At 38.4% G+C, this 144,179-nt stretch overlaps 1 protein-coding gene across 1 annotated transcript; it reads left to right on the top strand.

Moving 5' to 3' along the window:
• The first annotated feature begins 42,919 nt into the window (after window positions 1–42,919).
• LAMA4 (laminin subunit alpha 4) lies at window positions 42,920–142,601 on the top strand. Its single transcript, XM_034409194.3, has 38 exons — window positions 42,920–43,810; window positions 71,016–71,117; window positions 75,405–75,529; window positions 82,432–82,512; window positions 84,059–84,273; window positions 89,464–89,559; window positions 90,735–90,886; window positions 96,508–96,618; window positions 98,086–98,197; window positions 99,294–99,461; window positions 100,508–100,701; window positions 101,542–101,658; window positions 103,910–104,058; window positions 105,055–105,196; window positions 107,773–107,869; window positions 108,488–108,601; window positions 109,850–110,032; window positions 111,649–111,788; window positions 112,843–113,016; window positions 113,322–113,464; window positions 114,038–114,200; window positions 115,910–116,037; window positions 117,269–117,440; window positions 117,794–117,925; window positions 119,402–119,544; window positions 120,589–120,727; window positions 122,132–122,269; window positions 123,392–123,525; window positions 124,560–124,724; window positions 133,889–134,042; window positions 134,860–135,053; window positions 135,702–135,891; window positions 136,542–136,697; window positions 137,650–137,809; window positions 138,617–138,747; window positions 140,367–140,460; window positions 140,649–140,768; window positions 141,937–142,601. Exons 1-38 carry the CDS (start codon window positions 43,610–43,612, stop codon window positions 142,080–142,082), a joined length of 5,475 nt encoding a protein of 1,824 aa, XP_034265085.2. The 5' UTR covers window positions 42,920–43,609; the 3' UTR covers window positions 142,083–142,601.
• The last annotated feature ends 1,578 nt before the right edge of the window (window positions 142,602–144,179 follow it).

The raw sequence follows: 144,179 nt of genomic DNA, 5'->3' as shown, positions 1-144,179 counted from the left end.
ACATTTTTCTCTCTCAAAGGAAGTAATCCATTTATGCATTTTAGTGGTCTAAGCTCAGGAAATAAAGGATTTACAAGTAGTTGTAACAAGTATTTCAGGTTTGCTTTTTTTTTTTTTTTTTGGATGTTTTAGCGTGGGAAACAAAAAAGAGAAGTGTGTGTGTGTGTGTGTGTGTGTGTGTGTGTGTGTGTGTGTGTGTGCATCTGAATGAATTCTTCCACCATTTGTTGGCTGGCAATAAGCCCAGAGGAAAAATATTCACATTTCATTACATCAGGTTGTGATTATCAAATGCTATTGTCATCTACACAAGCTTTCTTTGAATCACTGTTCGGTTTGCACAAATAACTTGTATTCAAAAGCTGAAAAGTGGGCCAGTTCTTTGCATTCAATGAACTTCTTTTCTGCTTTCTGGAGAGGAGAGGAGCCAAGTTTCTAGGCAAACAAAACAAAACAGGCAGCATCTGATCATTTGCCAAAACCGACTATCAGGCTTTTTTCTAAAGTAGCCTAATTCTCACCCTGGCCAAGCTTCTATTCTATCTTAATTTATTTATTCCAGAATTTTTGCAAGCACACTTATTCTTGGTTGGCGCTGTCACAGCTTGATTATTTTTAACTTTCTAATTATCTAGGCATCTAACAATGCTTCTTGTATTCTTGGAACTTGGTGCTTACCCACAGCAATTGAGTGTAACTTCCAAAGGAGCCCTAGCAGATACATTTCGCTGCCACCAAACAATAGGCAGAATCCAACTGACACGGGTTTTGTCCATTTGAGACCTTCACCATGTGATACAACTGCAATTTTCTTTTTTTTAAAAAAAAGTAGAGTGAAAGTATTGGAAAGTGATTTAGGTGCATGGGGAATGGATGAAAGGAGGATGAACTTTGAATAAAAAGGAAATGCTATCCACTCCCGTAGAGTATTCTGTTTTTTTAGTTCATGTTAGGTTTTAAAAAGGTAAAGGTTCCCCTCGCACTTATGTGCTAGTCGTTCCCAAATCTAGGGGGCGGTGCTCACCTCCGTTTCAAAGCCAAAGAGCCAGCACTGTCCAAAGACGTCTCCCTGGTTATGTGGCCGGCTTGGTTTGAGGGGGGAGAAATTGTCCTCCTCAGAACGGGCTCGCAATTTGGGTGTCCTCCTAGACTCACAGCTAAGATTAGAGCAACATCTGTCAGCTGTGGCTAGGGGGAACCTTTGCACAGGTTCGCCTGGTGTACCAATTGCGACCCTTTTGGATCAGGAGGCTCTCCTCACAGTCACTCATGCCCTTGTCACCTCACAGTTAGATTATTGCAATGCGCTCTACATGGGGCTACCCTTGAAAAGTGTTCGGAGACTACAGTTGGTCTAGAACGCAGCCATGCGAGCTGTCGTGGGTGCACCTAGGTATACCCACATTACACCAATTCTCCACAAGCTGCACTGGCTCCCTATTGGTCTCCGGTCACAATTCAAAGTGTTGGTTATTATTTTTAAAGCCCTACATGGCTCAGGGCCAGGATATCTTTGAGACCGCCTTCTACCACATAGCTCCCAGCGACCGGTAAGATTCCACAGAGTTGGTCTCCTCTGGGTCCCGTCAGCTAAACAATACCGGCTGGCGAGCCCGCGGGGGAGGGCCTTCTCTGTGGCTGCCCCAGCTCTCTGGAACCAGTTACCTCCTGAGATCCGGACCACCCCCACCCTATTGGCCTTCCGAAAAGCGGTGAAGACCTGGCTTTTCCGGCAGGCCTGGGGCCGTTGATCTCACTGTTGCGATCTGGCGAGATCTGGCCATGAATGGTGTGAATGGGTTTTAATTGTTTTTAATGTTTTAATTTTTAATGATTTTATATATGGTTTTTAAATGCATTGTAAGCCGCATTGAGTCTTCAGAGAAAGGCGGCATACAAGTTGAACAAATAAATAAATAAATAAATGACTAAATGCCAAAGGTGCACAGAATGCTGTTACCTTCCCACCAAAGGTGATCCCTATTTTTCTACTTGCATTTTTTACGTGCTTTCGAACTGCTAAGTTGGCAGAAGCTGGGACAAGTAACGGAAGCTCAACCCATTACGCAGCACTAGGGATTAGAACCGCTGAACTACCGAACTTTCGATCAACAACCTTGGCGTCTTAGCCACTGAGCCACCGCATCCCTCTGTGTTAGGGAGGGATGGGATGAGTTAATGAGATGGGAAAAGAACTAGATTTAATGCTTGCTATATATGTTTGAAAACTATGTTTTCTCGTCTGATATCCATAAGTGTTAGAGTAGGTATTTTTCATTAACAGGGTATTTTCAGTACAGGATTTATTTTTTATTTATTTAATGAAATTTATTGACTCTGAGTGGTTTACAATATTAAAAAGATAAAATATTACAAAACCTACACATAATAAATAGATAAATACTCAATACTTCAAGATAAAAGATTCTTCGGTCAGAAATAAAAATGAACATTTTGAATATTGGATTTATCTCCAATTAAGTCCAGTGTAATGAATTAAGCAAGATGTGATGTTAAAGATTTCTCTGAATTTCCATCCTGGACAATGATCAGCAGAGCACAGAATCCTGAGCTGTTATGGGGATGCTGCAAAGTTCATAACTGTGAAAAACGGTCATAAGTCACTTTTTTCAGTAACTTTGAGCAGTCACTAAATGAACTGTCGTATGTTGAGGACTACCTATAATTGTTTTTCTCATCTTGGCATCCTTTATATATGTTGGAACTGCAGCTCTCAGATATACATTGCTGGCTATGAATTCCAGAATCTACAATCCCAACATATTATAGACCTGCCTGAATATACCTGATATATTAACAGTTTCACTATTTATACAAGCTTTAAAAAAGATTGAATTAGATATAGGTAGACCTCAACCTGCAACCATTTATTTAGTCACCATTCAAAGTTACAAAGTTACTAAAAAAAACTTTGTTAGTTACAACCAGTCCTTGCATGTATAGTATCCACATGGTCATGTGATTAAAATTTAGGTGCTTGTCAATCAGAAATTCTGACCCGAATTGTGGTAGTCAAGGACTACTTATCCTATTTTACACCTATGGGTTACAAAATTATACTAGCAAGCTCCCATCCCTCTACAACTACATTTTCCAAATACAATAGTTCTAAACAAGTTTTCTTTGATCCAGAAAAAAGAATTTTTAGAAAGAGGAGGATGAAGTTATAAAATAATCAGTGTAAGGATTTTTCAGTAGTTTAACTTCTACCTACTCTTTCAGTTGAAAATCCATAAGTGTCCAATTAAAGAAATTGGGAGAATCTTCAGTTTTTCAACCTATTAGCAGGATTATATTTGTGACGGATACAATAAAAAGTTAGCCTGTTATTTCTTAAGGTTTGCACTTATTGTGGTTTGAAATGGATAGAATGAAATGGAACAACTCGCTGCAGCCAATTCATCATGGCCAATGCACCATGGCCAACGCACCATGGGACAACTCGCCAATAATTCAATTTAATTATTTAAAATAATTAAAAATATTTTTTAATTTTTGTCATTCACATTTCATTTTGTCCCTCATTTGGAATCCTGTCTTTAATTATTCTATTCCATTATATCAATGTTGGTGTAATTCTTGTCCCATGGAGAATTGGCTGTGGAGTATTGGCTGACAATGAGTTGGCTGTGGCAAGTTGGCTGTGGCAAGTTGGCCATGTTAAGTTGACTGTGGCAAGTTGGCCATGGCAAGTTGACCATGGTGAGTTGTCTACCCAAACTAAGTAACAGTGTTAGTGCTAGTACGGAGTAGAGTTTGCTCAGCATTCAATAAAAATGGAACATTTAAAAATAAAATATTAAAAACCATTAAATTTGATGCACAGTTCCAAATCATGTGATATCCACTGACACTTAGTAGTCCATAAAAGAGTTTTTATTTTTCATTGGACAGAACTGGATAACATTTACATAAATATTTCCTTCTGCAGATTAGACACATTACAAAGTATCAAATAAATAGATATAAAAAGTTTTGTGGTCAAGGCAAATAAAAAATAATAATAAAGAGGACCAGAAAAAGCATAGATTTCTTATGCATTAAACAAAATGTGTTGTATATGTGCCCTGTTTCCCTGAAAATAAGACATCCCTTGATAATAAGCCCAATTGGGCTTTTGAGCGCATGCGCTAAAATAAGCCTCCCCCCCGAAAATAAGCCCACCCCAAAAATATTTAAATGCAGAGCTGGAAATCAGGTAAGACGGCAAGAGGAGCCCCATCTTGCTCCATGCGCCCCAAAATAAGACCTCCCTGAAAATAAGGCCAAGCGCTTATTTCGGGGTTCAAAAAAATATAAGACAGGGTCTTATTTTTGGGGAAACACGGTATTTATGACAAAACAAATACAAAATTGTCTATGTGTATATTTATACACTTGCATACATATACAGACACAGTTATAATTACATGATTAATACTGAAGTTGGTTTAGCAATGAGAAGTTTTCAATCGTTACCAATTATAGCCAAAAAATATAACAGGCACTGGGGGTTTTTTTGCAAATACGCATGGTAAATGGTAGAAAGGTTTCAGCTAAAATTTCTGCTTCTATACAATTCCTGTTAAAACCTTAGGAGCAGGGTTCATATAAAAAAGAAAACATTTAAATGCCATTTATCCTGTTGCAATCTTTGGGAAACTGATTCCTATAGCTGCTCCTCCCTCCCTCCCAGAAGAACTCTATTCCCACAACAGGGAATTCAATTTATCCTTTTTCTTTCTTTCTGCAAGGAATAAGTAAATAAATTCCAAAGAATGATAGAGGAGACGGACACCAGAGGGCACCCTTTTGTTTTTGGGTAGTTCTCAAAAGAGTTTCTCTGAGGGAAGTGATTTTTCATGGTGTGTGCGTGTGCATGTGTGTGTGTGAATGTTAAAGTTATTTTTAATTTCAAGGCTTATTAAATGGCAACAGCTGTGTATATACACCCCTCTATTTTGTATGGGCTGGATCAGGATACAATGAAGGTTTACGTAATCCACATCCTGTAACAGAGTTGTGAACACATAAACAACTTAAGGTAACCAAAGAAGCTGACATTTCTGTCTCTTGTGCCTTTCTTTCCTTAGCTATGAAAATGTCAGTGCTCCTCATTTTACATCACTGCCCATACTGAAAGTTCTCTTGTACTTTTTCTCTTGTCCCTTATTCAGTTCAATGAAATAAATTTGCACTTTCCCCACCCCCTGAAGAAAAAGAGATTTTTACTGAAATTCTCATGGACAGGGAGTGGTGATCTTGCATTGTTTAAACAGCAAGGTGGCCAATGCATGTCCAGATGTTCACTATTCCACTTTCTCTCCAGTGTTCTGCTGACTCCTGGGCATTCCACACTTCAATTATCACAAAGGAAGTTATTGTTAAGGAGCTTCTCCCAATGATTTTTTTTCAAATGGAAACTGTGGACAGCTTTTTTTCCTTGATGTCTTCAAGTCATTGTTGACTGAACCAGTTGCTACAGTTACCTTAGCAAGACTTCATTAGTGGTTTTCCCTTGCTTCCTTCCTAGAGCTTCAGTGACTGGCCAAAGGTCACCCATCTGATTTTGTGGACTAGAACTCACGGTCTTCCAATTTCTAGCTTGATGCTAGAACTGTAACAGTGGTGGGTTGCCCCCAGTTCGGATCAGTTCTATAGAACCGGTAGTAAAACCGGGGGGGGAGGCTCCGCCCACTGACCCTGATGTCATCAGAAGTGATCTGCACATGCACAGAAGCAAGGCATGCGTGATCCCATTGAGAACCGGTAGTAAAGGTAAGTAGAACCCACCCCTGAACCGTAACCTCTACACCGAACTGGGTCCCTCAGGATAGCTTTACATTGATGGAAAGATACATAGCAAAAAACAAGAACTCCACTGTTTGCACTGTTTAAAAATAAGCGACAAAAAAAAAATTACCAAAAATTTTTTAGCAAACTTCCTGGGAAATAAAACCCCAAATCCCAAATCCCTTTTTGGGGATGGGGAATTTTTGAGAAACTGCAAGGTATATTTTGGCACAGCTTTATTAAAAATAAAAGAATAAATGCCTAGTCAGTGATGTGTAATCTCTTATCCCATTCAGGCTCAATAAGAATCAGTTCCTGCTGCCTATGATGTTTGGTATTTCCAATAGCAGAACAATTCTTAGTGGTGCAAAAATATCTTCCATACTCATTCACAGTGATCTTTTTTTAAAGTCTCGGGCTATTGGCCGAAGAGCAAATAAACTTGAAATTCATTGGGTTTATATTCTAAGAGTACTTAGAATTCTTGCTGATGTAAATGAAGACCTGCTCTTTACCTTTGCTAGCTCTGTAGAGAAAGAAATTTGGACAGAAAACTTTTATTCTTAATGAACAGTCCCAATGTCTATTAAAAATAGGACCCTCGTTATGCCTGGGCACTATTCAGGGATGATGACAGCCATTAAATTCCACTGCAGGGGACAAGAAACTATAATCCATCTTTTAACAAACAAACTGAGCTTATATCTGGGCCATTCTCAACCTTACGTTAAATATGCTTTGATTCAACTCCAGCCAATCCAGGACAATGGTAGGGCTTATATTTTCTAGGCCATGGACAGGTGTTGTGATTAGTGGAAGCATTCACTCAGGAAGTATGTTGGCTGGTGGCAGACTATCATAAATCCCAATGGGAACAAAAGGGCAATTTGTACTCTAGGGAAGGGAGATGAGTATAACCTTGAAGTAAGGTCAGAAGAACCATTTTTCTGGTTCAATTTATTGCTGTTATGTTCTGTGTAAGGCTGTGCCCATGTGCATTTAATCATTTGCATGGACGCTTGAAGGTTATTTTTTCCCCTTCTTATTACTGTGTTCAGATTCCTATTCAGGGTTCCCTCTGAGTGGTCGTATGTTCTCTTTTAGGGAGCACAGTTCATTATCTGAAAGGATGTCCTCTTTTCTGCTTGAAGAGAGAAGAGAGGAAGAGAGAAGGAGCTCATATCCATCACCAGGGAGGAGAACTTGACCAGCAGATTTGAATAAGCACACTTACCTGGTCTTTTCCAGTAAGGGAAAATGTATACTTGCATTTCCATTTTAATTATTTCCAGTATGACTTGGGAGAAAGGAGCTTGCGTTCCTCAGAAATCATTTAACACAAGACAATCCTAAAATTACATACCCATATTTGTCCGTAGTACAGAAATTGAGTGTGGTTATTAATTTACACAAGATGTTACCCTTCAATGCCCTGTTCAAACCTGACAATCTAAAGCCTAAATGTTCCAGAATCATTCTGTAGTTCTTCCTTTTGCACCAAAGTGCCTGGTAGAACTTGGTATGCTTGGACACATGGATTCCTGTAGTTTTTATTGCTGACATTCACAGTCCAGAGTTCCCATTCAAGTCTCAAGTGCATAATTGAAACCTTTCTGGCTCCAGGTATAGAATAAGCTCCTGTCTCAGTATCTCTGGCCATATTGGCACACATAGTAGATGATACTTTACAGGTGATGCTAGAATATAGTTTTGCTGTATCAAATCCATTAATTCTGAGTACCAAGTCTTCTTAGCCAAACCAGTGCATTAAGAGTTACACATGTGCAGAGTATTCTTGTCTTGTATGTCATCCTACTCAAAATCAGTAGAGGTAGGAAAGTAAATAGCAGTCTCTCTGTCTATAGAAGTGGGAGGGAATCTATTCTGCGTGATCTACCAGTATTGGGAGAAGAACTATCTCACATTCCTCTTGCACTTTCCATAAACAATAGATTGAAGGAGGTGAGGGGACATCTCTCTGATATTCTTTAGAAAACCTAGGAATATACTGAGCTCATTTCCTGTGAAAGACTCTATGCTGTAGCCAGTATCCTGCTTCATTCATTAAATATTTTATATATTTTGCTGGCAGAGAACTCAGATGTCTAACAATTTGGTATCAGACCTCCCTCTAGAGTTCCTTTGACCTTGTACCCCACAGTTCTTGATGTAGGCCTTTGTGGTAATGTTGGCTGCCTGAATTAAGTCACAGGGCCCCTCTATCAGTGCAGCAATCAAAAGCAGGCATGCAGCCCTCAGATCTAGCTAGTTGACAAACAATGATCCCCCATACTGAGACTGGCATTTATTAAATTGGCATCTTTAATCATCTAACTGCCCTGAGTCTTCGGAGAGGGGCAGCATACAAATTTAATTAATAATAATAATCTTGTTCCTTTGCTGCCTCTCTGAATGGCATTCCCCTTATTAGTCAGGCTGGGACTATCCATCAGATTATGGACTTGGTCACCTGTCCTGAATCTTTAGGTTTATTCACATTCTGCTGGTGATCTGCTCTTGAAATGGCAACAAGGACCATTGAAGTGGCCTGGAATGAAAACAGGTCCATGATACTGAATCCCATGCCACAATTATTATTCTCTGCAGTCTTAGTAAAGCTTTTAGCAGTTTTCTCTTGGATGTCAGATTCCTTTTACTGCTTTTTGAATACTGTACTGTTATGGGAAATGCTTCTTCTCTTCTGTCTACAATGAGCCTCAAATGCCATATCTACTTTGGGGTTGTCACTAATACTTTCCTGAATGCATTGCAAGCCCAATGTTCTAGTTAATACTCTTGACTACATTCTCCCTTGAAAGTACTCTGATGAGCAAGTCATATAAATAGGCATCAGTATAGGCTCCCTCGGCCAAACAGGTCAAGAGAAAACTGAACTTCCAGTCTCTAGAATGGAGCTTAGTCATCAAGTGAAAAAAATAATTCTAGATTAAGACTAGAAGGATCTAACAGAAATCCCAGTTTAGTCTTGAGCCTAATCAATATATTATAAGGAATGATGGCCAAGAAAAGACAATTAGTATCTGGACAGTTACATATTTTCAAACAAAAGTTTTAAAAATTTAATGACTGATTGGGCATTAGCTGATTTATAGATGATGTTTAACAAAAGTATAGTCTACTAAAGATAAGGGGGAAACTTACAAGTACTTTTATAACTGATTCTATTATGGACTTTGTTATGTTTCAGGAGAAGAAGAATGTTCCCACCTTATTGTTCCCACCTGAATTCTGGATTGGTCAATTCAGAAGTTTCCCTTATGTGTTTATCAGCCAGATGGTGAGTTGTAATTAGATATGCAATACAAAAATCTGCTCTCTTTTGGGAAAATCCCTATTAATTTAATTACAAAAGAATGTGCATGCTTCTCCTTAATTCAATCATTGGCAAGGTTAAATGAACAATGGTAATCAAGGCTTTATATTTCTGACAGTTCCATGAATTTCTCCCAGTTGCACCATTTTATTCAGGACAAACATGGATATAAAATGGAAATTCTGAGACAAATTTTTGAGCAATGTCTTTAGAAAAATACAGGTCACTAACAGGGAGTCAATAAAACTGAGTTCCTCTGCCACACAGTCATCAGAATTGGTCATTGCTCCATGCACAACATTATCCCCATTATTGTAGAGAAATCTCACTGCCCATGTCCATGCTTATTAAAAAAAACGGGATTGATAGAGATGTAGAGATGTAGATATATAAATATAGATATAGACAGATATGGAGATACAGTATATAGATATAGATATAGATATAGACATATAGAGACAGAGATAGAGACAGAGACAGATGGAGAGAGAGAGTTGGAGAGACAAAGAGATGGAGAGAGAGAGAGGGAGAGAGAGAGAAAGAGAGAGAGAGAGAGAGAGAGAGAGAGACTTGTTTATGTATTTATATTCCATCTTTCCTCCAGGTGTGCATTTTTCATGAATGGAGGTCTCCTCAATCTTAATCTAATAGATAATATCTAACCACTGTAATATAATGGCTGGGCTACTAACTGAGGAAAGGATCACATTTCCTCATGTGATTCTCTAAACAAGACCATGCTATATACATGCAAAATGAATAAAAAGAGAAATGTTTAGGGGTCTTATTACTATCCATTATATTAAGTGCAAAGAATTGACTAGAAAAAAATATACAGACAAAAGATACCACAATATACAGAGCTGTATATTGAGCTTTCGTTGTAACAAAACAAACCTTAAAGTCTTGTTAAAGCCAAGGTCAGTCCAAGTCTCTATAATCAGAGGTGGCCTATGGGGCCTCAGGTGCCTCCATTGACTCTGAGAATGGAAACAAACACTCCTCCATCCAAATAATTCACTATTGTTATTAATATGAGCAGCTATTTAGGTTCTTTTCTTTAAACGAAAAATCCTTCCTGTGGAGAGTGGGTAAGGAATAAAACACTGATATTTTTAGCAATACTGCTACAGAAAATCTGACATATTTTAGGAACACAATTCGTATTTTTCCCTTTGATGATAAGAATTAATTTTGTGCAATGAGTATAATAAACTTTGTTCTTATTCGGTTAAACATACAATTACACACATATCCACCTTCCTTTGATGTGACTGATTGTGGGGTGACTTGAGAATGAGAGTTTTCCTTCATTGTCCCACTTGTTTGAAACAAATTCCCCATCTTGACTGATGAAGCCATCAAAAACTCTCTTTTTAAACAGGCTGTTTTTGTTAGTTTCTGATCCAATTTAAATCTGCTTTTTACCACCATGAAGGGAAATTGGCACTAGACTAAGCTTAATAAACTCTAGCACAATCACACCTCACAATCAGGATTGGATGGCAACAGGATTGGATGAGAAAATGTGAGAACTGTCTTCAAATTATTTTAAACCCAATAAATACCATGATACTGCTCTTATGATCTAATTGCATAGCAAAGCCGTAACTCCCTATACAACTGCTTTAAATCTCTCCATAATGCAATGGTAATAGCTGAATCTGCAGGATGGGGAGCAGGCTAGCTCTGGATCAGGTGTTTTTATGCAGTGTTGCTTATTGAGCTTTGTGTAGTAAACCGTACATTATCTGGGGCCCTATTCCACTCCACTCCCCACTCCCCCGGCTATAGAGAATAACCATATTAATTGTGTTTGATTTTTCTATAAATAAATTAACATGCAGTTAAACCACATTTAGTTTCTGCTCTGTTGGAGGATGGATGCCACTCAAAGGTCATGCTTGACCATGGAGCGGAAAACGATTGTGTCTTCAGAAGCTCTAGAATCTGACATCTTGCATCACTTGGCAGCCAGCCAGCCACTACCGCTGGCATTGCTTCATCATTGCTCCTTAGTCACCGTTTGGACAAGGAAAATAGCTTTCAGCTCAGGGAACGAACCTGGCACAGAGCATCTGCCATTCCTTGAATAATGTGAAAAGAGACTGTCAGCAGCATCTCAGAAGCTTCATTACTGCTGCAAAGGAGGTGGGCTGCCAAATGCATATAGTAATAATATAGAGAGACCCTGCAGGATTGAGAACATATAAGCTCAACTCTTGGTCTGGGTTGTTTTCTTAGTAGCAGTATGGAAGTAGAATTATTTAATCATGAAAGCTGGCTGGGTGCCTTTGGACCAGTTACTCTGTCTCAACCCAACTCACCTCACAGACTTCTTGTGATGGTGAAAATAGGAGGAGGGAGAAATATTAAGTATGTTCGCTGCTTTGAGTTATTTATAAAAAAATAAGAAAAGGGGGAATAAAAATAAAATAAATAGATAGTCTCTCAGCGACTTCTTCTAGGATTGTGTTTTTCCATTGCCCATCGTAACATGCAGCTCTAGGAGACTTGTATGTATGGGAGAGGAGGGGGCAAGTGGCACACTGGATATCATAACACAACTATCACATTTTATGTTCTTGCTACAGATATTGGGTTTGGAAGCTGTCCTGCTTGGCTTCCAAACCCAGGTTCAGTTGCCTGAGGTGGCATTAATATATAACTCACAAAATTTGCCCAACACAGCCATGCAACTCTCCCTGAAGCACCACAGCATTCTGCTTGAACATTAGAGAGCTTGTGCTGTAAACACAACCCCATAAATAGGAGAAACTGGAGACACCATTGTTAAAATGATACCGTTGCCCTTTCATAAGGACACTGTTCACTGGAGAAAGAATGACTGACCTAAATTGCTCAAAAGGTAAATTCACAGATCCATACATGTAGCTGAGATGTCTGGCATCTTTCCTTTTCTAATCTGATATATGTGATGGATGTTCCACCTTTTCTTCAGGAGTTCAAAACAGCATGTACAGTCTTCCCCCTTCTCATTTCTTCCCACAGGAAAAGAAATGTGAGGTGGATTGTGAAGATCCCACTGTAAGGCCGACTTAAAATTCAAGTCTCCCCACTCCTTGTTCACTTTACCCCATTAGCTCATACTCCAGGCCGAATTAGACATAAATACAGATGTAGAATATTCCGGTGGTATCCCAATATATGGTAAATGCTGACATTCACATGTGAATATTCATTGTTACCTAGATGTGCCTTCTATATACCTGTACAGTATTTAAGCCAAGAATAGAAATCTACCTAGCTATCTTTAGATCCCACTTTTTAAACCGACCTGGGATTGTCAACATTTGCATGAATATCATTGTGTACGTCAATAAAGGGAACAAAAATGCTCTGTTTTCTTTCTTCAGCGCAAATAATGAAGTCCAAGTCTATTATCTAGAGCTATTTTCTGCCCTCTCAGATACATTTCATCTCTGGCCAGATTCCTGCAAAGGCAGCAGTATTTCCTGTCCATGGAAAAGCAATTAAAAAGAGTATTCCTATTTAAGGATTTCACTGGTGGGCAGGCAGGCAGCCAACACTCATTTAATCACCACACTTTTACCCAAAAAAGGAGAGGGGAACTATCAGAATGAACAAGATTCCTAAGAGGAAATCAGTGGAGAGAATTCAAACTGTAACAGGTTCAAGTGTCTATAATCGCCATCATGTTCTTGTCCTTCATCTTCACGTTGCCAAGTCACAGTTGGTCATGAATCCAAAAGCCATTTTCTGCTTCTCTTCATGCTCAAATTCTTCCCATATAGCTTAATGCAAAACACAAAAGCAGTCCATACTTCCTTTAAAAATTAGCAACACCTTCTTTGAAGCAGTTCCTCATGATGTTACAGCAGCTTTCACCGATAGGGTGTCCTCCAAGTGTGGAACTCTAGTTCCCATAATTCCCAGGCAACTTTACAAAATTCCATGGATACCTGTTATATTGGGATTGAGTTATGCAAGGCTTCTTCAACCTCATCTCTCCTCCGTTGCAATCTTGGTCCCAGGGACTTTCCCTTTGGTTCTTCTGGCTTGAAGGAAGGAAAAGATAAAAAATAAAAATAATATATAAGCCAGGACACTAAGTCTGGAACAAGGAAGGGTGGTTTTCTGCCTTTGTTTTGATAAACGGAGCCTCTTATGATTCTCCTTCGTCTGTTGATAGTAGAGAAGAGCTTCTTCCATAGTTCCGGATCTGAATAAAATCTCCCTCATGCAGTGAACTTTTTCCTCTACCGTCCTTCATGACCTTGCAGCAGGCAACTCTCAGAGGATCAATATTAGCTCTGGCAGCCAGGCACCCTAGTACCAAAGGGACACTTATTTAAATATCCTTTCTTTTGCATGGACCTTCCAGCTCTGGTTCAAAAGCAAGCAACCCGCCAATTTATCTTCTCTCAGCCAATTTTATCTTCTTCCCAGCTGCTTTTTGGGAAGCAGCCCGGCCCTAAATATTTTGCATGCACACACACCCATCTGACCTCAGATATGCAAACAAAAAGCAGCTAATGGGACTGCCAGAGGTGTGTAGAAGGGAATAGTTGACCTCTCTGCAACAATTTTTTGCATTTAGCTGAAGAACCCAGGATAGCAGCTCATCTCAACTGTAGGACTTTTCATCGGAAGGAATATGTATAGAGTTATCTTCTCCCACCAAGTCTTGTACTCAGTTTGATACATGGGGGAAAAGGAGCTCATTTGATTTGAAATTAGCGCACAATGCCAAAGAACAAGAGACCGTGCCATCTTGGAACTCAGGGTGTGACTTTCTTGAAGGCTTCAGGCAGGCAGCAGGGAAGACCTAGGAACTGCATCCAATGGACTTTAACACATAACCACAGACCTGAAGTCATAGTGACTGCAACAGTTTTCCAAAATGTTCAGAACACCCCTATTTTTAGAAATGGACCATTCCGGTTGCGAATAGCTTTTGTTTTCCCGCCAATAAGAGTGTGTACAGCATCGCACTTGTGTGAGTTATTTGGTGTTTTTTGTAGAGGCATTTGAATTTGAGTTGCGGTCATTTTGACCGCAGATCTTTGTTAACATTTTTTTATATAATGTTGAGGGTACGTTTTCCGCCAAAAAGAGTGCGATTTGGTGATCCAAACTTTGAAGAAACTGTTCTAACATGGTATGAAGAAGCAGAGAGTGATCTGAGTGAAGTGGAATTGGATTGCAATGAAAATTTTGTAATGGACAATGAGGAACCCGCCACTGCCACTGATTCTGACATCAGCGATGATGAAGCTCCTGATGAAATTGATGACAAGGTACAATCTACGTCACGCAATAATTTATATGGCAAAAACAAATTCAAATGGTCTTCTTCACCTTTTGGAAACAATAGATCCAGAACCAGATCCAGAACCACTAGTCACAATATTGTAGTGCAATTATCTGGACTACGGCCAGCAGCTAGAGCTGTCATTATGATCTCATGTTTGTAATAGCATAGCCAAAATAGTATGTCTGTGGTTAAGGGTTAAATCCATCAAGGTAGTTCTTCTGACCTATGCTTATTACTATATTTCTGCAGAAAGGATAAAGAACAGTGTGCATTCATTCATTTCTTGTGCTTTTTTCCTTTCAAGAAAAGTCTGACCAGGAGTGTGACAAGCCAAAGGGGAATTGCACTGCATTGCGGCTATGCTATGTAGCACAAGCACATGCTCTCTTCTCCCCTCTCATCTAATATTTCCTTTTATTTATTTAACCAATGGATCTTCATGTTGCTTTCTAGGCAAACACATCTTGAAAATGTTTTACAAACAATAAAATGCAACAATAAAACAATTCAACTGATATAAAAACAGCATTCCTCAAATTGGAAGGAAAGGAAAGTAGTATCTGCAACAAATCATACACTACCCACTATTCATCTGTACATCTTGATATTCCTCCTTTTGTTTACATTTAATCAAAGTACGCACATTCAAATGCTTGCTCTAGGTTTTTTTCCATTTATGTATAAATTCCCATTTTCCTTGTCAAATTCAGTTATTGTGGTCTTTGATAACATCAATTTTCAGCTGCATATTCCTCTTAGCATCATACTGTCTATCTCTTTTTGAAAGAATATAGAAATACCTAAATTTCATTTGTATTCTAAGGCAACTGTAAGCTGCCATCTGCATGTTAAAATACACACACATCAGGGGTGAAATCCAGCAGGTTCTGACAGGTTCTGGAGAACCGGTAGCGGAAATTCTGAGTAGTTCGGAGAACCAGCAAATATCACCTCTGGCTGGCCCCAGAGTGGGGTGGGGATGTGAATTTTGCAGTATCCTTCCCCTGGAGTGAGGTGGAAATGGAGATTTTGCAGTATTCTTCCCCTGCCATGCCCATCTAGCCATGCCCACCAAGTCACACCACTCCCACCAAGCCACACCCACAGAACCGGTAGTAAAAAAAATTGGATTTCACCACTGACATACATGTGCATGATTAACATATCTCTGATGTTTCCACAGGCATTCTTTTTTATATATATCCCTGGATATTTTAAAATAACCAGGGGACATTAAACATTGTTACCTTACTCTCTACTCAATGTTGAACCATTTGCTGAGCTTTCCACTTATTCTAAAGCATGCTATATAGTCATCGTACACCATTCTTATTATATTCAGAAAACAACTGCTACTCATATTCATATTGAACATTTCATTATTCAAGACTACATATTCATTTCAGTATATATTTTGTCTAAATCAAAATGTACCCATAAATTTTTCCATATTGAAACATTTTTCAGTGTTTTCCTGAAAATCAAAAAGCCATACAGCAGTTCCCAAATTTAACTTCTTGTCATTTCTTGTATTCTTTAGACCAAAGGTCTGCCAAGCATCTTCCCTGGCCCATTTAACACAATAATACCCCTGTATTACTGATGGTTTTTTTAAATCGTCAGGTACACATAGATCCATGTGGGGTATAAATCTAAAAAATAAGGAAATATTTATCACCTTTACCTACCGTAACATTAGTCAACCAAGACTTTCAAATAACAATTTTAGTAAGATAATAGACCAGATTACAGCCCCAGTAGTACTGGTCTGTAACTACTGGTTATAGGACACAATACTGGTCGGGTTCAGCACATTTTGGCTAATGTATCACAAATATAACCAAAGCCCAGTTTGACACAAGCATCCTCACTCTATTCTATGCAAGCTAGGATCTTTAATCTAGAGACTACCTTGCAAGCCAACATATCATTGTCTGCTAACAAAGTCTGCTAGCATTCAGAAAATGTAATTAAACTGCTTAGAACTGTTTGAGTGATTGCTATAGTACAGATATTAGTTTCATTAATGAAAGTATGGTTGTATTAACTGGCAATATGATTTTGTGAAGACTTAAGATTGAGGAAATATTTTAAAGGCATCTCGTCTACTTAATGTGAAGTTTCCTCTGGCATTTTGAAATTATTTTTCAACCCCTTTACACAGTGTTCTACCACCAACCTCAGACAAGAGGACAGTTTCCAGCAGGATGTTAATTCAGTCATGGATTGTTGCAGTTGTGCTGGACTGCAGTTTCCATCACAGGCAGCCAAGATGACTATTGATCCTCATTAATGGGCCAGTAAGATGCCAATGTAACAAATAACTTTTTGTAAGTATAACAAGAAATTGCAATTATTTTAGTCATACAGTAATTCAGATTCACCATCTCCTTGAGCTTTCAACAAAGATACTGTAATTTATCATTGGGAAAAACAGTTAAAAATGAAATGAGCATCTGATGGTATTAGACCCCATTTAAATTATCATAGTTGTATCCATAGTTCCTGAACTCAGAATTCCATTACTTGAGTGTTTGTTAAAAAGTGGGAGGGAAGTTACCATAATATCTCAACATATCAATATACTCTCTGAGTGATCTCTTCTTCCAAAGGTTTCCAAGTAAAACATAATTAGGATAAACTCCACTAAGGCTGAACTTTCTGGTACATGCTGGTATGTCCAGCTGGAAAATTTCCTGCCTTTCAGGAAAAAGAAAAAATGGCTTTAGGAAAAATGGAAAAGAAAATGCTTTAAATCTTTTTGCTCCACTCCCAAAAAATCTATTGGCTGAATCTCCCTGGAAGCTGAGATTCATGGGATTCTCCCTCAGCAATTGTTTCTTGAAGTTTTTCCAACATGTTCATGCTTATGTCATCAGCAATAATACCTAGCCAATTTGTTTTCTGCTAGTTCTTTTTCAATAATGTTTGGTTTTTCCAAATATCAGCCTTCTTTACAATGACTCTTTTTCCCACATTATATATGCAAAATACCTAAGCTTTAGCTTCACTATTAGTTTTATTATTAAGGCTTTCAGGGAGCAGTTTGGCTTTAGTTTATTTACTAGTAAATTATTTATTCTTCTTGCATTCTCAACCATTCTTCTTCCAGCACAATAATCTAAAATCATGGGGTTTTTTTTTCCCATTCAGCCTTTCTGGGGCTTTAGCATTCACAACCATATGTTATGACTGGGAAAACTGATGTCATCAAAATATCTGTGGTTTTATTGCTTCAACCAGTAATTTTAATTCCAATTTCTATTTTTTCTAGTCCAGTATTTCCCATAATTTGACATGTAACTTAAATAAATAGGGTAACTATATAGTTTCTTTCTGATCATCACACAAATTCTTCAATAGGCAGATGAGGTGGCTAATACACTTAGCACAATTTTCTGTGGCCTTAATGGGTTCAATAAACTAAAAATGGATGTCTTTTGGGAATTCTCTTGTCTTTTCCATTTATTGGTTGTTAATAATGTAATATTTTCTGCCTCTGTCTCTTTTAAATCCAGCACTTACTTCTGGCAGTTCTTGGTCCATGCATTGCTGAAGTCAGGATTGCATTATTTTCCTTATATTATATTGAAGGTTGGAAAAAGGATAGTAACAAACCTAGCAACATAAACTATGTTCTTTCAAGTAAAGCAAATTTTACACAAAGGCTACATAAAGAATAGTTTGTACAGTTAGTGTTTTTTACATTTCTTTAAGTGTCCCCGTGTAATTTATTAAATTAATTCTTAATTTAACAAAACAGAAATCATCTAGTGGCAAAAAAATAAATTATCGTGTAGTTAAATCTACCTGTCTAAAGAACTTTGATAGAATATTTAGAATGTAACTTTGTCTTTACCAATTGTGCCCCTTATAAATAAAATTACATGAGAAGAGGGGTTTTTTTAGTATATAAAAGTTGAATTCTATTTACAATTTGAATAACTATCTTGATGGTAAAGTATAGTACAGTTCAATGTATCACACACTTTGAGGAAATTGCATGTGATACCAAAAAAAGAGTTTTGTCTTTACCATTGTTTAAAGAAGGAAGACTGAAAAAAATGGTAATATGATCTGTATTACTCAGAGGTAATACCCTCCAGAAAATGCATTAAAAATTGGCCCATTTGGGACTAATTCAAAACAATAATGGTCATAATTCAATTATGCTCAGTAAATGCAGGAGAAACCTATTTCAGGCTAAATACTTATGGTGCTTGCCCATAAATTACTGTTTGACTCATTCAAGGAATTATTTACTATATATCCTCTTAACCCTCTTGTCTAGTCCTAATGAACTAACTATCGAGATTCATTGTTTAAGAACTTCCTTTTGTCTTCCGAATTTAAAAAAAATAGAAATATCATGTATAACTATATTTCTCTTGATAAAGTAGATGCACATATTGCAGAAAATAGCTGCTGTGCTGGGAGAAACAATTATAAATGCAGTGGATGTTGAGTATTTTATACCGTATCCAGCAGTAATTCAACATATGCTGAAAGTTTCCATAATTCCTTCCAAGTAGTGGTAGTGTTGAATATGTACAGTAGTGTTCTGAAGTAGTGTTCTGTATCAAATAAAATCAAATCTTTATCATGATCATAGCATAGCATTCTGTATCTATAATGAATCCTGTATACAATGTTATTAATTTCAAAATCATTCATGTATCTTGGGTGAGATTTTGTTATTTGCAATCCACCAAAATGCTTCCTAGAATATTTACGATCCTAGAGAAAATAAGTTTGATTTAAGAGAGTTGATAGCTGATTTCTAACCATATGACAGGTCCTGTGAAGGAGCATGTACAAATTTATAAGTCATAGGACAGAACTGGACAGAAATGTAAATGAAAGGAAATATATTCAATCCTATTCCACAATACCACATATCAAATAAATAAGCAATAAATCACTGGCTTTAAAAAGTGGCTGTTCTCATGAGCTCTTTAAATAGCCTAAAATAGTTTTTTATAAATATTTATATATACTTTTTTTTTACTATTCTATATAGACATTCTTATAACAACACCAAAGATGCAAAAGCAGTGCTGATTTAATGTTCCTGGTGAGATTTCCCAGCCACATGTTTAACTTTAATTTAGCTGTAAAGTTTGTATAGAACTATTTAGGCTCAAAAATACAGAATCACAAATGCACAACCCCATATCAAACAAGAGTTCTGGCAATATCAACTCCCAATTACCTTCTTGTAGCACCCAAAGTTCCACTAACCTTTTCAGCTGGCCATTCCTTTGGAGATGGAAGAGAACTAATGTGAAAAAGTCCATGTCATCTACAGCTTATTATTTTTCCATCATCTTTAACCAAAAATGTATCACTACATCTGTCAGGATCTCTAGTGACTCACCGTCACCAGCAAAAAGTTCTATTTAAGACCTGACTTACGCTATCGTCATCAGTCTGGTTTAGAATTATTGCCTTGGGCATCTAGTGAAAAACCAATGCATGCTGTTTTCCCTGAGAATTGGATGGATTCAAGGATGTCTCCTACCACGACACAGTGTAAAAATAGAGAATTCGTGTGGAAATCATGTAGAACCTTGTAAAATGAGAGACATGACATAATGTAAAATTTGTACCATTCTGACAGCTTCAGAAAAGGATTTGAACTCATGGACTAGTGCACTTTAAATGACTACACAGAGTGTGTTGACTTAAATCTCTATATAGTTTGGTTAGGTATATTGTGTGAACATGATCATCAAAAGGAAATATTGCTTAAATCAGACTTCCAATCAGCCATTAGCTCTAAAGAAGCACCTAGAAAAACTCTTATTTATTACAACAAGGAGTGAACTAGACATAGTGCATCCATTCTAGCGATCCTTGATCTCTCAGGATGAGAGATCCTTATCTCTGAGAGATAAAAAATATCACAGCATTCTTCTGGACCAGCTTTAAAGTTTAGGAATGGAAGGCATGGCATTGGGTTCTGTCCTTCCTCCAGAGCATTTTCCAGTTGGTCTTAGAGCATATTAGCTCTTCAAGATAGACCAAGTCAAAAAACAAACACAAAGGAGCCTTGGTAGTACAGTGGTTTAATGCACCACTGCCTGCAATTTCTGCAGGTTCGAATCTTACCAGGCTCAAGGTTGACTCAGCCTTCCATCCTTTCTAAGGTAGGTTAAATGAGGACCCAGTTTGTGGGGGCAATAAGCTGACTTTGTATAAATATACAAAAGAATGAAGGCTATTGCTTAGTGCATTGTAAGCCGCCCTGAGTCTCCGGAGAAGGGCGGCATATAAATCAAATAAAAACAAAAAACAAAAAAAAACACAAGAAATATTAGAAATCTATCAAAATAGGTTGTAATCATAGAATCTCGCCTGATAACATTTACCCTCTTATATCAAAAAGAGACAAGATGGTGCAGCGTAAGTTTCTTTGTCATACAGTCTTGTTTTTCCAGTCTAGCTTTTATTAACAGCCACTACCTATTTTCTTCAAGGTCCTCTCTGTGGTCTTCTACATTGGGAAGGAGAGAGAGCTAGCCCAAGGGCCCTTCTTTGAGGGGTCCCTCAGGGCTCTAGTCTCTCTTGTATCCTGTAATATATACATGAAATTGCTAGGTGATGTCATCCATCAGTACAGATGCTCTGGTGATAAGTTTCAGTTCAACCTAAGCAAGGCAAACTGATTCTATTTTTCATTTTGAATGGAATTATACTCACCCAGACAGAAACGACTTGCAATTTGGGGGTCTTTTTAAATTGTTACCTCTATCTAGAAGAGTGGCAGCTGTGGCCAGGAAAGCCTTTGTACATTATGCATCAAATTATACCCATTCCTGATTCACAAGGCCCTGATCATAGTCATTTATGCCTAGTGGTGGGTTCCTACCGGTTCGCCCCGGTTCGTCATCACAGACGCTCTGTGCATGTGCAAAAGGTTCTGTGCGTGAGCAAAGCAAGCACACGCACATGTGGGCTCACAGTTCTGAACCAGTAGCGAAGATAAGTGAAACCCAGTACTGTTTATACCCTGGGCACATCCCATTAGATGCAATGCACTCTAAACAAGACTCCCTTTAAAAACCACCTGGAAGCTACAATTGCTCCCAAATGCAGTGGTAGTACAAGTAGTAATGTGGTCATATGTCAGTATATCCGCATAACACCACTGTTTTGTAAGCTGCATTGGCTCCCTATATGTTGTTAGATAGAATTCAAGGTGCAGGTTAGGGCCAGGTGGAACTACCGATCTCCAATTTCTCTGTTCAGCCCATGAGAACTGACAGAGTAGAAATGCTTCACATTCCTTCCATGAAAAATTGTCTGCTGGCATGGCCCAGAAACCATGCCCTTCTGTTGCAGTGCCTGCTCTGTGAAACAATATTAACAATAACATAGTCAAAGCTGGCAGGTGAAGAACCTGTGGAATGGTTTCTCCCAATTCTTGTTAGTTCCCTGCTCTATTCAGCTCCATGCAGGGGTGCTATTCAGCAGGTTCTGACAGGTTCTGGAGAACCGGTAGCAGAAATTTTGAGTAGTTCGGAGAACCGGCAAATACCACCTCTGGCTGGCCCCAGAGGGGGATGGGAATGGAGATTTTGCAATATCCTTCCCCTGCCACGCCAACCAAGCCACACTCACAGAACTGGTAGTAAAAAATTGAATTCCACCACTGGCTCCATGTGTCTTTTTCAAATGAAGGAGGAAATCTGAACTATCAAAGTTACAAAGCCGATCACAGGATTAAACTTTGATCTGGTCAATTTGTTATTACATTATATGATAATTATAGGATATATTGGGAAATGTGTTATTACTTTTATGGGGATTGTCTTTTATTTGATGAAAACTTTGTAATCAAATGACTTTAAAAAGTTTTAAATATCCAAAGATTTGAATACAACTAGAATATAACTTTGGAAAGGAGCAAAATTGAGATTCAGGCAAACAGGATGGTATCAATAAGGCTTTGAGATTTGCAGCATTTTCCCAAGAAGCAAGTTTTCAATGAAGGGCTCCCCAAAAGGATGTTCTCTTTCTTTTGATTTTTGAAAGCTAATTGTCACTGAAGATGGTTCCTCTTCTAGAGCCTTCCAACCCTAAGTGTAAGTGGGGCAATTGCAAACATAATTGTTAAAGATCACCGTTTAAAAGCCAGGCCTGGTTTGTAAACTGTTTTTCTGAAATGAGAAAACATTACGGTATGCCTGGAGCTGAGACACTGAAATGTGCATCAGCACACATGAAATCCATGGTTAATTTTCTCTCCACCCCCTCCCATTTCAAGGGAATGAAATATTGAGAACAGGAAATGAGCTCATCTGAGTGGAAGGGGAAAAGAGACAACTGCATAATTTCACTGTACATTTAATGTACCGTTTATAAGAAACAGATGCTAAACATTTCCAAAGTCTCTATAAAATAGGAGTTTCTTGTTCTGGAATTAAGATTTTGCATGGGGATGAAGGATCTATAGACTTTGGCCAAACCAAAACACATTTCTCATGATCATATTAAATATATTTTTTCTGAGTTAGAATTCTTTTTATTCTTAACTTAAAAAAAAAAAAAGAACATTGATGTTCATTTTAGGCAAGCTTGTACAATTTACATCACAAATATCTTGGAGCATTGTGCTCCAATTATGCCTCCTTTTAGGGGAAAAATGTGGCGGGGGGGGAATTCTTCTGACTTAACACAGAAAAAGTAGGGCCAGTGTCTTTTTTTTTTTTTTAAAGAATGCTCTGATCACATGTTGGACAAAATCAGATGTTAGAGGAATCCTACATTGACCTTCATAGATGATTTACAGGTATTCTTCGACTTACAACCACAAATGAGCCCAAAATTTTGGTTGCTAAAAGAGACATTTGTTAAGTGAGTATTGCCCCATTTTACGACCTTTCTTGCCAGAGTTATTAAATGAATCACTGTGATTGTTAAGTTAGTAACACAGTTGTTAAGTGAATCTGGCTTCCCCATTGACTTTGCTTGTCAGAAGTTCACAAAAGGGGATCACATGACCCCAGGACCAGAGGTGAAATGCTACTGGTTCGGACCAGTTTGGCCGAACCGGTAGCCATGGCAGTGGGTGGTAGCAATGGCGGCATGAGGCTCCGCCCACCCGCCCGGTCATCATTACTTCCTGGTTTTAACCAGAAAGTAACCTGTTTTTTACCCTCTGTGCATGCGCAGAAGGGTTTGCGCATGTATAGGGGGTCCAAGTGCGCACATGATGTGCATCGCGCATGCACTTCCGAACCGGTAGGGAAGGTAAGTAGATTTCACCTCTGCCCGGGACACTACAACAAACATAAATATGAGTCAGCCAAGCATTCAAATTTTGATCACGTGACCACAGGGATGCTGCAATAGCCATAAGTGTGAAAAACGGTCATAAGTCATTTTTTTTCAGTACCGTTCTAAGTTTGAACGGTCACTAAAGGAACTGTTGTAAGTCAAAGACTAGCTGTACTGTATATGATGTACAATAATCAAAGTCGAAAATGGAAGATGTCAGGAATCAAGTCAGCATTAAACAGCCGAAATTTCGCACCATGACCACCATTCCACCAATTAACTCTGCTCGAGTGAAAACCAGCTTAATATCAGCTACTATGGTGACCAGAAACATAAAACTACTGCAGCTGCTGGAAGCAGTCAGATGAATCTCAGTCTTCATGCTCTGAAGAAAAAGAGTTGGGGAGGGATGACAGCCACAATGAAAATCAACATAAGCCTTCCGTTTACTTCCATAAGCCCTTGAATTGTGGTTATTCACAGAGCCAAAGATTATCAGGGCAAGACAGGACATAAATCCACCCCCAGCTAATGTTGTGCTTGTCAGCTTAGTAAAAATGGAATGCAGAAAAACTGAACAAGAAGAAAGTATTTGAGTTCTGAATAAGAAAAATCCACAATGACAGCGAGGCGATAGGAGTTTATCAAACTTGGAAATTGATAATGGTTGCTGAGGAAAAAAAGATCTTAGATTGTTCTTCTTCTTCAGGAAATTTACCTGAATTTGTGGAGAAATGGAACATGGTTTCTTTTCATTTGTAGATATTTCTGAGGACTTGATTATAGGGTGGGGGCAAACTTAAAGCTCAGGCCTAGAGATTTAGGAACTGATAGATTAGGTTTATGGTAAACTTTGCTTGGCTTTCCACTAGTCTCAATATTGATAGACTACATTGTTGTAGGAATTCTAATGGACTTTAAAGACTTTGAAGATAATTACAAAGAGCACAGAATCCCCCTGCTACCTGTTATAGCACCCCAACTGCAGCAACTGAAAAAATATACATTTGTTTTAATGAATTCACTTACTAAAGTTAATGCAACTCATAAAGCAGTGACATCTTTTTTTTCAGACTTATAACAAACTTTTCAAAAATAAATGAAAAGAGATGTGCACTCACAATTAAGTACACAAGGTTCAAAGCGCACATTCCAAATTATTTTCCAAGTGTGTGAGTCTCAGTGTTTACCGCTGTGATGTAGAACTGATGGTTCATTCATTACTCTACTGAATAACAAATATGGAAACATAGAGGTTTGCCAACTCTGAAATTGGATTACCATTTGCTAATATATAATACTGTTGCTCTTCACCTTAATTAAAAGCAATTGACTACAAATATGGCAAATGATCTGAAATAATGATCTGAGACCAATTTCCCAAATTAGAATAGTAGCCAAGTAGCTAATGCTCCGTGCGACAAAATGCAAATATATTTGAATCCTCATGATAAGTGCTCTTTGAGCTTGGATAGCTGCTTCAAATCCTTATCTGGCTGAAGAGGTTGTAGAAAAAATGCTTTTAAAAGCCTCTGATGATCCCAGCTGAGCCGCATGATCATCAGAGACTTTTTTTTTTTTACTTTTAAAGCATTTTTTCGGCAGAAGAGGTTGTAGAAAAAATGCTTTTAAAAATTAAAAAAAAAGCCTCTGATGATTGCGTGGCTCAGTTGGCTATGGGGGAGGCAGGAATTTTTGCTACCGGTTCTCCGAACCACCCACTGCCATCGCTACCAGATCGGGTGATCCGGTCCGAACCGGGAGCATTTTATCCCTGGTATCTACCCATTTAGTAATCTGTCAGTACTCACCTCCTCTCCAGTCCTAGCCTGAATTAAGAAAAGTTCTCCTGATAGCTGATGTTTGGTGGAAGAGAAGGAAAACAAAGGAAAACAAAGTCAAGAGAATCCAACAATCCTTATATTTAATATCCTTTCTGCATCATAAATAAGGATATTTCCTAGCAATTTGCCTTGGCTAGATAAAGGCAGAAACTCTTATGCTCAAGGATTGGTGGATCACACTTTAACTCAGCCATCATCATTTCAAACCACACGAGCACAACTTTGTGAAATATCAGGAACCGAAATGTCAAAATCTCATCTCTCAAGGCCCTAAAATGACTTATAGAAGCTGGACTGGTATCCACTTACCTTCGCTACCGGTTCGCAAATGTGAGCACATGCACCACCTCCGCGCATGAGCAGGGCCTTCCGCGCATGCTCAGAGCATCAAAAATGGGACATGATTAAATCCAGGTGGGTGGGCGGAGCCTCCCGCCACCACCGCTACCAGATCGCCTGAACTAGATAGAACCGGCTGAATACCAACACTGTTAATAGAAGAAAATTATTTTGAGAGGAAATCAATCACAAATATAAACTACTGTCATACAATAGAATTTGCAAAAGGAGAAATACAGTTTATATATCTTAAAGAGTTCTTTGCTCTCATTCATTATAATCAAAGAAAACAAATCTTCCTCTTTAAGGAAAGCCCCTAATATACTGAAAAGTGTAGGAGGGGGGATGCGGCTACCGAGAACGGCAAAATTAAATTTCTGGTTCATCAACTAGAAAGGGAGATTTTTTTTTCCCCCAGGTCTAAAGTAGCAAACAGATCTGGTTTTTCCATTGTGTAAGTATCTACACTTCTGGTTGAAGTCCCAAAGGTGTTTTTTTTCCCTCCATTTCAAGCTGGGCTGAGAGACATTTACGCACTTCATTAGGCAGCAAGATGTACTGCGGAACAGGTTTACAGCTGAACTGTGGTGGTGTTATAGTCAGCATTTCTCACAGATGGAATGCAAGCAGCTGCCCAACCATGCTTGCTACTAATAAATAGCAAAATCAGCCCCAGCCTTCTGCTGCTCAGTTTCCTGCTAGTATTTAAGAATTATCGGCATGATATTGGAGATACTGGGTGCATTTTCTGCTTGCAAGAGATGAATGGTCATACTTGCTGTTTATTTGCTATAGCTACTCCAGCTAGGCAGAATAAACAGTAGACTTGCCTAAATGTTATGTTGGAAAATAATTTTCTTGCATTTTCAAAACTCTGTAACCTTAAATATATATTAGAATTCAAAATATTTTCATCCCTCCTCCTAGGTTTCAGTTTTCCCCCATTTGTTCTGGCTCTGAACAGGAAAGATTTATGTCATCAGTGGAAATTTGTAGATACTTATAAAATACAACTGTTTCCCTGGCCAGGGTTGCTAAGCCAGTTCTTTACATTACTTTATTTGATTGTTTTTAATTGTACTTATTAAATTTTCTTATTTTTAATTTTATGTACATAAATATAATTTATATAATTTTATATTTATACAAAATAAATAAGTTGATCCTATGCTTAGTTTAAATCAAAATTAAAATGTTTCAAAGGATGCTGTAATGTAATAAATAAGATTAAACTTGCATAAATAACTTTTAATTTCAAATAGTGAAATTAATTTTAATGTATGTCTTTTTAATTTTATTATATTACAGCATCATTTGAAATAACATATTTTAATTTTCATTTAAACTAAGCATAGGCTTGACTTGTAGCATTAACAATGGAGAAGTTAATTACTTTTTATTGGACCAAGGTCCTGAAAGAAAATAGAGACCCATGTAGAGAGCAGTGATATTTTCCTTGACTGTTCTTGTTTCTTATCATTATGTGGGAGTGCTTTTCCATCCCCCACCATTCTTATTCAGTGAGTCTCAATCCAGCTCATCCCTTCCCTGCCCCCCATTTCTAAATGGTGGATTTAATACAGTATTAGTTATCTCAAATACCATACATGGATATTGTGTGCTGCCTGAATAGACAAGTAATACACAAATCTAATAAAATGAAAATATTTTAGCTAATCAAGTACCAATCAGTAAAGATTAATAAGCCTCAAACCTGCAGATGTTCCCACTTATATGCAGGTAATTATTAATCAGAATAGAGCTGGAATGGACTTATACCCATGATGGCGAACCTATGGCACAGATGTCAGAGGTGGCAAGCAGTGCCCTCTCTGTGGGCACATGCGCCATCGCCAACTGCTCTCTTCCAGGTTCTGGTGTTCCAGAGCATGCACGCGCACTCCAGTTTTGGCACTGGGTGCTGAAAAGGTTAGCTGTCACTGCCAGTTCAGACAAGTGACTGTCCAGTCTCTTCTTAAAAGCCTCCAGTGATGAAGCACCCATAACTTCTGAAGGCAAGTTGGTTAATTTGCCTTCTACTGGTTAATTGTCCTCATTGTTAGGAAGTTTCTCCTTAATTCCAGGTTGCTTCTCTCCTTTGTTTACATCCCTTGTTTCTTGTCTTGCCTTCTGATGCTTCAGAAAATAAGTTGCCCCCCTTTCCTTTGTGGCAGCCCCTCAAATACTGAAATACTGCTATCATGTCAATCCTAGTCCTTCTTTTTTCTAGACTCGCTATATCCAATTCCTGCAACCATTCTTCATATGTTTTTGTCAGGCATTGGCCTTGCTTGTTTTCTCAACAGATGACCCTCTGTGTGAATCATTTTGTTATAGAATCTCCACCTCTTTGTGATTCTATTTACATTTGTTGTCTTAGCTGAAGCATTTATAAACTCCTGGCTTTCCTTCATTGGTTTCAGGAGACAGTGGAATATTTTGCATGGTCACATCCTGAGTCCATAATATTTAGAAAAAATGAAGGGAAACATGAAAACCTAAGATAATGAGCTAGATGCTTGCATGATGTAATGAGCAAACAGCATGAAATAATGTGATGAACAAAAGCAGACATATATCAACTCAGGAATATGCTATTAATTACCAAAACCCCCATCACAGCCAGCTTGTTTTTGGAAATACTCCATTGATTTCAACACCTGCATGAGGATTAGCGTTTCAGCAAATCTAGTCAATTCTCAGCTGTCAAAATAAAGCAAGACAGGAATAAATTACTACAGAACAGTTGTCATTGATTATTTTATAATTTTGTGAAGCTTTCTCAACTTTACAAGAGAGAAATCACGCTTGGCGTTACCGTATCACCACTGATCACACTGTAGCAACAAAGATATCTTTGAGCCAAGTAGATAGTTAGCTGCACATGAGGTTATGAATATCCTGTTAGAGAAAGAGGTAGTAGAATGTTAAACTAAGAATGAAAATACCTGCATAGAAAGTAGAACAATGGGAAGAGTGAAGTCTTCAAGATTATTCCAGTCTCATTCCAATTCTTTAAATTTAGCATGCTATATGAACCAAAAAAAAATCATCATCATCATCATCATCATCATCATCATTACTACTGTTTTTGGAAGACAGGCAGTAATAATGAGTCAGCTTTTGATTCAACAGTTGGAGGGGTTTCAAAAACTTTATTTTTAAAAAAAAATAGGCAAGCAGTACATCAAAACAAAATTACAAATAAAAAACATGTAGCAGGATCTGGGTCAGTTGCCGGAACCAGAAGTTTTGTCTTCCATGCTTTCAGACTTGTGCTGGAGCCCATCTTCAGGGAACTTCTCCAGCACAAGTCCAAAAGCACGGAACACAAAACCTTTTGTCCTGGTGATTGACCCAGATTGAATCCTGCTACATTATCCTGGGACACATATATTTTCCCCTTTATTCATGAAAAAATATGTACATTAAAAAAAAATCTAGAACATTTAAAAGAAAGATTTTAATCTTTTGGAGAGGTTTTCAAATATCTTTTCATTCTTTGAAATGATCGTATTAATCCATGTCTTTAAAAAAGAGGTGATTAAGAAATGGGAGACGCCAAGAAGACTCAAGAAGTTAGAACTACCCCATGCTGGCTGGAGAATTCTGGGAGTTGAAGTCCACAAGTTTTAAGGTTGCCATGGTTGGACATTCCTGCTCTAGAGCAAATTCTGCGTTTGGATTTGTGATAATACTGATGCCTTAATATTGACAAAAGAGTGTCCAAAGACTATTAGAAGTTTTCCAAATAATAAAAATGAATGGTTTTAACTGAAAAGCAACAAAACAGTATAAAACATAGAATAACTTTATTGTCACTTTGAATGTATACTAATCAGCATACATTAAAATGAATTTTCATTGCATACAGCTCCCAAAGAGTCACCATCTCTAATATACACTACAAAAACATGACTAAATACGTACATACATACATACATACATACATACATACATACATACGCATATAGCCACATATATTATATGACACAGAGAAACAACACAGTATTTCTGGTTTGCTACCTATAAACCTCAGTCACTTTTATATTGTGTGGTTTGCCTGATACTGTATTTTTTTCTGAAGTTTTTGATAATGTATTTGTGCTAATCAGTCTAAGAACAGTAGCATGATACTGTTGTTATAAGACACAAGCAGCAGAACTGATAGTTACAGTACCTGCAATTAGAGGAGCTAATTTCTTATTACCTACTAATGATAAAGGATGGAGCTCCTCTGAGATGGCTTGTTGTTTATCCTTTTTTAGGAGCAGAAAGGATTTGTGTTTGGCACCGAACTAAAGGACAAGACAAAGCTCTCTTGGCTGGCTGGCTGGCTGGCTGGCTGGCTAGCAAAGGGGTAATGATTGGCAGAAACCATTCTGTGCTCATGCCGGAAATGGAAAGAAAGCTCTAATTGATTGTCATTCTCTCTGGGGACTGCAGATTCAGAAAGTCACCATAGTCATTCCAATGTCATCTTGGTGACCTTCAATAGAACAGTCATACAAGCCTTGCTTCATTGAAATATTGCAAGCAGATGACATGAGCTAGGACTCTGTGTGACCTTGATTGACTGCTTCTCTCTTTTCTATTTTTTGCTCTCCTTTCCTGCAACAGGTAATTATGTAACAGATGTTTTGTAGGAAACAAAAGTGACATACTCTTAGTGTCTCTGCTTTTTTGACTCTGAAAGGCAAAGTCGCCTTTTAATGAGCTTGATGCTCAGTGGCTACATGGATACACACATCCATGTACTATATAACAATACAGTCATTGCTTTTGTTTTGGGTTGTTTTTTCCAACATCGTAGTCCTGTCAACATTCCTAATTTTCTGGTGGTCCCTCATCCAAGCATTAGCCAGGTTGAATCCCAATGCTGGTATTTTCTGTGACTGTGCAGTCAATGTCCTTCTTTCATTCAGTTCTTAGATGGAGATTTCTTAATACTGTCAACAAAATTCAGCTGTTCAATCTTTTGTTGCATTTTTTTTTTTGAAATGGTACTGGAGCAGCAGTACATGAGAGTGCTACAGATGAAAAACATCTGGATCTTCCATCAAATCCCTTACAAACAAGGCAGGACATTTGTTTTCAACAAAGCCTAAAATGAAGTGCCTTTGATCTCTCCTAATTTCAGAAATCATGCAAGGTTTGTGTTACACCTAACATAACTGATTTTTAGTGAATTAAAAACTGCATTGCCAATAGTCAATATTATTGTCTCTGAAAGACTGAAAGACACAATTGTCAGTTATCTTTTCCAAATAGAAAGACTTCATTACTTCCACAAGCCTTAACCATGGATATGTGTTTCTAATCACTGATTCTTTTTTCTGTCTTTGCAAATGGGGATGGGGGTATCCCTGTTTCATTCACAGAAAACCAGCTTAAGGGAAATCAGGAATCAATGAAAAAAAGTAGTACAGGAGAATATCAACTCAGGGCAGGACGAGATAAGCAAATTGTTTACAAACTCAAAGGATAAGAGATGTCAAGGCTAAAAGAGTGCCATGTGGGAAAGCCCAGCCTCTAAAACTTCCAAGGGAAACTTGGAAACTGCTTAAGATGAAGCAGAATATGTGCTTATGCTTGAGTGTTTGTTGTTTGAGGACTGCGTACATTCCAGTTTAAGGACTTCCTTGTTTGCAGAATATTCATAACATTCTGATTGCTCATCTAGCCCACCAGTCTGAATGTCATCCACAACAAAGGCAACCCAAATGGTGTGAGTAATTGAAGCCAGCATGAGGACAGAAGAAGGAACTAAAGTGAGAGGATATTATTTACTAACAACGTCTGTTGAACATATTGTAGCCTTGGTTTACTTTAGGACAATCCTAAATGCTTCAAACAGGAGAGGGGCTGAAATAAAATGTCGACTATGTTAGGCCCATCAGTTGACTTTTTTACAAAGCGCTCTTATTTTCCTCTCTCAAGTCCCCCAAGAGATTCATTTTCAGAGGAGAACCTGTAGCGCCTTGAGCTAGAAGACCACGAGAAGTAAGCTAATTTTGGAAACAGTAGACAGATTAAGGAGCTCTTAATCTTTTAGGGGAAGCATGAGTTTACCCACTTTCAGAATATAAGGAGATCCTTTTTAATTCTGCATTAAAACACAGTCCCTGTCCCCCATTTCAACCAATAACCAGTTCTTATATAAGAAGTCAAAGTCTAATTCTGCACATTCTAGATTTTTTTTTAATTAAATCCTCTTCCATTGGTAGTGTTTCCTTCTTCCAATATTGTGCGTATACAATATGTGCTGTAGTCAATATATGCAATATAAGGTACTGTATTTCTTTAGTATAATTGTCTATTGAGATTCCTAACAGAAATTGTTCCGGTTTTCCCTCTATTGGGTTAATATTACTAAGTAAAACATTTGTTAAGTGAGTTTTTCTCCATTTTATGACTTTTCTTGCCACAGTTGTTAAGTGAGTCACTTCAGTTATTAGCAACACAGTTGTTAAATGAATTTGGCTTCCCCATTGACTTTGCTTGTCAGAAGGTCTCAAAAGAGGATCACATGGCCCTGGCACACTGCAACCATCATAAATATGAACCAGCTGCCAACCATCTGAATTTTGAATCACTTTTTTCACTACCATTGTAACTTTGAACGGTCATTAAATGAACTTTTGTAAGTTGAAGACTATCTGTAGTTGAATCTCAGATGGGTTCAAAAACGCCATTTCTAAAAGCACTCAATATCAAGAAGGCAGTTGATGGAACAATAATGATCACTACGTAGCAAAGGATGAAAAGCAGGGATGAAATGCTCCCGGTTTGGACCGGATCACCTGATCCGGTAGCGATGGCGGCGGGTGGTTCGGAGAACCGGTAGCAAAAATCCCTGCCCCCCCCTCCATGCCCAGCTGAGCCACGTAATCATCAGAAGCTTTTTATTATTTTTAAAAGCATTTTTTCTACAACGTATTCGGCCAAAAAAATGCTTTTAAAAGTTTTTTAAAAAGCCTCTGATGATTGCGCAGCTCAGCTGGGATCGTCAGAGGCTTTTAAAAGCATTTTTTTAACAACCTCTTCGACCGAAGAGGTTGTATAAAAAACATTTTTAAAAGAAAAAAAGCCTCTGCCGATCAGGCAACTCAACTGGGATCGTCAGAGTTTTTTAAAAGAAAAAAACCCTCTGATAATCAGGCAACTCAGCTGGGATTGTCAGAAGCTTTTAAAAGCATTTTTTACAATGCTTTTAAAAGTAAAAAAGAAAAAGGTTGGCCACACCCACCCAGTCACATTACCCCCACCACCAAGCCACGCCCACAGAACCGGTAGTAACAAATTTTACATTTCACCACTGATGAAAAGCACTCATTGCAGGCAACAAAATGTTCTGATTGTTCTTCAGTTGCTAAAAAACCAGTCAGAGGAGGAAAATTTTGGAGAAAAATTGGAGTAAAACCAATTGAAGCAAAAGGTGCACTGATATATTTCTCCCATACCCTGCAATTTCATGGGAGAGGTAGACTTCTTAATGTGTCATCTTCTGTGGAAAGTGGTTTACAAGCTGATTTTGGTAAGATCTATGCAAGCTATCTATGCAAGCTATTTTTGCCGTCACTTGTAACAATTTACCAGTCCTATGGGAGGCAGTATGGCAGGACTTGGTTCACTGCCTCAATATAGTTTGCTTTTTGTTTTATATTGATCTCTGTGTAGTCTGATTCTTGGACTCCATATGGATTTTGTATACAGTATGTCTAATGGGATAGCCTAGGTGTTCATCTGGTGCTGACTGTGTGCTCTGATTCAGTTTGTTAAACCTAAACATCCAGCTATATCCAGGAAAGTGTGACTCTGCCCAAGGAAGATCATTCTTCTTGAAACATTAAGAAATCTTGATATTATTTTGATTTAGATCTTGGCTAATGATTTAGGAACTATTGCCTATGAATATGAAGTTAGAAAGGAACAATACAGACATTAATATGATGTTATTAGGTTCATGAGAGAATATAAAACTATGTTACAGCAATCAGCTTCTCAACTGAAATCCCATGTTCGGAGCATAAAATATGGATATATCTGAATATATTACAGTAGTTGCTTGGGAAGAAGTCCATTATTTTGATGTCTGCTTGTGGATAGTTGCAACTAAAAACAAAACCTGAACTAAATGAACTATTGCCAGTTTTTATATAGTATTTTTTTAAAATATCAGAATACAAATTAAATGGAGACAATAGTCACTTCAGAAAATTATCTCTTACCAGAAGTAGACAATGTGGAACATTACTCAAAAAATACCAGTGGTGTCCACAGCAAATGACAAAATAGTGATACCAAAATAATAACAGAAGCTTATTAATAATCATGCAAATACTGCAATTACATATTTGGGTCAAGATATCTCTTTCAACTATGTAAACCATGGCATTTGCATGAGGATACCATCATGTATGTGTCATCATTTGCCTCCCCATTGGATGACCATGGAAATACCATTCCAAATGGGTAATATTCTGATACATTGCAAATCGTTAGCCATTACCCATACATACAACCAATGCAATTTGATGAAAATTTATATGGCTTTCTGATTCTATCACCTAAGTAAAATTGAAATATCCTGGTCATATCTATGGAAGACTATCCTGCATAGAATTATAATCTGCTATGTTTACCTGAACTAACAGACTGAAATTGCACCTTTTTATCTGAGGCACACGGTGGCTCAGTGGCTAAGATGTTGAGATTGTTGATCAAAAGGTCAGCAGTTCAGCGGTTCAAATCCCTAATGCTGTGTAATGGGGTGAGCTCCCTTTACTTGTCCCAGCTTCTGCCAACCTAGCAGTTTGAAAGCACGTAAAAAATGCAAGTAGAAAAATAGGGACCCTCTTTGGTGGAAAGGTAACAGCATTCCGTGTGCCTTTGGCATTTAGTCATGCCAACCACATGACCACAGAGACATTTTTGGACAGCGCTGGCTCTTCAGCTTTGAAACGGAGATGAGCACCGCCCCCTAGAGTCGGGAACAACTAGCACATATGTACAAGGGGAACCTTTACCTTTACCTTTTATCCGAGGCAGAGATGATGTTAAATGACCTTGATTCATCACGCAAGCCATCAATTAAGTTCCAGATCAAGTTTTATTATATGTTTATCATTTTTCTCTCTTGCTTTTTCACATCATTTTAAACAAATCTAATGCAACCTTCCTTCTTTGGGAAAGAAAAAGGAGTTGAAGGCATGATCTGGATGAAGACATGGTTTTAATATGGTAGAAAAGAGCAGCATCTGCCACAAAGTCCTCATTCTCACAATCTGGATTTTCAGAATTCTTTCTCGCAATATTTATTTGTTTTATTTATTTATTTTAAAAAATTTATATTGCCGCCTACTCGCCCATGGCAACTCAATATAAAAGCATCCTATAAAAATAAGAATAATAGAAGAAAATAACAAAATAATAAAAAATAATAAAATAATAGCCCCCCACCCATCCTAGTGACAGCACATATTTATATAAGCCATTTAATGGGCTCCACCCCTCTCTGGCTTCCCCAGGGCCTCTGGCAGAACCAGGTCTTCAGCGCCTTTCAGAAGAGTGTTAGTGGGGGCCATTCTAACCTCTGGGGCAGGGGTGAAATGTAAAATTTGTTACTACCCATTCTATGGGCATGGCTTGGTGGGGAGTAATGTGACTGGATGGGCGTGGCCAACATTTTTTTTTAACTTTTCAAAGCATTTTTTCTAACGTTTTGAAAAGCCTCTGCAGATCAGGCAACTCAGCTGGAATTGTCAGAGAGGCTTTTTAAAAAATACCTCTCTGATGATCCCAGCTGAGTTGCCTGATGGCAGAGAGGTATTTTTTAAAAAGCCTCTCTGATGATCCCAGCTGAGTTGGTATTTTTTAAAAATCATCAGAGACTTTTCCAAGCATTTTTTTTACCACCTCTTCGGCCAAGAGGTTGCAAAAAAAAAAGCGCGGAAAAGCCTCTGATGATCCCAGCCAAGCCGCGCGATCATCAGAGGCTTTTTTTTTTACTTTTAAAAGCATTTTTTCGTCGGAAGAGGTTGTAGAAAAAATGCTTTTAAAAGTAAAAAAAAAAAGCCTCTGATGATTGTGCGGCTCAGCTGGGCATGGGGGAGGCAGGGATTTTTGCTACCGGTTCTCCGAACCACCCGCCGCCATCGCTACCGGATCGGGCGATCCGGTCCAAACCAGGTGCATTTCACCCCTGCTCTGGGGGAATGATGTTCCAGAGAGAGGGAACCACCACAGAGAAGTCCCTTCTTCTGGGTCCCACCAGGTGTATCTCACTCAGGGATGGGACCCACAGCATTCCCTGTCTCCCTGCTCTAATGGGTCGGGTAGATGTGATCGGCAAGAGACAGTTCCTCAGATAACCTGGTCCCAAGCCATGAAGGACTTTAAAGGTGACAACCAGCACCTTGAATTGTACCCGGAAGCAAATCGGCAGCCAATGCAGCTTCCGGAGAGGTGATACATGTGCACATTGGGGTCTGCACAGAACCATGCAGGCTGCTGCATTTTGCACCAACTGGATGCTTTTCAAGGGCAGACTCAGGTAGAGCGTGTTGCAATAATCAAGATGGGAGGTGACTAGGGCATGAGTGACTGTGAGAAGGAATTACTTGGAGGTTCTAATTATTTAATTGGGCAGTGAAAGGCTGACAGATGCTGCTCCAGGAACAGTTTTCAACTAAATTCCTAAGCCTCCATCAGGCCTTGATGATCTTTTCTCTTCCCTAGCTACAGCCAGCCCATTGACTGACATTACATTCTTTTATTCTCAGGATGTATCTTGACTGCAAATGCTTGAAGAGAAGTTTGTAGATGCAGAGCTGTTCCAGCAAAGATCCATCAAAAGTAATCTTGGGAGCAATTTCCTAAGCTGCTATTATTTCTGTTTGTAAATCTTCTTCCAATATTTTTGAGGCACTTTTCTTTTTTTCTAAATATAGCACTCCCTTACTGTTACATGTGTCCTCCTGAAATAGATCTTGCTTACTGAAAGCAATATTCAGTGAAGGGTTTAGTGTGCATGTGTTTTATGGCTGCAATAGAAACTTACTTGCCTTTGAGCCGATCATCATTTTTCTGAGATATTTGCCACAATCAAGAAAGCCCAAGAGGGGGAAATGCAATTATAGAGCATACAGCTTCCTAAAGCAGGCCTTTTCTTCAAATTGCAACAGACTAAAAAGGAATTCTGGGAATCTTAGCATGTTTGATATTATTTCTTTTATGGGGAAGGAAAGACTGTAGTGCTGTTGTAAGATAACTAATAAAAGCAATCGGGAGGGAAATGGGAATGTAAAATCTTTTTTGCATTTGTACAGATGTTTCTACATCTTCTCCAAAGTAGAGATATTGTTGCAATTGTTTGAAATAAATTACTTATATCTGAATTATCAACATGCATTCACAGTACATTTTATGAAAAATGGTTATTTTAGAATACAAAGAGTAACCATATCTCACTGCCATGCATAAGCTTGATCATCCATTTGCCATTCTCCCCTAAGATAAACCACAGATGAGAGGTAAAAACTTAGGAGAGATTATATGCAGGGGTGAAATGCTCCCGGTTCGGACCGGATCGCACAATCCGGTAACGATGGCGGCGGGTGGTTCGGAGAACCGGTAGCAAAAATCCCTGTGTGCCCTCCCACATGCTCAGCTGAGTTGCACGATCATCAGAGGCTTTTTTTTTTTACTTTTAAAAGCATTTTTTCTACAACCTCTTCCGACAAAAAAATGCTTTTAAAAGTAAAAAAAAAAAGCCTCTGATGATCATGCGGCTCAGCTGGAATCCTCAGAGGCTTTTCAAAGCATTTTTTTCTGCAACCTCTTGGCTGAAGAGGTGGTAAAAAAAATGCTTTGAAAAGTCTCTGATGATCCCAGCTGAGTTGCCTGATTGTCAAAGGCTTTTCAAAGCATTAGAAAAAATGCTTTGAAAAGTTAAAAAAAAAAAGTTGGCCACCCAGTCACATTCCCCCCCACCACTAAGCCACACCCACAGAACACATTTTACATTTCACTCCTGGGTTATTTGTATATGAACTGTTTGCAGATGTGAATGAGAAATATTAAAATGTAGAGGTGTGATTACTATCCCGGAATAGGTGGTGAAATTTAATCTAATGATGGGTCTCTGTTCTAACTTCCCTGACCCATATGCCATGTTGTAATAACAAGTTAAGAAAAGTTCTAAGGAATCAACAATCTAGTAATAAAGAAGCCACTTCTACCAGCTAATTAGAAACCTATAAAAGTTACCCCAAACTTTAATTACAGCACTCAAGAAGAAAAAGATCCTTAACCAATATGAACAAAACATTCTTCCTAATTCCCATAAACAGCAATCAGTGAATAAATTAAAAATGACTTCAGATTTGACCTAGAACGAGGATGGCATTCATTCTTATGGGAGGGCACTGACAGAAGACATGGATACTTTCAGAGACACATGATTAGGCATGCATTATATCAAACCTGGCAGGGCATCAAAAAAACACACTACAATAAAATTCCGGAATGGTTGTCGACCATGGAAGCTCAGATTTACCCAAACGCCATGGACAACACCAAAATGAAAACATACAAAGACTTGCTAAACAATCAAGGGGAACTAAGAACGAAGCAAGAATTGAAGGATATGGGTACAGACATTGACTGGTGGCCATACTTACAAATTAAATCGAGGTACAAAAAAGATTTGGCACAATTTGGATTCCAAAAAGGCCAATACGAAATAGATAAAATCCTACAAGGACCACAAGACAAATTGATTTAAAAAGTTTATAATTTTCTACGAGGATATAAATTAGAAGAAGAAGTAGTCAAGGAAAATATGATAACATGGGCAAAAAAATTCGGCTACAACATTGAATTAGACAAGTGGGAAAAATTATGGACAATAAACTATAAATTAACAATGTCTGTACCCTATAAAGAGAACCTATACAAAATGTTCTATAGGTGGCACCTTCCACCGGCTAGACTGGCAAGAATGTTCCCCAACACCCCCTCAACATGCTGGAAATGCAAACGTCACAAAGGGACTTATTATCATATGTGGTGAACCTGCCCACTGGCAAAGCAATATTGGCTAACAATCAGAAAACAAATAGAAGAAATAATTCAGCAAAGAATAGAAATGAGACCAGAAATCTTTCTACTAGGCATAATAAATGGACAATATGAAAAGGAAATCAAATACTTAATTATCCATATAACGACAGCAGTGCGAATAATTTTTGAACAAAATTGGAAAGGAAGTGACATACCAATGGAAGAAAAAGTAATCAACAAAATCATGGATTGTGCAGAAATGGACAGACTCACAAAGGAACTACAAAATAGAGACAAACACGATTACTATTTAGTATGGGAAAAGTGGTACACCTGGTTGGAAGGCAGAAAAGGGAAAAATTAGCATGTAAGCAAAGTAACTTAATAGAGTAATATGAATATAAACTTACGAACATGGTTTAACAATGAACCAACAAAATAGAGATAAGAGATAGACCAATAGTAGTAAGGAGTCAAAAAGACAAATAAGAACATACAATACAGTTACAATAAACTTGATATATATTTGAATTCTTGTTTATATGTTTACATGTTTTGTATGTTTTGTCGTGATTTGTTTTGTTTAGTTTGTATTTTCAAATAAAAAACCTTTATAAAAAAAATGACTTCAGGTGAACCTGATACTCAATATTGTTTTGAAATCTTTTAATGAGGTCAATCCTCAGACTTTTGCATGACCTCCATTATTGCAAGACTGTTTTCTTGCAAGACTAGAGAGAGCAAAGTTGCTTTTTTATTCTTCCACCTTCACAATAGTGGATCCTGGAGACTGGAGGGTTCATTTCCATTAAACTGTAAAAGAAAATATATTATGGGATCATTTAAAAGGGATGCATCAAATTATCCCAATTCCACTTATTTTATGAACCATGAGTTGTACAAATATGAGCACTATTTATAATTTTAGTTATAGCACTCATTCAAGGTTGGATCCACACTTGCATTATAACCAGGGGTGGGTTCTACTTACCTTTACTACTGGTTCACAATGGGAGCGCACACACACCTTGCTTCGCTCGAATGCACGCACACACTTCTGCACATGCGCAGAAACTTCTGCCCATGCACAGATCATCCATGATGACCTTTTGGTGGGTGGGCGGAGCTTCCCACCGGTCTTACTACCGGTTCTATAGAACTGGACCGAATGGGGGACAACCCATCACTGATTATAACTCATTCAGATATGTTAAGAAAATTCAGATATATGTTTTAATAGCAGAGACAGGTGGAACAAAGGCCATTTACATTTTTAAACTCCAGAATTGGGAGAAATAGTATATACATTTTAAATGCATTTCTTGTACATAAATTAACTTTAAAGTCAATAGGACAATGCAAATAATGGAGAGGAAATTATAGAAACAGTGGCAAAGGGAACATCTTGAAGGACTTTAATGGTTGGGAAATTGAGCTATTAGCAGCAATTAAGGGCAGTGCTCCAACTAGACATAATAGTTCATGGTCCTTATTGAGTTACAGACCTTTAACAAGCGTTGAAAAGTGTAAATAAGAAGAAATTCAAGCAATGTATACTCCTAGTCAGGTAAAGTCAATCTTAATTGAGTGCCATCTGAAAGACTTACCGTAATTTCTAAACTATCTCCTAAGTGGCAAGGAAGGATCCAGTAATGTTGAGGGTGTGTTAGAGTAACCATGGAAAAGGAAGGAGGAAAATTCAAAGATAGAGGAACAAGGCAGAAGAAAAACATACAGGTAAGTTGTTCTTCCCTAAAATCCAAATAAATATAGCAATGCAAGTAGTGCAGCAATGAAAAGGAAAGGTAAAACAAGGGAAAATGAGGCTTTCCTCCTTAAAGCTACAATGGCAAGAATAAAATCTAACTAAATGTAACTGCTTTAAAAAAGCAGAAATATAAATTTTCTACAGCAATTGCCTCATTTATAGAATAGAAGGTGTTTCGAATACTTCTCCAGATTTTCTTTTTCCTTCAAAGATCCCTTTTCCCTGGTTTTGACAATTTTATGTTTTCATGCACTGCTGAGCACAATCAAATGGGTAACCCTATCCATTCTAATCGTGGGATGCCAGTAGACAAAGCCAAGGAATTTTCTTAATATAAACTAGAAGATATAAAGGAATTCTAGATAGAGTCTTCCCATAAGATGATATTATAACATTGACCAGTGAATGAACCAAAGGCCAAGAGGAGGCCAGGCCACACATGAGCAGAAAAGGATTTTCTTTTTTTATCAAGTGCACAGAGATTATGGTTTGAGCCTAAAGTGAAAAATGAAGCAGAGGAAAGACTTCTGATTTAGCTGTTACAAGAAATACATAGCCTTTATCATCTCCTATTGTGTGTGTCTTATACTTGTCCTTCTGAAACAGCAGATATTGTCCTGCACTAGTTGCCTGTGACCATTATACAGCCGCTGAACTGTGGAAGACTTCTGCTTCATGCACAAAAGGTGTTCTAGTGTTGCAATTCTCTGTACAAGTGGGCTGATTCCTATATCACTTCGCTTTGTGTGGATGTAATCATGAAGATAACCATAAAATAATGGATATCCACCATATTTGATTCCTCAACTCTTCCTTATAGCAATAGCATTTAGACTTATATACCAGTTCACAGTGCTTTGCAGCCCTCTCTAAGAGGTTTACAGAATCAGTATGTTGCCCCCAACAATCTGGGTCCTCATTTTACCGACCTCAGAAGGATGGAGGGATGAGTCAACCTTGAGCCATTCAGAATCAAACTCCTGGAGTGAGCAGTGAGTTAGCGTGTAGTACTGCATTCTAACCACTGCGCCACCAGCAGTCTATTCGAGTCCTACAATTCCTGTTGGTGATTTTTTCCTTCATGATTTACTGTACCTGTTCAAAACGATGACTTCTGGTTTGCCATATAATCCAGATACAGAATAATCAAGGTGTAGGGAAGTCTAAGTTTCAAGAAAAGGAGTGGAAAGATACAACACCCAGTGATTGTAGAAGGTCTTCTGTTATTTATTTTATTTTTATTGTATTGATCAAATTTTGAAACTGAGAAAAAAGGGAGTGCAGTGTTTTCTCTTCGTTGCATTTTTTTTTTTTTTACTGGATCTGAAGTTCTCTCCTACCTGTCTTTCTGGGGACTAGCAGAAACACTGCAAGACAGAGCATCAGACTGCTAGATGGGCATAGCTATATCCAGTGTTATTAACTTGAATGTGGCTATCTCTCCCCCATTCCTGTGTAAGTGCAGTATACTGAACTAGTTTAAGTCTGGGTGTTAGCAGCGCATGGAATACAGATTGTCAGGATCAAATCATTTGTATTCCATGATTTTGAACTTTCCTAGATGCATTTGATTATTAGAAAAGGAATGCTGAACTGAATAGGACCAGCAGGCCTGCTCTACTGATCTTAAGGAAATGGCCAAAGAAATTGGACTGATTTTTTTCTGACTGTATCTTCTCCCAAGTGTAATTTCAAGTACGGTAGCAAGTTTTGTTTTTCTATGGACCTCATTTTTCTTCAACACCTGAGTTAAAGATCGAAGCAAAGATACTTTATCAGAGTCTCGATTCACAAGGCTAATTGCTTGGACACAAGGAGAAAGACTTGGGAGGTGGCAGGCACCAAGGCAGAGAGAGTCCTATGTAAATACTGCCATTTTTAAATGGAAATGTTGCCAGTCTGCTAAGAGCCTTGGAAACTATAGAATGCTTTAAAATGATGTCATGATCTAAAGGGTTTAGTCTAGAAATAGAGAGGCCATTCCTAGTCAATTACTTGGCAGAATTTTATACACTACCAGCCTTGTTTCAGCCACTTCACAAAGCATCTCTTGAAAAGGAAAACAAGATGGTCTTTGTAAATAAAAGTTCATGCAATTGCATAATGAAGCCATTTTCTAAATCGGTACTGAATGAATTTTTTTTTCAGTGAACAGATTTGATGAGAAGAAATGGGGGGGAGGAGAATCTAATAAAGAGTGTTAAGATGCCCATTTTCTAGCAAAAATCCTGCATCTAGGACTTCTTGGGTACCTGATTTCATCTTGAAGTTTCAAATGACAAAAAGAAAAGCATATCTCCATACCATCCTTCTGACTGTGGGTCTATCTCAAATTTTCCATGCCTGTGATACTTTGAAAGATATCCTATAAGTTAGCTATCATCAGCAAGGTCTCATTAAGTCTCGAGCAGGGGATGTAAGAGGAAGCGTGGGGAGGTCTGACTTGAATGCTGCGTGGGTGGCTCTCAAGCTGGAAGGGGAAAGGGGAATGACGATCCTCAAAAAGTTGGCGGAAGCCAGAGTTTTGAATCCAGACTCAGCCTGTATCCTGACTGAGGGGAGATAAGGTGGCAGCACAGCTCGGGCTGCTTTCCTGGAATACAATCTGCATTTTGACACTCTCTGCTAAGCACTGCCCATCTGTATGTTATTCAGTCAGAGCCTCCAGGGAGAAAGAGGAACTCCAGACTCCGAAAGCCAGTGAGAAAGAAAGCAAAGGCACTCTTCTGAGAAGGAATTGTTGCAAATTGACTTAGAAGCCCCACATCTGGAAGCTGATACTTAAAATAACTGAGGCGCCACTCAAGCAAGTGGGCCGGGAGGCAATTAAAGCAGAAGCAAAAAGCAAGAAGTTGAAAGTTCCCTGCTGAATGTGAGGGGAGGAGATGGCTTTGATCTTGGCCTGGACCCTGCTTTTTCCTATACTCTCCTTCCTGGGATGTTTCTCCTTATGCTCAGCTTCGGCGGAGGACAACGTTTTTCATTTTGACACTGAAGAGAGCTCAGCCCATGGTAGCCAAGACAATAGCCTTCTCAGAGGGCAGCAGCAAGCTGTAGCTTTTGCGAGCTGGTCGCATTTTGCTGAGGTACAGTCGCTCTCCTCTCTGTTGACCTTTCTCCTCCTTTGTATGCTTTCTCTCATATTTGTTTAAGACTTCAGATGGGTAATACAAATGCCCTCCACTTGAAAGCAGAAGTGTGGGGCTAGGAAGATTGTAAAGGCTTTTTAAATGCTGCTAGAAAAGATTCCCTTTCAAATTCCAAAGTGCATCTCCTGGTGCAGTACTACAAATTCAGGTTAGCTTGCTTGGCTTTTCATGAAAAAACAATAACTTGGCCTACCAAAAAGTTTCAAATAAACTAACTTACAGTACCACCTTCCCTTTGAAAGAAAGTTTTGTACTTGTGTTGAGATTGTAAGGCCTCTGGAATTCCAGGAAGATTTGAGGAAAGAGTTATTGGTTTGACAGGAAAGAAAAAATAGGTTAAATAGCAAACTCTGGTGATTTCACTGTCTTTGACAGGAAAGATTTGTTTAATTGCATGAATATACAGTTCATCCCATTCATTTCAGTGTGATTACACAGTCCCATGATCCTACACTGATCTGTGTGAATCAATGGACATCTAAACGTTATTATACTGTTTAATGGGGAAATATGTATTCTTATGAGAAAATATCTATTTTCCTTGTTTTAACAAGCATTTCTTGATTTCCATAATATTCTTGTTTTCCCCAGCCAAAATCTTTATTACGGTTGGTATCACCATGTGATTAACCTTCCAAAATTCCCTTAGGAACAAAGGTTCCAGTTTTATACATAGAATAGTCCTCAAATCCACTATGGTATAAAAGAAAGGACTTTGCACATGAAAAGAATGTGTGTACACGACTGCATGCTCCTTAAATACAAATTAGGAACACCAATGAAAATAAGCTTTGTATTAAGGTTCTATGATTGTATCACATGGGTCTATTCTCCCAATTTGGAAGTATGTCAGAAGTAGTTATACATCCTACTGAGTAGAATTCAAAACTGTAGTATGGTACAGAACCTTAGCCTATAGACTTTGAGTTACATCTAGAGGAATGTATGCAACCTCATCAATACTTCACTTGCTTGTTTGGAAGTTATTGCTACAGAGTTCAGGACTTGTGTCATAACAATTGTGTTCTAAGTAAAAGTTCGTAACACTTAAACTTTAGAAAATAAAGGGCTGAAGACCATCTGCAACAGAATGTTCTTCTACCTATAAGAAAATAAAGACAGCAGTGTACTTTGATGACTCAAAAATATATTTATTCAAGATGCAAAATATATGGGTTAATGATAATGCAGTAGGTTTTATTTCTATCTTGGATACTTGTCATTGATTGATTTTGGTTTAAGTGCAATTCACAGCTGAGGTGGGAGGGGAAAACACAACTTGACTTGGGTGGGAGAAACTATATTCTGTAAAAGTGATATTGTGTAGGAGGCAAATTAAGACAGAGAGGTCATGGGAAAGAAGAGATTTTTGGACAATAACCTAGAAAGTGTGCAGAGCTTAGCCCAGAATGAGTTCCCAGGCCTGAAGCATTGCTTCATTAACTATTATTCCTAAATTTAACAGATAAATGTATAGCAGATTTTAAATTGAACATCCTGGTTTGCAGCCCAACTTTTAGTGAACCAGTATTTAGCAAATAGAGAATTTATAAAAATATATTATTGTTGTTGTTGTCATTGTAGTATTCTTCCACATTTTGAATGAATAAGAAATTCTTGTGAAATCCTCAATACTCATGTTCAGAAAAAAGGGACCTCTCAAATCAGACAAGTAGTTGAACAGGAACTCCTACTTTTACGACTGTATTAAATATAAGCATTGCTATAAGTATCACCACCACACTACCACACCATTACTGGATGCAAATTTCATACATTTGTTAGTATTTGCCAATAGCCATTGAAAGTGGGATACCTTATTCTTTATTGACTAAAGTATCTGCTTTGGATGAATGATGTTTGCAATATATAATAGCTCAAATTTATTAGTATGCCTTATTATAAAACATACATTTATTTATTCATTTTTATCCTGCCTTTCTGCTCTGACAAGCATTAATAAAAGAATGCTCATAAGAGAATATATGGGATAGTGATTCAATAAAAAAAATCAAAGGCCAAAACTTATGCTTAACGTCTTTCCCCCAGGGTCACTAAATTTACTGCTTGATTGGCTGGGTGAGGTAGAAATAGAAAATCTGAACATCTTAGCTCACAAAAATCCCCTAAATGGATGCATAAGATTAATTTGGGTTTCCATCCCTGCACATTTTTACATTGGGTTAGGCTTCACCACAAATGTTTACTTTTAAGGAACTGCAGCCAAGCAAATATTTTTCTGTCAGCACCAGGCACTGCTTTAGTCGGAAATTAAATCTGGGTCAAGTTAATATCCACATCTCTGTACAGTATAGGCAAGCCCTTAATATTATAGGTAAGGAAGAATAAAGATGCAGGCTAAGTAGAAGGAATTATTATTTCCATAGGGAATTTTAAGCATACATGTTTCTCCAGGAAATTCAGTGGAAATTTGGTTCTAATGTGTCTTTTTAATTATTATTAACCATATACATGATCCTATTGATGTTTAATGTACAGTATATAGTAATGTCTTCACAAAACATACTGTGTACAGAAATGTTTCTCCAGTTACTAATTGGATTTTTAGATATATATTTTTCTTATTTAGGTGCCTTTAAGTCAGTCTTGACTCATGGCAATTACACAAAGAAATCTCTGCAGTTTTCTCAGCTATCTTTTTAGAAATGTATTGCCATTGCCTTCTTCCTAAGGCTATGAGGGAGTGACTGGCCCAGCTGACTTTGTACCTAAGGGAGAACTAGAACTCACTGTCTTTTGGGTTCCAGTCCAATGCTCCCAATTTGAATTTATGGTACAAATTTTATTCATGACTTTGGTTGAATAACTTAGAAAGCATTATGATGCACAGCTATATCCTCAACAATTATTAGCCCCAATGCAAGGCAATTGTCATTGCAGAATGACAGGACATCTGGGGCTCCTCCTGAACTGATAACTCCTGTTCAAAGGGAAGGTGGCAATTTTGACCAAGCGGGGATTTGCACAGCTCCATCTTTGCACCAGTACATGAGTTGTATGGCTTCGTAGATTGAGAAGCCTTTCAAACAGGCACTTGTGCCCTAGTTACTTTGATGCTTGACTACTTGCAATGTGTTCTACATGGGGCTGTCCTTGAAAACTAATCTGAAGCTTCAACTAGTCAAGAAAACTGGTCTAGAAAACAGTGCACAGGGATGCTGCCCCCATAATATTTCTGCTTTGCAAGCTGCACTCGTTGCTAGTATTCTTCTGGATGCAATGCTAAGTTCTAGTTATTACCTATAAAGCCCTACATGGCATGGAGCCAGGTTACTTGAGGGACTGACTATTTCCCAATTAAAATCCATGTGGTCCTCACTCCGATAGCATTTAGTAAAGCCTTGAAGACTTGATTATTCTTCCAGGCCTTGGATTAAGATGGATGCATCTTTCTTTCTTTCTTTTTTCTTTATGTCTGTATATAGGAATCCCATCTAGTTTTGATTTGTATTGGTCTTTTTATGGTAATATATTGTGAGCTACTCAGAGTTATATATTTAGCATATTTCTGTAGTTTTTGAAATTATTCCTTAGTTTCATTATCTGACTGATTCTGGATCATTTCCTCTGGATTATCCTTTGGCCCTGACTTGCTCCCTTTCATCCTGATTGCTCTTCAACCCTAATACCTGGCAAAATTCTTGGATGAGCTAGCATCAATGGGTAAATAAAGCTCATCCTACACATTCATGAACTCCATATAATTAGTTTACCAGTAGTTTATCCAATGATGATGATGATGTTATCCATTCAGCTGTGTCCAACTCTTGGTGATTCTATGGGCCAGGTCTCTCCACATCTTCCGATTTTTTTTAGTTATTTTTTTTTATTTATTTTTATATGCCACCCTTCTCTGGAGATTCAGGGCGGCTTACAATGCGTTAAGCAATAGTCTTCATACTTTTGTATATTTTATACAAAGTCAGCTTATTGCCCCCACAAACCGGGTCCTCATTTTACCTACCTTAGAAAGGATGGAAGGCTGAGTCAACCTTAAGCCTGGTGAGAATTGAACTCGCAGTAATTGCAGGCAGCTGGATGTTAAATGCTGCCTTAGTAGGAGGCATTAGCCTCCTACGCCACTCAGGCTCAGATTTTGCACTACTTCTTTGAATGTCTATGGAGATTCTCAATCATCCAGGTCATGGTTGTCCCAAAGGTGCTTTTTCAAGAGCCAACTGGTCTTTCTGGTTGGTTGGTTTTTTGTTTGTTTGTTTGTTTGTTTGTTTTTTAAGATGTTTTGCTTCCCATCCAAAAAGCTTCTTCAGCTCTGACTGGATGATGGGGACTGGAAGGATTTATATTCCTTGCAGACAGCTGGTCATTTGCATTCTTTTAGTGGGTCGTTAAGGTCACCTGGAGGTTTATCTGTGTCCTCAGCGTCACCTGAATTGTGCAAATTAGTGTGGAGCCTTCTTGGAATTGCTGAAAGGACTGTGTTGTAGACTGGAGATAGATGATGTCGTATCCCAACCCCTCTGTTGAGACAGGGCTGTTCAATTTTGACATAGATGGCCTCTTTAAGCCGTCTTTCAAACCAGCGATCCTCTCTGTCCAAAATATTTTTGTTGTCTTCAATGCAGATGAACTGTTGAATCTAGTCCTGATATGTTCTCAGGACATAGTTCTCCTTTGTTGTGCCATGCGTTTATGAAGTGTTTTTTTTCCCCCAATATACACATCTGCACATGGCTCACTGCATTGTACTTCTTTGAGTTTTTGAGTATGCTTTAGCTGGTAAATTATCCTTTAGTAATAAGAATTAATCCTATTATTTACATATCTATGCTACATGCTTCCCTAACATTTACCTCATGACATTTTTACTTCTATCCATTGGTACCATTTATCCCAGCTTTGATTGAAAATTGATTATTGTCTATCTTTAAGTATATATGTTAATCTATCACATTCTGCACACCACAAAATTTTGTTGATAATCATCAACAGGGTGCTGTCGGCCAAACAATGTTGACTGGTAGCCCCCAGGGGGAGAGCCTTCTCTGTGGGAGCACCCGCCATCTGGAATGAGCTCCCTCCGGAGATACGGAGGATCCTGGACCTGCGCGCTTTCCACTGTGCCATCAAAAGATTTTTTTTCCAGCAGGCCAGCCTAGCCTAACCTCTCTTTTAAACTTTTTTTAAAATTGTTAAAATTCTTCAGTTTTAAATTTGTCTTATGAATTTGGGGTGTTTTAAATTTCGTTTTCCGGGCCAATTATTTAATTTTATTTTAGTGGTTTTTTTAACATTTGTATTATATGTATTTTATTTGGCTGTTCACCGCCCTGAGTCCTTCGGGAGTAGGGCGGTATACAAATTCAATTAATAATAATAATAATAATAATAATAATAATAATAATAATAATAATAATAATAATCTGATCCGATATGTGACCAAATATCCAGAAGGTTGAGAGAATGGGGACCTGTCAGATCTCAAGAAGAAGGTGATCCACTGGAGAAGGGCTCCTACAGAAAAGGCATGCTTTCTATGTACCACTAAAGGCAACATTTAAAGAAAGGGACTGGATCATGTCTGTTCAATCCAATTTGATGAAATAGGCAGAAATTTTCAGGGAGAGGCAGTCCCAAAGTAGCCTGGCTCTGTGCCATGTAGAATTTAAAGGAGATAACCAGTACCTTGAATATACCCAGAAAGAAACTGGAAACCAGTGCAGCTTGCACAACAATGGTGTTACATTGACAAACTGAGAGATGCCCAGTATTGCAGCAAGCTGGCACATTCTGGATCAGTGGTCTTCAAAGTCAGTCCCACGTAGAGCATATTGCAATAATCCAACCAAGAAGTAACCAAGGGATTAGTGACTATAAACAAAGCCTCCTGGTCCAGCAATTAGCACCTGAGAGCTATCTGTGCAAAACACACACACACACACACACACACACACACATCAGCCACAGCTGCTATCTGCTATCTGCTCCTTGAACAAGCGCCACAAGACTCCTCGGGACTGGAGGCTAAAACATATGAAGAACAGTTGCAGAAACTGGGTATGTCTAGTTTAATGAAAAGAAGGACTAGGGGAGACATGATAGCAGTGTTCCAATATCTCAGGGGCTGCCACAAAGAAGAGGGAGTCAAGCTATTCTCCAAAGCACCTGAGGGCAGGACAAGAAGCAATGGGTGGAAACTAATCAAGGAGAGAAACAACTTAGAACTAAGGAGAAATTTCCTGACAGTTAGAACAATTAATCAGTGGAACAAGTTGCCTCCAGAAGTTGTGAATGCTCCAACACTGGAAGTTTTTAAGAAGATGTTGGATAGCTATTTGTCTGCAGTGGTGTAGGGTTTCCTGCCTAAGCAGGGGGTTGGACTAGAAGACCTCCAAGGTCCCTTCCAACCCTGTTATTCTATTCTATATTCTATTCTTGTGCACCATCTCTGTCCTCTTGTGCTGGCAGACTGGGTGGATTGGGATCAAAGGGAAGCAGTAAGGAAATGTATGATAGTGGTGGCAGCAGGGAGAACTCTTGACTTCTACAGACTAACTTCTACAAACATTTATCCCCCTGCATTCAGGGGAGTTCAGAGGTAGGTGTTGCTCTCAAAGGGTAGGCATGAGGATAAGTACAAAGTGGCACCCACCATCTCCTTGGCTGCATTGAGTTTTGAAATGCAACAAATGCATAGTCACTTGTTTTCACACCGATTTAATTTTTTTTTAAATGAATTTGAAGACAGGTATTCACACTCATTTCTATTTTGCCTTCACTTGGTCCAATCTATTAGAAATTTTATAAATTTAACCCTGAGAAAGTATGGCCTATTTTCAAAAATGTTACACTCTTTTGATGGAAAAGCTAGTTACTAGAAAGAGGAAACAGATAAACTTCTGTTAAATTAAATTAATTCCAGTATAACAGAAGGAAAACTAGACAAAAGCAGCTAAACGGGATGGTAAAACTATATGAATGTGTTTAAATATAAATTAAATATAAATCAAATAATATTTGATTTATCAATATTAGATGTAATCATTTTTTAAATTTAGTTAAATTTATAATATAATTCTAAATAGATATACTGTTTTTCTTATAGGGCAAAACTATTCTTTTTTAATAAGAATGTTTCCATATGAATCAAGCCAGTTTTTAAGCCCGGAAATCAGAGTAAGCCTCCCAATTATGTTCTTGATTTATTTCCTAGTTCAAATCCTCTTCCTCTCCTAAATAGACATTGACCATTAGTTAGGCTCAGTGGTGCCAGATCTTAGAAAAATTGGTTTTATGAAAACCACATAATCAATTCACAGAATGTTCCAAGCTGGAATGCAGCATCTGAAAAAAAGCAACCCACTAGAACAATGAAACATGATAGAGTGAGGAAGCCTGCTGAAATACATATATTGGCTGTTATGACATTTAATCCTGCCACACAAATATTCTGCAGAATTTTTCCTTCAGATTCTTTGGCTGTAGACAACCTACAGTGGAAATGTGATTAGTCTGAAACATGACATGCTAGAAGTAATATATATTTCCCTTTGCTCAGTTTTATTGGTTTTTTGATTGTGCTGAAAAAAGCAGCCTTGTCCTGTATGACAAAGGCTTTAATGACAAATAAGTTAAATATTAAGAAACCTGCTTTTTAATGTTCATCAGTTTTATATGTTCCCACTCTTTGTGTGTCTTTTCAGTGTGGGAATTGTTAACTAAAGGTAAATAGTTAAGGAAAACAGTTTTAAATGTGCTTTATGAAAAGAAAAGCTATAAAACTGGGAAAATCTGAAAGATATGTGGGAAGGGTGAAACATATGGAAGTGAGTGAATGAGCTGTTGTGATACTGTTGTGATATATATTTGCTATATATAATTCAACCAAAAGTACCCATGACCTTTTGTAGCATCTCTACTTCTCACAAGGTGAAGCCAAAGTGCTAATTCACTGTCCAGGCCTTAAGAGACGCTGGTTTTGCTTCTCGCACTTCTACACAGCCCACTGCTGATCAGTTTAGAATGGCCATTTTGAAGACACCACTTATAGCTGTCTCACAGGACTCAAGAGTATCATTGCAAATTCTAGATTGCAAAACTGATCATAGGTAGCACTTCAGAAATGATCCAAGAAATAGGAACCAAGATTTGCTTCAGAAGCACAGGATTAAATAGGTTAGGGAAAGCAAGAACTGAAGAACAAGGAAAAGAGGTGTCCAGATTTTGGCATCGGCCAGAACTCATGGAATGAATCAAAAGTAACTAGAGAACATAACATTCAAGAAGACCAAGTTGCTCAGCTGCAACAGGAAATTCTATTATTTTCCTTCCTCACTAGATGAAATTGATTCTGATTTTGGACTTGAAAGGGAGAGAAAGCTTTTTAATATAGGTGGGCATGATATAAGGGATATTATTAAGGGATCATTACAGAGAAGAATTAGCTGGTGCGAGATTAACCCAGTTGGATGGTATAATTTCTCATTTAATTCCCAGGGCACAATAGCAATAAACTGGAGTTATAGGGTGTAGGAGATGGCTAAAAGAGGTACTCAGAAAGTGCTTGCCAGACTTCTAACACTGGGCTATCTCAGCAGTGAACTAGAATAATTTTAATCCTAACACAATTTATGCCCTAGATCAGGGGTGTCCAACCTTGGCAACTTTAAGACTTGTGGACTTCAACTTCCAGAATTCCCCAGACAGCCATGAGAATTCTAGAAGTTGAAGTCCACAGGTCTTGAAGTTGCCAGGGTTAGACACCGCTGCCTTAGATATTTTCCTATATGTATATTAAGTAATCTGCAGAGCTTTTCAGGAAATTCTCTCAGCTTGGTGGTCTGAATTGAAATAACACACAAGCTTTGCTTGTATTTCTACCTTTGCTTTTTCAGTGCTGTAGAGTTGTTTTTCCTGCTCTCTAAAAAGCTTTCACTTTCACAGTTCTTTAAACAGTGTTTTCTTAGCCTACCAGCTCACTCTTTAGGAGATGTGTTTCTCATTCTCAGGAGATTCCAGTTGGGTGAGTTTTTTGGAAGTAAAAAACCTATCTAAGACTGTAGTTCATTTCTCCACATATAGTTCTTAATTGTCAACTGGCTCTGACTCTTTCTGTCAGTCCCACCATGATTCCGTCCTTTGCCTGTTTATCCTATGTCATTCTGTTTCTATATTATAATTTTCCTTGTTTCTCTTTGGACAGATTTATATGTTCCAAGGTCCAATACACAAACTCCTTCTGTAACATACTCTATTCCTTCCCCTACTCAGCAATTCAGCCATTGTTTAGTTTATTACAATTGTAAACCAAAGCAAATTAAAAATAAACTGATACTAAAATACATCAAAATTGAAGTATAATATAACAAACATATAGGATAGAGATGGCTAACCTTTTCTGGACCGAGTGCCCAAAGTGCGCATGTGCACAAGCGAATGCGTGTGTGCGCGCCCGAACCCCCAAAAGGCAATACGCACATGGCCCCCATGCATGCGCCCTGCCCCCACGCATGCGCACATGGTCCCCCACATGTGCATGTCCCCCCTGAATGCACCCCGCCCCCACATGCATGTGGCTCACTCCCCGCGCATGCACATGCATCTCCCACATGAGCCCCGCCCCTGTGCATGTGAGGCAGAGACCAGAAGACCAGCTTGCTGGCAGGAGTCACATGCGCATGCACGATGGAACTGTACTGGGACGACTGCTCGTGTGCCCACAGAGAGGGCGCTGCGTGCCACCTCTGGCATGCGTACCATAGGTTCGCCATCACGGATATAGGAGAACAAATATAAAATTATATTAACACAAAATGGTACTCACACTTAGCCCTCTGGAAGGACTCATTTCAGTGGTGGGTTGCTACCGGTTCGACCCGGTTCGGGCAAATCCATAACAGCAGCGGCAGGAGGCTCCACCTACTCACCCGGACGTCATCAAATACACTCTGTGCATGTGCAGAAGTGGCACGCGCAAGAGCGAACCGGTAGCAAAGGTAAGTGAAACCCACCACTGACTCATTTATGTTTTATTATAACTAGTATACAAAACCTGGCTACACTACCTAAGATCACTAAGTCCAGGTCAATTAATATGAGGTTGCTATGGTTATCCTTAGTCCTGCTTAAATATTATATTATGATTGGGGAAATGCATATAGTCTAAATATTTCTATTAAAAAGGCAGTTTAGAGAACATTACCCACAGTTTCAATTTCTCACTCACCATATAGGGAGAGGCATGGTTCTTTAAGAATGAAGAGACAGAAGGGCACTAGTGAACTAGTGTAAAGATCCTTTGGTGTTTTGATTGTGTATTTAATAATGAGCAGCTACAATCCTCTTTTTCTGATCCAACTGGGAAAAAGTAAAACCCGGCTAAAATCATTGTGAAGGTCAGTATTTCTGGCACATTGCTTAAAGAATGATTTGGCCTGTTAAAACTCATTCAGATCAGTGTCAAAAGGTCAATAATACTTAGTGGTATGGTGAAGACCATAATACTTAGGGTGATTTCCATAAAGAAGGCTGGAATTTATCTCAAAAAGCCAGAGCATTCAAACTGTGGGGTTGAAAATGAATTTAAGCCAAGAACTAACACGCACTATCTTTCATTCTTTCCAACATTAAGTATTTATGGTCCACTGAATTCTCATCCCCATCAGTACAGTTTAAAGAATTATTCTGCTCATCTTAATGCATAGACTTCTTTCTCAATTATGCCATCTTCTTTTGCCTGTCTGAACATCAACAAGCTTAGGCTAGCAGCTGCATTCCCAATTTCATTTGTACTAATAAAGCATGGGATAGGGTTATTTTTCCAATAATTATTTTGTAGTACAGTAAAAATATATGGTAGATCATATGTTTTTATCCTATAGTGAACAGGTCCCATCTTTTTCATTATCCTGCATGGACTTTGCCATTTTGCCTGCAATTTACATTTTTGATTGGGCAACAGCAACAACACCACTCCCCAACTCAACATATTTTCTCTAGCTCTTTGAGCTTCTGTTTCTGGTTAGCTATTGGTAAATTTCCCTGAGCTAATTGCATATAACTTCACTCTCCGGGCAAATCTACATTCAGTCACATCTTTTGTTTTTTCTAGTCCGTTTGGATGCCTATCACTTTTCTGGGTTGTCTACTGTAAAACAGTTCAAAAAGACTATTAAACACCTGAAGATATTTTAACCACTTTTCTATAGGCAAATAGTTTGGTGTAAAGGTGGTAGGCTACTAACCAGGAGACTGTAAATTCTAGTGTTGCCTAAGAGGGAAAGTCAGCCTGTAGCTTTAGGCCAGTCAATTCTCTCTCAGCCCCAGGAAGAAGATAATTTTTGAAGGTCAGATTCATGTGCTTAATTCAGCCATCAATCTGGGGGTAATAAGGATTGGTTCTTATCCCGTGAGCCCCAAATCTCTATATAGAGACATCTTAGTGAGACTGATAAGAAATCTCAGCCTTGATCTGTTAGGCTTTCATGTGGTAATCTCATTCCACTGAATTCATTAATCAGATTTTTTTCTATCTTTGTAACTATAATGTTGCTGAGGGGCACTGTTTTAGGGTAACATGAGGCCTAGACATATATGACTAGAATATATTGGTTGCTCTTTTTGGGTATTATTGGCAGAACTGGTAAAAAGGTTCCCCCAGACATGCATGCTAGTTGTTTCCTGCTCTAGGGGCTGTGCTCATCTCCATTTCTAAGCCGAGGAGCCAGCGCTATCTGAAGTTGTCTCCATGGTCATGTGACTGGCATGACTAAATGCCAAAGGCACATGGAGCACTGTTACCGTCCCACCGAAGTGGTCCCTATTTTTCTACTTGCATTTTTACATGCTTTCAAACTGCTAGGTTGGCAGAAGCTGGGACAAGTAATGGGAACTCACTCCATTATGCGGCGCTAAGGATTTATTTATTATTTATTTATTATTTATTAATCAAATTTCTATACCGCCCTACTCCCGAAGGACTCAGGGCGGTGAACTGCTTAACTGCCGATCTTCTGATCGACAAGCACAGCATCTTAGCCACAAATGACAAAAGGTTTTGCAGCAGCCCTGCATGGAAACCATGGGTTGTATGTCACCAAAGTATGTAATATACTTGCAGATCACATGACATCTGCACAAAAAGTCTACCATTACTTTGGCACTACCTTAAAGGGTAGGTTTAAAGCATAATCAATCTGGATAGCCATGTTAGTATTTTGCAATAAAACCAATTATTTTTGTGGCACTTTAAGACTAATCCATTTATTTCCATATAAACTTTTGTGGATTATAATGCCTAGAATATATTGAGTGAGATCTTCTGAAATCATTTGAAATGAATGGTGTGAATGGGTTTTAATGTCTTTAAGGTTTTTAATTTTTAAGTGTTTTTATAGTGATTTTTTTTAGTGTATTGTGAGCCGCCCTGGTCTTCGGAGAGGGGCGGCATATAAATTGAATAAATAAATAAATAAATAAATAAATAAATAAATAAATAAATAAATAAATAAATAAATAATAAATTTCAATACAAAAATAATTCAGGTTACCATATATTACTGGCATTACTTTTCTAAGTCAGTCTTAGTCTTTTTTTTTTTTAAATTTGATTTATATGCCGCCCTTCTCTGGAGACTCAGGGCGGCTTACAATGCGTTAAGCAATAGCCTTCATACTTTGTATATTTATACAAAGTCAGTTTATTGCCCCCACAAACTGGGAGCAGGTAAACTCAATTTACCTACCTTAGAGAGGATGGAAGGCTGAGTCAACCTTGAGCCTGGTGAGATTCGAACTTACAGTAATTGCAGACAGCTGGTGTTAATCACAATGCTATCAGTCTGCTGAGCCACCAGGCCCTTCTAAGTTTTCTAAGAGACTACTTTGTATGGGTTGGAAATTACACTACAGATGTTTGAGATTGTATTTTATCAAAGTTTTAAGTGGAAATCAACTGCTAAAATTCAAGCTGCCAGCATTAAGCTGCTTAAATCATAGGAAACTGAGAAGAAAACAAAATTACCAAGCCCAACTGCATGATCTAAACAGCTTTATCCCATAATTTTAATTGCATTTTTACTGAGCTCTTTTATACAAATATGTGCAATGCTAACGTTACTTATCTAACTGACAAGTAAATGGCAAAAATTGGTAACATTAATCCTTAATATTATCCATATACTGTAGTCTCAAAAATAGCTGAACAGCATTAAATATCTGTATTAAAAATAATTTTGAATCAAATATTATTCTGATTTTTCTTTTAGGAGTAAAAATAGTTAAAATGTTGTCCTGAGAAGGACTACTACTGAAATCTTCTATTGCTATTGATAACTATTGTTTCCCAAATTTGTGTTGTTTTGTAAGGAAGTTCTCTATCTCAGTCCAATTAGGCCTTTTTTCCCCCTTATAAACAATCAAAGATTACAAAATGAATATGTTGACTTTGCAGTGTTATGCATTTAATCATATTCATCCTCTGGGAAGCACAAGAATGCTAATTTACAAAGTTATGCTAGCCAATTATGAACTTAAAAATAAATTATTTAAGTCAATTCTTTATTCTGCATTATATATCTGATACCATACAGTAATGAATAGAATGCTTCCAAATCCCATCGGTGCTTTTCAAAAGGCAACAGAACTTTCTTGGTCCAGTTGTTATCAAATCACCAAGAAAGTCCAGTTGCCTTTTGAAATGCACCTTTGGGACAACTGTGACCTCGATGATTGAGAAACTCCATAAATGCTCCTGAGGTTTCTCAGTGCATTTACTAATAGTTTTTAAAACTGGTCTTTTTCAACCATCCTGATAGCAGCCTATCAAGAGGACTATTTTGTATATTGCCAGATGTATATACACAAATAAAAGGTAAAGGTAAAAGTTCCCCTCATACATATGTGCTAGTCGTTCCCAACTCTAGGGGGTGATGCTCATCTCTGTTTCAAAGCCGAAGAGCCAGCGCTGTCCGAAAACATCTCTGTGGTCATGTGGCTGGCATGACTAAACGCCAAAGGTGCACGGAACACTGTTACCTTCCCACCAAAGATGGTCCCTATTTTTCTACTTGCATTTTTACATGCTTTTGAACTGCTAGGTTGGCAGAAGCTGGGACAAGTAACAGGAGTTCATCCCGTTATGCAGCACCAGGGATTCGAACCACTGAACTGCCGACCTTTCGATCGACAAGCTCAGCGTTTTAGCCACTGAACCACACATCCTAAATACATGTCCCAAATACATGTGGACAAATATTTGATCGGTTTATATGAGATATTGATACAAATACTTTTTTACTTCTATTTTAATAACAGATGGTAAAGAGATAATTGGTTGGTATTCTCTCATTTGAAATGTTGATTAGGGAGATTTCCCCACTTGCATTTAATCATAGCACAAATGTGCCCCAACTTCTTTCTTACATTATGTCTTCATGGTATTGACTGTACCTCATCCCCAGTTCATATTTCATGCAGTCTTAAGTTGCCTTTAGTTGTTGAAAATTGTGCTGTTTTTTTTTGGCGGGGGGGGAGAAAGATATTACAGTTGTAGCTTGCCAATCTTCAGTTTCTCTGTGCATGCTATGTTGCTCTGCTAATTATGATGCTTTCAAATAATCTTTGAAGATGAAGACTTGCTGCGTTTATAAAGACATTCAAAATTAATTAAAAAAAAAAACAAGAACATACACAGAGTCAGTGGTGGGTTCCTCCCGGTTTGGTCCAGTTCGGCCGAGCCGGTAGCGGTGACGATATGACATCACCGAACCGGTTCTCCCTCGCCCCCGCCCTCCCCACCCACCCACCCACATTATTCTTACCTTTTATTTGGTCCCACCCCCAATCTATTGCTGCCTCCTGAGTCCCAGCTGATGACTAGAGGGAAAAAAACTGTTTAAACTCTTGCCGCGGGGCTTCAAAGGGCCATCCTACAGCTGATCAGTGTTAAAAGCAAACAAATGAGTTGGGTCGTAAGTACGAGGACTGGTCGTAAGTGTGAGGACCTTCCAGAAATGACTCTGACCACCTAGCCACGCCCACCTAGTCACATGACCTTCAAGCTACACCCACAAAATAAGCCACACCCACAGAACCGGTAGTAAAAAAATTTAGAACCCACCCTTGCACAGAGTGCATAACTAGAGACATATTTAGACTCTACAAAGCAATCAAATTTTGTCAGACTGACCAAGTGCATGAAATAATTGGCTGAAGTGTCTTTTGTGCTCAAGGGTAACAAGCAGGGGTGGGCTGCTGGGGGTTCGCAGGGGTTCAGGAGAACCTCTAGCTAAGACTCTGTGCAGTTTGGAGAACCCCCAAATCCCACTTCTGGCTGGTCCTGCCCACCCTGCCCTGTCCCTCCCAGGAGTCTCCACATGGCCTCTTTTGGATGCAGGTAAGTGCAGGGCGCACGCGGAGGCTTGGGGAGAGTGAAAAACGGGCCTACCGGAAATTCAGGATGGCCTCCAGAGGGCCTCTAGAGCCTGGGGAGGCTGTTTTCACCCTCCCGGAGGCTCAAGGAAAGCCTCCAGAGTCCAAGGAGGGCAAACTCCTCCCCTTCCCCCCCCCACTGTCATGGTGCAGGAGGCCAACTAGGCCATGCCCACAATGGCCATGCCCACCCAGCAACTGGGCAGAGAATTCCTTGCTAAAATTTTTGAAGTCCACCCCTGGTCACAAGCATATGCACAACTGAGAGCATCTGAAGCCTACAGATGAGGACAATATGGAAAGTTTGTGAGTGAGTATTTTGAAAGATACTCAGTTGGGTGATTGTGTGGAAACCTCATCAAGTAAACTAAACCAAATAGATTACAACACAGCTCAGCCCAACATATGAATCTAGATTTATACACTGGCAGAAAATAAGGGGTGATTAAAAGCAGGCTGGGGAACATGGAATAGAATAGGAAGAAAAACAATGGCAGTGCAAAAATAGAAATGGAAGAGAAGGAGCTAGAAAATCAAGAGACAAATAAGCTATGTAGGCACAATTCAGTTGGCAATTATCTATGAGAATTGAAAAAGATGCTAATTAAGGCAGCATCAAATCACTCTTAGGTCTCAAAATGCTAAGCATGGGAGATCACCAGGAAATCCTATGATTGTAGGTTAGATGGGAAGTTTTTAAAAAGGGGGAGATCATCTTGGGTAAAACTAATGGAAAATTGTTTCTGTATTATTGCTGGATTGTGATCATGACGTCGTCAGAGTCAAAATCAGTTCAAAGGAGACTCTCCTTTTTAGAGACTAATGACCAGAGAATTTAATGGTGCATGGAAGGCAAGGAAATACTGTAGAATGATTTTACTGCCTTTAATGAAAAAGATACCAATCAATTCAAACTTAATCCCAAGAGTTATTGCTGGATCATTGATTTCAATTGATTAGAAAAGGACAGAGCAAATACAAGATGCTCAAATGAATGTTCTACCTTTTTCTACCTTTTTTTTAAAGCTTTTGTAGCTTGTATATATTCATTTAAAACCATTTTTTTCTGATTATGGTTTATATACAGGTTTATTATTATTTTAACTATGCAAATTTCTGTAAGGACCTATCTGTATTTTTTTTAAGTTTATTTAACTTCACATCATAGCTAGTTTAGCTTAGTCAAGCTGGCCTGCTACTATTTTATTTTATTTTTTTTGATTTTGTAAATTGTGAGAAAACAATTTTGAGAAAAGATACAACTGCTTTAACAATTGTATCAACAATTGTTTTGTTAATTCCAAATCCAAAATGCTGCACAGCCCTAATGAATAACAGATGTCACAAAGATTATCACTATGGTACACTAGGTAGCACAATATTTTTTTTATATACTTTTATATACTTTTAAGCTCCAGAACTGTTTTAGGGCAGCAGTGATTTCTCTGCTTGATTACTTATGGAGAGCAATTGTGTCTTTTTCACTTTGTGGGAAAGAATGCCTTTAAGTTAAAAATTTGTTAGTCCTGCTGTCAATGGAAAATATGAGTGTGCAGTTTTATACAGAATGCCAAACTGAAATGTTTATATTGGATTCAACCCCATCTCTAACGCCGACTCTATTGTTGAATAGTATTTTGCTTTGCATTTGCATCAGAAAAGAGGCAACCATGTGGAAAAAATACTCATCGGTACAAATTATGTTTGGCCACAGTAGTAAATTAAATATTTTATTTACTTTAAAACACATTAGCATTCTCTACATTCCCCCCACACACACACACACACCAAGTGTTTTATTTAATAGTTGTTTAATTTCATTTAAGTGTTGGGGTGTAATTGGTGGTGAGAACACAGTCAGCAATCAAGGATCTGTAATTAATTACTCTGAATAAATCAGGCAGCATTGAAGAGCTCCAGAGAAAGGCCCCAGACAGCATTTGGGTGAAATAAACACCCCACTGATTACATGATCTCATAAATATAGTGTTGCCATTGTAATATTCCTTTATGTCAATAGGGGAGATTTGCTAGAGCTTAGCAAATAGCCCTTTAGCTTTGCCTTACAAAGGGGCAATTTGCTTCTACTGCAAGGAATCCTCCATTGGTTTTCCCATCACTTCTGGGCTCCTTAAACATCTCAGAGTCTTTGCATCCATTCCATCCTTCCCACCCACGCCCCATAAAGTGGAGGGGAGAACTAGGGAGAACATGAATACATGACTAGCAATGTATTCATAGGGAGTATAGGAGGAACAGGACTTAAAAGTATTTGGAATGCCAAGAACTAGGTTCTAAACCCAATAAACCCAATAAACAGTTAGCACCTTGTTCTTGGCATTCCAAATATGCATAGGTCCTATTCCTCCTACGTTCCCTATGAATTCATTGCTATTCATGTCGCAAATAGTTCTGGGAGGTTTGAAAAAGATGTTTGAACCCAAACAGAATTGCTGGGAGGCCAGCATTTACAAGTCACAGGATTGAACTGTTCTACATAGCAGCCTTAAAGTTTGCATAATCTGCCCTAAGAAATTGCAGTCCAGATTTCAATACATTCCTTAGCAATGGTAAAAAAATGCTGGTTAAGTATTTTATCTGGATGGTGATTGGCTTGGGGTTTGGTTGGTGGATACCCCTCCCTCTTGTGCTGAGAAAGCAGGCATACTTTCTTCTGAGGGTGGTTCCCCTTCATTGACTAGTCCTCTCAGCCTTTTAGTTCATTTTCTCCAGTTTCCCACTCTAAACTTTCCTCATCTGTCAAGCACAAATAAGAGCCAAGGAGGGTAGACTGCCTTTGCCTCTAAGAAAAATAATATATTCTGTGATATCTCACAGTGCCCAAGGTTTTTGTTCTGAATGTTTAATACAATTTGATCAACACAGCACTCTAAAACTGACAGCATTGATATGTATAATATATGACCTGCATAGACTGGATCTCTAATAAGTGAGTATTTCAAATTAAAACAAAAAAGAGATGACTGTGAGGCTTAAATGTGCACATTAAATGCACAGTGGACTTGGCAGTATTTTCTGAACAAAGAAGGAGTCAAGTTCTATATATGCTCAAAAAAACCATTTCCTGTTCCCATACATGGAGGGAATTCTGCTGGCTTCCCTTTCACAGGAAATGAAGTCTCCTTGCTGCTCCCACCACCTGCACTCTGGATATATGTATGGATGTAAATCTTTTTCAGGCACAAAAACTCATTTTTCCCTTCATTTTTTTTTTTTTTTTATTTTTATTTTTTTATTTTTTGCCTTTACATCAGTGGAATGATGAGATGTGAGCTATTCAAGGATCTAATAGTTCCATGGTTGTTCTAGGCTGTTCTTGGTTGCTGCAGAGATCCTTCTCTTGCTTGCCATGCAACCAGTTGTACAGTAGGCAACTGAGGACACAGTGGAAGGATCGCCATGACAACAGGTAACAGCCAAGAACAGCTGTGGGGTTGCTGATCAACATACCAACAGAAAAATAACAGGAAAACAAAACAGATAGAATGAGCAGCTTAATAGAGGCTGGGCTGGCTGCCCTTGCAGAATGCAGACAGCCCACTAGAGTGGAACAAATGGCTATGAGGGGCAATGATCACAGAGGAGGGACCTTCCACCATTGTACAAGTGCTTGGCACTGAGAATGGGGAGGCTTTCTAAAACAAAGATTATCTGTCCCAGCAGTCTTTGTTGATAATAATGATATCAAGAACTCTATAAAGAAATTATTACATTTTCTGTGGTAATAAACTTCTATTCTTACAATTTTATTATATCTGAACAATGAAGTTCAAAATATTAAATACGTTTCATCAGGCAGGAAAACATCCAATTTAGACTAAACAGTAACCTGTAAATCATAACCACAAATCAAAAGAAAACAGAACTGTGAGAAGAAAAGAGTTAATACTTCATTATGGATAATTTTGGGCTCTCTTGTTTCTAACAGTGCGCAAGCTGCATTGGCTAGCTGAAAAACACGGCATCCATTAATTTATAGTTCAGTCTTCAGTGTCTGTTCTTTTATAAGTGTTCTTGTTCTCTCTCTTTTTTTTTAGGTGTTCTGAGGGACTTCTTTACACTCTACATCTGTAGAATGAATACTTACATATATTTACACTGTTATATTTATTTTATAAATATTATTTATATTTAATATTTATAGTTACACCTGTATACTGCACAGATCAGAAAGAGAGCTGAGAAAATATCTACAAACCCCTCACATCCTGGACGTAAACTGTTTAACTCCTCCCCTCAGGACATTGTACTAAGGGCATTGCACACCAACACAACTAAACACAGGGACAGTTTTTTTCCCTTGTGCCATCACTCTGCTGAAAACCTCATTCTCGAAGAGCTGTCTAAATGTCTATGTGTATTTACCCATGTAGTATAGCTGTATTACTATTATCCTTCTCATTTTTTTCTACTACCTTCTCTTATTGGTATAGTTGTTGTGATTATATTACTTTATTTTTTGTACACTGAGAGCTTATGCACAGAGATAAATTCCTTGTGTGTCCAATCACACTTGGCCAAGAAAGAATATTCTATTCCATTCCATCAGTCATTATGAGTTCGTCTTAGAAAAAAATACGCAATAGTTGTGTTAGTTGGGAGACATATCTGCGATGAGATCTAACTATAAGAAAACCTAGTAATGAACAGTCTATTACGGTAATTAAATAGCTGGGCAGTCTTTCTGAAACAGTAAGAACATAATGCCTGAAGAATACCATATAAGCACCGAAATCAGCTGTTGAGCAGACTTGTTTATGATTCATTCTGGCATAGTTTGAAATACAGTTTTACATCTCCAGAATTTCTTATGCCTGTGAGGCTTACTGTTTCCCTGCTTAAATGGATTATTAGACTAGGTTAAATTAATACAGTTATATAGCTTTTAGTTTAATGTCCAAATCACATTACAAAGGAACTGTCCAATAAATGATTAAGGAATGCAACCATTTTTATATAAATATAAGAAACTCTGCACTCATGCTGACTTCATTTGCCTTCCATCAGTTTTGATTTTTAGCATCTCCTTAATATAGTTTGCCTACATTGTTTTGCCCTTACTGGATTCACATAATGTTCTACCCAGGGGTCTCCAACCTTGGCAACTTTAAGACTTGTGGATTTCAACTCCCAGAGTTCCTCAGCCAGCAAAGCTTAAAGTTGCCAAGGTTGGAGACCCCTGTTCTAAGCAGGGGTGGGTTCTAAATTTTTTTACTACTGGTTCTGTGGGCATGGCTTATTTTGTGGGCATGGCTTGATGGTCATGTGACAATTATTTAGGATTTAGCAGAGGTACTGGTCTACCAGGCTTTTAACTGCTTGCAGAGCTGTACCGATCTACCCATTTATTTTTTGCAGGCACTGGTCTACCCATTTATTTTTGCAGGCACTGATCTACTCATGTATTTTTGTAGGTACTGGTCTACTCATTTGTTTTCTTTTAACACTGATCCACTGTAGGGCGGTCCTTTGAAGCCCCGCGGCAAGAGTTTAAACAGTTTTTTTCCCCTCTAGCCATCAGCTGGGACTCAGGAGGCAGCAATAGATTGGGGGTGGGGCCAAATAAAAGGTAAGAATAATGCAGGGGTGGGGGGCGGGGGTAGGTGGGTGGGGGGCATGGGGGGCAGAACCGGTTCAGTGATGTCATATCATCACCGCTACCAGCTCGGGAGAACCGGGCCGAACTGGGAGGAACCCACCACTGGTTCTAAGCCATAATACAGTAGGTTTGGTTTTGTTAATGCGATGTGTGAACCCAGCAGATCGTGTCTTATTTAACTAACACATCGCGGTTAAAAACAATAACAAAACTTGACCCAGTCTCACAATGATATCCAAAGCACAGGGCTTTCTAAAGTAATGAGCATTATGTTGGAAACCTGAAGAATATAAAGACTTTGCTTCAGAATATCATATTAAAATTAAATTAAATTTAAATTTAATTTAACTTGTTATCTTGGGAGAGCAAAATTTGTAATACTATTACTGTCCTGCTTTTTCCTCAAGCAAAGTAGAAAACTAACTTCAGACTTACAGGGTTTGCTGTATTTTGTTTTTATGAGACCGTTACATCTACTAACCAGAAACTAACTGCAGAAAGTAACAGTCCAAAGGGCAGAAGTATCTTTGGCATTAAATGACAAGGAACCTCAGAATGTTTAATCAGCCCAAACTTTCTTTTGAATACTGGAATTGAGATCATAGCTTTTTTAAAAAAATGACAGCCAGTTTCCTCTTAAACTCTTTTAATTTCTGCCAGCTGACCTTAAAAAAATCAAATCCCTTAGTTCTTATTATTGTTAAACAAAAATAATAAACTTTTGCTAAGTCAATTTACATTCCAAACTACAGTACTGTACTTCCCTTTACTAATTTATAGTATGAATGGCAGTGTACAAAGTGCCTCTCCAAGGAAAAAATAGAATACATGATGAAAGAGGGGCCAAGGATCCTGCCCTTGATTGCTTTGGATTAAACCTACTTCAGAAGACTGTACCCATTTCCATCTGAGTACAGATAGTCCTTGACTTACAATAGTTCATTTAGTGACTGAAAAAAGTAACTTAGGGCCATTTTTCACACTTACAACAGTTGCCACATCCCCATGGTCACATGATCAAAATTCAGATGCTTGGCAACTGACGGTTGCAATATCCCATGGTCATGTGATCACCTTTTGTGACCTTCTGAGAAGCAAATTCAATGGGGAAGCCAGATTCACCTAACAAATGTGTTACTAATTTAACAACTGTGGTGATTCACTTAACGACAGTGACAAGAAAGGTCATAAAATGAGACAAAGATCACTTAACAAAGGTCTCACTTAACAACAGAAATGTTGGGCACAATTGAGGTCATAAGTTGAGGGCTATCTGTAATTATAATTTGTCTGCAAGTTGTGCATGTTTAGTATCCACAAATCCAGTATTAGGAGATTAGCACTTTAAAGTTTGCTGAGTGCCAGATGTTTTGAATAGGATCATCAGTCCAGCAGCCTGTCTGCCTTCTACTGCTACAGAAACAATGACCTTGTCCACTAGCAATGCTTCTGCTGGGCCCACCCATTTTAATTTTTCAGTAAAGTTTCAACAATATTGTGTTGTTAACATACATTGTGGGATGGTTAAAAGAGCTAATTAAAGTAACCAACAAGGTTGGCTTTTTAAAACAATGCTGGCAGGAATTGACCCGGTTGAATTTGCTTGTCAGAAGTTTGCAGAATTTTGATCACATGACCATGGAGATGCTGCAACGGTCATAAGTGAAAAAATGGTCCTAGGACACTTTATTCAGCGCCATTATAATTCTGAACGGTCACTAAATGAACTGTTGTAAGTTGAGAACTATCTATATTCAAAATCTCTTTTCCTTTGTACAAGTCCCTCAATATCATTCTGAAACTGGGCAAGGATATTTGCCACAAAACAAGTGATTGCTCCTGCAAATTACACTTTATTCTGTCACCAAAGAAAAAAAGTTAATGTGCTTTTTTAAAAAAAAAACTCATGATTTTAAAAGCTTCTTGCTATTATTTGAAACTCTCTGACATTTGGCATTTTTGCTTCTGCAGCTCCAGTTCAAACCAGAAACATGAATCAGATGATCAGATATCTGCATGCTTCTAATCATGAATATATTTTTAACAAAAGCTCCTTGCAATATACTCTGAAAGCACAACCTTCTTCCATTTGAGCTCCAGAGTAACAGATTTCTGATCTGCTAATTGATCTGTTAATGGCACTGAAGTCACCCCAATGATTTTTATCTATCTGCTGTTTTACTGCGAAGCAGAAATAATGTAAGGAAAACCTTTAAATAGAAACAATTAACACAAAATAAACTACACATTTTTCTCTCTTACTGTACATCAGAATGCAGTGTGTAACTAAATCAAAGTTCAAAGGGGTTGGTTTTTTTTACAGAACAGTAAGGAACTTTTGAACTGCCTTTAAGGCGGAAACACACTTAGCTTTTGATTTTGTTTGATAGAACTGAAGAAAGAGTATGTAAGAAGTCAGGACTATTACCATAAAAGTAGATATGCAGAGTGAGATTTTCTTTTCATTACCATCCTCTTCCAATAAAATAGAAAACAGATGTTTGCTGTCTGAACATGCTCCATTATTAATGATCCTAAACCCAGTGCACGAAAATGGCTGCAAATAAAGAATCAGCACAGAAAAACATTTAAACCAGGTTTGCATTGTTATTTACAGTATATGGATTCCTATAATCCATTAAAAGCTACCAACCGTGATTTGTTCATTTGATTCATAGTCCCTTTCCTTCAAGAGCTCAAAAAGACTCGAGTGAGGATATATTTTCATTTTATGAGAACAACTCTGTAAGTTTGGCTGGCAAAAGAGAGTCCAACATTACCTGTTGAGTTTCCATTACGGAATATTAGTTTTGATTTGGCTCTCCAATACTGTAACTTTTTATATACCAACAACATATTTGCACAACATATTTTCAACCTACACAATAAATAAATCCAGTCCTAGGTTGGGTTTGCCAATAATAACCCAACCTCATAATCTAGGCAGCAATCTTATCAAGTTGATACCCAAAAGACAGGTTACAATTTTAATTTGCAGAATTCCCAAATAAGGGGGAAAGATATTACATCCCTCAAAATGAAAGATTTTCTGGAGCTTCATGAGAAAAGTTGAAACATATTTAATTTTGTAATGGAATGTAATTAATTAATTACCTTAATTCGGCACAAGAAACCATCAGTTGCCCTCTAACACCAGTAGATGACATCACCAGGTCTCTCTGTTTCAGCAGAGTAAGGAAGATACTTAGGGATGATTCACACCCTGGCCAGTGTCTCTTTTCACTTTTACCATCGGGCAGAAGACACAGAAGTATAGCCAGCTGGACAAACAGGTTTAAAAACAGCTTCTACCCATGGACTGTCAAACTTCTAAACACAATATAGCACCACAAACAGATTAATATGATGAATTTCACTGGTGCCAGTGTAATGTGTAATATGTATATACCATAATGTAAGATCATACACCAGAGTAATATACATGTTGCACAGAATATGACGTACATATGGAAACGTATGACTAGTTTTTTTCCTAGCTACTTGTATAAGGATCATTCTTTATATTATTCATGTTGTCTTGTATTCTTGTATGGACTGCACCAGTAGAGACTAAACCAATTTCATTGTATACATGATGTAAAATGACAATAAAGGCTTTGAACTTTGAACTTTAAAAGAATTTTTAATAGTGTAAAGCCATTTCTCATTTGCCAGAGGCAGCTTTCCTTTACAATGCATTCAAGAATATAGAAGTATATTCAGATATATCCATTGTAACAGTAAAAAAGTGTACATTTCCATTTGTGTGCCCCAAAGCTGCTTTTTCCAACTGGACTTTCTTGGTTTATTCTTCGAAATCTTTTTGCTTCTCATTCAAGAAGCTTCTTCAGTTCCATGTGTGTGTTTATTGGAAAAGCAGGGAATAAAAAAATAAATGAGTCATTCATGCAATGGTGATGTCTTCTTCATAAAGTCATCACTAGCAGGTACAGTAGTTCAGTAGGGAGATGTTCATAGCTCATAACATAACATATTCAGTGGCAGCTTTTGAAAAATTGCAACCTTACACACTTTTCCATAAAAGTAATTTCCACTATTTTCAGTACTCCATGGAAACTGCATACACAATGATTATCTAAAGATACATTGAAATAGTAGGTTTAAAAAATCCAGATCAGAGGATGTAAGTTGCTTTAATCATGCAAAAATTACATGGATGTACCCATGTATAAAAAAAAAATATCTATCTGCAAGGCATCCTGCCAATCAGCCCTGTTTTTAGGTTTTCTCAAGCATCAATTGCACTCTTATTAGTTGGAGCAATAAAAGAAAGTTCATAAACATGAGAACTCAACAAGCTGCTTCAATTAACATAACTCCATCAATAGGAAAGTATGGCTTCATAAATGTTCTCATCTTCATAATACAAAATTTTAGGCTACACAACAGTGTGCTTGTGCAACACAGTACAATATTTTAAGCACACTGTACCTTTTAATATGTAAAGCACTTTCCAATTCAGACATTTCTAGCTTAATTTGAGGTCATTTTATTGCTGTTTTGACTATGACATTTCCTTTCATTTTATAGACTGGGTGCTTATCTTTTATTTCTCAGCTTTACAAAATGTAACAATGCCTGATATAAGATAAGCTAAAAGGAAAGAGGAAGTAATTGTACTTATTGTATGCATAAGGCACTTCATTATTTGTAAAGGAAGACAACATTCATAACTTAGCTATTCTGGAGCTACAGTTGCCTTTGCCTAAAACAAAAAACTATCAGAAAAAACAAAATGCAGGTGTCAAAACAATTTTCGAGACTTAATCATGTTTAGCAACATAACATAACATTCTTTTAGGGTTGGGAAAAGTATTCTCCCCTGGGTTTGAACTGATCCTCATAGCAGGGGTGGGTTCTACTTACTGTTGGGGTCGGTGGGCGGAACCTCCCGCAGGTTTTACTACTGGTTCTTGCGAACCGGTCCAAAATGGTGGGTTGTCCGGGGGCAACCCACCACTGCCTCATAGCAAATAAGAACGTTAATGCTAAAGAAAGAATTGAAGTAAGGATTATTTCAGTCCACCTACTTTTTAAAAAAGTTGAATTATACGCCAGTGGGTAAAGCAAGTCACTGTTGCTCAGGGAAGAAAAAAGAGTAACTTGCCAGTTTGATTAGTCCCTATACTTTCATAATCAACTCTTTTTGGACCAAGGAATATTAAATCACTTAAATCATACAATTAGCTAAATGTCCTGATAATACTAGAGGCAATGAAGGGAACAACCACACTGTGTTGCCCCAAGAAAGGAGAAGGGGATAGAAGGTAATATCAGCTGTACTCAAATAGTTAGGACAGGAGGATAAATGGGGACAGACAAAATTTGGGATTGTATTTATTTCCTTTATATTGATATAAACTTCGCAGTGCTCTTCTGAATTCACTTGCTGCATGAAGAATCAAAATGTCAGTTCTTAGTGTCCAAACAGTCATCAGAACGAAGGCTGACATTGAAATAAGTGCCTATTATCCTACTCTAAAAAGTTTATTTCATCTGTTTTATTGGCCATTGCATAAGAGATTGCCTCCTTTTATAACCACTGAAAAAAGGAATTTGAAAAGTAGTGACAGATCGGTCCCATCTGTGATACCTTGCTGCCAATCTGCTAAAATTGCCTTCATAAATGTGTGCCTTAATGGATGTACACAGCCTATATTTAGATTAGCTCTTTATCCCTGACTTATCACCTTTTCTGCATGTGTCTTATTTAGATATATGGATTCAGAAGAACTATATTATTAGGCTTCAGGCAAGGTCATTTTGAAGGTTTGTTGTCTAAAATGTCCAATAATAAAGATTTGCGATGGCCTTGCTGCTGGGATTGTGGCTGATACATCCTAATACATAAAACTCTTTCTTGAAAATGCCAGAGCTAAGAAACATATTAGCGCTACCAAATCTGAGCTATAGTAACTGCATTTGTTTTTATTGATCTTATTCTTATTTTTAAAATTGCAGGGATTTTTTTTTTATCATGAGTTATAGCTACATGCTAGCTAGGCAATATATAGGTTGTAAAAAACAAAAACAAAATTAACCTGGGAAAATATAGCCAATTACATGTTTTCCCCCCTTGGATTTTTCTTGCAGAAATGTCAAGAAGGGTTTTATCGCACCATTTCGGGCAACTGCAGCCCCTGCCACTGCAATAACAATGCCTACAAGTGTCTTGATGGATCTGGTATTTGTGTGGTAGGTAATCTCTCTTGCTTTACAATGTCTGTGAATGCCTTTGTCCTCATAAGTGGTTGTTCTTATGATTCCTGTCATGTGAAGTCAGATATTCTCTGAATTCTGTAAGCTTGCTTTTCTGTCCTCTAGGTTGTTTTCTTTTTAAAGAGATTTAGTTGTTGAATTTTTATGCTGTCCATCTCACTACCGAATGATTCTGGTTGGCTAGGAGCTTGCCCTGAGCTTTGCTTCACTGCTGAAATGCTAGCTCACATATGAATGATGGCCTTTTGAAGACCACAAGCGTACCATGAATGACTTATTGCGTATCCTCTATGTATATGTCAGATGTCAGTACTCAATATGCAATGATGTCATTTGTGTGATGATCATCTCTACAAGGTTTATTTGGTGCCATCACATTTTGCTGCAAACACCATGGATTGTACTCCAAAATTTTTGTATTGGACAAAATGTCTCCACAGCTTGAACTAAATATTCAGCTGACAAAGCAGATAACGAGAAAGCCAAATAAGAATATAATAATTTCATTATCTAGTGTTTTTACAAGTCTGAAGCTACAATCTTGTATGCACTTACTTGGGAGTGATTCCCACACCATTCAGTGGAGCTTGTATGCATAAGAATGAGCTACACAGATTTCCTGTATTTGTTTGCAGTATCTATGTCATCCTCTAAGATTCTAAAGATTTAAATTTTCTACTCACTTAGTGGAGAAAACTACATTTTATTCAATGCAATCCTAAATATACTAACACAAGAATAAGCTTTGAATTCAGACAACTTAACTTGAGCAAACATATAGGCAGAAAGAAATCTGAAGCAAGAATGCACCAATTAAACAACAAAAGTATCCCGTCAAACCACTTCATAGAAAATAACCAAAATGCTAACAAATAGGTTAGGGATAATTTTATGTTCAAAAATGTTCTGAATAATTTTGTATGCCATTAAGCAGTCTCACGTCTAGCCCTGTGAGGCTGGCAGCTATAGGAATCAAGAAATACTTGTATTTTTGGAATTAGATTTATTAATAGTAGGATAATGCAACAGACTCTTGAAAGCCTACTGAACTAACAATTCTACACTAACTTAGAGCTAGTGTACCTACAGTGGAATTGCTCTGAATCGCCTTATCAGCCTTCCTTCCTCTCTCTGCCGGCTCTGGAATACTCTTCTGCAATAATCTTATTTCGCCCCTAACTGAAGAAGCAACATGTCCAAGGCCTATTAGGCATTCCAACAGACATTAAGCTATAATTTATTCTATCATACATAGGTAAGTCAAAAAATTAAAATACTAATTTAATCCGAACTAAAAACAAAAGAACAAAAAGAGTGTAAATATTTATTAATTACTTTCCACATTAAGTGTGAACTGTGGACTCCTTGGAGTATTCTGATGTTGTTTGTTTGTTTGCAGAGTTTCATTACCCAAGTAAATAACAACATCATAAGTGTGAACTGTACGGTTATATTCATCTCTTGCACTCTAAACATTCAATTACATTTGATTACTGCTAAAGTAAAAGGTTTACTTTAGGAATCAAAAATTAGGTTTTTGTTGAAGTCCCTGAAGCTCTGGGTTACCTCTGGAAGTAGTCCATGTTTAATCAAGATTGAGCCAGCAAATTTAGGAAAGGTTTAGTTAATTATGTGAAAAATTTGGTTAGTTCAGTTTATTTAGTTATAATTTAGGCGATTTCAGTGCTTATGAAAAATTCAAGGCATTGTTTAGCTAAGTCACAATTTGAAAACTTTGGAAAATTTTGCCATTTACTAGGCGACTATCACCATCACTTCCCTTTCCAGATGGGCAAACTCTTATTCTTTGCACAGTAAGCTTAATTTTTTCAGAAAAAAAGTCCAGCTACTGCCTTTAGGAGGGGGAAAAAAAGGGCAGATTTAAACATTCCCCCAGAATTAAACCAGCATTGTCATGGATTTAAAAAGTCTTATAAAGAATGAGACAACTGTTTAAGTCAACTTATCCTTGGCTAGTTTTTTGGGGTTTTTTAATCATTTTTATGGTCTCTGTAAAAGTTTATGGCTTCATTTCCTCTGCTTCTTTAAGCAGCACTTAGCAGTGAACCTGATCATAACCTTAACCTTTATAGCCCCTATTAAAAAAAATGTCTGGGTTGATATTCACTGGCCACATAAGCAGTGGGCACCAGACCCTTGCCAACCACTCGTGCTTCAAAATGTCTGCAAATTGGAAACAGCGGAATTAAGAAATGTGCAACATAAGATGTAAAGACATTATTGAGCCTTATTTGTTATTCAGATATACAGTAACACTTTTTATATATGTATTGCAGGTAAAGGCTGGGCTGGAGTGTGATGTATCCAGCTGTGAAATGATGCTTAATATCTAGAAACAGAAAAAGCATCATCAGAAAATAAACCATGCCTGCTTAAATGGCTCAGATTTTCTGTAATCTTTGTGTAGGTGCCCACAGAGAGTTGCCCAATCTAAATTAATGGCAGCAGTGACATGTCTCATCCATGTCCCCAGTTTGCACTGGTTCTATAGAACCGGTAGTAAAACTGGCGGGAGGCTCCACCCACTGACCCTGATGTCATCAAAACGCTTCTGTACATGCGCAGAAGCTTCTGTACTTGTGCAGAAGAGCATGTGTACACCACAAGCGAAGCGAGCACGCGCAGCCCCGTTGCGAACCAGTAGTAAAGGTAAGTGGGTGGGTAAGGACCCACCCCTGGTCTCGTCCTTTTCTGGCCCAAACAGGGGTAAAATGTATCTTTTCAAGACACAGGAAAAATACTTGTATCACCATTCAAATCAGGATGAAACATTCAAAATGGCATTAATCAGAATGGCTGTTTGTTCCAATCTTGTAACAAACCCTTCATGCACAAGTGGTTTTCTTTTTTCAAAAACGGAACAGTCAAAATGACTTGAAATGGTTCTCAAACAATTTTGATTGTATACTCAAAATAGGATATAATGTAGAATCCCTAATATTTCTCTTTGCATTCTTGATGCTATTTTGGAAGATAGCGGCATAGAAATACCATAAAACAAATAAATATTTTGCTTCTTTGGCAAATGTTGCATAAATTGGAGAAATCAGCCACCTCTGCATTCAGAACAAACTGCTATTTTGAAATGCTCGGTATATTTCCATATTTTCTCTTCTAAACTGTCTTTGCATCAAATTCCCAAAATTGGGAGGAAGGGAAATTTCTAAAAGAAAAACTATGGAGGAAAAAAATGATCCTCACACAGTTAGGTTCAAATATCATATGTAGGCAATCTTTGCCCAGAGGCTGACATTTTAAAACTGCACTCCTTTCTGTACATTTAAAAAAAATAAACTTTATTTCTGTATGTTGACAAAAAGATAAGAAAAGGGTGTTTTGCATTTCAACAAACAAGAATGAAATATGATAAACAAAACCCCCGCAAAAGCCACATAGAAAGCATTTTTACAACAAACTAAATGAAACCATCTTCTTGGAAGGATTGAAATATGGGAGATTGCAGTCTTTCTTTTGTTCTATTTCTCTGTAGTCATTTTTCTAAAGTAACCTGTCATATGTCAGTATGTCAGAGAACCCAAGTCTCTGAATAAAGTGAAGTGGAAGCAGTTTTTTTTCCCTCTGTATCTAATCTGTGACTTTCTTCAAGAGCCTTTCTTCAATCATTAACTTATAAGAATTGGAACCATTCCTTATACCCGTATGGATGCTCTTGGAAATTATTTGATAATTACAGGTTAGCCAGCATGTTCATCGGTAAACTGATTCCAAGCAGGTATCAAGAAATGAATCCTTTAATAATATAGATCTCGCTGTGAGCAATGATGATTGGGCTGGTGGTGGAATGGTTTAGAACAGGGGTGTCAAACTGGTGGCCAGAAGCATCACATGCAGACCACGCCCACCCCAGCTCTGCAAAGCAAAAAGTCACATGACAGCAATGTGACACCCCTTGTGACAAGTTTGACACCCACTATTTAGAACAAGAAAGGACTGCACTGAGCAGCTCTGGGCAGGCTGCAGAAATATGCCTTCCAAAATTATATCTTGCAAACTATTTGGTTTGGTGCTTTGTTAGCAAGCCTGACATGTTCAGCTTCAAAAGTCCAAATATAATTCTAAAATCTTATTTTTATCTGTCAATAAACACCAGATCACCACATCAACACCAAGGTTTCTCACACTGATTGCCAAGAGTATTCACTTCAATAATTTCTAAGTTGCCTGAATAAGAAATAAGAAATTACGTGTTTGTGTTCCTTCTCTCTCTTTCTCATATTACAGGACTGCCAAAGAAACACAACTGGAGACCACTGTGACCGATGTCCAGAAGGCTACCTGAGTGATGTGACAAGAGGAGCACCCAGCTTCTGCCAACCTTGCCCTTGTCCCTTGCCTCTGGTGGCCAAGTAGGCAAACTAATATTTATTTTCAAATGATGTTAGTTATTATAGCCATCCCTCCTGCTGCTGGAAAAAATACCCATGGCCCAACTTCATTGCGCTTTAATCTACCTTAAAAAATTATGTTAATATGTGTTGCCTGATATTGCAGACATTATACTTAATCTTTTTTCTTTTTTTTATTAAAAAATTTATAAACTTTATTAAAACAGATATAAAACACATAAAACACATATGACAAAAACATGAGAATACATTATACAATAAAGAATTATAAATATATTTTTTTCTTTTATTCTGTGATCTACCTTGTGTGTGCAAGCCTGAGCCCCTTTGGGTCAGTTTGCCATTGCTTGTTTCTTAGGGCTGAGGGAAAGTGATTGGCCCAAAGTCATCAGTTGGTTTTGCGTCTAAGGCTGTATTAGAACTCATAGTCTCCTATTGTCTAGCCTGATGCCTTAACCACTGCACAAAACTGGAGGGAAAGAATTTATAGTACAAATATGCCTTGAAAAAGAAGTATTTCTTTCTTTCAAGGAACTGTTTTAATTTTCTGGTTGGGAGCAAATTTGGGTACTGATGCTTTCAGGCAAATATGCCTCAAATCTTCAGAAAAGGTTTTTCAGATATATTACAAAACATGACAGCAATCCAGATTAATAGAAATGTTAAGGAAGTTTACATATGTAAATGTGATATATCCAGCCAAAGTATTCAGTATTCTTAATGAAATCCATAAGAGCCCAGCATTATGAGGAATGAATGGAAACCCTACACTTATATTCAATTAAATAATCTATAATGCTTGAGTCGTCATTTCAGAGAGATTTTGTTACCAGATTCCTCAATGCCTTCAAGAGTGTCATAGCTTCTAAAGAACTTGACAAGTTCTTAAAAATTCAGGGATGTACTGTATTCAGAGATGGATCTGCCTTCAAAGTAGCCCATGTTGAACTGTATAACACAATAAAACATCAGGAATTGACCACAGGAAATGTTTTATGACATTTTGTATTATGTCATAAAATGCTGTATGATCATTTTTGTCATAAAATATTTACAACATTTCCCTAATTCCAATTCCATGGGAGTTATGGGTCCTGGAATGGGGCACATTCTATAAGTTAAACCATTTAAAATATCTCAGTTCAAAAAGTGTTACTCTATGATGCACCATTTCCAGTTAAAGGTTACAGATACAAGACTTTTACTAATATATAGATAACATAGAATTCATGGTCATTTATCTGGCACAAACTCTGAATAGTTCTAAGATCCTAATAAATTGTCACCTCTTATCCTTACAATTTCCATTTCAGTAGCAGCCCGATTTCATACAATTTTCGTAACCTTTAAGCTGACAGACTGCACGGATGGTCTATTAGTCTTGCTTCCAAAGCATTTATTACTTTTTTCTTCCATGAATTCATACATATTGCTTACATTGCAAAAATACATTGTGGAAGACAGATGTTGAAACTGTAAAAGATCAAGTTTAGAAAAAATCCTTTCCTACTTCTTTCCCTTTGGTAGATATGTTATGGTACAATTAACTATATGATTTTTTAAAAGGTTTCAGTTTACAGTGCTGTATGCCTAATGTGGATAATGGGTTGGGTTAGTAACATTTGGGATGTGTTCCAAAGGGTGGAGATAAGGCCTTTTGGTTTGTCTCTTAGATTTAAAAATTTTATAATAAGGATACGTAAAAGATGAACAAAAAAAAAAGAAAACATTGATACAACAGGAAAAAACTGTATACAAAATCTATGGGAAACAATTGCATTTACTCAGCTAGGTTTATGAGAATGCCTTTAGATGAAAAGTAGTCTTTCCTAAGAGTGTGCCCTACATATTCATAGAAGGTCACCTGAGATGACAAAAGGTACAGTATCTCCCCATACACATGTAACCTGTATTCACTCCCAAATCTATGAGATGCATCTCCTCCCCCAATACACATGAACTGTTGAAATACCCCTGTAGAAAAACATTCACGGCAAACTGAATTGACCTTGAAGAGCAACAAGGTTGGAGAAGATTTAGTCAGGGAGCTGTGGCCCAGTAAACCAGATTTTTTATTCACTGACCATATCTCAGAGACATATGGCTAGCATACTGACCTAGTAGGAAGGGATAAATGATGTCACATGAACAGGTTTACCTAAAATAGTCCAGTATTACACTGTAATGTCCACCATGTCTGCCTTTTTCAGTGTTTTGCCTTTGCAATGTAGTGAGTCAAAGGTATATAAACTCGGGTTCTACATTTCCTTATGTCTGTTCAGCAAAATGCAAAGCTTTGTGGGAGCCCAGTGTAATGTACAGGTAGTCCTTGACTTACAACAGTTCATTTAGTGACCATTCAAAGTTACATGGGCACTAAAAAAAGTGTCTTAAACCCCTTTTTCATAGTTACGACGTTTGCAGCATTTGCATGATGATGTGATCAAAATTCAGATGCTTGGCAATTGGTTCACATTTATGACCTTTGCTGTGTCCCAAGGTCATGTGATCACCTTTTGTGACCTTCTGACAAGCAAAGCCAATGGGGAAGCCAGATTAACAACCGGGTTACTAATTTATCAACTGCAGTGATTCACTTAAAAACTGTGGCAAGAAAGGTTGTCAAATGAGACAAAACTCACTTAACAAATGTCTCACTTAAGGCCAGAAATATTGGGCTCGATTGTGCTCATAAGAAGAGGACTACCTGTATTACTAATTGCATGCCACAAAATTATGTCATTTCTTTAATGTGATGTCATTGCTTTAGGCCAGGGAACCAGCTTTGGTCACAACACAACATAAGAGTTTTACTGAAAAATGTGCAAGATCCTTAAAGTTCCAATAGCTGTTATTATTGGTACAATTTTAGGGAAGCACAGAAACGCTACAGAAAGGAACTTTAGTTGTTGAAAATGTTCCTTTGCCAGAAGCCTTTCATCAGTTAAGGAAATTACTCAATGTAAAAAATGATATTCTTTGTGGGGTAGTGGGCAGATCTCCTTTTTAGGAATATCTTCTTAATAAAGTTAGAGCCATCATTTTCTCAAATCATCTTTCTCTTCTGTCCCTAAACTTTAAAACACTGAATGGAAAAATGCTTGTTAATCTCTAGTGTATTTGTGTATTTATTAACATTTGTATCTGTGAAATTATGCAGGTAATTTCATGGACACAAATGTTAATAAATACACTATATGGTAAGATCCTAATGTACTAATATAGCATCAAATAAATTCACTCTGAAGTACTTATATTTTATGATAGCTATGTTTTTCTAGTATGCTTAACAAAAAAAAAAGAACATCAGTCTTGGCTTTTCAATCAATGGAGTGCATATTTTGTTTTTCATTAAAAAAAGTTATCCAATGCAGATATTTACATTTTAAACTGTCTTAGGTTAAGCACCACACCTTCACTACCACCATACACAGATAGGTGCACACACAAATTTAATTTAATGGTTCTCTGTGTAGATTGCTGACCACAGAAAGGCAGCCACTTACAGGCCCCACTGAATAACACCACAAAGGCTCCTTCAAGTTGAACTCAATGTCAGCATGCTCTTGGCAACAATATGGAAATGGATTGCCATTGACTTCAAAGATTTTTTTTCAACTTCCTAGTCTACAGCTCTGGTATACCCCAGTAGTTTCTCATTCTTGGACTAACATGGCCGGACCTGCTTAGCTTTATGAGATCATCCAAAATTAGCTAAATGTTGTCACCTGCTGAGGCTTTTAACCCAAAGTGGACATTTCTCCATTCAGCACTGTTATTTATTCTGATTTCTGACAAGTGTCTTTTTATTTTTTGCAAACAAATTGCTGGTGCCTTCTGTATAGAAAATGTCCTACTGTTCAACATACATGCATACATGCGCCCTTCAACACCACCAGATATCTAAACCAGAATTTATTCCACTATTGATATGTGTCAGAGGTCATTTTATTCATTCTTAGAAAATAAACTTTTGAATTGCTCAGAATTTTGCAAAATATCCTGCCATCATCTTTAGGATTTCCAATTATTTGCAACCCATTTCACATCTCCCTCAAGGCAAGGAATGTTTCCTAATTTATCTTTCCATCATTGTCATGAAAATTTTGCCAATGAAGTGCAACTGATTTAAAATCTGGTTTACAGCTGATCAATCCTATCAAGAGCCATATTCAAAGCTACTGTGCTGTGTGTCCCTTTCAAATAAAAGAGCCATTATCTGATTAATAGTTTAAATAAGGGAAAGGAAACATTCATTGTTGCCTGTCCTTAGAGTAGTTAGAATTTTGGGTGTACATTCTCAACGTATTATTCTCTTTATTATTTTCACTTTGTTCACTTTTTCCTTTTACATTAAAAATGTATTGTTACAGGAATATCATTCCTTAAAAATTATGGGAAACAAAGGCTTTCTCTTCTGTTTTGCAACAAAGAAACTAGCTAAGACAGAACAAGGATTTATAAAGTCTGACCGAAAATGTATCAAGTTCTTTAAACTGGCAGCTTCATTATTTACACAGTTGTTCTTGGAACTCATCTGTAGGGATTGTGATGGATTTTCTGAGCAGACATGGGGGGTCTGGAAGATTATCTCCATTCATATCGGATAGCTTGGGAATTTGCAGAAGAGTCCTGGGACAACTGAATATCAGTTATTTAAAATGTCAACATATGTGATTTTTTTTAATTCCCTAGAAATTTTTTCAAACTCTCTTACAAAATATACAGAAATACTTCTAGCTTATTATTATGTCCAGAACTGGAGTTCTTTTCAATATATATAAGGAATTAACTCTGTATAAAATTGGTAGAGGAGAAAAATACTCCAGGGACGAAACAAAATTGAAATGATGTCACTAAAATGTTAACAGAAGGCAGTGTGCAAGTGCTATTTTTCATAACAATCTCAAACAAGTCTCTCTGACCTTATAAACATCTCCAAACAAGGGAAATAAATGCACTCATGGTAGGTCTAGAGAATAGTGGCTTAGACATTCAGATGAAATAGAATAGAAGCCAGAATACAGCGTTTTTTATTTACATTTGATTAGCTACTCAGAACAATCCCATCAGAATTCTGTGGAAGCTACGAATTCCATACAGCCAATCCTGCTGGTGTTAGAAGAACTTATTTCTGGCCACCTGATGTGAAGGGATCAGGATTTGAGATTTACCAGCCACCTGTTACAGCATCCATGTTCTATATGTTGGATAGCTAGGTAACCTGGGAAGAAGCTAGATTAATAAATCCTTGCTCTGGGAGAAAAATATATTTATATTAATTCTGTAACCAGCATTATCTACTCAGTGGGTCTGACAAAATGGACTTTGGCCCATGAAGTTTATGCCACAGGAAATAGATATAAGAGAGTGCCTTGATTTGGGTTTTGGAATCCCACCAAAATTTCCCAGGAGGAGATAGAATTGCCAAATATTATTGAACGGGAAAAGCATGTGATTCCCTAATGAATGACACCATCTGTAGCGAATATACTGTATCTTTTGGTTACTAAACAGCACAATTACTGAATAGTTCTTCTGTGTCTGAGTTTATAAGTTAAAATAGGCCAACATTCAAAAGCTGAATATTTGGGGGAAAATGCACTAAGAAATAAAATATGTAAAATAATGTGTATTAAAGTACATTATTATATTATCAAGGTTGTGTGCATAGAATATCCAAACCTGACAATAAAAAATAAGATAGTATTGTAATAATGCTTATTATAAAGTTTCCCAGCTAGTTTCCCAATCTTCATTATAATGGCCAAGAATTTTGGAATTCCGAACATATTGAGAATTTTGGAACTCTGAAAATATTGAGAATTTTCAAGATTGGGGGAAGCTAGCTTATAGTGTTCAGATATAATTGATATGATGCATTAGTTCCCTACCTAAAATAAAAGAATGCTAAAGTCACACAGAGCTAATTTATTCTTGCATATCATTGAAAAATCGGATGTTGTTTTTCATTTGGTTTTCTCTGGATTTCTCTAATGCATTCATAATTCCAGAGATCCAATATTTGTGCATTCCAAGACAGCAGCTGTGGCAAGGACTGATACAGCTGCAAAAATTGATCTCTATTCTCTTTTCCTTACTTTCCTGGGGGGTGGGGGGGGAGAGTAGAACAAAGTGTTATTTCCCAGCCATATTTGCTCCCTCCCCTTCCCTTTTCAACATTTTTATTAATTTGCCCACTGAAGAGTTCTTACAGTCTGGAAGCTTGCATCCCTTTATCTTTGCTCTAATAAAAGAACTTGTCTCAAATAGATTTCAGTTAAAAGAACATTTTCAGATTGTAGGTTGAGTTAATTTTGCTTTCTTTTTTTAATACTCTTACAAAGGCTGCACAGCAGGCAATTGCCTACAGTTTGAATCTAATTAACTTCAATGGAATCTGAATGAATTATGTTGTAAGGGTTCTAAGAGGTTCGTGTATATAAGTTATAAACCACTTGGCATTTTTGGTAGCAATAATTCTCCTTCAAAGCAACCAAGGACCGAAATGAAGTAAATGCAGAGCTTGAACATATGTATTCATACTAAAACCATTTGGAAATAAATATGATTTCTCTTTGTTCCTCTCCTATCGACAACCAGCATAAATAACAGCTACTTCATTTATTAATTATATTATTTGGAAACTAGGATTCCCACTCTGAAGTCATTCAAAACTGGCTAGTGAGGTCATTGTTTATCTTACCTTCTTGTGACCTCTATTTTATCTCCTAGGAGTAGCTAAACCTTAGATCTGGGAGTATCCAAATGTGTATTCCACATTTGGTGGTAAATGTACAAAGATTTTAAGCGTAAACCCATTGTGGTTCTGTATTGTACAGGTTACATCCATGAGCGTGTGAATAATCATCTCTAATAATGACTTTTTAATATACTTTTAGCTTTGGAGTCTCCTGTTACAGAAAAAATGGAGTGGTGCGCTGTAAATGCAAAGAACATTATGCAGGGTCAAACTGCGAAAGGTATGGACATGTTTTAAGAATTATAAATCCCAATTTTGATTATTACAGTATATATACAATTTAACAGGTGAACTTCCTTCTCATCCCCACACTTAAATGAAGCGGGAAAAATCAATACGTGTTCATATACTACAATAATAAAAGAGGAAAAAATGGTGGACCTCACATGTTGTTGTGCATGTAATTTAGTTTACCAAAGACTAACTGAAAGTAAACTGGGGGGGAGGGTCATAACATTGGCATCTCAAATGCCTGCTCTGTAGAATTCCTTGAGGAATAATGTTAACTAATTTGTTTCAAGTTAGCAATGCAGTTGCTTTACTTCTCCATTCCTAGCTCCGACCGAAAGTATTGAAATGATCGTCAATGAATTCAGTTCCCTCGTTAAAGAGGTGCTCTTACACACACATGAGTGTTAAGAATTATGTAAGAATGAACTCACATTCGTATGCAACTCACAAGTGTACAAAGTACCCATCACACTTTGGGTGCATGAAGTGTCCCCATCATATATCCATCTGTACTGAAGACAGGAAAGGAAAAGAAGCATAGGATAGGTTATATGAATCAAATGAATGGGAACGGGAATTCACATGAATGGAAGGAACAATCTATAAAAACAAAAAAGCTTGCATAGAACAGTTAGATTTTTGCATCTGGGAGCTGCGCTTCCATTATCTTTTTTTTTTTTTTAAGTTAAGGCCATAGGGAGCAAGGCCATCATGCTGATATCATGAGGCTGTTAGAGTGGTGGGATTTGAGGACATTTTCACTCTATAGTGGAAGTGTTGAAGTATATTAAATCTATTAGAGGTCAAAGCAATTTCAGGCATTTCCAGGGCAGTAATTGCTAGAAGAAAAGAAATGGATCACTTGTGGGTCTACTTTTGCATCCCTGATGACTATATGAGCAGGCTCTCTTTGATTTGGGTAGTTCTCGTGGAATGACTGAATGCAAACATTTGTCCAGGATCAGAACAAGTTATTGGAATGAATCTCCATGAATTCAGTTCCCTCATTAAAAAGAGGTGCTCTTACATACATATGAGCATTAAGAATTATGTAAGAATGAACCGCATTTCAGCTGACTTCCCATTGAAAGGACAAGAAGCACCCAATGGCCCCAGGAAACAATGGTTTTTTTAAAAAAAAATTCTTTTCAAATCTCTTCAACACCTGTGTCTAAAAATTGAAGAATATATCAAGCGGATGAAATGTGAAAATTATATTACAGCATGACTTTTTGGCATGGTTTTTTTATAATTTATTTTCCTCACCAAACTGCTATTTCAAAGATATTAACAGCTGGAAAGGTATCATTTAATGAAATATATTGGTGTTAGATAAGTGTAGGGCAGCAATGTAAATTTCAACCTTGGAACTCTGGAGATCAGAGCAATAGATCAGATTTCTGGGGGCAGAAGTGCTCCAAGTTTCTACCTTGTTGTTGATTTATCCCATCCCCCCCCCCGAATGCCAGCAGGCCAAAAGATCTAAAAGACATGTGTATTACTAATTGTATTGTATTTTTGTATTTTCACTCCAGATGTGCTCCAGGTTATTATGGAAACCCTTTGGTGATTGGCAGTACTTGCAAAAAATGTGATTGCAGTGGCAATTCGGATCCTAACTTGATCGTTGAGGATTGTGATGAAGTGACAGGCCAGTGTCGCAACTGCATGCGTAGTACCACAGGATTCAATTGTGAACTCTGTGCTCCCGGTTATTATGGGGATGCTAGAAGAGCCAAAAAATGCACAGGTACTACATGTTGTAAAATATTTGATTTGTTCCATGGATTTGCATGAAAAATTGATCCTCTGTTGACCATTTATTTATATTTCATATTTCTAAACCACCCATCTCCCTTGGAAATATTTTACTTTGGGTGAGTTTATAGCAAACAAGAACAGATCTTATGGATGCATAAAATAAAGTTGGGAATATAAACATAAAAAACCAAAAACAAAATAACAGCTGGAAGGGACCTTGAAGATCTTCTAATCCAACCTTTTGCTCAAGCAGGAAACCCTATACTCGTGATGGCGAACCTTTGGCACGCGTGCCACAGGTGGCACGCAGAGCCATATCTGTGGGCACGCAAGCGTTGCCCTAGCTCAGCTCCAGAGTGCATGTGTGCGTTGGCCAGCTGATTTTCAGGCTTTCTGGTCCTACTGGAAGTCGGGAAATGGGCCATTTCCAGCCTCCAGAGGGCCTCCAGGGGGTGTGGGGAAGGCCATTTTCATCCTCCCCAGGCTCCAAGAAAGCCTCTGGAGCCTGGGGAGGGCAAAAAATGGGCCTGGGGTGGAGCACATTGAATTATGGGTGTGGGCACATACACGTGCGACCCCCCCTCACACACTCCCCCCACTTTTGGCACGCAACGGCAAAAAGGTTAGCCATCACTGCCCTATACCATTTCAGACAAATGCTTGTCCAGTCTCTTCTTAAAAAGCTCCAGTGTTGGAGAAACATTGCTAAGGAACATTTCCACTAAACTCAGACCTTTCGTTTAAATATCATATAACTTATAACTAAAGATATACTTGCTATTGCTTTGAAAATTATTTCAGAGGGAATCTGGCTTCTTTGTGCCTTTACAGTAAGGCAGATTAATATACTGGCATTATTATTCATAAAGGATATCTGTCTGCTTTGCAGTAGTGTATTAATCATCCAATGTACACAGTAAAAACCAATCCAGCCTAGGGACTAAGCTAATTTTAGAAGCATAATAAGACAAAAGTGCCCAAAAAAAATTAATGTATTCCAAAAATGAATCCTTTAGAAGCCCAACATTTAAAAATTGCACAAGCTATTCTGGTTTTTTTATCTTGAAAGTAATAAATAATTTAGCCTTTCAAGCAGTATAAAGTTTAAAAAGGACCTTTATATTATATTCATGATAACAGTCTGTTGACTGAGATAATAATTATATACATTTAGGAATTTTGTTCACTTTCTCTATAGGTGTTAGGTAGGCTTATTTCTCATCTGTAGTATTTTGAATAATCCAACATTATAGAGAAATATAGCCAGTTTTATTTTTAGAATTCAGAGATTAAAAAGTAGGTATGAAAAATAATGCATGAATTTTTTATCAGTGTGATAGGGTTAGGGCATAGAAATTGTAAATTAGCAAGTATCTAATGGGAAATCACAGATATTCCATTAACATGATTATGCAAATGAGCTCATTACCAAAATAGCATTATTTTGTAAATGTAAGAGCAAAGACATTCAAAATCGCAAGGCTGTTACTTTTTGTATGTCAGAAATTTCCTCAGAGTTGTTATGCTGAAAACTTATATGTTTCACACATAAATTATTTAGGTCATGATTTTTTTTTAAAAAAAACATTTATTGTTCAATTGCAATAATTGTTTCTGGAATTATTTTCTGATTTATTGCATATATTTTCCCCAAACCTATATTGCTTGTTTTATAGAAAGACAACTACCAAATGTCACAATGCCTTGGGTCTTAAAATAACAGAATTTGTAAGGTAGTACATGAATGCAGCCTTAAATTCACTGAGATCTCTGCACAACCATAGACTCACATTCTATATAGATATTTAAAAAGAATGTACATACAATGAACCCAGGGGTGAAATGCTCCTGGTTCGGACCGGATTGCCTGATCCGGTAGCGATGGCGGTGGATGGTTTGGAGAACCGGTAGCAAAAATCCCTGCGCCCCCCCCCCCCACCATGCCCAGCTGAGCCCCACGATCATCAGAGGCTTTTTTTTTTACTTTTCAAAGCATTTTTTCTACAATCTTTCCGACGGAAAAATGTTTTTAACAGTAAAAAGAAAAGCCTCTGATGATCACGCGGCTCAGCTGGGACCATCAGAGGCTTTTCAAAGCATTTTTTTCTGCAACCTCTTGGCCGAAGAGGTGGTAAAAAAAATGCTTTGAAAAATCTCTGATAATCCCAGCTGAGTTCCTGATCAGCAGAAAGATATTTTTTAAAAAGCCTCTCTGACGATCCCAGCTGAGTTGCCTGTTCGGCAGAGGCTTTTCAAAGCATTAGAAAAAATGCTTTGAAAAGTTAAAAAAAAAAAAAAAGTTGGCCACGCCCACCCAGTCACCTTACCCCCACCACCAAGCCACGCCCACAGAACTGGTAGTAACAAATTTTACATTTCACCCCTGAATGAATCTCTTTGATCAAGCAAGGCAATTAAATACAATCATCCAAATAACTAAAATGTTATTAAGATATACAAAGGGATGAAGAACCAGTTTGGTGTGGTGGTTAAGGCACCAGGCTAGAAACTGGGAGACCCTGAGTTTTAGTCCCACCTTAGACTCAAAGCCAATTGAGTTACGTCCCCATCTCCCAGCCCTAAGAAGGAGACAATGACAAACCATTTCCAAAAATATCTTGTCAAGAAAACTGCAGGTCTAGTCCAGACAGTTAACCAGAAATTAACACTGACTACAATGCTTCTTCCCTCCCCCCAAAATTCCAAGAGGGATAGTACATACTGAATTTGTATGCTAAAATAAGATTTATTAAATAAGATTTAAACTATATTATATTGTGATTAATGCTTGACCAAACATTTTCTTATTTTGATCAACTATCAGTCAGCTATTTTTCTAAGTCTACTGGCTTTAGATTATATCATTTGAGGGAAGGGAAAACATATCTTGGCCCCATAATATAAAATCCTAGATGTAGCTTTGCTTCTAATGCCAGAATATTGATTGAATTCGGGCTTAGGACATAGAATGTCTGGTCTCTCTAATGCAAGAATATGAATAAACATTCAGAATCATAACTATTATGTTACAATTTTTGATTTATTGTGTAGGATTTTTTTTAAAAAAATATAAAACTAGTTTTATTGCAACTTTTACACGGTGCTGCATTTTCATATAGAAAAATGAATAACAGATTAGGATTCGTTCATATATACGTGGGTAGCAACATAATGAACATTTCTAAAAAAAATAGAGGAGCTTTGTGAAGGGAAGCACTAGCAGCTTGGACTCTTTTTCTCCCAGTGAGCCTCTTTCTGTATTTACAGGAATCAAACAATATAAATTCTGTTTGCCTCTTTTTCTGCATATATATATATATATATACAGGTGAAACTCGAAAAATTAGAATATCGTGTAAAAGTTCATTTATTTCAGTAATGCAACTTAAAAGGTGAAACTAATACATGAGATAGACTCATTACATGCAAAGCAAGATAGTTCAAGCCTTGATTTGTCATACTTTTGATGATTATGGCTTACAGCTCATGAAAACCCCAAATTCACAATCTCAGAAAATTAGAATATTGTGAAAAGGTTCAATATTCTAGGCTCAAAGTGTCCCACTCTAATCAGCTAATTAAGCCATAACACCTGCAAAGGGTTCCTGAGCCTTTAAATGGTCTCTCAGTCTGGTTCAGTAGGAATCACAATCATGGGAAAGACTGCTGACCTGACAGTTGTGCAGAAAACCATAATTGACACCCTCCATAAGGAGGGAAAGCCTCAAAAGGTAATTGCAAAAGAAGTTGGATGTTCCCAAAGTGCTGTATCAAAGCACATTAAAGTTATGCGGAAGGGAAAAGTGTGGAAGAAAAAGGTGCACAAGCAGCAGGGATGACCGCAGCTTGGAGAGGATTATCAGGAAAAGGCCATTCAAAAGTGTTGGGGACTTTCACAAGGAGTGGACAGAGGCTGGAGTCAGTGCATCAAGAGCCACCACACACAGACGGATCCTGGACATGGGCTTCAAATGTAGTATTTCTCTTGTCAAGCCTCTCCTGAACAACAAACAACGTCGGAAGCGTCTTACCTGGGCTAAAGAAAAAAAGAACTGGTCTGTTGCTCAATGGTCCAAAGTCCTCTTTTCTGATGAGAGCAATTTTTGCATCTCATTTGGAAACCAAGGACCCAGAGTCTGGAGGAAGAATGGAGAGGCACACACTGCAAGATGCTTGAAGTCCAGTGTGAAGTTTCCACAGTCTGTGTTGATTTGCAGAGCCATGTCATCTGCTGGTATTGGTCCACTGTGCTTCATTAAGTCCAGGGTCAACGCAGGCATCTACCAGGAGATTTTGGAACACTTCATGCTTCCTTCCACAGACAAGCTTTATGGGGATGCTGACTTCATTTTCCAGCAGGACTTGGCACCTGCCCACACTACCAAAAGTACCAAAACCTGGTTCAATGACCACAGGATTACTGTGCTTGATTGGCCAGCAAACTCACCTGACCTGAACCCCATACAGAATCTATGGGGTATTGCCAAGAGAAAGATGAGAGACATGAGACCGAACAATGCAGAAGAGCTGAAGGCCGCTATTGAAGCATCCTGGTCTTTCATAACACCTCAGCAGTGCCACAGGCTGATAGCATCCATGCCACGCCGCATTGAGGCAGTAATTGATGCAAAAGGGACCCAAACCAAATACTGAGTACATATGCATGCTTATACTTTTCAGAGGTCCTATATTGTTCTATGTACAATCCTTGTTTTATTGATTTCATGTAATATTCTAATTTTCTGAGATAGTGAATTTGGGGTTTTCATGAGCTGTAAGCCATAATCATCACAATTATGACAAATCAAGGCTTGAACTATCTCGCTTTGCATGTAATGAGACTATCTCATATATTAGTTTCACCTTTTAAGTTGCATTACTGAAATAAATGAACTTTTGCACGATATTCTAGTTTTTCGAGTTTCACCTGTATATGCAGAAAAAGAGGCAAACAGAATTTATATTGTTTGATTCCATATATATATGGAAGGGGAGAATTACTTTCAGTCTTGCAAGATTCTATTAATGTACACACACACACACACAAAAGAAAGAGCTAGTACTTCTTATCTAGACTACATCAGAGAGCTCACAATATCCCAGTATGAAATAATTATTTACTTGCATGCTTATCATTTTAAACAGCTGCATACTAATAAATTGACCTGTCTTTTCCCAGCATGCAACTGTGGAGGAGCACCTTGTGATCATCGAACAGGACAATGCCTCGGAGAACCTCCAATGCCTGCTCCAGTCACAGATTGCCCAGATATCAGTAAGAAGAGCAGGGATGTGTTTTGTTGCTACACTCGATCCTTCTTCCCCATGCTTACATCTCCAAATTATACATATTCTGTGTTCCTTTGGCTACAAACATTTTCTTTTATTGATTTGTCCATTTTCTTTGCCAATGATGGCCACCCTTCAACATATTTAGGAATAAAGAATTCCATTGGGGGAATACTTTGGATTTTTGGCCATATATTAATAAAGTAACTAGATAAAAGTTCCAAATTCAGTCTTGATTACTAGCCAACTTCAGCCCCAGATCTTTCTTTAGTGAAATTAAGCTTCTTCTTGTTGTTAGCTGCGAAGTCGTGTCCGACCCATCATGACCCCATGGACAATGTTCCTCCAGACCTTCCTGTCCTCTACCATCCTCTGGAGTCCATTTAAGCTCACACCTATTGCTTCAGTGACTCCATCCAACCATTGCGTTCTCTATCGACCTCTTCCTCTTTTGCCCTCAATCTTTCCCAGCATTAGGCTCTTCTTCAGTGAGTCCTTCCTTCTCATTAGGTGGCCAAAATATTAAATTAAGCTACAGAAAGGTTATTAAACAGGGACCAATGTCTTTTCTTCTGTGTATCACTGTTCACAGAGATAAAGTGTTTAAATAAAATCTGTCTAGTATCCCATTAAAAATAAATCCATTTATATTTGGAAAATTGCTGATTAATAGTCATATGAGTTTTGTTTCCTTTTTTTTTTTTTGTATTCTAGAATAGTTGCTTTCTTTTGCTTTTAATTAATTCTTCCACTTAAGTGTTAATTTTTCTCTTGCTGTCCTGCAATATGGCATTTCCTATAGTTTCCTAATTATATGTTGTACTTGTTAGATAAGGCAGTAGGTGTTTCACTTTGAGAACACTGTATACAAGGTTATTATTTTTTTGTGAATTTAAAGCAAACTAGAAGTGTGAAAAAATTTTGGTTCAGTATTATATATTTTGATATAAGGGTTTAATTACTTCAATATTACTAGTAATAACCGTACAACAAGAATCTGAATTTCTTACTTTTAATTCCTTGTACTGTACATCCTTTTGGCATATTTTTCCTAAATGGGGAAAACAAGAGGAACATTCTTTTACAAAGCAGAAAAGACACTTGAGTTTTGCAGGATTCTAACAAGAATTTTCAACTGTCTGCATTTTCATTTATTGCTAGGCTGTGACAAATGCATTTGGGACTTGACTGATGATATCAGCCTGGCAATCCAATCCATTGAGGAAAGCAAAGAAATTCTGCTAAGCATCTCCACTGGAGTTGCAGCTCACAAACACTTACATGACCTCAATGCTACTACTTTTATCCTCAAGGTACCTAATTTCTTCATTCTTTAATCTCGTCAGAAGAAATCATTTCCGGAAATAGCTTCTATTCAGAGTTAAAATAAACAGGAATGGGGAGATTTAGGTAAAATTTGTATGGTGGGAGAAAAGAAGAAATGAAAGCTGGGCCACTACAAAAAAATAATAATAATTCTGTTCCATTTTAAATTTGCTGCTTCCTCGGCTATTATTTGCCATGAGAAATAGAACACATGACAACACATGATATCAGCAGTTGGATACATAAAAGGGTTACCCAAACATTTTAATGCTTGGGCAAGATGGTCAGGACCTAATTTCCATGGCCACAGAAAAAAAGATCAGAAATAACAAGTACAAATTACAACTACCAAGAGTCATTTAAATATAACAAAAACTCCCTGGCAATAAGATCTATACAGCACCTTACCTATGGTGGTTGTGAGTTCTCTCTTACAGTTTTTAACAAGAGACTGGACAGTCACCTTCCATGCATGGCTTAATATATTCCCCTGCACATCTCAGAGGATTGGATTAAATGACCTTTGGGGTCCCTTCCAATTCCACAATTCTATGATTCTATAAATAGATCGAGTTATAGTCTGCAGAAATTTCAAGCTCAGCAAGTTTATAAGTCATTAACGTCACAATGAAATAATACACGATATGCATACCTTGGTCATTCCAGATTTATTACCACTGAGGCAACTTCAATTTCAGCTTGTGCAACCTCAGACACAGTTCTGTGGTATACTCAGTTCATACATTCATTTAGTTTGTCTAAGTAGAAACTTAGATACATAGAGATGAGAGAGAGATAGCTGAGAGAGAGATAGTTGAGAGGCAGGGGCAGAGAGAGAGAGAGATGACGATAAAGGGATACAGAGCCATACATGCACTGTAGATGAGTATAGTGAATGGACAGTGTCAGTCAAGAATAAGATATTTAGGCGTGTTAATTCCCATTCAGCTATGGTTGGTTTCTGTAAGCCTTTGGTTGGTCACTGTCTTTTGCCTAAACTATTTTGATAGGGTGCAGTGAATAACAGAGTTGGAAGGGACCATGGAGGTCTTCTATACAGATACCGATTAATATATTGAAGGGACCTTGTAGGTCATCTAGCCCAACCCCCCACCCAAGCAGGAGACCCTACACCATTTCTGACAGTCCAGTCTCTTCTTGAAAGCTTCCAGTGATGACGCTCCAACAACTTCTGAAGGTTCCATTGGTTAATTGTTCTCACTGTCAGAAAAATTCTCCCTATTTCCAGGTTGAATCTCATCTTGTTCAGTTTCCATCCATTATTTCTTGTCTGGCCTTCAGGTGCTTTGGAAAATAGCTTGACCCCTTCCTCTCTTCTCTAGTCCAACCCCTTGCCCTACATCATTTCAGACTGTCCAATTTCTTCTTAAAAAGTGAAGTAGAGAGAGGGGGAAAGAGATAATCTATGGATTCCCTCCCTTTGAAAGAAGTGATAGTGGGGGAGGTGATATACAATTGCAGAGTAATTCTTGCCACCAATCAGCTATTGGAAAGCTGTATGGAAAAACTGACTTCTCAGTGGCTGGGGTTTTTTTTTAAGTATCAAAAAAATGAGGTCAATTTTAAAATAATTGGATGAAGGGCATTTTCCAGGAATTAAGCAAGAGGAGCGCATTCTTTTGATTCTGTTGGGTCTCTCAATGACTTTTAATGTCATTGCTTGTAATATTCTTTTATGTTAATGGATTGAAGCTGAAGGCAAGATGCTAGGCAGGAAGGGGCAGAGCTTCTGTCCTTCTTGGCGATCTAGTCTCAGAAATGATGTTATTATTGTAATGCTTGTTTAGCACCTTGACTGAAGACTAATGCAAGGAGGGAGGAGGGAATTAACATTTGGGGGGCTGAGGATGCAAGCCTCTCAATGGGTGACATGGAAGGAACTACACTCCACAAAGTGGGTGGGGTCAAAACAAAGGGATAGGGAAGTCATTTTAAACTTATAAAAACAAATAAAAATAAAAAATAAAAATAAAAATAAAATAAAATAAAATAAAAATAAAATAAAAAATAAAAACAAACAAAAGGCATTAAAAGTAGTTAACATATTTCTATGTATTTTTCACCTGAAAATATGAACTGTGCTGATTTCTTGAAGCAATTCTTTGCCTGTGGTTGTCTCGTGAGTTCTGTTATACTATTATTGAACAACTACATGAAAATGTTGAAGAAAGTAATTTGAAGTTTGGGATTTAGGATCACCACTTACTTTTTGGACTTTTTGGACTCCTTGCTTTCTTCTTCAGAGAGGGATATTATAGTTCTGAATATTGCTTCAAAATAGTGATGGAATTAATCTGGACTAACTACTGAAAGCCAACCTTGCTAAAACAGATGATTACTTGAAGTTTCATCCTGTATTGAACAAAATGGCATTTCTTTTGAAAGCAGAAGAGATTCTTCTGAGTTTGGTTTTCACCTTGGATGCCCAGGTTCTAAGTCTTTTCCAGCAATGCCAGTGTTTAGTGGCTGAGCCAGAGGTGGGTTTCAGCAGGTTCTGACCAGTTCTGGAGAACCGGTAGCGGAAATTTTGAGTAGTTCAGAGAACCGGTAGTAAAAATTCTGACTGGCCTCGCCCCCATCTATTCTCTGCCTCCCAAGTCCCAGTCAATCGGGAGGGAATGGAGACTTTATAGTATCCTTCCCCTGGAGTGGGATGTAAATGGAGATTTTGCAGTATCCTTCCCCTGGAGTGGGGTGGGAATGGAGATTTTACAGTATCCTTCCCCCAGGAGTAGGGAGGGAATGGGGATTTTGCAGTATCCTTCCCCTGTCATGCCAACCAAGCCATGCCCACCAAACCATGCCACGCCCACCAAGCCACACCCACAGACCCTGTAGTAAAAAAATTTGAAACCCACCACTGGGCTGAGCTACATAGATCCATACCTGGAAAAGATATGGATATGGATAAAAGAAAAGACATAGCAGAATAGCAGAATGTAGAATGTGGACAGGACCTTAAAAGTCATCTAGATGCAACTCACTGAGTTTGTTCCACCATACCTCAATTGCTGCTCTGCTCTATACTATATACAGTGGTCTTTGAAAAGCAAGTGAAAATATTGCAGCAAATTGGCTAACAGAGACAGTACATAGAAAATATGAATCCCATTTCTTCAAACAGCTATACCAAACTCTCCATTTCTAGCTACTATTTGACCTTTAAAGCCCTGTACATTTTAAAACCAGAATATCCAGTGAATTGCTTTCATCTATACAACTCTTCCCCTATACTGATATCATTTTGGAAAAACCTTTTATGTCTTAACAATTCCTGAAACTGCTCAGGTAGAGAGTACTGTTGAGCAATTTGATGTCACATCAAATTCTGCAATATTCCTGCAGAGAAGATCCAATTCATTTTCTCATTAATAGCTTTCTGAAAGTTGGTACTAAAACCTAAAATATTAGTATGTTGAAGTACTTTGATTGCTGTTCCATTTTTTTTCTATAAAACCTAGTGCATATTGGAGTGTTAATGTATTGATTTTTACTGTAAACATCCTTGGTTTCTTGAAATAAACTGGGAAATCAATGTTCAAAGTAAATTTTAAAAAATTTAAAAAATGGGGAGTATAAAATGGAGGGGGAAAATTAGAAGGAATTAAAAGGAAGAAATGGAATTTCTTCTAAATGGATCTGTATTTACTTTCCTAAAATGTTTTAAAAGATTGGTATAAGCAGGATGATAGGTCATATTCTCAGTATAAATCTGGTTTTGCATTCTAAACAGCTAGATCATGTTCATATCCATAGATCATGGTTGCAACGCGCTCTACATGGGGCTACCCTTGAAAAGTGTTCGGAGACTATAGCTGGTCCAGAACGCAGCCGTGCGAGCTGTCGTGGGTGCACCTAGGTACACCCACATTACACCAATTCTCCATGAGCTGCACTGGCTCCCTATTGGTCTCCGGTCACAATTCAAGGTGTTGGTTATTACCTTTAAAGCCCTACATGGCTCAGGGCCAGGTTATCTTCGAGACCGCCTTCTGCTGCATAGCTCCCAGCGACCGGTAAGATCCCACAGAGTTGGTCTCCTCCGGGTCCCATCAGCTAAACAATGCCAGCTGGCGGGCCCGCGGGGAAGGGCCTTCTCTGTGGCTGCCCCAGCTCTCTGGAACCAGTTACCTCCTGAGGTCCGGACCATCCCCACCCTATTGGCCTTCCGAAAAGCGGTGAAGACCTAGCTTTTCCGGCAGGCCTGAGGCCATTGATCTCACTCTTGTGATCTGGCGAGATCCGGTCATGAATGGTGTGAATGAGTTTTTAATGTTTTTAATGTTTTTATTTTTTAAATGTTTTTTATAGTGATTTTTTAAAATGTATTTTGAGCCGCCCTGAGTCTTTGGAGAGGGGCGGCATATAAATTGAATTAATTAAATTAAATTTAATTAATTAAAAGGAAAAGGGGTAGCTATTATTATCTGGATTGCCTATGTTCACTTGATCAAAACCATATCTATTAAAAGGGGAAGGAATTGTCTTCCATCATCTCTAAGGAAAAGATAAGAGATTCTGGACTCAAGGAGTGAAGTACTACACAATAGAGTTTCATCAATTAATATAACACACATATCTATAAAAATAGGTGCCAAATCAGATTCATGAATAGATTTTATACTTATTTCTGCCTCTAAGTGTGTACCCATTTGTGTATAGTTTTGGAAAGGAAGGTAAAAACTAAAAACTAATACAGATACAAATACAAACTAATATAGATCAGAAGGGAAAAAAAGAAACAGAAAGATGCAAGAAAAGAAAAAAGAAAAAGACAAATAGAAAAGAAATGTTAAAAGATATAAAGAAGTGGTTTCCACACTTCTCCACAGCAGTTATTAAATGCATTTATACATTACCTTTTACTGTAAGGTTACAACATGACTCTCTTTCTATAATCTACCCTATCTTATCATCAAAATCATAAATTCATTTTTGTCTGTTTTACACAAAAAGCCCATAAGATGTTTCCAGTCAACAATAATTGTTGTCATTCTTCTCTCAAAGAAGTCAAATTGAACATCTCAGCAAGTTCCATCATCTTCACCAATTACTTTTCTATTTTGGGTAATGCCATTTCTGCACATACTGTGTGTGTCTTCTATGCAACAGAGAAAGTGAAAAAATGCAAAAGAGGCAAACAATATATGGAATCTTACCAAAAGTTTTGCTTAGATTCCCTGTACAGTGCCTGTGACAAACAGGCGCCCCCCCCTGTGCAATATTCATTTGCATATCTGTGCATGGCATGCACAGATATGCAAACTAGTATGTGGTGTGCAAAAAGAAAAGCAGAACCAGGACAGGAATGTGAAGCCCCACATAGAGGCTGTGAGGCTGCTACGAAGCCTGTTAAACACTAAATAAGCATCAGTAAACTGCTGATAACATAATTCTCATAACTTCTGCCTTATGCCTGAAATCCATTCCAACCTTCTGATTCTGACATTCAGAACATCATGACTGCATTCTTGTGATGAAGCTCATTAATATATGTATTCTTAAGGTAATTGGTTTCTAAGTACCGTGAAAGAATATAGATAATTTTTAACAAAGATGTCTCAATTTGTATCATTGTTATATTCAGGCAAAATTCTCCGAGAAGGACAATCATTCTGCTCTTCAGACAACCCAGGTTGATGATGCTGCAAATGAAATGACAGAACTTCTCAGGAAAATTGATGCCCTTGATGAAAAGGTTTGCTTATTATGTTCATTTCTATCTTATATTTCTCTTGAATAGGATCAGCTTAATAACACTAAAGAAGTAAACTGCTAATTCCATGAACCAGTAATACTATCAGTATGAATCTGAAGAACAAGTCCTAGTAAAATAAAATGTAATGGTTTAGTCCATGACAAAGAAATTAAAATGATAATAGCTAGGCAATATTTTTATTAGAACTAAACTAAGTATCAGGTCATAAATTAAGCAAAAACAGGCTAAGTAACAAAGTTCATATTTAAGTAAGCATGATTGGCACATTTTTAACCTTCCTCAACAGATCCTATATCTTTCTGTATATATACAATGGGAAAAATTTTGAAACACATGAAAAGTATAATATTGTAACGTCATATATTGTCTACGCTTCCATTTCTTTCATTGCCAACAATCAGAGTGCTAATTATTACTATTCCATGAGAAAACAAATATTTTATTTTCATTTCAATGTAAGCTGTGGTGGCACATTGGTTAGAATGCAGTATTGCAAGCTAACTCTGCCACAGCCAGGAGTTCGAATCTGACCGGCTCAAGGTTGACTCAGACTTCCATCCTTCTGAGGTCAGTAAAATGAGGACCCAGATTGTTGGGGGCAATATGCTGATATTTGTATACCACTCAGCACTATGGAGTCCAAGTGCTATTGCTATTGCTGTTTTAAAAAACAATGTGTAAAGTTCTATTTGGTGTACTGTATGCTGATGTTTTTGGACTATGCTCTTCTTATACATTTTTGTTTGGAAAATGTTGACAGGTAGAAGAAAAACAAAAGCTTTTGTTTTTTGTTTTTGCTTTACATCAACACAATAGATTTTTAAAATAATTCTCTTAAAATCAAACTCCGATTGGAAATTTCAAATAATTTGGAAAAAAAGACCATGTTGGCACATCTCTTAGAATTTGTATTATAGTTTTTGCATGTTCCAGCAACTATGATCAATGGTGGGTACAGCAACTGCAGAAAAGAGTTCAGATTCTATATAATCATCCTAAATACTTCAATTTGTCCATTTCCATGATACAAGATACAAGGGGCAATGTGCAAAACAATGATTCTACAGCTATATTTGGCAGAAAACTCTACTATATAATGCAGGACCAATTCTCAAGTAAGTGTACAGTAATGAGGACCTTTGCCTTAAAGGGAAGTCAGTTTGAATTTAAGCAAATAGAAAATGGAGAAAAATCATAGGATGACACCAAAGTGTGAAAGATTTCTATAAGCCTGTTTTGCAAAAAAAAAAAAAAAATACCTATCACTATTTGACAGACAGTGACTTATTTTCTTGCAGCATTGTCAAATATCATTTACATGTTACATAGATCTTTATGTCCATAAAAGCCAGAAGACATAGCTGGTTACATTAAACAGGCTTTTTCGTATTGTAGATTTAAATGTAAAATAAAATGCTCATGCTCCAAACATCTGATTTTCCATAGAGAAATCAAGAATTAAGCAAAGGTCAGCAGCTGCAGAAGGAAACTATGGAGACCATTAAGCGTGCTACTATTCTTGCACAGGAACTTGGAAATATTGTAGATAACATCCAAGGTAAACTGGGAGCATTTCTGATTCATATAATAGGGTACATCCGTGGAACTGGCAATGGAGAAAGGCAATTATAGGAACATTTATAAACTGTCCAAAATTAACATATAATCGAAGAGAACCAGAATTAAAATCCAGTTTTCATGGTTATAGTTTTTGCTAAGCAAATTATTTGATGCATACCCTCCCAATTCCCCTCTCCAAAAAAACAGAGAAAATTTGTTATTTTTTTTTTCTGTACCAGGAGATCAGATTTGTATGGCAGCTTTCAGCTTTTTCCACTCTTAGTTGTAGTACATATTTAGAACAATGTTATGTGTTCCCTGAAAATGCAAGCTAATTTTAACACAGAGAGTTAAAGAAACATACCCAGATGCTTTCTAAAATTCTTAAACAATTAGTTTTGAAATGTGGGAACAAACGTATCCCTGGGACATTTCTATGTTGAAAAAAAAAGTCAGTTACCCATATAAACCACACCGGGACATTTTCACAATAATTTAGGAACTTGGAAATGACTCTTCTTCCTACAATGGAACAAAGGCTAAATAAGAGCAGCAGGACCATAACCACAATGCACTTTGAAGGGTTCCTATATACAATAGATTCTGATCAGTAGAGCCACCAAAATGTTGGCATTTTTTGGTGTTCAAATGAAAAAAAATTCCAAGACCTTTAGCTCAATGTTTCTCAACCTTGGCAGCTATAAGATGTATACACTTCAGCTGACAAAATTCCACAACCAACATGTGAGTTTTTGCTAAGTCATGACCTAAAGCAGGGGTGTAAAATTCACAGCCCACGGGGCAGATGCGTCACACGCTGGCCACGCCCACCACCCCATTTTAGCAAAGGATGGAAAGTCACGATACATCACACGACAACAATGTGACGATGTAAATTTGACACCCCTGACCTAAAGTATAGGATCTCTGATCTACTCAGAGTGGTGCTCTGATTCAAGCAAAGAGAAAAAAATATTTGTAGCAAAACAGTGAATAATTTGAAGGAAGATAACTGGAAAGGACAGCAGCAGCTTTGTTCAATAAAATGTACAACAAAAATTCTCTTGAATCATCTGCCTCTGTTTCTTGTACAGAAATTGGCAGCAAGGCAGAATACTATGGTATTGAGCATGATCTGAGGCCTGAAGATATTGCTCAGAAGGTCAAAGCAGCAGAAGAGATGCTGAAGGACATCAGACTTCGCAGACCTTTCACCTTCCAGAGGCAACTTGCTGATGAAGAGTCTGAAGCAGCTCAAGACTGTGAGTTCTTCTATGGATTTGGGCCCACAGCAGGTCCTCTCTGATTTATCTCATCAGATGGGAAGCTTCAACTTAGAGAAGGTGATCTTAAGATACTCGGGCCCTAAATTACAGTATGTAGGATTTTCAAGGTGATAACCTTTAAAACTTTATACAATGTATACCAGTTATGATGCCACTAATCATCAGAAAAGCTGATTAGTGGCATTACTTTACCTTGAATATTTTATGTGATAATTTCAGCATCCGAGTACCTTGAGATGCTTCAGTAAGCAAAATAAAAAATATTTATGGCAGGGATACATAAGTCTTCCTTCAGATAGCACAGCACTTTTGTGCTAAATCACATGTTGAAGAGCTGGGAATACAGTTTGCAGCACTTGTAAGCACTTTCATTGCTTAATTCTGAACTCTTCAACAAGAGTTCTTCAACTCGTTTATCCTTCTAAGCTACTCCTGCTGTCCATGGCACTGGCATCACTTGCAGCTCAGCTCCATTCTCATGTGATTGCACATTGTTTCAGGAGGGCAGAAGAGGCAGCTGACTTCTGATTTTGCTGCAGAGTATTGCCACAAGAGTTTTGCAGCATGAATGCTAAAAGCTTTCAGGTAGGCATTTCCTCTGGAGGGAACTCTTGCCCCTCCTTGTTCCTCAACAAACCACACTATCATTTTTTGCTTCTCTTTAAGAGGCAGCTTTATAGGTCCCTCTTTTTAAAACATATTTAAAAAGCAGGCAGAACATGAGGTTAAAAACAAGAAGGGAGAGAGAGCTGTAAGCTGTTAGGATGCTGATTTTGGAACTCTCCAGCCAGTCATCTGGAGGATGTGTTGAACTAGCTCACACCCTGCTCTCTGTGTGTTGAGGTCAGCAGCAGTAAAGATAATCATGGAGAAGTTTAAAAGCACTGTTTGAGTCTGGGAATTGAAGACTGGTAACATAGAAATGCACAAGTTCATAAAAGCAAGAGCGTACTTGTAAAGTGTACTACAGAGATTGAGAAAAAAGGAATTTAAGCACATTAATCACTTCCCTCTTCTCTTAGTATTAAGGAAAGCTGAAAGTTGGGAACAGAAACATAATGAAACCAGGTCTTTGATTCCTGACATATTGGATCAGCTTGGGGAACACAACACCAAGCTCACAGACTTGCAAGAGGCTTTGCATCAAGTTGTTGATGACATCAGAAAAACAGTCACTATAAATAATGAAAGCATTGCTAAACTCCAAGTGCATGAGGTACCATGCAGTCAATTGTTTCACAATTGTTGTATTTTATAGTTTTAACAGTGTAAAATATTGATCGTAATCTGTCAAGATAATTTTGTGCTCATTTTCTGGTCTACAAGGGAATGTGCTTATCACAACAGGATTTTATACTTTATGGATAAGTTCCAACTAGTTTTAAAGAATGTCCACATGTATGTCTTGTACTATATGCATTCTTCTCATGTAAGAAGGAAAAGACCATTTGAATTACTTATGCTGTTTCAGAGGGCTAGGAGGAAGGGTGTTGGGACAGTAATAAAGATAAAAAGTATCTTGAATTCTGTCTCAGTCAACACAAAGAAAGATAGAACTTCCTCCCATATTGCAAGTTCTTGCCTTTATAGAGAAGCATCACACGATATTTATCTCAGAATATTCACCAAGAAAATGTTCTAGCATTAGAATATTATTCAAAGATCTATGCAATGTAAACTAAAGATATTTGGAGTGCAAAAGAGCATATACAGTACTAAGCTTTTGTCTGCAACTTCTTAAAACAGATGCACCTTTTCCAGGGATCACATAACAGACTAAGGTTTGCAGACTGATACCACATTTGCAGTTCCTCATAATCTCTGAAGCATCTTTTAGAGACTGTATCCAAAGCACTGCACGACCCTTATTAATAAATAGTAATGTTTTAGTAATGTTCATTATATTTGCTCCGCTTCCAAGTATCAATTGTGTTCAGCAAAGCATTTATTAATTTTACTGTGGATCGAAATATCTAATTTACTCAAATCAATACAATAGTGATTTAAGCATATACTTAAATACATATTTAAGAAATTATTGTTTTTTTTCTTACAGAAGCAACAAGAAATATTAGAGGAAGAGATTGACACTCTGAACAATACTCTAGGGATGGCCACCGACATGCTAAATTTTTCTCATGGAATCATCTTTGAAGTGAATGAAGCAATACAGGTGATTTTCTTTTTAAATAAACCATCAAAATCTACTGTCTACCTAGTCCCACAGAGTTTACATCTTTAGTTTTTAACACAATTTTCAAAATGCAGTATTATACTAGCATCAACTTCAGCAAGACTTAGCAAATACTATGATTTACGATAGCAGTAGCAATAGATTTATATACTACTTCACAGTGCTTTACAGCCCTCTCCAAATGGTTTACAGAGTCAGCATATTTCCCCCAACAATCTGGATCCTCATTTTACCAACCTCAGAAGGATAGAAGGCTGAGTCAACCTTGAGCCTGGTGAGATTCGATCTGCCAAATTGCAGGCAGCCGGCAGTTAGCAGAAGTAGCCTGCAGTACTGCATTCTAACCACTGCGCCACCATGGCTCTTCTTAACTGTGTTTTAGGAAAAACAGGGTTGAGGTAATACACAATGAACCTTTAACCACTATTCAGATTGCATCCCATACACACTAGATTAGTAATAAGTCCTTCCTGGAGTAGTATAAAGAACTTCACAGTAAATGCAATTTGTTTATTTATTTCAATGATCACATTTGAATAGGAAGTTCAAGAATATAGATTTAGCCCCACTAGGTAGACCAGACCAGGAAACTAATTCCATAGAAAGGCTAAAAGTACTTTTACTGAGATTAACTATAACAGAATCTTGGAGGTCTAAGTGAGCTGTACCTTCTCCTCCTCCAGTAGATTAAGGAAGTGTCTGTCTGAGTCACTTGTAAATGTTATCTCATTCTGGACTTTATAAGTATTTCACCCCTGCCTGCATATTTGGGACAATTGCAACCAAAATTTCTGTCGTTAAGCAAGATATCTGTTAAGTGATTAGTGCCTGATTTTACAAACTTTTTGCCATGTTTATTAAGCAAATTGCTGTTAAGTGAATTACACAGTCATTAAGCAAATCCAGCTTTCCCCTATTGACTTTGTTATCAGATCCTGGCTGGGGAAGTCACAAATAGTAATCACATTACCTCAAGACACTGTAGCCATCCTAATTACATGCTAGTTGCCGAGTGCTGAATTTTGATGTGAGGAAGTGTGAGGACTGGTCATAAGTCACTTTTTTCATGTCGTTGTAACTTCAAGTGGTTGTTGAATGAATGGTTGTAAGTTAAGGGACTACCTATGCTTATATAGGAAGAACTACAACAAAAGGGAGAGTGGAAGTCCACAACAAAACCAGAAGTGATTGCCTGAAACTGTAGCATCATTCATCCAGTTGGAGACAACAGCAGAGAGAAATTAAATTGTGATCCTCGATCATGGTATCAGGCTGAAGTACACATAACCACAAGTACATAGTTATAATCAGCTCAGTGTTAATCAATAGTTACTGACAAAGAAAGACTGCTATGGACAGGCTTAAATGCTCTAATAAGAAGTGTGTCCTCTGAGCCATCTAGCTAGGATTATTGTCATAAACTTTATTGTCATTGTATGTGTATACACAGTATACACATGCAACAAAATTTACTTGACACCCAAAGACCAGGTCCCACACACATAATCCCCAAACACACTCCCACCATCAAATCCCACCCTAAACCACCCAAACATCCACACAACAGACCAAATAACAGGAGTGAGTGCAGATGGGTAAGAAAATGGTTAGCAGAAGATAGATAACGGAGGAAGAGTGATAAGGAGAGGAAATACCCAACGTTAAGATAGAGAAAGATATCTGGCTGTTTCTCCAGCCCCTGAAAGGAAGAATGGCTTTTGACATGAGTTTTCATTATCATGCCTTGTTCCTCGTAGTTTCTCTCATTTTTTACAGTACAGTATATGGTCTTGCTATTTTATTGGGTGCTTTGAATGCTTTTTTTATGGTATGCCACCCAAAATGGGTTGAGTAGGGCTACTCTATAATTTTGACAAATAAATAAACAAAGTTATTCAACTTGTGTCAGGGTTATATATTTTGGGCTGAAGCTGGAGTTATGTAACTGAATGTTTCCTTTATTCAACTCCTCCTTAATGAATAGTGAAGAAAATAAGGGCTATGACAAATAAGTTTTTTTAAAAAATTCTAGCTTTATCCCTTGCTGCGGTTAAGTTTTTCACTATAGAAAAGGGCTCAATTAAATGATCTCCAATTTGAAAGGATATGCTCTGTCATCTCAATGAGAATCCGTTGATCACTTTATCCCTATCTACCTAATTTGGAAAGACACTTTGCAATTTATAGAAAAATCATAGCTGTTTTTTCTTTACTCTTTTTGTTTGGTCAGAACGCATCCAGGTTTTATGCAGAAATAGACGGGGCTAAAGTACAGCTACAGGACAAACAGGCCAACCAGTCAAGGTTTGATGAAGATTTGGTTGAAAAAGCCATGAAATATGCACAGGGCCTTCAGGACCTTGCAGATAACTTGGAGAGGTAACTTTCAAGTGTATTAAGCTAAATTCTCTTTCTGCAATAAATTGGTACAATCTGAAGAACTGGAAATCACACTTAAATCCCACTAATCTCAGGGAGACAGAATTAAGTAAGTGATTAACTGTTCTATTGAAATCAGTGGGTCTTAAAATGCAACACATTGGTTTAATAATACCAACCTTTATTAAAGGATATGAGAATTATGAAACAAATGTTATATCAACAGCATTTAACATTAAACTATAAATGCTGAGTTGTCCCTGATATGGTGCTTTAGGAAACCATGGAAAGTCTTTTATTATTCCTGTAACACGGTTGTTGTGTCACTGAATGACTATGTTTCTCAAGACTACCTACAGACGTAAATTAAAGACTAAAGTGAAACCTAAACAAAGCATTCCTTATCTCACAATTTATGTTTTTCAGCATTGTGTCATATCCATTCTCAGTATATGACTGAATTTAAATTGTGGGTACATAGTGTTGAGATCCTTTAATTGCAAAATAGTTGAGTGGGGATGCTGATTGACTGATGAACTACCCTGGAGAAGATCTAAACATCTTTTTGCATGTCGTGATGGATCATGTCAGTGAGGGAGAGTTGGACATAGAGAAAAATTATATATTGATAAATAAAACTACTGTAAGGTTGTCTTCAAGTCAAGTTTGGCTCCTGGTGATTTGCATACAGGGTTTTTTGGCATGATATGGAAGTGGTTTGCCCTTGCCTTCTTCCAGAATGTCTGTTGGCTTTTCATCCTAGCTTATAGCCCTGATGTTGCTGATGGCCCTCCATTCAAGCATTACAGTAATCAGAACTAACCATGTTTAGCTGTCTAGATCAATCAAGGCTGGTTGCCTTCTAGATGAGCATCTCAGTGGTATAATAAAGATAACAATAGCTTCCAAGGGTAGTACTGGCAGATATATAGTGATCTTGAATAATATATGATGTATTTTATTCCCTCCCCTTCCCCCTCCCTTTTCTCTGTACAGGACTTTTCATGGTATTGACACAAATGGATTAGTACAGAAAGCACTAAATGCTTCCAATGTACATGAAAATATAATTAATTATATTAATGAAGCCAATCAAATGTCTGTCTTGGCATTAAATACCACAGATCGAGTCAGTGATGTAAGTAATAGTATTAGGTATCTGGACTGTGCCCTTGAGATCAAGTAAAATCTGTATCCTATGAAAATCCCCACATCTGTCTGTAGTTATGCCATTACAATCTCATCTTCAAGGACAGAAATTTGTAGGAATTTGGGGATTGAAGTTCAACACATCTAGATAGCATCAGGTTCAGCAAAACTGTGCAAAAATGAGATGCTATGATGCACAAATCTTTTATTTCAATATGAGCTAGGGCTATGCTATCTTGAAAGGGGTGCTTTGCTTTTATGGAAATAGGAGCAAAGTGCCTACTTGAACACTTCCAAAGTGTAAAGGAGCACCCTGTGTCTAACCATTAAAATGATGAAGCCATGTTGCTTTGTTTGGCTACAACAGCTTCTGCATCCATATTTATGAGGCAAATTAAACCCATCTTGACTCTGTACAAGCACAGTGCTACATAGATGGGGGGAGGGATAGATGAAGGGGATAGATTGGGAACTCAAATTTGCAGATGACACCAAGCTGGTATGAATAGCCAACACTTCAGAAGATAGGCTTAAGATACAGAAGGATCTTGACAGGCTTCAGCATTGGGTGCTATCTAACAAAATGAAATACAATGGTGAAAAAAGTAAGGTTCTACATTTAGGCAAGTATAGGTGTTATAGCATAGGTGGTATCTGGTTCAATAGTAGTAACTATGAGGAGGGATGTTGGAGTCCTAGTGGGCAATCACTTAAATATGAGCCAGCAGTGTGCTGCAGCTGCTGAAAAAGCCAACACAGTTCTAGGCTATAGTAACAGAGGGATAGATCCTGTGAAGTGTCAATACCATTTTATAACACCTTGGTAAGACCACACAAGGAATCCAGTTTTGGTCACCATGATGTAGAAAAGATGTTGAGAATCTAGAAAGAGTACAGAGAAGAGCAACAAAGATGATTAGGAGACTGGAGGCTAAAACATATAAAGAACAGTTGCTGGAATTGGGTATGTCTAGTTTAATGAAAAGGATTAGGGGTGACATGATAGCAGTGTTCCAATATCTCAGGGGTTGCCACAAAGAAGAGGGAGTCAAGCTATTCTCCAAAGCACCTGAGCATAGAACAAGAAGCAATGGGTGGAAACTAATCAAGGAGAGAAGTAACCTAGAACTAAAGAGAAATTTCCTGACAGTTAGAACAATTAATCAGTGGAACAAGTTGCCTCCAGAAGTTGTGAATGCTCCAACACTGGAAGTTTTTAAGAAGCGATTGGACAACCATTTGTCTGAAATGGTATAGGATTTCCTACCTGAGCTGGGGCTTGGATAGAAAACCTCCAAGGTTCCTTCCAATTCTGTTATTCTGTTATTATCTGCTAGGGTCTTTCCTATGTTGAAGCAATGCAATCCTTCATGAGATAATGCTTGTCCATTAGGTCAGTTATTGTCTATTAGGAGGCATAAGCTGATGCTTCATATCTTGCTTCTAGATTTCCTGAATATTTGGGGGTGGGGGTGGGGAGGGTCCATGTTTTTAATGGAGTTTGAACAAGAAACATTTCTCTAAGTCCAGGTTGTGCCTAGGGTCTGTAAATATAGAAAGTATGTGGGTTATATTATGATGCCCAACAGCACATACAATTCCTCTAAGAAGCAATCATCTTTAATAGATTGCAAGCCTTCCAGAGTTTGGTATAAGATTGGCAGCTATATAAATATTTTAATCAATCAGTCAAAGATCATGCACCCTGTGTACAGCAAAAACACTCATAAAACATTGTTATATTCAATTTCTAAACTCTTACAAACATTGCATAATTGCTACATAGATTAGTAATTGTTTTGGGTTGGAGCCAGATCTTCATGAATAGAAATCTGGTCAAAGCTTTTTTTGCTAGACTAGGGATGCATTTGTCACTAAACATTACCAATTTTCTTTCTGTTGCCTCCTTTCTCCTCAAGGACAAAATCTGGAGGATTAAAGTACCTTTTACAATAGAATGGAAGGAAACACTCTGGACTGCAGAAATAAAGCAGTAATCTAGTAAAATGCTACTGTATTTTGACTCTTCAAACAGAATGCATTTTCTATTTATGGAAAGGCAAATCCAACACTGTGATGTTGTGAGCAAGATTCATCGGCCCTTTCCTTAATGTCAATATGAAACCCATTACAAATGCTCAAGCAGTATGTTTCATCCAATCCACTGGATGAAAGTGATTGCCTCATAAATACAAGATGCAACTAATTGTGCTTCCAGACAGATATCTTTTAATACTACCAATCAAAAGACATCATGCAGCTGCTCCATCTTTTTCTCATAAGATTATTTATGGATGAGATAAAAGTACAAGAAGCAAATAGAACAGAGGATTATAAATGAAAGCCTTTAACTGAATTCCCCATAAATTCTATGACTGGGACAGGTTTATTCCATAATAGTAGCCTCAACTGAAAACTCCAAATGTTTACTTTCATGATGTCTAATGTTGACTCTCTCTCTCTCTCTCTCTCCCTTTCTTTCTTTCTCTCTCTCTCCCTCCCTCCCTCCCTCCCTTCTCTCTCTCTCTCTCTCCCCCCCCCTCTCTCTCTCTCATAAAATTATAGGCTGCTATTGGAATTGACACTCAGATAACTTATCACAAAGACAAAAGCACAATGCTTCTTGGTGAAGCCAGAAAACAGCAAGGAAATGCCAACGCTAGTAAATATAATCCTTTCTCTTGATTCATATGTCTCTTAAACTAGAAAAGCTTTGTAATAGAGTATCCCAAAGAAGAAAAATGTTGACATAAGCAATTCAGTCATGATCCCCTATAGTGGATTCTGCAATTTAAAATCTTGAATATTTCAAGCCCAACAAAGTCTGTTCCAATAAACATACTTTATACAAGTTACAACTTTTTATTCTCTATAAATAACACTAAGAAATGTAGACTACAATCAGGCCAGATGAAAGATTTACAGTATGTCTATAGTACTTCTGCAGCAGTAGAAAACAATGAGGCTTGCTGGAAGCACAATCAAATGCTTTCACATTTCTGATGTTTACTTTAAAAGCATGCAAACTATACTGGTTTTTTTCTTAAACAAAATTTTGAAAAACTTTTTAGATTGTTAACGAAGAGCCAAAACCTGTTTTGGAGGTCACCAAAAAAATTGTATTATCTAAAACTTAGTACAGACCATCAAATAAGTCCCAATGTTATAATGTGGTGATTAGAATCCTTTAGAGTGATGCCTTTCTGATGCATTGTTAGATAAATACCTTTGCCACTCATTGCCAAAAGCTTTCTTATATTTTGTTTCTTCTACTTTGCAGATGTCTTTAATGTTGAAGAAACAGGCAAAGAGATTAATGAAACACTTGACAAGAAGAATGATGTTAAAGGCCTTTTCATGAAAGTCCTCAAAAAAATGCACACATCAGAGCAAGGTCAGGAAATAAACTGTACAAAATTGTAATCAAATGATTCTGATTAAAGAATAAATCTTTACAAGGCATCTTCTTAAGTGATTTTGAGGTTGAAAGTAAATCAAATCTTACTTGGCTGATACTCATTGACAGTTGAATTGTCTATTTGGTTGTGCTTTGAAGGTGATGTGAAAAAGGTCCTTCAGATTTCACATGTGTGAGAGAACGTGTGCTTTAATATTCATTAAAGCAGCTCAATTTATTTCAGCTTTCCACAGAAGCCTGCAAATAAGACATAATTGCTTTAAAAATCACATCAGCTATAATTAATTGATTTCTTAAAATAGTGACATCATTTTTTCAGGTTGATGTGGAAACCAGTAAAAAAACATGGGCCACTTGAATGAAAGAGAGGGTATGTCCATGTAAGTTCCTAATCACACAGACAGGCAGAAACTTTATTTCAGTCATTGACAAATAAAAATACATTCAGTAAAGCAAAGTTGACCCCTAACAATAATGACAGTTGGTAACCATTTGTCAGCAAAGCTTTACATAATATAGCAGAATTTTGCTAACTTTGGAGAGATAGATTTATCCTGTCTAACAAATGATGCAAATAAAAATTATCAGAGCCTGAGAAATGGGGCAAATGACCCTGTAGAACTGACAAGACAATACAAACATGGGCTATTGTTTCCAAGGCACCTACAGTATGTCACAGGAGAAGTTTCCCGCCAGTTTGAAGAGCATACCACCCTAATATAGACTGTATATCCATCTAGAACACGGGTGTCAAACTTGCAGCGTCACTTTGCTGTCATGTGGCGTTTCGTAACTATTTTCTCTTCACAGAGCTGGGGTGGGCATGGCCTGTGTGTGACTCATCCGGCCCATGGGCCGCCAGTTTGACATCCCTGATCTAAAATGTTCTTGCTATTTACTACTAAAGTACCCACCTAGGATTAATGGCTACTTATTACATTTAAAGAACTAATTGAAAAAGTTCTATCAAAGTATACAGTAAATAAATTTACCATCACTCGTGCCTGCTATATGCATCCAGTGACACATATCAGTTCTTCCAAAAATCTATATTATGGTAAATCAGTTTCCTACAATTCACTGTAAATAAATTATTTACATATTTAGATTACAAATCTGTGTTTATTTAATGAGGAAGAGCACTAATGAATGGAAGTTACATGGTTTTATACTTTAAAAAAGACATGATCATTATTTCCTTATCACAGAACTTTATGTTTACAGATCACACAAAGCAGTTTGAGCAATTGCAAGCTATTGCTACTCAAGCTAAAGAAACAGCTGCAACCATAACCTCCACCACAGATCCAATGACTGAGAATGTGACAAAATGGTCAAAAGATTTGCGCAACTTTAAACCTGAAAGAGCAGCTTATGAACGCGCCACAGTCACAACTAGGGATACAGGTAATGTGAAGAGATATGTAATTGAAATGTTCCTTGAAATGTACAGCATCTGCTTTCTGTTTCAAGGATACTGATTTTGGATTGTGTAAAATTGAATTGCAAGAGTAGTTGTCAAAGAAAGAGAGGAACATAGTAATGCGGTTAGGGCAAACATAGACCTTATGTCAAACCATTCTCCCAATTCATCAGCAATTATTGGTCAAGGACTGTGGTTGGCTTTGCTCAAGATCGCGCAGTATGGATGCTCTGGCTTGGCAGATCAGATTCAGCCTCTGAGTTAGAGGGTCCCAATCCTTATTGTTAGAAATTCTGTTTTATATAAAGTACCACAGAGCAAACAGAGACTACAGTCACCATGTATCTTACTGCTCAACTATCTAACTATAACAGGAAACAGGAACGTGTACTTAGAACAAAAGAGCATAGAGTATATACCATAGATCCAAACTTGTAAAGTTGCCATCTCCTGGCTGAAAACTACTGTAGTTGTTGCATAGAAATACATTCCAATAATGAATTCCAACAATTATAATGGTCTGAGCTGAGATCCCCTATATTTATCCCATATATAATAAAAATAAATATATCTCATAAATCACTCAATATCCCTCCTCCCTGTTTAACATTACAATAGTCCATTCGGGCCCTTTTCAACCATCAAATCGATTAATCGCCATTTCATTTTTTTTCCATTTTTCTGCAAAATATCCATAAAAGGTTTACAGCCTTTTATAAAAGTAATTCATGTTTTATCCCTGACCAACCTGAGATTCCCTTAACTGCCTTGAATTTTACAATTTAAAAAAGAGATGGCATTTAATAAAATTTTGTTTCTTCAGTTCTTCAAAATACAGTTGACTTAGGTTAATTTAGCTATCCCACAAGTAATTAACATTGGAAATTGTTCTGTACACACCTAATTATAGTGAGAAAAGTGATAACATTTGAACTGGATTTTTAAGATATAATATGGGTTGTGGTTAAAGCAGTTACTTTAGTACGACTGTACGGAAAGTAGAAAAATCATATGAATGTATCTGTGCCAGCAGATTCCTCCAGTGCTGAGGAATTAGTGTATATGCATCCCTTAAACCAAGGGTGTCATATTGGCGGCCCGCAGACCAGATGTGTCACGCGCAGGCCATGCCCATCCCAGGTCCGCAAATGGGGAAAACATCACAAAACATCATGTGACGGCATTGTGATGTGGCGAGTTTGACACCCATGCCTTAACCAATCCAGTGGCTAGGCTGTGCGTGGTTGGCTAACTTCCAGGGACGTCAAGAGCTATTTCTCTTTCACTGGGGATCTTGATATTTAAAAAGGGATGTTCTTAAAACAAACAACATTTAATAGGCTAAAACAAAGCTTCCATGCTCTACCATAGGAGGTTTTTTTCTCAATTTAGTTAAACAATCCACTAAGTCATATCTTTCTAAAAACGTACTATTGTAAAAGATAAAGAGATTGGTCCACACTGATCTTCTTGGATGCAAGCCCTTGGCTTCTATGTGTCATTTGCTAATTAATTACTGTGCCATTGTTATTAATCATCATAATCTCTTAGCCTGTAATAGCGAAACCAAGCAGTTATCTTGTTTTGTTTTGAACAACAGTGAGAAGTCTCACAGAACTTGTCCCACAGCTTCTAGATAAGCTGCGCATAGTAGAAGAGAAAAGGGCAGCAAACAATGTGTCAGCCAGCATCCAGAGGGTCCGAGAACTCATTGCACAGACCAGGAGTGTGGCTAACAAGGTAAAGATGCTGCAAAAGAAATTGGGAGAGTTGGGGCCAGCATGAGTAGAATCAAGGAGCTTGGAAACAGACAAGAAAAGTACAAGTTTCATTAGCAGCCCAGCAAGAGAAATGGGCTGCAAGCAATCCATTACATGAGAATGAAATGTAGGATTTAAACTTTGAGATGTGCAGATTGTGAAGTTGATCTCCTTAGTTAGTAAAGTTGCTGTTATAAACCATGTGTAGTCACGCCAAGTCCTTGAGTTTCCATAGAGACTTTTCCAACATAGCTAGAATTCCTAGACAGAGATGTATTGCAGTATGACCCTTCTGAAAACTGAGTCAGAGACTTTGATAGAGTACTTATAGCAAGGAGCCTAATGCTTTCTCTGAATGTCTTTTAGCTTCAGCTTTGATGTTAAATCATTTATTGCCAATGGGCATTAACAAAAGGTTAACTATGAAGTTACTATTCTAGTCTAAGCGGTAGAATGGCTGACATACTTCTGTTATAGAAGGCCTGAAGTTCAACACAAATAGTGTACAAATCAACCTTTCGTATTTGATGGGGTTTTTTTTAAAAAAAATAATCATTTTAAATCTGCACATGGAAAATTATCTTAGTAGTTTACTTTAGTACTTATTTACAGTATTTGTTGATATAAGGATATAAATATCCTATATGAGGTTCCAGAGAATCACAAAAGGATTTTGCCTGCTATAAATGAATACCAGTAAATAAATGGATATCTTATTCATGAAAATTACCTCAGTTTTATTACCATTTTTTACTAATGAATCTGAGTTCTCGATATGTATACAAAACAAGGCCCTAGTTTATCCATAGGGCAAATGTATCTGTAGAATAATATTCTGGGCAAATCTGAATCTAACTTATTGATTTTATGTTATATTTTAACACAACTCATAATTTATTAACCTTTACAAATAATGTTAACATTCTGCCAATTAAATAGTGCATTAAAATAAATGTATTATAGTTTCTCATTTCTTCCCAAAAGGAGTCTTCCAAGATATGTCTAATCTTTCACTTGCATATTTCAATTTATAGGTTCAAGTGTCAATGACATTTGAAGGTCGCTCAGCAGTTGAAGTCAATCCTCAAGTGAATGTAGAAGACTTAAAGGCTTTCACATCTTTAAGTTTGTACATGAAGTTTTCTGAAGAAAATCCACAGAGAAAAAAGCCTCAAGATCAGTTTGTTTTGTATTTAGGAAGCAAAAATGTATGTTAACCTGCTAGATGTATGGTGATTTCATGTATATTACACTAGGTTTTTTTTCCATCAAAATTTAGAAAAGGTGCCAATGAGTCAGACCTATCCCTCAGAATTTTACTGAAAAATGTCCACAGGCCTTTTCCCAACAATAATCTCTGGCTTTTTAATCCTGTCCATCCACCTTATCTGTTTTCATCTATTTCTTCTACTTCCCTTAGTCTTACCAAACATTGTTGTACATAAGTCAGTCCATGGATAAGCCAACCCTTGAATTGTTGAATTTGTTGAATTTGTTCATTTTTTTTCTCTAGACAAAAAATTATGTAGGTCTTGCAATTAAGAATGGGAACCTGGTCTACATTTATAATTTGGGTGCTGGTGATGTGAATATACCTCTAGATTCCAAACCAATCAGCTCTTGGCCTACGCATTTCAATCTGGTTAAAATAGAGAGGTAATGTGATTACATCTGCTACTTTTGTTATGTATTCCTTATATGATTGGGTTAGAAAAACTTAGGACAATGTAGACACTTGGGGAGACTGCTAATAGTATTAATTGTACTTATTAAAAACCTGACAAAATAGCTATCCCTACTTATTGTAATTAGTATTCACTGCTGAATTATCATTGCTGCTTAATTATCCATGTTGATTGCCTAAACAAAAGGAAGGAAAAAGAGTATTTTTCTTTAAAAACCCTATCATTTTTTAAATGATAATTTAAAAATGCTAAAAGTTCTAAAAGGAAGGTTATTCCAATCCATTATAGATAAATAAAATCAGCAACGGAAGCATTCTTCCATTATTGTCCTTCAGAGTATTTCAGACCATATCCCAAATAATCTTGAGATTTGATCTATCAATGAGTTCATCAATGAGAATATTAATAATGTCAGGCAAAGTTGCATGGAAAAGAAATTATTCTCCCTTGTTGACTGTCTCCTGAAAAACACAGATGCAGAAGTTGTTAACCATTCAATCAAGCAGTTGCAGGAGTTCCATTTTTGACTTTTGTTCTTCAATAGGATTGGCAAGCATGGCAAAGTGTTTTTGACAATCCCTAGCCTTACCAGCACCGCTGAAGAAAAGTTTATCAATAAAGGAGAGGCTCCAGGTGATGCTTCTTTATTGGATCTGGATGCTAAAAATACTGTTTTCTATGTGGGAAGAGTGCCTCCAGATTTTAAGGTAAGAGCAATAATGGTTCTATGCATTGTCTCTGTGAATGCTCAATCTTTTTCAAGATTGAATTAAAGATGACACCTTTATTGTGAAACCTCTTGCAAAAAAAATGAGGCAGCTTTAAAAAAACAATTATTTCATCCTAATATTTCCTAATGGATAACATGACAGACAGTTTAGAATTGATTTCAGTTTAGCAACAGATTCATGTAACTCCCTTCCCATGTTTTTTACTGAGATAAAGAAATGTGCAAACTAGATTACAGTCATGTTGCATCCATGCCATATGCTAACAATCTGGACACAATCTTCTGTTGCTGATGATAACAGCATATACAGAAAGGGAAAAGCAAGTATCTAGATTTGTTTAATCCAGCTCTGTGCAAGGGGTCTACTACAGGTAATCCTTAACCTATAGTCATAGATTTAGTGATCATTTGAAGTTACAAAAGCACTGAAAAAGTGACTTACAAATGGTTCTCACACCTACAACCATCGCAGTATCCCCATGGCCATGTAATCAAAATTCAGGTGCTTGCCAACCAGCATACATTTATTTATTTATTTATTTATTTATTTATTTATTTATTTATTTATTTATTTATTTATTTATTTATTTTGTCGCATTTCTATGCCGCCCCACTCCCAAGGGACTCTGGGCGGCTACAACAGTTGCCGTGTCCCAGTGTCATGTGATCATCATTTGTGACCTTCCCAACCAGCTTCCAACAAGCAAAGACAATGGGAGAAGCAGAATTCACTTAATGACTACATGGTTCACTTCACAACTGAAGTAATTCACTTTAAAATTGGGCACCACAGACTTAGCGACCATTTTGCTTAGGAACGGAAATTCTGGTCCCAACTATGGACGTACGTCAAGAACTACCTGTAATCCCCAAGACTGAAGCCAGAGCCAGAGCAGTGTGGGGATTAAGATTTTGATCCTGGACCAAGTTCAATTTCTCTCTTAAATATAGACCTCACAGGATGACAGGGGGTAATCTTTCTCTTTCAATCTCATCATATTTTGTCACAAATAAAAACAAGAAAAATCTCCCTTTTATTCTGCTTTGAATTCACTCAGGAAAGGTGGGATATAATATTAATATTTATAATAGAATAGTAATAATAATTTCCCAATTAAAGAGTGTAAGGTTCAAGGTTGATAGCAGCCAAGTGGATTCTACAAGAAAAACTTCATCTTGATGCATTGCAAAATGTTCAGGGCCTGTAAGAAGGGGGATAAAAATGAGATACTGTAGATGAGGGGGGACGGAGGGACGGAGAGAGAGAGGGAGAGAGAGAGATATGTTTGTGTGTGTGGTATGGGTGTATGTATGTATGTATGTATGTATGTATATGTGTGTAATAATTATATATGCTATTTCACACACACATATACACAAAATGTGTGTGTGTGTGTGTGTGTGTGTGAGTGAGAGAGAGAGAGAGAGAGAGAGAGAGAGAGAGAGAGAGAGAGAGAGAGAGATGAGAGGGCACTAAATCAGAGTTGCAAGTAATGAGGAAATTATCAGTAACTGAGAGCAAGAACCATAGGCCTTATCAGTTTAGCCTAGATATGAATAGATTGACTTTAAATAATTCAACAAGCAGAAGAAGAAGTTTCAAAATATGCTTTTGCTCACCAAACTAAAGAATAAACCTATGAGGCTTATGAGATTGATCTGAACTGTCTGTTTTTCTCTTTAAAGCTCCCTCCAAGCTTGGACTTGCCTGGCTTTATTGGCTGCTTGGAGCTTGCTACACTGAATGATGATGTCATTAGTCTGTATAATTTCAAAAACATCTATAACATTACCAAATCAATACCTTGTATCAGGTAAGATGAACTTGGTCTGTCTTGAGTAGCCTGAACAAATCAATCCCTCAATCAATCAATAAAAGTACTTTTACCTTGGGTATAATCATTTCCAAAAACAAGACTTACCAAGTGGCCAGACAGATCCAGAGCGTTTTGTGATTTTTGGAGTCCCCCAAGTATCTGGACACAGGAGATCATGCTGATACTCTATGTTTTTGAACTTCCAGCAGCTATGATCTCAATCCTGTGGTAATGCATCCAAAACACTGGCTGATCTCAACTATGCAATCAAAAGCCATTTCCCTATCCAGTTACCAAATATTAATGCAACAAAAGATAGATATCTGCACCAACCAATCAAAACTAATATATGCCCTGCTTTGGTGGGCAGGGCTATACAATATTTAATTCTTAACCAATCTTCAAACATGTCAGATGTAAATATGGTGAGGTGAAAAGAAAGTGAGAGGCTGCACAGGTGCATAAAGTACATGAGTGTGAGACCCACTGCACAGGCTGCATTGATGGCCAAGCTTGGGCGATCAAGAGAACCTTCCATGTGAGACAAAACATGTTCGTTGGTCTAATTGTTTACCGCTTTACTCAAAATTCTGATTGGCTTATATCCTACCTAGGCTGACATAGCTCTTGACCAATAAATTTAGATTTTATGGGAATGGGATCATTCTTTATTTCTACCAATCCGTTATAGTGCTTTAATTTCTAAGACATTGTTGTTTTACTCAAAAGGTACCCATTGATAATTCTTTCCTTCCATTAGTTAGTACGCATCCCTTTCAGTTCAGCATGTTTAAGAGCTATCAAAAATTATGTTAACCTTTTTTAGGCATTTCCAAAGTCAAAAGTATTTAGTACAAAATTATTGAAAACAAGATTCCAGAATGAAAACCAAAATGGTGCTCTCTTTCTATTTTATCATACCCAAAGTGGTAAATAGTTTATGACATGCCCTGGGGCCATTCAATTCTGCCCCCCAATAGGAAAAGCAGAAAATGATCAGGGTCATTTGTCTCAGCCTAACAGCAGGGCTAATTCTGCCCTTCCAGTAAATACTTCAGAAGTATATCTCCTAAATCGTACAATGAATGCCAGACTATATAATCAATCACCATTCAGGCCAATTATGTCCGTTTGTTCCATCTGAGTCTGGTTTTTATGTTAGATCTCCAGAGTGTAGGATGTAGTCCAGGTTCCTAATATTTTTATGTCTTTTTTTTCTTCATGTTAGAGATAAACTGGCCTTTACCCAGAGCCGAGTTGTAAACTATTTCTTTGATGGTTCGGGTTATGCTTTGGCAAAGAATATTGAGAGCAGAGGGAAGTTTGGTCTTGTGACTCGTTTTGATATAGAAGTTCGAACACCAAGTGATAATGGTCTTCTCCTTCTGATGGTTAATGGAGTAAGTAAAAGGGGAAAAGAAAGAACACATTTTATGAATTTTTATCTCGTTGATTTACATCTGTTCAGGTATAGTAAGAAGTAAATTATTTAAATTCTGTTTCTGAAGAAGATCCAATTGGTTAAGTTATTTGGATATTATTTTCATATCATTTTATACTGCTTTAGGTTATTCCTTGTATTTGAATTTTGCCTGTTGATTGTAAATTGCTTCAAGGACTATCATAATGGAAAGCAATATAGCAATTAATTAATCTTAATAGGTTTATCTACTGAGGAAGAGTATAAAATATACATTTTTAACTTCTAAAAAGTCCAATCTTTTCTGAAATATCTAATTTTGTCGTTATGCAGAGTATGTTTTTCAGCCTGGAGATGCAAAATGGATACCTGTATCTGCAATATGATTTCGGCTTCAGTAATGGCCCTGTGATTCTAGAAGATTCTATGAAGAAGGCTCTGATTAATGATGCAAAGTTCCATGAGGTGAATTGCCTTGTTATCTGCATTTTTGTCTAGCTTGTCCAACCAACAACAAAACATGCAGATTCCCATAGAATTAATCTAAGTTTTTATTAAAGGGAGTAGACATGTAGTAGTTGAATCTAAGGGTACACCATCAACTAGTGTTAGCTTGAAGGGTCAATATGTATAATTTTCCCAATACAAAAGGAGATAACAAATATTTGTCAATAAAAAAAAAAACACTTGAATAAAGGTTCCAAAAAGAGCTTCTTTTCCCTTTTCAACCCACAAGGAATAACCACCAATAATAACATTTGTACTTTAGGGAGAAAAGGATTTGGTATAGGTTGTATAGAAGAGGAAACAAGTAATGAGTTCTCAGAATTAATGTGTAGAGCGATCTTGATTCCAAACAATGAATGCTATCTGTCCACCACCCAGAGCCACTTTATAGGTGCAAAGGAAGGCATATAAATTTAATTAATAAATAAAAGCCTGTGGTGAAATCTGAACCAGTTTGCTACCTGTTCGCCGGCTGTGCATGCGCAGTGCGCACCAAACGCATACTGCGTGCACGTGCATGTGCAGTACGTGCCAAAAGGAGGCTTGGGAAGGTAGGTAGAACAGCAAGGGGGGATCAGCTGTGCCGCGTGGTTTAGCTTTGCTAGAAAGCAGGAAATATAGAGAAAATAATGGTAGATGATAGATGATAAATAGATAGATAGATAGATAGATAGATAGATAGATAGATAGATAGATAGATAGATAGATACTGGATACTGTAATCTTGATCTTGAGAAAGAAGTGAAACTGATAAAATAGTTCATCTCTGAGAAAATAGAAAGTGTAAGAAAAAGACTATGTACAGTCCCACTTTGTCCTTAAAAGGGAGCAGTGAAGGTTTTGGACAGGCTTTCAAAGTTATATTATTATATTTTATAAGAATAAAATAGCATTCCTGGAATCCTCTACTTCTTGACCTGACCTACCTTGAAGAGCTGACAGTAATGGAGCTTTTAAGACAGTCTTTGTTGTTCCTTTCCATTCTTTCAGTGTTATCATTTGACCTGGACCTACCTGCAAAAACATGAGAAGAAAGCTCCCCTCAAAATGTGTTTTCCTCTTTCCATTATCTCTCTCTCTACAAATTGTTCTTATTTTACAGACTTCTCTGTAAAGCATTGTAAGGCATCAGCATATTGTTGTGTGATATAGACAAAAAGGCCAAAGACAGAGAGGTATAATGGTTAAAGCATTTGACTTCAAACAGGAACATCAAGGTTCTAGCCGAGGCTCAGATTCAAAGGCTCCCTGGGTGATTTGGGCCAGTTACTCTCCCTCAGTGCAAGCTCTGTGGATGGGTGGGTGTTGTTGTTAGGAAAATAAAAGGGGAAGAATGCACATTGCTTTTTGCTCCTGTATGAAAGATATATTATAAATTAAATAATTCACTGGATTCTGTGCTGTGTCTTTTACCTTTATTTTTCTTCATTTCAGATATCTGTCATATATCATAATTCCAAGAAAATGATCTTGGTAGTGGATAGGAGACATATAAAAAGTATGGAAAATGAAAAGAAAAGCATGCCATTTAGTGATGTCTATATAGGAGGAGCTCCTACTGAGATTTTAAAATCTAGGTTGGTTTATAATCATTCAAAAGTTGTTGTTTTTTTTTTCATTTATGTATTGATGTTCGTTTATAAATTACATAATGCATATAATGATGTGAATTTGTGTATCGTGTATTATTCTGTAATGAAGACAAAGCAAATGACAAATTATTAGAGAACATATAATAATTGAGGTCCACCCATTTGGAGGCCATCTAGATCTAGATAGAGAAAAGATACATTAGCATTTTACTGGGTCATTCTGCTCTGGCCAAGTAGGGCACATTTAATGTGTAGTCTATTATACATTCATTTTACATAATCTTCTTTCCTCCAATGGAGACATCACTTCCTGATCTGTTGTATACTGCTTGTTTTCAACTCTTTATTGGGGGGGGGGAGGTGAGTTTTGATTATGTTGTTGTTTTTTAATCTACACTTGCCAGGGGGAGCAAACATTTCAGATCCTTCAAAAAAAAATACACACCCAAAAATAAACGCATTTGCAAGCTTTGTTTGCATTATATGAAAATGCCCAGCCTCTGGAAGAAGGCAATGCATCATTATAACAGGCACAGCCATGATTCCCATGTGCATCATGACAGGGTTCTGCACAAAGTCTGGACACTTTGCAAGAAATGATCTTGGTGTAAAATGCTATAAACTGCCAGAGAGTGAAGCTTCCCACCAACAATAGATAAGGGTGTCCTCTGTCATTCACGGCATCATCAGAATATGGCTGTGAAGCAATGGTACTGTGCCCTTTATTCAGTGATCTGCCACTGCCCAGTCACAGCAATAACATGTGGAAACACTATTACTTCACTTAGCTGCTGTATGGTAGAGGATTGTCCTTCTGCCTTAAGCAATTGGAAACCTCCTCCAATGAATCACTTTAGGGTTATTTGTATTTCTCAGGCTGAATCTAGAGGAAGAGAGAACCTCCTCAGATGTCGTTTCTTTCCCATTTAACAGTGCAGTCTACTGTTTTATTTTGCATTGGCATTCTGTATTTAGAATCCACTAGCCATGACTCTTGATGCTCAACAAACATCTTACTTGCCTTCACAGTGGTGTCAGCTCACACCTGGCTATCAGTACACCCTTTAGGGGCTGTATGAAAGGTTTCCAGTTCCAAAAGAAGGACTTCAACTTGTTGGAAGAGCCAGGTACCCTGGGCATTGGTTATGGCTGTCCTGAAGAATCACTTGTAAGTGTGGAATTTTACTTTTAAACTCTTCTATTTTCTGAGTTGGTTTTCTGTTCTTTTTAAATATGTACAATATAATCTTAATTTGTGATCTTTTTTGTGTATCCTTTTTTGAATATGATTGTTTTCTTTAACCAATTTATATTATCAGGGAATAAAAGGGTAACATTTCTTAAAGCAATTTTCTCTCTTAATAGAATATTCCTTTTGAGTAAAATAATGGGAAGTGGTATCTGTTATTGAATGTAGAATACATCTCTGAAAGAAAACCAATGTGATAGATTTTATACAGTCAGATGTTTCAACACTTTAATAAATATTTATGTCTTGTCTTCTTTTACTCCACAGATAAGATTTTAAGATAGAGTATTTTCAATTGCATATTGTACTTCAAGTACGGTCTCTAACAGTTAACTATAACAGGATGACAAAATGATAATTTGGCATCCTCATCTTATGAAAGCCAAAGCCCGCAAAGCATTTTTTTAATGCAAGTTTTTTTTTTATTTCAAAATCATAGTACGTAGGAGCGGTATAAAGTTTCCTAAATTCTACAGTCAAATTCTCAGTATTGTCCATAGAAGTAGCTTTTGCAAACTATTTAAGAATAGTTGACCTAGATTCAGATATAGATATTAGGATCTTGACAGCACTGAGCTACACATATCTCAGCTATCCAACCTACCAAGACTTTTCCATTTGAAATTCCTATAGATGACATTGACAGTAGGCTAGATAAATATTAATATTTCTAATAATACCAGTAGTACTCCCAGTTATGGCACCAACAGCAATAGTAATAATATTATTATTCATCAGAGTGTGGTCATCATAGGCCACTCCATTTTTCAGAGGGCAAATACAATTCATTTAGCAAGAAGTCAGCTAGACAGTATTCTTCTACCTAACTTTCTGTGTGCCATGAAATTGAAAATGGATTTAAGGTCATCCTGAAGCTGCTTGATTTTTACAATTGAATTATTAACTTCTATGGAAGGAGGAAAAAAAACATAAAGTGCATGTCCTCAAAATCCATGTACCATGAGATGCCAAGGGTATTATCTAAACCTTTTTCAATGGGACACATTGAGGCATAATTTCCAAAGCACCATTATTGTAGAAGCTAATTTCTTTCCAACAGCATTGATGTGTGAGTCCCACTGAAAGGAAATAATTATAGAGCAGCAGTGTTTGGTGAACTCTGGAAGAGGTTGTCAAGAGTATCTCTGTTATGGTGTGATAAAGAGTTCACACACACTGCTCTGTGATATCACACATCAACATCAGAATCACTGGGCATTTTGGAATGTGATAGTTGACCCCTTGGATTCTTCCTTCTATTGTTATTTTCACCTTTTGCTCTCTACTCTCCCTATATGTTCGCTTTGTTTACTTGATGAACAGATGTCCCGCAAAGCATATTTTAATGGTGAAAGCTATATCGCATCCAGCCAGAAATTCTCTCCTTTTCATGCATTTGAAGGCGGCTTTAATTTCCGAACTTTACAACCTAATGGACTGTTGTTTTATTGCACCGAAGATGTAAGTCTGGGGTTGTTTTCCATGTATTTTAAATATATTTCTTAAAAATAAATATGGCCAAGACAAAAGTCCTGTTCCCTTCTTAAAGAAAAAAATCTGCTCCTTAAAAGAAATTTTAAGGGCAAAAGATATATTGAAGGATAATGTAGATTAAATCCCATAAACGCCAATCCAATAGATTTAATAAAGACGTCCCTGAGATAAATTGTAATTAATGTGTTGACTAGATTTCATAGGACCTATCCATAGCTAAAACTTTCACTGGGTTGGAGACAAAGAATTAAAGCCTCCTTACTGAGGATATAGTGAAACTGGCAATAGATTATGTACCTTCAAGTCTATGTAGTCTCTTAGTGAAAGCATAGTTGACCTTCTCCAGCATGCAATGTTGATCTAAGATTTAATTTGGGATGATGACAATGATTATAACTATAATAATAAGTGTGTGTGGATTTACACACATATGCATATACATTTGTATTCATATATTGTATAATACAAGGTGTGTTCTACAGTGTTTAGGATAAGCCTTCAATTAATTTAATGTAAACGTAAATAAATATATCCTTTTATGGCATAGGATGAGGTTACCTGAGGGACCACCTCTCCCAATTTCATCTGCCCATCCCAGCAGACCTAGCAAAGAAAGCAGTACAGGTTCTGCTGCACCAGAGCTACATCTGGTGATCCCTAGGCAGTAGGCCTTTTCTGCTGTGGCACCCATGCTGTAGAATCTTCTCCCCCTTGAGGTGAGGTCAGCCTCATCTCTTTTGAGCTTCCAAAGATCCCTTAAAACCTGGTTAGGCCTGTAGGCCTGGGGCTCCTAGAGAATGGATGAACTAGTAAATTGGCCCCATTATTATTAACATCCATTCATCTGCAACTTTTTTTGTTCTTGATGTTTTTATAGTCTTTTTAATGGTTTTCATGTTTTGATTATTTAATCAGGGTAATGGTTTTAGGTATTTATTGATTGTTTAGCTTTGTTGTACATTGCCGATAGCAGCTTGTTCGGCGACATGGGTGAAACTGAATATTTTTTAAAAAAAATAAAAATATAAAAAAAATGCAAAAAAGTCTTCCATTCCCAGCAATAAGAACATGTTCTTTTCTTCATTTCAGTCAGAAGTGTTCTCTATTTCCATGGAAAAAGGAAATGTGGTATTAAATGCAAAAGGAGTCAAAGTTCAGACAGCAGACAAGCCCTTTAATGATGGAAAGGCCCATTTTGTCATGACAACTATCTCACCTGAAAAGTAAAGTTGTAAAATATGTTTCTTCTAACACACATAGATATCATTACTCTGCATTTGTTGGAATATCAAGTGAACCTTATTATCAGAGTAAAGCCATTGTTAAGAAAACTTGGGGGGAAGAACTTTTGTGTTCAACCTTTACCAAAACTAGTTGGACACTTGATCTTCATACAAGAATAGTATTACCATATCTTTTCTTTATCATTCAATAAGCACTACTGGTGTATAAGTATAGGACTAAAGGCTGCCAGTATCATTAGACCCAAACTAAATGTCTGTGGCAACCCTGCCATAAGACACATGGCATTTATGTAGATCAACAACCACAGCAGTGGTGGGTTTCAAAAAATTTTACTAGCAGTTCTGTGGGTGTGGCATGGCTTAGTGGGCGTGGCAGGGGAAGGATACTGTAAAGTCTCCATTCCCACCCCACTCCAGGGGAAGGATACTGCAAAATCTCCATTCCCACCCCACTCCAGGGGAAGGAACCTGCAAAATCCCCATTTCTTCCCAATCAGCTGGGACTCGGGAGGCAGAGAATAGATGGGGGTGGGGCCAGTCAGAGGTGGTATTTACCGGTTCTCTGAATTACTCAAAATTTCCACTACTGGTTCTCCAGAACTGGTCAGAACCTGCTGAAGCCCACCTCTGAACCATGGGCAAAAGTGAGTATTTGAACTCTAACGGAACAAGTGGGGACAAGACAGAGGTTTCTTTCATGCACCAGTCCTAAATCTCTGGAAAATTAAAGTTATTAATGTTCAATTCCTGCACCTCTTTGTCAAAAATGTTTCTGAGGCATCTTAGCTAAAGCCTATTAAGCCTAAATTATATACTACCAGAAGCAGGTCAAAGCTGAGAAATAGATTAGGGAACTGCAGCTTTCAGAACGCTCTCCTATGTGGAGGCTGCCACCTAGTGAGCCATTCATTAAATTCAACATTCAAGAAATAACTGCTAGCAATGAGACATTTTCTCACTTGTCAACCAAGTTCCTTTAAAGATTTCCTCATGAGATCTATGTTCTTCTGCAGGCTTGAACTTTTGGTAGATGAAAAAAGACAAAGCAAAAATAACCCAGCAAAGGATGCAGCTGAGAGAAAGCCTGTAAGCACCAAGAAATTCTACTTTGGGGGTTCACCCCTCAGTACACAATTAGCAAACTTTACTGGCTGCATAAGCAATGCCTATTTCACAAGGTGAGAGCATTTTGGCTTTTTTGGGGTCCTTTTCTTGAGTCACAATATTGCTGCCTGGGGGGGGATTAACTTCCTTTTTTAAAATTAATATTTTGATGTATTGTAAGTGATTGTTGGTTTTTCTTTTAAAGGAAAGGAATCTACATTAGAGGAAAAACAAATGAACTCACTATGGGGTAATAGCTTTATTAGAAGTGCCCAAAGGTCATATAACAATGAGCAGGTTTTCGAATTCTCCTAAATCCTTCATTAAGAGAGTTTTATAAAAAATCATGGGAGAGGAAAAGAGAAACAGATAGATAGATGAGAGAGAGAGGGGGAGAGGGGGGAGAGAGAGAGAGAGATTCTAATATACATTTAGTTTTATTTTTTTTATTTTTTTGCAAAAGAAATGAATATACCATTTATTAAGTGAGAGAGCATACTTGGTGTAGAAAAATCAGGGAGTAAAATCTTTGCATCCTAACAGCTGTATCAGCTATGGGAAACTGGTCGTGTGTTTGAAGTGAGCCCCGCCGAGGCAGCTGGACCTGGTGGACTTCAAAGCCAGCCACTTACGTCCACTCCGCTGGATGGCATGAAGACCATAGAGAGAAATCAGCTGATACCAGCTCTGCTTCTCCCCCTCCATCATAGCCTCCTTTTCAAGACAGAATCCATGGAGTTAACGCCCTTCCCACAAGGAAAAGCTGATGGTGCCGCCAGCGGAAGCTCCGCTGAGAAGACCCTCTCCTTCTTTTCTGAGAAGGAGAGGGTCTTTGTGTTGCTCCTGGAATCGAAGGGGCCTCTTTTGGAATGCGAAGTTATCCGAGCAGATTCCAAGACAACCCAGGACAATCTCGCTGCCTGTCTGGAGTCAGAAGTCGAAGTGCAGGAAGCGTCATCTCTTGACCAAGTCAACAATGAGGACCGTGCTATGGTGGCATTTTCCAAGGCAAAACTTGACTTTCAGTTTATCCTGGTGCTGAGCCACACTCCGGAGAACATCCTTGCAGAAGACAATGGGGCCCTCCTCGATGTCTCAGCGCCGTTGCCCCAAGAATCTCCTCTGCTCCACCCAGATGGGGAGGGAGGAACCAAACTGGAGAACTGGAGTGTTACCCGCAAACCTCCGGCGGAAGGATTCCAACGATTCCGAAAGCAACGAAGGATCTCTCCCGGAATGAGAACAGCTGAACTTTGAAGAACCACGGACAGCTCACTCTGTGCAGACCCAGCTGATGCATTCCCTGGGGACTGACGAGGAGGCCATTAGGAAACCAAAACTAAGCCAGAGCGAGAAAAAAGCTCGAAAGGTGGAAGACCTCTCCCAACAGGTCTACAAAGAGGTGGCGGAGAAGTTCAAAGTTCCTGTGGATCACTCACCCTTGATCAAAGAAGCTGGCTTAACTTTCATCATCAAGGAGGAGAGCGAGGAAGAGGAGGAAGTGGATGAAACGGGTCTGGAAGTGAAGGATATTGAATTGGTCATGGCTCAGGCCAATGTCTCCCGCCCAAAAGCCGTCCGAGCCCTCTGGCACAACAACAAAGACATCGTCAATGCCATCATGGAGCTGACCATGTAGTGACCGGTGGGATGACGCCCAGCCCAGACCACCCACCCCCTGCCTCAGTTTCCACACACACACCCCATTTTTGTATAGACGACCATTTAGTTTTAAGATATAGAAGAAAATAACTTGAGCCTCCTCAACCCTGAGTCTCCGGAGAAGGGCGGCATATAAATTAAAGCAAAAAAAAAAAACTTTACCTAGAAGTAAACTTATTAAAAATAATTGGTTGCTCTTCTGATTTGTGTTGAACGGAATTAGGCTTTATCAGTGTTAAGTAGCGTTTATGTTGCACATTGGACAACTGAGAATATGAAACAAATTATGTTGATGCTGGCTGTCCCGACTATCTATTTATCTAGCTGCAATTTCCCAGTTTTGCTCCAAGACTTATGCAAAATATGTTTCTTGTCACTAAAAATTAGTCATAATGAAAACCACAGCAGATTTAATTCATTATGAAATATGAGATTAATTTTAAGCAAAAATGCTAAGTTGAAATTAGCTATCATCCCTTCAACTTACATTTCAAATGAGCAAAATTTATAAAAACACGAGAAAAACCCAGTTGGATCACACCGAAACCCATTTATCCAAAATGCTGTGCCATACAGTGGTCGACTGAAAATACAATATTATGGACAGGAGGACAATAGCCTATTTCTCCTTGCAAAACCTGAATGTTTCATTGAATGTTATAGTTTCAACTGATGACCAGCTTTATAAAATGATGACCAGCTCTACAAAAAGGCACCTTAGTTACAACAGAACAGAATCTGGGACCTCGCTGACAGCTAGCATTGCCTATGAGTTAATACATGAATGTCAATGATAGATACTGCAAAAGTGTAAAGATCCACTCAGTTGACAACACAAGTAACAACTTTGATGACAGTAGAAAATCAGTCTCAATGTATACGCTGATGATACTCAGCTGTACATTTCCACCCCAGACCATCCCAACGATGCCTTGGAAGTGATGTCCCAGTACCTAGAGGCCGTGCGGGTCTGGATGGGGAGAAACAGGCTTCGACTCAACCCTTCCAAGACTGAGTGGCTGTGGCTGCCGGCATCCCGGTATAGCCAGCTGACGCCATCGCTGGTTATTGGGGGCGAATCATTGGCCCCCACGGAGAGGGCCCGCAACTTGGGTGTCCTCCTGGACGCTGTTGTGGCCCCGCCCTCTGAGCCTGTCCCATCGGAGGAAGAAAGCTCCGAACATGAGGAAGAGGAGTCAGCCAGGCCTCCCTCTCCAGGCCCCTCCCCTCTGGCATTGTCTCAAGTGCCGGCCAAGGGAGAAGAGACAGCTGATTCAAATCAGAGTGATGAGGAAACATCATTCCTGGACGCACGCCTCCGAAGGCATGATAAATGTTTGCAGCAGCTTAGGAGGCGTGCTAGGGATTAGAACTGAGTCACTGGACCACACCACAGAGACTATATAATAGAGGGTAGTGGTCAAAGGATCCTTGTGACGAACAAAGCAAACCTTGGATAGTCACTAAAGCCTTGTCCGGAGCTGCTGAGAGAAAGATTTAAAGTGTCGGACATTTGGACTCTTGAGTATTTTGTCTTTCTGGTTTACTTTGAAAATAAAGTCACTTGGCAGACGGTGTGTCTATCGCTGCCAAGTGGGAGATAAGAACTGGGTGCATTCCAAAGTGTTTCCTTAACCCTCGACTGGCTGTGTGTGTGTGTGTGTGTGTGGGTGGGTGGGTACGGGGACAGATCATCTTGTTCGTCACCCCATACTCCATCGTTAACCCACGATGGACCAACAGCTGCAGCAGCAGATACAGCAGATGCTGGAGGCCAATCAGCTTCTGCAACAGCAAGTAGCACAGCTAACTGCCCAATTTGCTTTGGGAAATGCTCCTGCAGCTCCCCCTCCTTCCCCTCCCCGTCCGAGATGCCCAGTGAACGTGCCAGATCGGTTTTCTGGGCAGCAGGAGATGTTTCCGGCCTTCTTGGGACAATACCAACTGTTTATGGCGATGAGGCCGGAGGATTTTCCAGATGACCGGGCTCGGGTGGCTTTTGTTATCAGCTCCCTCTCTGGCACTGCCGCCCGATGGGCCACGCCCCTGTTGTTGCAAGATAGCCCCTTGCTCCTGGACTTTCAGGGCTTTTTACAACACCTGCGCACCATGTTTGAGGACCCCCTCCGGGTGCAGACGGCAGCGAGGCGCATCAAGGACCTCCGCCAAGGCAAGCGCCTCCTGCAGGACTATATTGCAGAGTTCCGACTGCTAGGCCAGGATTCGGCTTGGAATGAGGTGGCGCTGATGGACGCCTTCCAGGACAGCCTTTCCGACGAGATGCAGGACGAGCTGGTTCGTGTGGAGGCGCCACCGACCCTCGACGCGCTGGTGACCCAATGCCTGCGCATCGACGCCCACCTGCAACGGCGACGGCCCCGTCAGGCTCTTCCGGAACCACTGACAGCGTCGGCACCCCCGCGTTTCGCACCGACAGCGCTCCGGACCGCACAGCGTTTTGTGGCGACGGCTGAGGAGCCCATGGAGCTCGGAGCAGCCAGACCTCAACTGACGGCCCAGGAGCGGATGCGGAGACGTCAAGGGGGGTTGTGCCTCTATTGCGGCGAGGCGGGACATTTTGCCGCCTCATGTCCCCGGAAGCGGAGTGGACCGCTCAAGCCTGTTCCGGAGTCTCAGCGTGACCAGCCGGGAAACGGGCCAGGCCTGGCCTAGGGGAAACTCTGGGTCAGGCACGTGACCATGCCCCGCCGGAGTCGGCGGCTGTGGACTGTGAGCCCCCTCGGCACCTGATTTTGAACACCCGGGTGTTGTTGGCTAACCGGTCGGAGGGGCTCCAGGCGCACGCGCTGGTGGACTCGGGGGCCACCACGAACTTTATGGACCAGGCCTTTGTGGCCCATTACAAAGTCCCCTTGGTTCCAGTGGACCCTCCGTTGAGGGTCGAAACTATAGATGGGCGGGAACTCATGGCGGGGCCCATCAAAACCGCTACCCAGCCCTTGCACCTCGCCATTGGGAACCACGAGGAGGCGATCCAGTTTTATGTAACGGCGGATCTGCACTTTCCCTTGGTCCTGGGGATGGCCTGGCTTCGGGCGCACAACCCTCAGGTGGCGTGGTCGAGAAACGCCATCTCGTTCCCGAGCCTGCAGTGTGTCGACCACCTTCGCCACACCTGCGCCGGCCAGGACGTCTCTGCCCCAAACGTCTCCTTGCCTCCGGAGCTGACGCCCTTCGCCGACGTGTTCAGCGAGAAGGAGGCGGACCGCTTGCCCCCGCACCGACGCTACGACTGTGCAGTGGACCTAATGCCCAACGCGCCCCTGCCCTCGGGACACCGGTACTCCATGTCGGAGCCCGAGCTGGCCGCCTTACGGGACTTTCTGGAAAAGAACTTGGCCCGTGGGTTCATCCGGCCTTCGACCTCCCCGCTCTCGGCCCCGGTCCTCTTCGTTAAAAAGAAGACGGGGGACTTGCGCCTGTGTTGCGACTACCGGCGCTTGAACGCCATCACAGTGCGAAATCGCTACCCCCTGCCGCTGATCCCGGAGCTGATGGAGAGGTTGCGGGAGGCCTCGATCTTCACTAAGCTCGATCTCCGAGGGGCCTACAACCTGGTGCGCGTGAGAGAGGGGGACGAGTGGAAGACGGCGTTCGGCACTCGGTACGGACACTTCTAGTATACCGTCATGCCGTTCGGATTGACCAACGCCCCCGCGGTCTTCCAGCACTTGATGAACAATGTGTTCCAGGACATGCTGGATCGGTTCGTGGTGATCTACTTGGATGACATTTTGATCTATTCCCGGACCCCGGAAAGTCACCTCCAGCATGTCCGCCAGGTCCTGCAGCGCCTGCAGGAGCACCAGCTCTATGCGAAGTTGGAGAAATGCTACTTCTTCCAGACTTCCATAGAGTTCCTCGGGCACATCATCACCCCCGAGGGCATCGCGATGGACCCGCGCAAGGTGGAGGCCTTGCGCAGTTGGGAACCCCCGCGTCGGGTGAAGGACGTCCAGCGTCTGTTGGGATTCGCCAACTACTATCGGACCTTCTTCCCGGGCTTCGCCACCCTGACCTTGCCGTTGACCCAGCTCCTTCGGAAGAAGGTCCCATTCCAGTGGGGGCCCCCGCAGCAGCAGGCCTTCGAGGTCCTCAAGCAGGCCTTCCTCACGGAGCCAGTCCTGAGGCACCCCAATCCACACCGTCCGTTCGTGGTGGAGACGGACGCGTCCAACGTGGCGATTGGGGCGGTGTTGCTACAGGCTCCGGTGGATGGCGGCACTCTTTTTCCCTGCGCATACTACTCCCGGAAACTCAACCCTTCCGAGCGCAACTACACCATCTGGGAAAAGGAGTTGCTGGCCATCAAGGCCGCGTTCGAGGCTTGGCGACATCACCTCGAGGGGGCCCGACACCAGGTGGAGGTGCGGACGGACCATCGGAACCTGGAGCACCTCACCACAGCCAGGAAGTTGAACCAGCGGCAGATCCGGTGGTCGTTGTTTTTCGCCCGGTTCAACTTCCACGTCACCTACATTCCGAGCAACCTCAACCAGAGGGCGGACGCGCTATCCCGTAAGCCGGAATACTTTTGCCCCAAGGACTCCCTTCCCCCCGGACGGTGCTGCCAGCGGACTCCTTGGCCGCGGTCCAGGAACCGGTGGACCTGCGGGCTCAGGTGCTGGAAGCGCAGCAACGGGACGACTGGTCGCAGCAGCGGAGAGCGGACGTCGGCCCCGCGTCCCCATGGACCGTGGAGGAGGGCTTGCTCAGACACCGGGGTCGGCTGTACGTGCCCACGAGTCCGCTCCGAGCCCTCGTCATGAACCAGTGCCATGACAACCCCGCGGCGGGGCACTTCGGCTTCTTTAAGACTTTGAACTTGGTGACGCGGACTTTTTGGTGGCCTCGGGTACGGCACGATGTGCACGCCTACGTGACGTCCTGTGTGACGTGCCGACAGGCCAAAGCCGCGTCCGGCCCCCCTCCTGGACTCCTCCAGCCGCTGCCGACACCGGAGAGACCATGGGGAGCCATCTCCATGGACTTCCTGACAGACCTGCCCCTGTCCGCTACGTACACAACCGTCCTCGTGGTGGTGGATGCGCTCACGAAGATGGCACATTTCATCCCGTGCCGCGGCCTGCCCTCGGCCCGCACCACGGCTCGCTTGTTCCTGCAACATATCTTCCGCCTCCACGGCCTGCCAGACCGGGTGGTTTCGGACTGCGGGGCCCAGTTCACGGCCCGCTTCTGGAAAAGCCTGATGGCCGCGCTGGAGGTGCAGGTGTGCCTGTTGTCGTCGCACCATCCGGAGACTGACGGGGGCACGGAGAAGGTCATCGGCATACTGGAGCAGTACCTCCGCTGTTTTGTCAACCAGCAGCAGGACAACTGGGCCGAGTACCTTCCCCTGGTGGAGTTCGCTTTTAATAACTCCCAACACACCTCCACCCAGATGACCCCGTTCCATGCCAACGTCGGATACCATCCACGGCTTTTCCCGTTGACCATCATGGACTCCCCTGTTCCCGAGACCCAGGACTTCCTCTCAGAGCTGCAGGCGGTGCAGCAACTGGTGCGGTGGCAGCTGATCCGGGCGAAAGAGGATTATAAACGGTTCGCTGATCGCGCCCGCCGGGCGACGCCACCGCTGGAAGTAGGAGATCGGGTGTGGTTGTCCACGAAACACCTCCCCACGGACCGGCCGGTGAGGAAACTGGCCCACCGCTTTATCGGTCCCTTCCCTATCGAGGCGGTCATCAATCCGGTGGCCTACCGATTGACTCTACCCCGCTCCATGCGGCTCCACCCTGTTTTTCATCGGTCCCTCCTGGTCCCTGAGGCCCCCGCGAGCCATCTCCGCCGCCCGCCGACGCCTGCCCCCCCAGCCGCAGCCGACAAGGACGACGCCTCGACATACGAGGTGGACAGTATCCGGGACTCCCGTTGGCTGAAGGGGCGCTTCCAATACCTCATCGCCTGGAAGGGGTACGGGCCCGAGGATTTCACCTGGGTGGGCGCGTCTGCCGTTCAGGCCCCTGACCTGGTGCGGGCTTTCCACGAACAGTTCCCGTCCCGACCCCATCCCAACCGTCAGACCCGGGGGAAGGGCCCTGCGGTGGGGGATAGTGTTGTGGCCCCGCCCTCTGAGCCTGTCCCATCAGAGGAAGAAAGCTCCGAGCATGAGGAAGAGGAGTCAGCCAGGCCTCCCTCTCCAGGCCCCTCCCCTCTGGCATTGTCTCAAGTGCCGGCCGAGGGAGAAGAGACAGCTGATTCAAATCAGAGTGATGAGGAAACATCATTCCTGGACGCACGCCTCCGAAGGCGTGATAAACGTTTGCAGCAGCTTAGGAGGCGTGCTAGGGATTAGAACTGAGTCACTGGACCACACCCCAGAGACTATATAATAGAGGGTAGTGGTCAAATGATCCTTGTGACGAACAAAGCAAACCTTGGATAGTCACTAAAGCCTCGTCCGGAGCTGCTGAGAGAAAGATTTAAAGTGTCGGACATTTGGACTCTTGAGTATTTTGTCTTTCTGGTTTACTTTGAAAATAAAGTCACTTGGCAGACGGTGTGTCTATCGCTGCCAAGTGGGAGATAAGAACTGGGTGCGTTCCAAAGTGTTTCCTTAACCCTCGACTGGCTGTGTGTGTGTGTGTGTGGGTACGGGGACAGATCAGACGAATGGCTGTCTTTAGAAGGGCACATGACGGCCGTGGCCAGGGGGGCTTTTTACCAGGTTCGCCTGATACACCAGTTGCGCCCCTTTCTGGACCGGGACTCCCTACACACGGTCACTCAAGCACTCATCACCTCTTGTCTGGACTATTGTAACACTTTCTACATGGGGCTCCCCTTGGGGTACACCCGGAGGCTCCAACTGGTGCAGAATGCGGCCGCGCGGGGGATTATGGGAGCAACGGGGCACTCTCATGTGACTCCTCTCCTGCGCGAGCTGCATTGGCTTCCAGTGGACTTCCGGGTGCGCTTCAAGGTGTTGGTGATCACCTTTAAAGCGCTCCATGGCTTAGGGCCGGGGTACTTACGGGACCGCCTTCTGCCACCAATAGCCTCCCACCGGCCGGTTCGCTCCCACAGAGAGGGCCTCCTCAGGGTGCCGTCGGCCAGACAATGCCGGCTGGTGACCCCCAGGAGGAGAGCCTTCTCTGTGGTGGCACCTACCCTTTGGAACAATCTACCCCCAGAGATACGAGTGATCTCCGACCTCCAGACTTTTCGTCGGGCCCTAAAAACTTACTTTTTTCAGTTAGCCGGTCTGTCTTGATTTTAGGGTTGGTTTTAAAATTTTGATACGGATTTTAAATTGACAAGTTTTAAATTCTGGAGAAGAGCGGCATATAAATCAAATTAAAAAAAAAATTACGGGCCAAATTTATTTAATTATTTTAAATTTATTTTTAATTGTAATGTTATGTATAAATGTTTTTATTTTGGCTGTTCACCGCCCTGAGTCCGAAAGGAGAAGGGCGGTATAGAAGTTTGAATAATAAATAAAATAAATAAATAAATAAATAAATAAATAAATAAATAAATAAATAAATATGCAAAGTCAAAATTGGTTTAATAATAACCTTCTTTTAAATAGGTTAGATCGAGATATTGAGGTGGAAGACTTCCAACGCTACCCTGAGAAAGTTCATGCATCTCTTTATGGATGTCCCGTGGAATCTCCTCCAGTTGCCCTTTTTCATAAAAAAAGAAAAAATTCCTCCAAAGCCAAGGAAAGCCACAGCAAAAGGGTGAGTGAGCGTCCACATCGGGCTTACAGCTTTCTAGACAGGAACTGACACTAACCAATAGCAGACGTCTTTGGGCCAGCTGTGCAAATTCTAAAGCTTTTTCAATTGAAATACACTTTAGTGTAAATTTATCTTGTTCCAAAGTTGTAATTTTTAACAAATCATACAGTGTGAAAAAGAAAACTGCAGTAAACTGCAGTCATACTAACATATTCCACATTACTTTGATTTAATACATTTCCCATGTTCTTTATGTCATTATTAATGCTCTTTATAATCCTGCTTTTACCTATGAACAAGTATTTTAAAAGTATATAAATATCATTTTAAATGAATGTATTAAGTAGTTAAGTCTAGGTACATGGGGAAGTAGTGGACTCCAGTGGTGAAATCCAAACTGTTTTGCTACCGGTTCTATGGGCGTGGCTTGGGCATAATGTGGCTTGGTGGGTGTGGTAGGGGAAGGATACTAGAAAACAAAGTTCTGAGCCTCTTTATGGAACTTTTTCCAACATTCCATCAGGTTGGAGCAAGCAAAATAAACATTGTGGTAACTGAAAGATCTTCATCTATCAAAGATGAAATGTGGCCAGCTTGAGGAGTTCTTAAATTGTACGTTTGCTCCGTTTTAGCACCTGCCTATGCAGTTTTGTTATTACTCACAGCTAATTCATCCAGATAGCATGACACAGTGGAGATAAGACCTGGGCCACGTTTACTGAAAAAGAACATATAGGAATGTATGCAGAATGAAAACTGTGCCTGTCCAGCAGCAGTTTGTTGATTACATTTGTTTGTTTGTTTGTTTTGTTTGAAGGCTGAAAAAAGTAAAAAAGGAACATCCCCTTTTTCATCTGTCATAAATAAAGGAGAACAAGAACTGAGAAATCAGAGGGACCCACATTGCCATTTCTCCAATAATCCAAAAGCAACTGAACAGGCATATCTCTTTGGTGGGACAGCAAATAGCCGGCAAGAGTTTGATTACTTACCAGAGGATTTCTATGAAAGGTAATCATATTATAATATATTTATAAAATATTAAATAACTAGTCACTTATTTGCAAATTATTAAATTAATTTATTAGATCTGACACCTGACTCCAAAGTAATTCTGGATAACTCACATGTAAACAATACAAAATACAATATAACATATATGTTATATTCATTCATTCATATATATATATGAATGAATGAATGAATGAATGAATGAATGAATGAATGAATGAATGAATGAATGTATCTAACAAGGAGACCACATTCATCTTACTGCAAAGGCAGATATTCAAGGCTTTTTGGATTGCCATCATAATGGAAATCACACTAATTTCTGAAGGGTGTCATTGTAGAGGACTGGTGTTGTAACATAAAAAGCACAATGCTTGGGTCCTGAGAGTGGGCATTAGGTAATCAAAGGGACCCAGAGTATGCCAACTTTGTCAGCATTTACCAGATGTGCATAAATTGTGGAAGATATCTGGTCCCCCGAGTAGCCAGACCCTACAGGATTACCTGTAACTGGGTATATTAGTTATCACAAATAAAAACTCTACTTATTTTTGACATTACAAACTGTTCTCCAGGGGCAGCACTTCTTCAGCTTGTGAATGGAAATCAATATCTCTTTCATAGAAAAATGCCATTTTTGTTTACCAGATCTCAGTTCTCCATTAGTCTAAAGACTCATTCATCCCACGGAATGATTTTCTATATTGCTGACCAAGCAGAGGAACATTTCATGGCCCTCTTCATTGCCCATGGACGACTTATTTATATGTTCAATAGAGATCACCAGAAATTAAGAATTCGAACCCAAGAGAAATACAATGATGGCCAGTGGCATAATGTAAGTTGAAATTGAAAGATCCAGGTAGAATCTTTATAAGTTTTCAAAAAGTGCTGTTTCCCCCCAAATAATTATATTTATAAATTGGCAGTTAAAGTTTTAATGCAGTAAAATGTTGCACCTTCCAAAGATCAGGAATAAAACATATCTTCCATATGCAATTTCTGCATCAAAATTGTATGGAAAAAATTGATTAATTTTATCCAAATCCTTTTATAAACTTCTGGAAAATGTATTTTAATTTTTGTCGTATCTTATCTTTTAAAAATATTAAAAAGTACACCAGTAGTATTGCAACAATAAAAAATAAACACCAGCAAAAACTAGAGAGGAACAACTCACAATGAAAATTTAATCCAGTAACAATGTAAACCTGTGTGTGTCTATGCTACTTATCTGTTCAGAAATAAGTCTCTTACACACTGCAGAGAACCAGCTTACTATTTTATTATTTTATTAAGTGGCAATTTTTTATTTTTCACACTAAATTAAAAAAACAATAGAAAAATCTCAACAGCCTCTTCTATTTAAATAGATTGGAAAAAGTAAGCAGGATAGAAGACTAGTTCTCACAATATTCTCTGAGCAAATTACAATATCTTTTCCATTATCTTTAACATAAACATGTTGTTGTGGTTGTTTTAAAAAAGGTAATGTTTGTTCGAGAGAAGAATATTGGTCGTTTGATTATTGATGGCCTCAGAGTACTAGAAGACAGTCTTCCTTATTCTGATAATACATGGCCAGTTACTACTCCTTTCTACATAGGGGGTGTGGCACCAGGAAAAGCTGCTAAAAATATCCAGGTAAATACATTTTTCTATAATAAATGTATCTTTTTGTGCGTGTATTTGTGAGAGGGCTAACAGAATCATAGTTGGAAGGAGGCATGGAGATCATCTACTTCAACAATCCCTTGACAGATGAACATCCAACCTGTTTGAAGTCCAGTAGAGAACTCACTGCCATGCATATGGAAGCCTATTCTACTGGATGACAACTTGTCAGGAAGTTATTCCTGATGTCTATCCTGAACTTCCTTCATTATTATTTTTTTTAATTCTTCTCTAATACAGAGTCACTAACTCGCAATCACATTTGGGACCAGAATTTCCATTGCTAAGTAAGGCAGTTGTTAAGTGAGTTACACCCAATTTTACAAGCTTCTTGGCAATTGTTAAATGAATCGTTGCATTTGTTAAGTGAACAATGCAGCCGTTAAGCAAATCCAGCTTTCCCCATTGACTTTGCTTGTCAGACATCATCTGCAAAGGTTGCAAATGATGATCTTATGACCATAGGATGCTACAAGCATTATAAATACATGATGGTTGCCAAGTGCCTGAATTTTGATCATGTGACTGTGGGGATGCTGCAATGGTTGTAACTTGTAAGTGTGAGGACTGATCACAAGTAACATTTTTCAGTGTCATTGTAACTTCAAACAGTCACTATACAAACGGTTGCAAGTCAAGGATTACCTGTAGAGCAATGTTTCTGACCTTTTCAATTTTAAAATGTGTGGACTTCAACTTCCAGAATTTTTGCAGCTTCATGCTAAGTGGGGATTTCTGGGAGTTGAAGTCCACATATCTTAAAGTTGACACAGTTAAGAAATACTGCAATCGACAATCTATTGATTAGCCTGCTATCATTAAGCCTTCTTCACAGATACCTTGTTTCTGTCTTGGCTTCCTTGCTTTTTTTTTAAATGAAAATTTTATCTGTTTCTTACTTCAACTCTGTTTGTTTCCCTAGATTAACTCAGTGTACAGTTTTAGTGGTTGTCTTGGCAGTCTACAGCTCAATGGAAAGGCAGTCACTTCTCCTTCACAGACCTTCAGTGTAACCCCTTGTTTTGAAGGACCATCAGAAGAAGGAACCTATTTTTCATCAGAAGGGGGATACATTATACTTGGTAATGAGTTGTACTTGTGATATTAGTGGTGGTTGTTAAACATTTAGATAAATGCCTATGGTTACTGATGCAAAGAGATGGGAAAATATATACTTAGGGTTAGCCAATTGGTTATTTTTAAATTGCTCAGGGTGTTCTGTTATATTCCTGGCATATAGTGGACTAAATTTCCAAACAACTTTGCATTACATCAAAGACAGAAATTCTTACATAGTATAATTATCTGTAGTATTATCATTCTGCTGGTTTCCTGATCAGAACATAAGTTCTCAAAACCTAATGTTCTCCATATGTATAAAGACAATTAAACCTGAGAATGCCAATTAAAATGTTGTCTTGAATTCTGGGTTATAGTCCCAATATTTGGGAGGACAGCATTAGGTTAGAGAAGTAATTATTAACACAATACTATAATATTACCTTAGCTCAAGTAGAGGAGATGCAAATTATCACTAATTATTAGGTATACAGCAGCTTGTTGGATAAAGCCATACTAAAACTATGGGGATTATACTGGGTATTGCCTCATTAACACAAGGTAACCATCAACAGATTTCAAGTTGAGAATCTGCTAAGTATATGAAAGCAAGAATTATACAGGATATCTAAAAGAACTACCTGAAATAAGAATTTTAGAACAGCATAATATTGAAGAATCGCATAGAGTTACTGAAATTTAAAAAAACACTTTCAAATTTCCAAAGTTAAGAGATGAACAGGATCTTTAGTGATTGTTTCATCTTCTACAGCGCGTGAGTAATTTTACAGTTAACTTTAAATAAAACATTTTGTGACTTTTCCTTGCAGATGAATCATTTAGCTTGGGACTGAAATTCGAAGTTGTTTTTGAAGTCCGCCCTCGGCGCAGTTCTGGAATACTAATGCATGCACATAATGTAAATGGAGAGTTCCTGAACATACATATGAAACAGGGACAGGTATGAGAAAGGACCTACCACTCCTCCCTATTTTTATTCTAATTTTTCAAAACCAGATGCTCCACCTTTTTGTCAAGCACCTTGTGCTCTTTACTTTTAATATCAGCAACATTTTCAATTTCTGAAATAAGTAATATTATTTATCAAGTGATCATTTTTATAGCATGTTCCAAAAATAGCTCTGTTCAATTGAAACATATGTGAATAGTTGAGGATTTTTAAAACTAAGTGGAACTAAGGGGGAAAAAATCCATAGAATCCCCAGGAGCAAATAAATGTTTTTATGATAAATAGAAGCTTAGGAAAATAACTCACCCACCTTTTTTTAAGATTTTATAATACAATGTTTCCTATTGCACTTAAAAATAAATGTTGCAAATATCTGACTTGAAACCTATAGTATTAACATTCAAATATATGACTTGAAGCCTATAGTATTAACTTAATAGGCATTCACATTTCATTTTTACCTGTCCCTGATGTGCCCTACTGCTATCTTAACTCTAATCAGTCTTTGGGGAGGAAATTGTCTGAATTAAAAAACTATCTCCCTTTCTATCGGGCTTCTCCTTATAGTAAGTCCATCATTTTGCAGTAATTTGAAACAGAAATTTTACTATCCAGCCCCACCCCATCTCCCAAAGATGATGGTGTCCAGTTCTGTCTTCCAGAAACTGTTGGCAGCCAGTACTCACAACAGGGCAAGTTAGCAGTGCAGGTGTATTGAGCATAGTACGCTGTTTCCCCAAAGCTGCTTTTCACTTATGGGAAAGGCTACCTAGTGGGAGGTGTCAAGAGGAGCAATCTGATAAGATACAGATAAATGTATGGAGTGGCCAGAAGACCTTTGCAATTTAATCCTAAATGAAGCTAGAGAGAAATAAAACAGTGGGTCTAAAGTTTTCGCCAGCAAAGGCATCATTCCACTTTTCCAACCTCAACCTTTCCAGATATAGAAGAACTACAAATCCAGAAATTCCCTAATCAGGGTAGCTCTGGAAATTCTAGCCATGACTCACCTGGAAGATGCAATTTTGAAATGATCCAGTGTGTGGATGGTTAGGTTGCTGGGCTTTTCAATCTATCTTGCTTATATAACACTCTCTTCCATTTCATCTCATGCTTATTAACTAATCCTATCTGTTGGGTACATTTTACCTTGAATAATTTCAAACAGTTTGATGGTTAAATGTATAATCTCCAATAAGGACATTTTAAAGCTTTTTTTTTACTTTTTTTTCCTTATTAACCAATTACATTAGAACAAATAATGCCTAGTAAAATACTTAATTGTACTGTATAACATCTATTATAAAGCACATAGTATATTATGTGTTGTATAACATACTGTTCAGGTATTATATATAATCATAATCCTACCTATCCAACAATTATTGAATTTGATAGGCCCTTCTTCACACTCAAATTGCATGTATAAATGCATGTATAATGAGTAAGAAGTAAACCAGTTTTCCTTAACTGAGCGCCAAAGCACAGGGGAAGAATCTTACAATTCTAGTATAAGCCTTGAGTCTGGTGAAAAACATTTTGTTTTAACATTTTTAAGATATTTTAGATAATATTAACATTTCTAAAGCTGAACTCAATTACTTTACCAGGTGATTGTGAAGCTAAACAACGGCATTAAAGATTTTTCAACTACAGTTACACCAAAGCAAAGTCTCTGTGATGGCAGATGGCACAGAATTGCAGGTGAGTCAACACCACAAACTCTGTAATAATAGTGATTGTGGATTATTTCTTTAGTTTAAATTATCTAATATATAGAAGAAGCCTTAGCCAGGGCACAGTAGACAAGTTGGTATTTTCAAAACCTTTTTTTAATCTGGTGGCTTGGGACATGAAAATACCTTATTATCCTCTTCTGTTTTGCATAATAGTTATTAGAGATGCTAATGTGATACAACTGGATGTTGATTCAGAAGTGAATCATGTAGTGGGACCATTAAACCCAAGAGCAATTGACCACAGAGAGCCGGTATTTGTTGGAGGAGCACCAGGTAAGATTATTATCACTTTATTTTTAAAAGTTAAGACAATATTCTGTTTAACGTGTTTATTTGGATTTATTAGCCAACCAGCAAAAAAAGCAAAAAAATATTCTATAAAAGTGACGTCATATTAACTTTCCAAACAATACACAAAACTATTGCTTTGTTTTAAGGCTATACGATTACCAACAGAAAACATGGGCATTATTGAAAACTTGGTGTTTAATGCAACTTCTTTGATAAAGCCGAGTACTTTATAAACATGTACTGTAAGAACATTTATTTATGTCCAGAGATTGATGCTATCAGAGATGTTATCTAGTTAATGCTCTAATCATTTAAAATTTTTATGATTTAGGTTTTGAATTATCTTTATGATTTATTTCCCATATGTACCAGATGCATGTAAAGATATGTTCATGTGCTTTGAATATTAACACCACTAAATAATTAAATATGCTAATAGAATCTTTGGCATAATTCATCACAAGGGAAAATCAGAAGCCAACGATCTTATAAACAATAAAAACCCCAAATCTACCTACCTACCAAATTTGCTAAGAGCCGTGGTGGCAGTGATTAGAATGCAGCATTGCAGGCTAATTCTGCCCACTGCCAGTTCGATCCTGACCAGCTCAAGGTTGGTTCAGCCTTCCATCCTTCCGAGGTCGGTAAAATGACTCAGATTGTTCGGGAAATATGCTGACTCAGTAAATTGCTTAGAGAGGGCTGTAAAGCACTGTAAAGTGGTATGTAAGTGTAATTCCTATAAGTGTTAAGTGCTGTTTTAAAAGAAGCATGTTTTATCATATCATTTCCATCCCTTTGAGTAGGAATCTCCTGATCTTGAGTTTTCTATGAAGTTTCTGGAGAAGGTAGACTACTACTTTCTCTCAAATCCTCTAATGCCTTTCTCCAGATCCAATCTACAACCTTCACTTTCTTTTAATTAGCTTCAGAGTGTCTAATACTTTTTAAATTAAAAAGTTGAATTTACTAAAAAAATTGAAAACCCAACAGAAGTGCTACTAAGTTGAGCTTAGAACAGAAGCGGTACTAAGTGTATGTTAAGTTTCATATTCTGGTTAAAGCCATTCCCAGCATGTACTTGCATTTAGATATTGTAATGTCACTTGTGAACAATTTGTGGCTAATAGTGTTTTTAACTTCTTCACAGAAGCTTTCCTGACATTCAGCCTGACCACACGTAATTCCTTTACTGGATGCATCCGTAACTTTATGATTGATGAAAGGCCAGTGATTTTCAGCAAGGCAGCTTTGGTCAGTGGCGCTGTGAGCATCAATGTATGTCCTGCTGTGTGAAAGACTGGTACTACAAAACAACAAGGATATATACAGCATTGAAGAAGCAGCAAAAGCTGTGCAGGGTTCCATTTTCAGTATCAGAATTAAAATATATCACTCATTTTAAATACATGATACAGCATAAAGCTTGCAATCATTAGGAGAGCTTCACTTTTTTTGGGGGGGGGGATGCAGATTCCTAACCTGTATTAGAAAAAAACATCTCTGCAGTGTTCTAACTGGGGAATGAAAGTGACCAACCCAGTAGGAAGAAATGTAAATCCACTACTGTACAGTAATGATCACAGGCATGCCTGACTCTGCATTTGTCAGCATTTCAGGAGCAAATGACTTAGCAACTGTGGGTTTCAGCTTCAATCCACTAAAATCATTTTATTATCCCATCAGAAGTTTGATAATAAGCCGCTGTTGGAATGTCCAGGTGCTGTGTCTTGGGATAAATTAATTCTGTTCACAGTGTGCTTTGCTTCATGTATCTTACAGAATAAACTATATAACAGACATGTTTCACTAAAACAGCATCTTCTGAGTTTCCTTTTCCTATACTTTTTTGTATTATGGTAAAGTAGTATGGGTTTTGTTCAATTTCCAAAACCCAATAAAATCCTATATTTTAAAACTGTTATCATCTGCTGCTACACATAATAAATTGATCCATTATTAGCAAAAGTGAATATTTTATGCATCTGTTACTTATTTATATATTTATTTATTAGATATATAATTTATATCTAATTATAACTTTACTGGTAATTGTAAGAAAATCAGATTTTCTCCTATGAAAAACAAGAAGTGAAGTAATATATTCATTATCTAAAGTAATTTTAGGAGGAAAGGTGGTATTTAACTATATCCACCTTCCATTTTAACATTTTTCTCAAATAATACTCAATCTTGACAATATATATTAAACTGCACATGCTTTTAAAATTAAATGTTCAAATTTCCAAATGCCAGACCTAATCTAAATTTATAGCACATTAATTCATTCATTTTGATACAGTGAAATTAAAAACCATGCCAGTTGACATAAAAACTATTTTTTAAATAAATATGATATATGAAAGAAACAAATAAAATATTCTATTAAAATTTCTGGTGTAGGCATTTGTTCATAACACTGTAGAAAGAAAAATCCAGTCCAGTTCCAAGCTGGGAGAAAAATGCAGGAGTCAATGAATTTGGAGGCAGGCTGCAGGAAAAGTCTCCATTTATTTAGGAATCAGAAGGGAAGTGACTCAGCATTGGTTCTGGGACAGTGACAGCCTAGCATGGATAATAGAGTGATTTTTATATCCTTTTGGACCATTGAGATTGAAATGTCTGGTGGGGTTATTTGATTAGACTGGATTTTGGATTCTAATTGTCCCTATTTGGTTTCTTGGGTGATGGTCTTTGGGGAAAAGTGGGGAATGTAAATTCTGTGTGTTTACTGACTTAATCCTTAATCCTGTCAATTCAGCCTGTCTCAGTCTTCTAATGGGGGTTACTTGAGGCCATTCTGGCTGTGAGCAGGTACTGCTTTAGCTTCTATGGATTGTTTTTCTTTGCCTTCTCTGGGCGCATGGAAATAAAGGGGGGTGTCTTATGATTCTTCCTACAATGCTTAATATTAAAGCAAAAATCACCCCCCATTATTCCAGGAACTAGTCCTCCTAAAGGTGAATTCAGTTTGTCGATAAATATTTGTCCAAACTCTTGCAGTTAGAAAACATCTTCTGACACATAACAGACTTATTCTCTATTAAGGTGGTTGAGGTAGACTATAGGATCTGGGTGTACACAGAGATACAAATACTAGGGATAAGTGAGATTCCACCAAAAAGTATCATTGGCTGGGATTACAAGTTTCCTAAACTTGTCTGTATGTAGAACTAATACAGTTCAGTGTACAGTACAGTACTGTACTTCTATATTGTCACTATTTTTACCCCACATTATTTCCAGAGCACAAGGCTCTGATCTTCTGTTCTGCTACCTTACAGAGAGCCCAAGTCATTCAGTTATTGCCTTCAGCAGACTAATACAATAATCAAACCTTATTGCTTAAATTACTGCAGACCAACATATAATAAAAATATTAACAATTCCAAC

This window comes from Pantherophis guttatus, chromosome 1 (genome assembly GCF_059756535.1).
Source record: "Pantherophis guttatus breed Tessera chromosome 1, ASM5975653v1, whole genome shotgun sequence".
Lineage (NCBI taxonomy): Eukaryota > Metazoa > Chordata > Lepidosauria > Squamata > Colubridae > Pantherophis > Pantherophis guttatus.
This window is presented reverse-complemented; position numbering and strand designations above follow the sequence as displayed.

Bases quoted from the DNA above. Each gene is read 5' to 3' on its own strand.
- LAMA4 (XM_034409194.3), top strand. From the start codon at position 43,610: ATGGCTTTGATCTTGGCCTGGACCCTGCTTTTTCCTATACTCTCCTTC. The intron at 113,017-113,321 runs GTATGTTAACCT...TTTTTTCTCTAG, and splicing joins TGTATTTAGGAAGCAAAAAT to ACAAAAAATTATGTAGGTCT. The intron at 123,526-124,559 runs GTAAAGTTGTAA...GTTCTTCTGCAG, and splicing joins ACAACTATCTCACCTGAAAA to GCTTGAACTTTTGGTAGATG.